At 37.5% G+C, this 109,896-nt stretch overlaps 7 protein-coding genes and 1 long non-coding RNA gene across 10 annotated transcripts; 6 read left to right on the forward strand and 2 right to left on the reverse strand.

The window, feature by feature from the left end:
• Positions 1 to 359: 359 nt before the first annotated feature.
• On the reverse strand, positions 360 to 1,638 carry LOC136268183 (heparan sulfate glucosamine 3-O-sulfotransferase 1-like). Its single transcript, XM_066063443.1, has one exon. It carries the CDS (start codon positions 1,565 to 1,567, stop codon positions 464 to 466), a length of 1,104 nt encoding a protein of 367 aa, XP_065919515.1. The 5' UTR covers positions 1,568 to 1,638; the 3' UTR covers positions 360 to 463.
• Positions 1,639 to 1,732: 94 nt separating this feature from the next.
• Positions 1,733 to 8,472, reverse strand: LOC136268182 (tectonin beta-propeller repeat-containing protein 2-like). Of its 2 annotated transcripts, XM_066063441.1 has the most exons (8): positions 8,336 to 8,472; positions 8,089 to 8,282; positions 7,786 to 8,025; positions 7,677 to 7,724; positions 7,370 to 7,504; positions 7,041 to 7,160; positions 6,182 to 6,986; positions 1,733 to 4,433 (listed from the first exon to the last, which is right to left on the reverse strand). In XM_066063441.1, the coding sequence occupies exons 1-8, from the start codon at positions 8,352 to 8,354 to the stop codon at positions 1,813 to 1,815; spliced, it is 4,182 nt and encodes a 1,393-aa protein (XP_065919513.1). In that variant the 5' UTR covers positions 8,355 to 8,472; the 3' UTR covers positions 1,733 to 1,812. The 2 variants fall into 2 exon arrangements, with proteins under 2 accessions (XP_065919513.1, XP_065919514.1); XM_066063442.1 differs by lacking the exon at positions 7,677 to 7,724.
• A 20,685-nt stretch (positions 8,473 to 29,157) lies between these two features.
• LOC136268594 (leucine-rich repeat serine/threonine-protein kinase 1-like) lies at positions 29,158 to 30,530 on the forward strand. Its single transcript, XM_066063971.1, has one exon. It carries the CDS (start codon positions 29,283 to 29,285, stop codon positions 30,519 to 30,521), a length of 1,239 nt encoding a protein of 412 aa, XP_065920043.1. The 5' UTR covers positions 29,158 to 29,282; the 3' UTR covers positions 30,522 to 30,530.
• Positions 30,531 to 30,614: 84 nt separating this feature from the next.
• On the forward strand, positions 30,615 to 37,256 carry LOC136268593 (leucine-rich repeat serine/threonine-protein kinase 2-like). Its single transcript, XM_066063970.1, has one exon. It carries the CDS (start codon positions 31,926 to 31,928, stop codon positions 37,239 to 37,241), a length of 5,316 nt encoding a protein of 1,771 aa, XP_065920042.1. The 5' UTR covers positions 30,615 to 31,925; the 3' UTR covers positions 37,242 to 37,256.
• Positions 37,257 to 40,542: 3,286 nt separating this feature from the next.
• On the forward strand, positions 40,543 to 57,600 carry LOC136236746 (leucine-rich repeat serine/threonine-protein kinase 1-like). Its single transcript, XM_066026989.1, has 2 exons — positions 40,543 to 40,933; positions 50,349 to 57,600. The coding sequence occupies exons 1-2, from the start codon at positions 40,543 to 40,545 to the stop codon at positions 57,269 to 57,271; spliced, it is 7,314 nt and encodes a 2,437-aa protein (XP_065883061.1). The 3' UTR covers positions 57,272 to 57,600.
• An 8,587-nt stretch (positions 57,601 to 66,187) lies between these two features.
• LOC136268294 (uncharacterized) lies at positions 66,188 to 68,463 on the forward strand. The gene is made up of 5 exons (XM_066063587.1): positions 66,188 to 67,170; positions 67,220 to 67,596; positions 67,649 to 67,696; positions 67,748 to 68,316; positions 68,364 to 68,463. Exons 1-4 carry the CDS (start codon positions 66,188 to 66,190, stop codon positions 67,801 to 67,803), a joined length of 1,464 nt encoding a protein of 487 aa, XP_065919659.1. The 3' UTR covers positions 67,804 to 68,316; positions 68,364 to 68,463.
• An 8,295-nt stretch (positions 68,464 to 76,758) lies between these two features.
• LOC136268293 (uncharacterized) lies at positions 76,759 to 82,115 on the forward strand. Of its 2 annotated transcripts, none has more exons than XM_066063586.1 (8): positions 76,759 to 77,208; positions 77,660 to 78,168; positions 78,781 to 79,946; positions 80,000 to 80,367; positions 80,683 to 80,751; positions 80,802 to 81,077; positions 81,284 to 81,337; positions 81,391 to 82,115. In XM_066063586.1, the coding sequence occupies exons 1-8, from the start codon at positions 76,809 to 76,811 to the stop codon at positions 81,681 to 81,683; spliced, it is 3,135 nt and encodes a 1,044-aa protein (XP_065919658.1). In that variant the 5' UTR covers positions 76,759 to 76,808; the 3' UTR covers positions 81,684 to 82,115. The 2 variants fall into 2 exon arrangements, with proteins under 2 accessions (XP_065919658.1, XP_065919657.1); XM_066063585.1 differs by having other exon boundaries at positions 77,654 to 78,168; positions 81,391 to 82,114.
• A 4,982-nt stretch (positions 82,116 to 87,097) lies between these two features.
• LOC136237072 (uncharacterized) lies at positions 87,098 to 87,374 on the forward strand. Its single transcript, XR_010692301.1, has 3 exons — positions 87,098 to 87,114; positions 87,174 to 87,278; positions 87,333 to 87,374. It is a non-coding gene; the product is annotated as an uncharacterized lncRNA (long non-coding RNA).
• The last annotated feature ends 22,522 nt before the right edge of the window (positions 87,375 to 109,896 follow it).

Genomic DNA, 109,896 nt, shown 5'->3' on the forward strand with positions numbered 1-109,896 from the left:
CTATTCCTCTCTATTCAACTCACCCTTGAATTTTGTACTCTTTTACAGGCATGTTATTTTATTTTTTGCATGTAAACTTTGTTGTCAGTTGCTTTACCAGTTAGGCAGCCAGTGGAGGCAAAGCCTATATGCTTACCACAAGCCAAGGAACCTAAGCAAATATCTTTAAAGTGAAACTTACAAGGGGTTTGAAGAAATCCAAGACTTTGATCCGCAGGCCACCCTTCAGTAGTATAGCTTGATGGCTGTTTTTGTACCTATATCTGCATACTTATGTGTCCACGTACATTAATACATGTCTTCTATGTGAAATATTCAGGTAATCTACAAACAACCTGCTGCATGTGTCCTTTGAAATGTTGTATTGGAACCACAATAATCAAAAAAAAAAAATTATACATCACCATGATTTTATAAACTATGTAATGTGTTAACACAAATTAAAGTTGGGTCATATTAAAATTTAGTTCCACATAGAGTGTGGCCACTCCAATAAATCAAACAGTTCAGAGTTAAATTCTCGATAAAATACTTTCAATTGTTCACGTTCTGACTCAGATAGCTTGTGATGCTCAGGCTCTGCCTGCAAGTCAGGGTTGGCATTATATATCTTTGATACAATTAACTTTATTACTTCATTGTCCATGGGAGATAATCCTACAAATGTCATTACTTCTTTCAAGACACCTGCTGTGTTTTGAAAAAATTCCTCACTATTTAGGATAAGAAAATTTTCAGAAGGGAAATTGCACAACCAGTTATATAGATGCACTAGGTAAAGGCCTTCAAATAAAACATTACCTGAAGGAAGGAACAAGCAAAGTAACTTTTCTGGATGTTCTATTGCCTTGTCTACTCCTCTTGCTGCCTTTTTTCTGTTAAATCTTTTCAGTGCCCTGATCGTAAAATTTGATATGTGTGACTTTTGACTGTATATGCCATCAAATCCAACCTTCACACGAAATCTGAAATTAGATTGAAATCTTTCAACAGGATCGCGAAGTAAAGCAATAAACTTTATTTTTTCAGCATTGCTACAAGTTTGGTACAACTTCTTTGGTACATCACAAGCAACAAAGTTACCAACAGTACTGTCACATAAAATCGTATCATTTCTTGAAAACTGGTTTTTGTACCACTCCCAGGGATTATCGTAGTACCTGGTGAAGTAGCCTGTTTCCCCTGCATGAAAATCCATGTTTAAATTTGCACCAGTGAAGTTTGGGTGTTGAGATAAATATTGCACTAGTGAAGTGGTTCCTCCCTTCCTGGCTCCAATGATAAATACCTGGGGACAATCATCGTGTAATGGCTGCCCTAAAGCGTCTTTGTTGATTAAATAAGGACGACAAGTTGCACGATCAAGCTTTAGCTGATTCCCCACTCTACTCAAATCATGATGTCGGTGTGTCACGTTTTGATCGTTATCAGGTATTTTGAAGCCTTTTTGGAATCGTATGTGCTGTTTTGTTGAAGTGAGACTAATCGGCACTTTCACTCGTACAGCGTATGTAGCAAACACGATCACAGCAACTATCACTGTCCATATTGAGATAGTCTTCTTCATTTGTTTACATCCAGATGCAGATGTCCCCGCCCTTCTACAGGTGTGGCTCTTGTACGTTCAGGGAATAGGCGCCCATAGAAACTAATCGAAGGGGCGGCCGCAACACAAACAAGCGCCTACCAGAACACGTAGATCAATATCTGTCCCTCCATATATATTATGAACTCTTGAGCAAGCATGTACACAACAAAAACATGTCAGCAAAAAAAAAAGGCAATGAATGTATATAACACACACACACACATTTATACTACATCCCAGTCATCTTCATTGTCCCCTTCTGGTATCTGATGTGACTTACAAACATTTAGAACATGAATTTGACGCTTTGACATTCGTCCAGACTCATTAATGCCCCATAACTGGCCACATACGGTGGCAGAAATTTGACAGAATTTTCCAGCAATGCATTTCCAGTAGTCACCCACTGCATTGCCCTGCTTCACTCCATACCGACAGAGAATTTCTCCACCAGGAGACAATGCCCACACAAAATTGTTGCTGCAGCAAAGATTAATGGCCCTACAGTCAGGGACTTGCTCCCATTTGTCTCCAAGTGGGAAGGTGTCAGTGACACCGTGACGAATATACACATTATGGTGTGTGTCACAAGCCCACACTAACCAATCCTCTGGTCCTACAACTACCTGTGACAAAGGTGCTGGAGCATCCACTTCTACCCAAGCAGGTGCCAATGATGAGCTCTCAGCTCTGCTTACAATTCCTATTCTCATCAGCGGAACTCCTTCTGAATTCACCATCCACACAACTTGTTTTCCACAAGACAACCATGAAATATTGTAGTAGTCGTGCAGTAGTCCCATGTCCACTAAACTCCAGTCAAGTCCAGTTGGGTTTTTCTCACTAATTCCATTCCTGGAATATATTCCTTTTTTGGTGACAATCCACACAGCGGTACTGGATGTTGTAATGTGTGTGATGGTAGACGGACATTCCACTTGCATGACTGAGCCTTCTTTATCAAAACAAAACAATTCTTTGGTGGATCGTAATGCCCACACCAATCCCCCTTTGTCAAGACATGTTGTAGAGGCTGAAACTCGGGTCCAAAGAGATAGAGTCATTAATGCTTCAGAGCTCACACTAACATAGCGATTACCTGTGACCAAGCCGCAGTTATGTCGTATAGTCCCTTTGCCATCCAACAACCACACCCCTTGTGAACTAGTTGTCACCTTCCTAATAGCATCATTTTGCTCACTAAATGAGCCGATAGTGTTCTTTATCACGCTGACTGGAAGGGAGTGACTTATACGGGTTGATAAGGAATCAATCCGAGTTGTGATTAATTCAGGAATAACTGATGAGACCTTGTTAGCAATGGCACCAGCAAATGAATGCTCTGCATTGACTGGTTGTGCAGTACTGACGTTCCACCATGCTCCTATACCACAAGGACTGGTTGGGGCAACTCCACAGTGAAACAATACTTCTCCTGACTGATCTATACCCCACACAACACCATCTCCTGCCAGTGATACACTCTCCAGTAAAATACTATTAACTGTTTCCCATTTTACATGGGATAAACCAATGGATGTACCTACGGCATGTACTGTACCGGCACCATCACAGACCCACAGAACATCGTCACAAAATGATATCCTCTTGGCAAAACCAGCATTCAAGTTGGTGTAATTCCATCGGAATCCTTCAGGGCTAAGAGCACTTACACCATCTCGACTAATTAGTTTCCCATCCTGGTTTACTGCCCACACACACGATTGTCCCACTGTGATCAGTTTCAATGGCTCTTTGTCTACCTTGGACCAGGAGACTCCACAAGGTGACTTGTCTGTTATCCCTCTACGAACATAAGACTGTCCCTTAAGGAGGCCCCAGATGATCGACCCAGATGGGGAAGATGAGATGTACTCCATATTATGCTTGTCTGAGTGCCATTGAGCAGCAACAGAATCATACCAATATGCACCACCTTTACTGTCTATCACCCATAAAACATTGCCTGTAGCAGCAATCCGAGCTACCCCTTGCTTCGAGGGGCAAGCAGAAAGTACACTCCAAATGTCTGCCTTTGAATTGGCAAGCAATTCATCTGTATTCGGTGATAACGTTTTACTTGGTTGCTGGGCTGTTTCTTTAGGCTGCGGTGAAGTAACACGAAACAATTCTCTCTGTTTCTCCCTCTTTGTTGCCATATCATCGATAGCCTTCTTAAACAATGATGTGAAACTAGCACCTTTGTTGGGTGTGAGTTGGTCTGGCAGAAAAGGAGCAATCGTGCTTTCTTCATCTTCTAATGGAACAACGGAGTCTGTAGTACTCTTCTTAGTATTATCATCACCATCATCAGTGTGCTGTAATATGACCTCAACTTTGTTAGCAGTAGCATCAACACCAGTAACATTCTCAGGTTTTGTTTGATCTTCAACTGCAGCGACGTCTTTTTCTGCAGTATCTAATGGAATTGAGGCTGTGTGGTCGCTTTCCAGCTTGTCATGGCCTTCATCTTCATGTATTCTCTCAATAGAGTAACCTACTACTTCTACAGATGCAGCATCATCTTGGCTAATGGGTGAACTGCTGCTTGCAACAATATTTGGTCCACTGTCACTATTGTCCTGACTTTGCTCTTTATGTTTATCATCAACTATATTAAGTTTATCATCAACTATATTCTGATCATCAAGAGTTGGTGCATCTACTTGGGTGTGGCTGCTGTCTGTTAAAGCATCAACTTCTTCGTGGGTGTGGCTCATGTTTGTATCATCCTCTGTTATAGGGGTGTGGCTAATATCCATAAACACGTCACTGCGAGGGGTTTCCCCATCATCATAAGCACTTGTGTCAGTGTCAAGATGATGACGATCGGGAATTGGTGAATCTGTAATAACAAGTGTATGAACAATATCCATTATTCAGTATACTACATCATTAAAATTTTGTTGCAACATTCCCTAAAATAAACAATTCCCAAGGGTGAAAAGTTATGGGAACACATAACACAGAGAAATTGGTCACACATGCATGTACAATACATGTCTGACCATAATTCAATTTGACAGCATATAGAGGCCATCAAAGCGCTAATGATATATAGTACGTTCACATTGAGCTGAATCCTGAAAAACAGCTAAAAATTAAAAAGTGGATTTTTTCTAACCAGAGTTAACATTTCAGCCAACCAGATGATTGTTGGTAACAGCAAAGGTGTCAACAACAGACACGTACGGTTTGGCTCCATTACAAGTTCGGGAAAGGGCTGTAATGGACAATGTACTTATATGGCTTCTCCACAGGAAATGTATTGTGCAAATTTTGATTGGCCATAATTATTGTCAAACATTTGAACAAAAAGATTTTGAAATATTCTTAGCGGGTCAAGCAGTACTACAAATGAGCCAAATTTCAAGATCGTGTGCATGAGTTATTCAATGTTTTTGAGGATTCAGCTCCATGTGAACATACTATAGTTAAGGGCATGACTCATTTTGGTACAGGGGATTTATTACTTCTTGCAACATTGGAGAGTGAAGCATAGAGCGTGGTATGGCTTCACAAACATGTGTAGTATGGTGGTTGTTTACTGTTATTCCTAATATGGACTATAGAACAACATTCTTTGGTCAATTAAAGAAGGAGTGTAATGGACTACTGGAATGGTGGAATACTGGAATGGAATTTTTTAAAGTTTAATATTATTTTTTACATCTAAATAAGTGCAACTCCTCCCTTTAAGTAAGCAAATAAATAGTATTCTCCTTGAAGTCAGCTCTTTTAGCATATTTTTCCTCACCACAACACTTGTATGACTTAAAACTCAATACTTGTCTGCAACTAACTGTCTTAATGAAGGTTCAGTTCAGTGTGCAATGTACAACAATCTTTGGCTTAAATTTTGTTTTCTGACATAGCTAATTGTGGAAAAGGCTCATTGTAAACGCTTACAAGATAGTCCCATTTCACTTTACCCAAAGATTTTCACTTAGGCTTCTAGGATAGTGGTAAACACCTTGTACACCTCTGTGTTCGCCCTCCAGTGCCTAACTGGTAAAGTTGATAGTAAATAAATGAATACTTCATTATACAGTGAATGTACTTTTACAATGCATACATGTAATCAGCTACCTAGCTAACTTTTTATCATTTGGGAACAAGGGTTAAGTCATGATCAGTATTCCCAATAAACTGCTTATGCAACTGACTTTACAATACATTTTACATTGGTAAACTTTGTCTATGGTGAGGTGAATTATGTTAAAAGAGCTGACTTCAAGGGGAATCCTATTTATTTGCTTACTTAAGGTGAGGGGTTGTACTTATTTGAATATAAAAGCTGTTGAACTTTAAAAAATCCCATTCCATCATTCCAGTAGTCCACCATTCCAGTAGTCCATTCCACTGTTTATACACTCCCAATTAAAGAAACCATATGATGCTTTATGCTGCTTTTTGAAATTTGCCTTCTGTGTTGCAAAAAGTAATAAATCCCCTGTAACTAGAAAATACTGCAAACCAAGGCCATACATATATTTTTGTGGTTGTGCATATGACATGCCAACTTTACTTTCCACATGTGTAGTCCATCTAAACAACTCTAACACAGTACCCTCATCAATATTATAAACCAACCTTGCACAGAATGAGATTTCTTTTTTTTCTTCTTTTTCTTTTTCAGCACAGACTGCACAGCAATGGAAGAAGAAGGAGTCTCCACAGATGAAGGAAATGAGTGTATCTGATGCACACGATCTTCAATACTCATTTCAGCTAGAGCCAATGGAGCCAAAGGTTTCTTCACTGGAACAACACCATCAGGAATATCTTGAGGTAACTCAGTTGATGCAACTGTAGGAATATTAATAGCTGCAGTACTTGGTTGAGGTGGAACATTTACTGCAGTACTAGTGTGCTCTTCAACGTGTTCAGTTTTAATTTGGTCAATGCAATCAGTTTTAAGTTGTTCGACATGTTCAGTTTTAGCTTGGTTGATGTGTTGTTCAGATTTTAACTGATCAATGTGCTCACCAGATTTAACATGACTACTACCAACATCAGAAACGTCACTACTGGATTGTGTTGACTCTTTGGGGGTAACAAGTGGGGGCACAGGGGATGCTTTATAATCTGCATGTATAGAGAGCTTCACCACTGGTGGCTTTTGTGGTCTCAAAAGGTATACAGAATCTCCGGAGCTAGTTATATCAATTATGGGGGACTGATCAGCAAGTGACGCCACTACTCCACTGCAACTGGGGTCCAGCACCCATAGTGCATGTTGATTATGAGTGATGACATATTTGTTATCCCACAAGTATAGCATGGTAAACTGTGTACGATCAGTAATAATAGGATGAGAGGGGACCACCCCTAATAGAGGAATTATTGGTATGGTGTCCTGTGCTAAAGCTTCACGATATTTTGATGTTGATAAAACCTAAAACAGACCAACATACAAGTAGAAAACAAACATTGGAAGTGTTGTTATTACCGTTCCATCTAGGGATTTTGCTTTCCACAACCGCAACCCAGGTCGTGCCACAAATATTTCACTACTATCTGCAGCAAAACATGCACCATAAGGACCAGCCTTTCTATCTTGATGTCCAATCTGTTGGGAAAGAGAAGTTACCATTCATAGGTACGTGTACTCACTCATCCCCTCCCCACAAATGCCTTGGCTTTGCTTGTACATGCACACACATGTGCACATGGACAAACACTGCACACACGGACATACTAGTGCTAGATGCAAGTACACACGTACCACACACATGCATTACACAACACAAAAAACAGACAGATACACATGTTTCACACCTGACTCAGCTTTCCTGTGAGGTACTGCATGGTGAAAGTAGCAGCAAGGGTACACACAAGCAGGTAACGACCACGAGAGCACAATTGCACAACATGTGATCCAGTTTGCAGCAGCAATGAAGTACTGCAAGTAGACTATTAACAAAACACAGCATGCACATCACACACAATTAAGTGTCACAAGATGGCACAATGTATCTACAACAATAATGAATACAATTGTGCATGTGGTGGTGGCTTTCAATGTGAATGTGCATGCCAATTGGATGCATTGCTATACACATTTGTGACAAGACAATATTATAACCTGGTCGGAAAGGTTGAGTTTATTTACAAATGGAAAGTGCGAGGTGCCCTAGCAAAAAACACAAGATCCTGTACTTTAACGAGATGAACTAGTGACACACCGTGCTTACCTCATTCAGTTTCACTGTAGTTACCAATACTTTGCCAGAGGAGAAGCCAGAAAATAGACGATGCTTGTTCCACACTAATGCAGTCACTGCACACTGGTGTGCCTCTCGCACGAAAGCTTCACTAGGCTCAGTGGCCATCTGGTTGAAGAATATCATCCTCACCACTCCATCTTGAGAGCCATATGCAACACAGTTTAATTCAAGACTTAGTTTTACCACAGTGACTGTGTGTTTTATCTCCTGTAACAATGAATAATAATTTTCCAAATGGGCATTATTTAGAATCAAGTAAATTATTCTCACATGTAGTTGAAAGAGGCGATTTCGTTGACTGTGATACACGCACACTAGTCCAATGTTTGAGCCTAACGCTATCCACGGCTCCTTCACGTCAAAACAAGTGTAATGTACAGCCAGCCTTCGCAGCCCTGCAACCTCCGGTAGCTTCTCCAGTAAATCATCCAGTCGTTCCTTTTCTAGTAAAACTGGATTAGACCCTTATGTAAAGCCTATAATTAATACTAATGAGCTACAGTAGTTGTGTACTAACCAGTCCCTTGCGTCGTCATTTCTGCTACTCTGTCATGCTCGGTCCTAAAATTTACGGTGATTTACGCTTTCTTCGTAAATAGTTAATCCTGGGGAACTACCTGAACTACCGACTTTCAGCCTCGCTTTCAGCAGCAGTACAGCATGTAATCGCTTTTACGGTTTACCCCTACTCCTCTACCCGGACGATTGTACAAGTGAGTGATACACTGTATATTAACTCCAGATATTTATAAAAAAGAACTATACTGTTTATTCTGTAAAAGTAGCTATATATAGTCGATCGGCGGACAAATGGCTAACCCTAGCAATACATGTATTCATTTGTTATACCTACAGCTGCGTGACCGTTTCAAACAATTATTCTGCGTGCGTTTTTACACACAAATACGAGCACAAATAATGTTCTGTAGTGTAGCACTTAAACCTGAGATGGTCATTTACTTTACAAAAATAGCCCGGCTCAGGCCTCCAAATTTCTTATGGGATTTTTAGCACATAAGAGAGAGAAACCATCATGAAAACAGCATGGAGTACAATTACGTAAGTGAGTGAGGTGAATCCTTGGACACACACAGATGGGCAGTCGATTGCCCCCAAGTGGGTGTAAAATACAAAAAATAGTTTGTCCATATAAGGGGAGGCACGTAAAGAGTCCTTTGGAGCCCTAAATGATCCAGACCAGTCAAAGCCTGCGAACCAAATTGTTCCAGTTCTCAGCCTGATAGTAAACAAAATGACTGAAATGCTAATTTCAACCGCAAAGTTTTGCATTCATTATGAAGAAGTTTTTACATGAAACGGACATAATTTGGCTTAATCACAGAACACTGTAATTTTCGCAAACTAACCTGCAGAACTAATTCACAGTGCTTTTGTTTCATTGTAACACTAATGTAGTGAAGGTTAATGGCTGTCAAGACATCAAAATACCTCATAGCATTCCCTTCCAAATATCCTCCATTCAATTCGCCGTAGAAAAAGTAAGCAATTTTCAACCTTAATATGATGCACTTAAATTTCCTCTGATTTCCTTCTGCTATAGCTCATCTTAATCACTATTCACAGCTCTTTCCAAATCTGGTTCGGAATCCGAGGTATCCATCATGTGTCACGGGTTATTACGCCTTTTATTGCATGCCCCCGAAACTCCCAATACAAAATGTATGGGGAAATTTGCTACACCCGATCGGTTTAGGCCATTTTGACGCACCTAAATTTCTGCGAATTAGACTTCTTTTGGTATCATTGTACTTGCAAAGGGTTTCTCTACATGTATCAAATTCATAAAGTTGCTAAACAGACTCGAGGTAGGTGGTAAACAATAATTAATTTAATTTTTAATGGTTTTTCAGGCATGGCCCACGAAAAACATTACCCGAAAGCCAGCCTGACTTTTCCCAGACGACGATGAGGCAGTATTGGTTAGGTAAAACTAAGCTCAAACAAGCCTTCAGACCAACCTGAAATGCTTTCAACAGGTTGGTATGGAGTTTAAAAATATATATTTAACTGAGTTTTCTAGTAACTGACTGACTGACTGACTGACTGACTGACTGACTGACTGACTGACTGACTGACTGACTGACTGACTGACTGACTGACTGACTGACTGACTGACTGACTGACTGACTGACTGACTGACTGACTGACTGACTGACTGACTGACTGACTGACTGACTGACTGACTGACTGACTGACTGACTGACTGACTGACTGACTGACTGACTGACTGACTGACTGACTGATGCCTTTAGACAAACGTAACTTGACAACGGCTAAGGCTACAGGCTTGATTTTTTCACTGTTCAATGTTGCTTCAGCCCAAGAGGTGCCTTTTGCCATACCGCAGTACGTACAATGCATTCTTCATGGACTTACCAGTGTCCTCCTTTGTGTCCCATTCATCTTTGCTGATAGCAAAAAGTGTTGATTTGGTGGTAGCACGTGATGGCTTCCTTTCGTAATGGAAATCATCCGTATTTTTCATAGTGGCTACTTTGATTGCATAGGTGCTTTCGAACAGTTCTTGATTCATACTGCTGTGTAACAGGTTGAACATAGCTGACAACAAAGCATAATGGATACTTCACTTTTCAGACGATAATTGATATAACTGGGGTGAATGGCGCCGTTTCTTTCTTTTGATGCGGTATGCGTGAGTTCACCGGTCATAATAATAATTTACAAAGTTTAAGTACGCAAAAAAAAAATGGAATTTTCATCTAGAGTAGGGACCATAGCACATTGATAAAAAGTACTGAAAAAAGTTGGAGTAGTGCATGATATTAAATCACAGTAAAACAATAAAAAGTGTTATATCCCTACTGCACCATTATGGTATCTTGAGCACAGTAGGGATACCATAAACTCTGGTTGTTAGGCACATACGGTTATTAAGCGCATATTGCTTGTTAAGCACATATGGAATACTTACGCTAAACACTTCCTGTTAAGCGCATATAGTTTAAATCGCTCCTACAAGCTAGTACTATGTAGAATGGTAGTAAAATACCAATAGAACAAACCAGAAGCATCACAGTACACTCAATACTTCGCCAGGCACGTGTCTAGCAGATACCACCAACTGTATTAACGATAACTGCACCTGACTTTTCAGGACTGTTGTTTCCTCAACTGAAGTAAGCTATTTGACTGAACACTGGTAACTAAATCGCTAGAAAAATGTGGTGGGAATGAGTAATACTCTCCTAGAACAAACCAGTTATAATCACTTATTAAACGCATGCACTTAACAAGCGTAGCATATTTCTCAAATAATTCCTCTGAAAATTATAAGCGCATGCGCTTAATAACTGGAGTCTACTGTATAACACTTCTTAATGTTTTTATATCATGCACTACTCCAGCTTACAACTTACAGTGAATTAATTAGTGATTATATTACTTTCCGTTTAAATCACTAGTACATACTTCTAACTACTCCCAGGATTAATGACCGCTTCATGCACTGGGGGAACTGCATAATCCACACATGTACCAAGTGTGAATTTTATCACTAATCATATACAGTAACATTTTGTTGGGTAATGGAAAAGGTCTATAACTTATAGTCCTTATGTGCGGAGAAAAACAAGGGATTACCTTTAGACTTTTAACTATCATAATTTATGTACCTTTCCTAAAAAAATGTAATTTTAAAGCTCCCTCTACACTCTATAAAGGAATTGAAATGTCCTAGTGATTCTCCTTAGTCTTGTCTAGCTATATAATAGTGCATAAAAACATTCTAGAATTTAAGAATTATTATAATTTAATTTATAGTGAATTCTATAAGCACTTGTTAAACTACTAGCTAGTATACCATAAAGTGAGTGTAAAGAATAGCAAAAGAAAGTATACAACTTTTTAGATTAGTAAACAACTTTACACTTGGCACATGTTGAATCCTGTACATGCACATGATTGTATAGAATTTAGGAGCCTATTATCAGGATGTTTACATTCTACAATGGAATTTAATGCTCTCTAATGAATGAACCTTTAAATTTCAATTCATTAATTATGTTTTTCCACTGGTTGTGCCTCAGTATATTGCTCAAGCGTAAAAGTTTTCATTACCAGCCAACAGTTTAATTGGTATAGGTGGTAGCTATTAAAGTTTATGAATGTGTATAGAGCTTATATGTGATCAAAGTCGCCGAATTTGACAAAACCAGGATTCCACACACATCCAGTCTTATGACTTTCAGAACTCTACTAGTATTGGGCATAACTGTACTAATAGAGTATCTCAGTCTCGCATTGGCCTTCCCATTATGGTGTTTAATTTATTTGAAAGGCTCCTCTACTATCTCCATGCTAATATTCAGCTCATTCACCTAAAGGGTTTGTCTGCTAGGCGTGAATATAATAACATAGCTTTTTATTCACGGAGCTAAATTGCCTGCATTTTACACATGTTCTCCGTGGTCGTTATCCTAGTTTCTCTCAAACCATGAAGTTATGCACTGTATGATGATTACATATAGAATGACTTTCAAAGCATTTCTGCAAGGGGTTAACTCTGTAGTATGTCAACTATGGATTTTTCAAAATTGCACATGACTTCCATGTTCTTTATCTGATCTGTATGAAAATTGGACTGTAAGCAATATGTTCTTACTACCCTTTACAAATATGTGAAAAGGAAAAGATACTAATAACCTTGAAGCTGTGTGTATCTTAGTGATAGCCAAGTGAATTTGGCTCAAGTTTGTACCCCATGCATCACACAACAATAATGGTAGTTTCCATTCAGATACCACCTATGTATTATTTTCTTGGTTCTTGTATAATTGATTTGATAGATTGGTTTTTGTTTAAACTCGTTAAATTAGACTTAGCCATTATCCCATGCCTAAGTACATGCAAAACACGCATATACATAGAATGAAAATACAAACACAAAAAGCGCGTACATTATAATACTCACTTGTCTATATATACACTTGTCTGTCATAATTATGCCCACACATGCTGTACTTGGCTGCATAACACACTATCATGGGTCTTTCAACAATAGCTTGAAGGGTATAATATGCACAGTAATGATGGCTGTTATTTGCACATGTACACGAAATAATTTGGAATTTTCAACTAGAGTAGGGACCATAGCACATCGATAAAAAGTACTACACTTCTTATTGTTTTACTGTGATTTAATATCATGGACTACTCCAACTTGTTTCAGTACTTTTTGGTCGATGTGCTATGGTCCCTACTCTAGTTGAAAATTCCAAATTTTTTCGTGTACTTGTTTGTTAACTTTTTTTTTGTAAATAATCAAGTTTTATTATGACTGGTGAACCCACGCATACCACATCTGAAATGGTGCCCCGCACCCCAGCTATATCAATTATCGTCTGAAAAGTGAAGTATCCATTTACGCTTCGTTGTCAGCTATTTTTCAACCTGTTACACAGCATTTTGAATCAAGAACTGTTCGAAAAGCACCTTTGCAATCCACGGATACCGAAAGAAATGGTGCCACGCACCCCAATAATATTAATTATCATCTGAAAAGTGAAGTATCCATTGTGCTTCGCTGTAGGCTATGTTGAACCCGTTACATAGCAGTACGAATCAAGAACTGTTCGAAAAGCACCTCTGCAATCAAAATAGCCACTATGAAAAATACAGACGATTTCTATTACGAAGGGAAGCCATTACGTGCTACCGCCAAATTGACACCTTTTGCTGCCAGCAAAGATGAATGGGACACAAAGGAGGACACCGATAAGTCCATGAAGAATGCATTGTATGTACTGCGGTATGCCAAAAGGCACCTGTCGGGCTGAAGCGACGTCAAATAGTGAAAAATTCAAGCCCATAGCCTTAGCCGTTATCGAGTTACGCTTGTCTGAAGGCATCAGTCAGTTACTTAGTCAGTCAGTCAGTAGAAAATTCCGTTGAATAAAAAGAATTTAAAATTCCATAGAAACTTGTTGAAAGCATTTCCGGTTGATCTGAAAGCTTGTTTGGGCTTAGTTTTACCGAACTAATACTGCCTCATTGTCGTCTGGGAAAATTGAAGCTGGTTTTTGGGTGATGCTATTTTGTGGGCCACGCCTACTCCTTTGTGGTCCCTACTATACAGTTACTATTGTACTGTATGATTATGAAGTTCCATGTTTATAGCAATCACAAGTTGTGATTTTGTACCTAGTTTCTGTTCAGTGATGATATACTACAGGGGAGTAATTATGATGAAAAGGGATCTGGGGTGCAACCCTCAAAAGGTCTAGGCGATCACGAAAGGCTTAAGGTTGATGCTGAAAATGATAAAGCCCTGAATGTTAAATTATACCATTACCAGGACACCCCCCCCCCCCCCCCCCCCCCCTCCTTTACCCAAAGGTACAGAAACAAATTTATAAGTGAGGGGGCTAAGAAGGATAGTAATTTGTTGATACAATTTTCACAGTGTGCAAGGCATACTAAGCATGTGAAGTATATATGTCCACAAATGGAGTTTTTTAAAATGTAACTGAATTTGGTAACAATTAACGTAAGTCACCAATTATCGGCACCATTTCATCACGATTTCATCACGCAATTGTAATTCCTTAATTCAATGGCGTATGAACTTCTGGTTTGAACCATTTAATAGAGCAGTCCTTTGTCTCTTAACACACCAAATTTTAATTATCTCACATGAGTGAACATCCTGTTATAAGGAAAATTGCGATGCCTATCAGTGCCAATTATTGGCATGGGGTAACTATTATCGGCAACTGTACTTTTGTGATTGACCAATTATCGGCACAATGTGTGATTTTGTGTGTAACTAAATGATGCCTTGTTGGTTCTTTGTGAAATTTTTATGGGAGGTGCAGTCCTTGGAAAACTCCGTTTTACAGAAGTTTTACGGAGATGAGGCCAGCCGTTCAAGAGATATTCAGGTTAGACATAAAAGCATACTGGTTTCCAATATAAAATTAATTCCATGCTTAACCAGCATAGCTTGTATAGCACTTTAACAATTTGCCAAAATCTTGCTAATATCTGAAATCTCATAGGCGATTTTTGGTGCTAATTGGTTGCAATTGGTTGCTGACCCCTCGTCACCGAATGAAAACGATTCGAAGAAATGTTTTAGAGGATATAACAGCTGATTGTGGAACTTGGTAGCCTCCATATACCCTGTAGCCTCTATAGTTTACAAGTGCCAATAATTGGTACCTGCCGATAATTGGTACCTGCTGATAATTGGCAACTTACGCTATGACAGAATTTTGAAAAAAATCAGTTTGAATGTCATGCACGAAACAATCAGAACTTACAATTCACCATTCTATTATTACAGAATTTGCTGTAATTCAAGGTACTGGCTAATAACTGTGATCACTGTAATGCTGAATGATAACCTGAAATGCCTTATTGCATCATAAATATTTGAGTTGCAAATAATTAATGACTGATTTACAATCATTACAATTATGACTAGATAATGCATCTGAATAATTTATTTGAGTACATGCATGACTGCTTTATTTGACTAGTTAACTGCTCTATTAGAGTATCTCAATATTTAAAAAAAATTAAGTAGAGAGCTTTTTAGCTCCCTCTCCCTGTTGCTATGCCTAGGGGTGTTGGGGGGGTTGGGGTATAGCTAGGGGATGACATGTCTTAGTGTGCAAAGCATGTCAATCTAGGGGGTCTTGGGGCATGCCCCCAGGAAATTTAAAAAAAAATTAGGCCCTCTGAGGCTGATTCTGGGAGAGATTGATTCTGGGGCAACTGTTAATATTAGTTTGACTGTTGTATTAGGGTGACTGCTCTATTAGGGTATATCGATCTTGATTCATATAGAATCCAGTTAATTCACTGGAATTGCAGGTAGCTAAGCACATTTGTATAGTTAGCTATACAACACAATTGTTCAATGACAGCTATCTTTTCCGCCGCCCCTGGCTGTGCCTATGGTTCTATTAACAATTGTTTTCTATAATAACTCATGATAAACAAAATTCTATACTGTGGTGCTAAAATTATGAACTATGTGTATTTGTAAAATTCTAATCACTTCTTACAGTGAAATTGATAAGACCTTGATAGTATTGTATTCTCTTATTATAGCTGCTAATCTGAAGTTTTATCTAACCCATGCAGTACAAAACACACTTTAGCCAGTGTTAAAAAACCTAACATGCCATGCATGTTTTTAGTATTCAACTGGCTAATTAGTTTAGGGCCAGGAGGGAGTAAATGTGATAACAGCAGCATTGAAAGCTAGGATAAACTGTTAATTCAATTAATTTACGGCAATTTAAAGGATATTATATTGGCTGTAATATCATTACAGGAGAAATGGCACATGGTGGAGAGAATGATTATCTCCATACATGCTGTAGGGAAGGGAATCATGAACAGATCAGTCACTGTATTAAGACTTGTGGTGAAGACCTTTCTTCACAGCTGGCTCGTCATCAAGGAGTGTTTGGATATACACCACTACATGAAGCAGCTAATAGTGGTCACTTGAAAGTGATAGAGTTACTACTTCATCATGGTGCTGATGTCAACTGTCTTACTGTCAGTAACTCTACTCCACTACATCTGACAGTGTCTGGAGGTCATAATGATTGTGTGCTACTGTTGTTAGCATATGGTGCAGATGATTCCATTGTTAATAATCAGGGGAAAACTGCTTTTCTGACAACAAAGTTAAGGGGCAATGCATTTAAAAAACTGATGATGAGTAAAGGTAAGATGTTAAGATGCTTTCTTTAAGGTGGTGAGTACATAATTGAACTGCTTTCATTGAACTTGGCAGTCAATCATTAACTCATTTTCTGACTAATAATTATTTCAACACTGGTACATCATGTTAAAGCTACGTATTTGATATATACTAGAGTCTGGAGTCTGGCTTTAAGGCCTGTGGGATATAGTGCTTACAGAAAAGCAATGTGTTGGCTGGCAAGCTATACAAATGTTTTTTTAAGTTTATACGTTGAATGTAGAGAGGGTTCCAGGTCTCAGCTGTTCAGGATATTTTTATTATCAGATTCATAACAAACTTAATAACTCACCTTTATACATTCTTCATTTTTGCTGAAGTTTGCAGCAATTGAGTCATGCGTTTGCATTTTATGATGATTTTTGCAAAGTATACAAAAAGAATTCAAAGCCCCCGTAGATTTCCTGTAGCTTAAGAAAAATAAGCAAAGAAAAAAAATTGAAAATTTGAAAGTCCACATCTTACAAGTGGCTGGTGCAAATTTAATCAAATTTTCTGTGTGGTTTACCTTACTTGGCGGACAGCTATAATGCAAAAATGGTATGCTTTGGAGAAGGAGTCATGGCGTGAAAATGCTGTTTCCTTTCTTCCTGTCAATATACCCACGTTGTGGTGCGCTGGCTTCCACAACACTATCATGTGCCTTAATACATAGGATATAGGGACCCACCGATTATGCTGACAAGATAATGAGCATAACAGGTGCCTGAAAGCATTGAGCATAATGCTAGCATAATAGGCAGAAAACTTGTGCAATACTATAAATTCTTGCTTATCAAAATACATATCACCTAAAAAGATCGATATACTCTAATAGAACAGTCAGTAACTCTAATAAAATTATCACGTAGCTGACTGTTGTATTAGAGTATATCGATCTATTCTATAGTATGCATTTTTGACAAGCAAGGATTTATAGTCTGTGCTTCAACTACTTACTGTTTTCCCATAAATTATTAGAAAAACATGGGAACTGAGGTGTAAATATTTGAGCATAATAGGTAGATGTTGAACATTAATTTAAGCATAATAGGTAAATTTTTGAGCAGTGCAGCATAGCATAATAGGTAAAATAATGAGGGTCCCTAATAGGTTAACCATCATAACCTTTTTGTGTTTGATAGCTACAAAGCTACAAGGAAAAAACCAAACTAGTTTAAAGTTGAAATGCTCTAATGGACAAGTCATACTGAGAAATGAAAAAGTACACAAACACTCAAACCGTTAACCACTAAACCACTGCTACCAGTAGTACATTGTGTCATTTTTGTGTGTTTGCTATATTAGAAGTACTCAAAATGTACACTCTGTTGGAGTATTACAAAAACAATAACATGGTCAAACAAACCAATATAAACCAATACAATTGTAATTTCTGTCTTATATATCATTTTGTGTGTACATAAGAAGAAACATTGATAAAAGTAAGCCTTGATTAAGCCTGTCTATCATTACCAAGCCCAAGAATGTCTTCAGAGTAGCCCCAAACCCTTCAAGTTTCTATGAAATTTTTTAACTGAAGTTTCTACTAATTGACAGCCTGCCTACCCAACAGACTATGATCACACTCATCATTATTAGCATTACATCACTCACCTTTGATTTTACACTTTTCACCCTGGGGATGCACCCTTTTTTCACATCTTGGCTGTTTGGTTTATTGTTTACAATATTAACTATACTAACAAAACATTTTAACCTCTAACAACCATTACTTAAAATTATTCATACATCCAGAGTATCAAAGCACACACACACACACACACACACACACACACACACACACACACACACACACACACACACACACACACACACACACACACACACACACACACACACACACATATGTATATATATTTTTATAGTTACAAGTACATGAAAAAATTTGGAATTTTCAACTAGAGTAGGGACCATAGCACATCGATATAAAGTACTGAAACAAGTTGGAGTAGTCCATGATATTAAATCACTGTAAAACAGTAAGAGGTGTTATATCCCTACTGTGCATTTCTGTTGTGGTATCTTGAGCACAGTAGGAATATAGTACTTCTTATTGTTTTAAAATGATTTAATATCATGGACTGCTCCAACTTGTTTCAGTACTTTTTATCGATGTGCTATGTATGATCCTTACTCTAGTTGGAAATTCCAAAATTTTTTGTGTACTTGTTTTTTTGTAAATAATTTTATTATGACTGGTGAACCAACGCATACTGCATCTGAAAAGGCACCGCGCCCCCCAGCTATATCAATTATCATCTGAAAAGTTAAGTATCCATTACACTTCGTTGTCAGCTATGTTCAACCCGTTACACAGCATTTTGAATCAAGAGCTATTTGAAAAGCACCTCTACAATCCACGCATACCAAAAGAAAGAAATCGTGCCGTATGACAAATCATATTCTGAAAAGTGAAGTATCCATTGTGCTTCGTTGTAGGCTATGTTCAACCCGTTACACGGCAGTACGAATCAAGAACTATTTGAAAAGCACCTCTGCAATCAAAATAGCCACGATGAAAAATACGGACGATTTCCGTTTTGAAGGGAAGTCATCGTGTGCTTGCGCCAAATCGACACCTTTCCCTGTCAGCAAAGATGAATGGGACACAAAGGAGGACACTGGTAAATCCATGAAGAATGCATTGTACGTACTGCAGTATGCCAAAAGGCACCTGTCAGGCCAAAGCGACGTCGAACAGTGAAAAAATCAAACTTGTAGCCTTAACCATTATCGAGTTACACTTGTCTGAAGGCATCAGTCAGTCAGTTACTCAGTCAGTAGAAAATTCCGTTGAATAATTTTTTTTTAAATTCCGTAGCAACTTGTTGAAAGTGTTTCGGGTTGATCTAAACGCTTGTTTGGGCTTAGTTTTACCTCACCAATACTGCCTCATCATCGTCAGGGAAAATTGAGGCTGGTTTTTGGGTGATATTATTTCGTGGGCCACACCTACTTGTTTGTGGTCCCTACTATACGGTCACTATCGTACTGTATGATAACATGCTTACGAGGGATATGACAAAAATATATGCACGAGCGCCTGCAGGGCGCGACTGTGTATATTTTGTCATATCCAAAGTAATCATGTTATAACTGTTATATTCTACACCCCAGTAGATGAAACGATTATAGATAGCAAGTTATAGTAAAACAGCACCTGTTGAAGATCAAAATAAGTAGACATCCTTGATGGATCAGACGTTTTAGATTCTTTAGCAGTGCCATGCCCATCTACTTGCGATTAGTGAAGGGGACAAGAGTTAGTGAAGGAAACAAGAGTTCATCGAAAATCCTCCTTACTCAGATGAATGATTTTAGGTGCTTGTCAGTATTAGAGACTTGAAATCCTTGATGGATCAGACGTTTTAGACTCTTTAGTGGTGCCACGCCCATCTACTCGCAATTATTGAATGAGACAGGAGTTAGTGAAGGAAACAAGAGTTAGTGAAGAGACAAGAGTTCATCAAAAATTGCTCAGGTTAATAATTTTTGGTTGATTTAGGTGCTTGTTATTAGAGACTTGTTTACCGTTTAGATAAGGATTTTGCAGAATGTGTGAAGTTATACCATATATGGTAAGCGTAGCCACAAAGCCTGGTATATCACTTATATACTGCAGTTTGCCGTGGTATATCAGTTATATACCACAGCGCGGCACTTTTGATCTCAACCACAAGTGTGGTATATACGTATTATATAGTTATACAACGGCCACGAGTGCTCTGCCTGATATAAACGCACGAGCCTGAGGGCCGTTAGGCCCGAGGGCAAGTGCGTTTATACAGGCAGAGCACGAGTGCACGTTGTATAACTGTTATGTACCACTCACCTAATAGGTGGGGAGAGTCTCACAGGACAGCTGTAACACTTATAAAGGCCAGGTTTCTAACATCGATTGTGGGTAACCAAGCCAGACGTTGCGAAGACGTTCCCCCTGCAGTACTGCAGCCGCCTGAGATATTGAAAGCTAGTACGCTATGGGTTATATCACTAACCTGCATTTGCTGTTCGACTCTCATCATGTAGTGCTCAGCATGCCAGCGTGCCATATAGACTAAGCACCAGACTAATCACCATAGTGATTCTCTCGAGCGAAAAAAGCAGCTAAATATACGGTTTAAGTAAACAAAACCTAACTACTAAACGATACTAGTCTAATTCTTACTATTTACACTGGCTAAACTCGAATCTGGTGGCATGACAAAACTGGTTCCCACAATCGAACATAAAGGTTAGTATTATTTAGAATATATTTGTTTTATTGAGTCATTGTCGAAGTGGACTACAGTTTAATCTGGGCTAAGATGGCACCAGACTAGTAAGGTGTATAAGTATGTTTATATATGTAGACTAGAGTTGTGGCCACCCGTGTTGGCTTTTTCGATCGCCATTGGCTGCTTGTAAACATTATACGTATTGGTGACGTTATGGCCCACAATCGACCTTTACATGTCAGGCTATAAAAGAATTCGAGTGATCTGTGAAGTGTCTTTCCACCTATTAGGTGAGGTGTCGTAGTGGTCTTCGCCACCGGCACTTGTGCTATGCTGCACATGCAAAACCGCAGCCAGTGCAATATCTGTATATTGCACTGCGGTCGGTGCATTATAACTTATAATGCACTCGTTGTGGTCTACAAAACCGCAACCAGTGCGTTATAAGTTATAATGCACTCGCTGCGGTCTGCAGCAGTGCAATATACAAATTATGGCACTGGCGGTGCCTTTGAACTGCCCACGCAGAGTGGTACATATATATATATAAAGAGCTTTGTGTGGGAGGATCAAAGCAAAAAAGTGTTCCATATTTCCCATACAAGCACAGGTGTTCTATATTGGGTAGTTTAATAGACCACAGTTCTATATCAGGTAGTTATAGAACTGCCAGGTCTATTTTGCAGGTTGATAGTCTACTTTGAGTGAGTATTCACTCATTCTGGCTAGTGCAACCAATCAACCAAGCCAGTGTAGGCTGACAGTCTGATTGCACTGGTTGACCAGTCAACCCAACCAGTAAGAGCACAACCACTGGATTTAATTTATAGACACACTTGAAGATTTCGATGATATTTGCTTGTGGTCAGCAGCAGTGAACATTCTTACTACATTTTGTTCGCATAAATGAATGAGTCCTAGGAATATCACGGATATATGCTTATTAAAGTACCACAATCGAAAACTTTTAGTTGTTGAGAAGATGGACTAGACCCACAAAATGACTAATGAAGGGGAAGCACAGTGCAACACAGGCGAAACACAGGTGCAATGCCTATTGTACCAATGATAACACTACTCTGTGAGTTTCTAATTGTTTCGTGTGTCTTGTGTGTACTTCAAGTTGACAGTTCTCTATGCCAGATAAAGCACTGCCTTTGCTCATACTATACGGGAAATATAGCACTCAAAGAGTGGTCTCGAGACAGAATATAGCACTGGGCTTTGCCTTGTGCTATATTTGTCTCTCGCTCACTCTTTTCGTGCTATATTTCCCGTATAGCACTCACAGAAGTGCTTTATCTAATACATACATATATATATATACATGTAATAGTTATACCATGGGCAAGAGTGCTTTGCCTGATATATACGCACAAGCCCGAGGGCCGCAGGCCCGAGAGCGAGTGCATTTATACAGGCAAAGCACGAGTGCCCATGGTATAACTAATATGTTCTACTTTAGCATATAGACTCACCTAATTGGCAAAATCTTTAGTCACTATACCCTTAGGGAACCAAGTAAGTTGTGATTGTGGGATTGAATTTTGCCAAACAAACTGTGATTGTGGGTTCAATTTTAATACATCAAACAGTAGTTTGATTTTATTATTGCTAATATAGCAATTTTAAGAGACTAGTGTTAATTATATTACTCTTATTGCTACATTTACAAAAGTAAAAAACAAACTACTGCTAATGTATTAAAATTGAATCCCACAATCACAGGTTGTTTGGCAGAATTCAATCCCACAATCACAGCTTGCTTGATTTCCTATATAAGAGAAGAGGATAACAGTAAAACATCAAAGAAATCTGATGATTTCTGGATATAGTGTGCACACCTATTAGGTATGCAATGTCTCAAATTAACGAGATATACGCAGTGCATATATTTTGTTAAGGCAGTGTGTAACGAGATATACGCACTGCTTTAACGAGATATATGCACTGCTTTAACGAGATATATGCACTACTTTAACGAGTTATATGCACTGTGTATATCTCGTTAACATTTTGAGTCAGTGCAATATGTGATATATATGCACTGGCTTTCCTTTGATCTGAGGTGTGAAAGTGGTACATATATATATGTAATAGTTATACCATGGGCAAGAGTGCTTTGCCTGATCTTTACGCACAAGCCCGAGGGCCGCAGGCCTGATGGCGAGTGCGTATATACAGGCAAAGTACGAGTGCCCATGGTATAACTAATATGTTCTACTTTAGCATGTAGACTCACCAAATTGACAAAATCTTTAGTTGCTATACCCTTCTCTTATATAGGGAACCAAGTAAGCTGTGATTGTGGGATTAAATTTTGCCAAACAAACTGTGATTGTGGGATTCAAGTTTAATACATCAAACAGTAGTTTGATTTTATTATTGCTAATATAGCAATTTTAAGAGACTAGTGTTAATTATGTTACTTTAATTGCTATATTTACAAAAGTAAAAAACAAACTACTGCTAATGTATTAAAATTGAATCCCACAATCACAGGTTGTTTGGCAGAATTCAATCCCACAATCACAGCTTGCTTGATTCCCTATATAAGAGAAGAGGATAACAGTAAAACATCAAAGAAATCTGATGATTTCTGGATATAGTGTGCACACCTATTAGGTATGCAATGTCTCGTGCGTATATCGCACTGCGTATATCTCGTTAACGTAGCAGTACGTATATCTCGTTAACATTTTGAGTCAGTGCGATATGTGATATATATGCACTGGCTTTCCTTTGATCTGAGGTGTGAAAGTGGTACATATATATATATACATACATACATACATATATATATATATATATATATATATATATATATATATATATATATAATTATAACAGTGTCCTGTATTCTTCTAAAGACATCTATACATGTACAGGTGTATGATTAGCTAGTTAGTTTAGCATCATTGCTTCCACCTTTGATTTCACATTGCTTTTTCACCCTAGATTTTGGAGCCACACAATTTTTTCACAGCTTAGTTGTTGTGGTTTATATATCGCTTCTAAACTATACAACCTCTGGCCAACTTTAAAGCTTCCTTTTACTTGTCTTTTTCATTACTACAGTAAGAAGACAAAGATGTGAATTTGACTATGTGTGTATTTCTAAACAGTTTTTTATGTTGAAATTGTTTTGCCACTTTGTAGAATGTAGCTGAACTCTTTACTTTACTTGGTGTCTTGTTTGTGACTGAACTCTCCACATGGTGACTTGATTGTGGCTGATATATCTACAGGGGGACTTGTTATAGTGTCTCACTACATGGTGATTTGATTGTAGCTTATTTCTCTACAAGGTTACTTGTAGCATAGCTGAACTCTTCATTTTTGTATCTGAACTCTTTACTGGGTGACTTTTTAAGCTGAACTCTCTGGTGTGCTTTGATTTGTAGTTGTTCTGTACCTCAGGCATATATCGTACTGTACGCATACGGTACATACTATAATATATACCTGCATGGTATATACGTATGCGTATGGTACATACTGTACGCGTACGGTATGGAAATCCATACTGTATAGGTATAATATAAAATTGGCAGTGGATACTGACCCAAAAGTTGGTTCAATAAGCTGGGCTCACTATTAAACTGACAATAAAACTTAGGCAAAAAATGATCACCAAACGAAAAAAAACACAAAACACACAAAACATGGTATGATCTGAGATCATATCTGGATCGGATCGGGTCATGTGTCGGTGACACGAAACAATTAGTTTGACAATCTGGAAATCTATTAATGCGTATATAATGCTACATTGCTGCTACAGCCACACGCCTACTTCTTAGTCTGGCTCCATCGACCCTTTTTAGGCACCTGAAAAGGGGTCTGGTTTGTCTAGCATTAAGGACTAGTGCATGATTACACTGCGGCTGGGATTAAAAACAGTAATGAAATCAAAGCTGCAGCAGCTCTTAATTGGTTAATAGATTAGTAGTTATACTTTTGTTCAATTCCATTAGCCAATATTAACTACAGTATACGTAGGACTTGGTGGCTTACTACTGCTATGCATATGTGTTACGAAACATTAAATGTGTTACATAGTCTATTTATTTATTTTAATGTTTTTCAACACACAGAAATTACAACAGTATGTAACATGTACGTGATTATTACGTGGGTTGCACTATTTATAGTGTGTTGAAGGTACACCAGTAGTCTAGCTTGAGGTCTAGTCTCTTTGTGAGCCACACCCACTTATAGAGACTATGTGCTACTATCCGTAAGTTTAGCCACACCCATCCATCATCTATAGGTGTATTGCAGTCTGTATAGACATGCATGAATCCATGTCCTCTGCTGTCTGCAGAGCTATGCCTTCCAATTAATTAATGTTTGATTTAGTTACAAATCATAAACGCAGCGTGACTCGCATAGTGAATGCATGAACCAAATATTATTAATTTTAGTCCCGCAGAAAACCAACTTCTGTAAGTCACGTCTACTTATCAGGAATTCTGATATTATGGTTATTGTCTACTACACATGGGCACTCTCAAAGACCTTGCCTAGCTTGTCAGTTTGGTGCTGCCAAGCATTTTTGCCCATTAATAATGATAATAGTTTTGGTCTCGGCTGAACACTCATAAGTATGCATGAAGCCACACCCATTTATAGTAAACAAATTTGTTGTGTACATGAGTATGAACCAAGTGCAAATCCACTGACTGATCGTTAGTTATGCCATCATTATTATATTGCTTGATTCCCATCAACCAATGAAATAAAAACTAATGTGTGGGAGGGAGGTGATTATTGATTGTGGGCAAACTGATGCCAGGATGATTTTGCACTGGATATTGGGCTCTGCAAGGTTTGGGTGATGACTTTCCATTTTCCCCATAGCTGTAGTTGCATGTACTTGCCTTTATTATTTATTTATATTTGCTCCCTCAGAATTGTCGATTTTGCAACACAGTAGCATTCAGTTTACTGTGTGCATTCAGTTTCTGGTTGCTTCATCATTCTCTTTTATTATGATAGACTTGAAACTGCATGTAATGATTAACTACATGAGTAAATGTAGCTAATTACAATAACAACCACAACAACAATAACAGTTAATAATGATGAAATCAATTGCTATACAGCAGCAGCTGGCTGCAGCAAGGTGCACAGCGTAGTCTTCACAATTTATGCACGATCTGACTAGTCTGTAAGGCCTACTGAAGGCAAACCTTTAAAAGTCTACATGCACAGTCAATACATATGTGGATTGTGGAACACATGTAGTTATTATACGCATACGGTTCAACCATACGCGTATGGTATATACCATATGATATGCGTATGGCACCGATATTTCACTGTATGCGTATGGCATATACTGTACGCGTATAGTATGTACCGTACGCGTACAGTACAATATATGCATGTGGTACAGAACATAGTTACACTCTTTATAGGGTGACTTGTTTGTAGCTGAGCTCTTTACAGGGTGACTTGTTACTTACTGAATGTTCTAATAGGTGACTGTACTGTTAGAGTATCTCAATCAAGCATTTGTTACATGCAGTTGGTTTTTGCAGTATAACTCAGTGGTATTTGTACTGAAATGTTATTCTATGAAGATCAATCCCCTATACACCAAATTCCTATAAGTAGCTTGCCTAGTAGGCATGGCAACTAATTAACAAAACTTAATTACATGATTGCTACACACTGTTGGTTTTGTGGTGGTCTTAATTTTAATTTATTCAAACCACCAAAAGGCATTCCTATGGTGGTTAATCTAACTACAGACCAATTTTCAACTGATTTCTCAAAGCGGTTTATCCTGTAGACATCACAGAAATCTGATCTTATTTTAGGTCATAACTCTGTGAATCTTCATTGGATTTCCACCAATTTGATGCAGATATTCACTTTAATGCTTTTTTACATGCACAAACCATAAGATGTAGACTGACACACCCATCCTTTTGCATAAAAAGAAGATGAACTTTGCCACACTAATTACCAGATAATATATAGAAGGAAATTCATAGTTAAATAATATTATTTCACAGATTGTGAACCTAAATGAGGTGCAGACTGTACAAGACTGAAAGCAAATTGTGAATAGGAAAAAGACAAAAGAAGTTAAGTTAGGGCAAATTTAAGCGGTTATGTATATCTAAGAATTCCTGGAATGATAGCACTCAAATTTGGTAAGCATTATGACCATGAATTATGCATTTTCCCCTGTTAACAACACACTAGTGTGGCATGCTGGATATCCAGACCACACATTGTCCCACTGTATGTCTTGATAGCCTTAGAATTATTTTTGATAATAATGTTATTTCAAATGATGATGCCAGTGCCATTTAAGATTAAATTTATGCTTTTATGTGCAGTGTAGCAATGGATGCCGTTTTTACATTACAGATGTGATCAAAAAAGTGCGAGCTAATGGCCTTAATATTGATGAGCTACTGAAGACACCGCTCAACCAGTTGGAAAATAATTGCATGAACCATGCTCTGATAGCTGCTGTGGAGACTGGTAATCATAGTAGTGTTGGAAAATTGATTCTTTGTGGAGCATCAAATATTGATGAAGCGCTTGAGGAGAGTCACAGGTTGAAGAAACATGTGGTAACTGCAACTCTTCTCATTGTCAAGGCAGCCATGGAGAATGACAGGATCCTTGTCTTAAAACTTTATGGTGAAAATATTCAAGGATTAGATACTAAGATTCCACTAACAGAAGAAGATGACCTTGTTGAATTTCAGCGTGTTGTATGTAATCACACTATTAAAACAGTAGAACTCATTGAAATATCACAACGATGCAGTGCACCTGCAGTGAGAGAAGAGCTTCTGCTAAGAACAGATGTTGACAAGGAGACTGGCACTGTGTTGTGGTGGGATCTACAACTGACACAGTTGGAGGTTGTATGGTTACAAAAAATCCACTGGGTGAAGAAGCTAAGGTTAGCTCGTAATGAATTTACTTCTCTCCCATCAGAGATGGGCAGTTACCTGAAACAATGCACCAAGCTTGATTTGCAGTGGAACAACATATGTGAAATTCCTCACTGCTTGTTAGAGCTACCTAGCATCGGTGAGTTAAATTTGTCACACAATGACATTATTGAGATTCCTGATGTCCCAGAATGGTCTGCCTCTTTGGCTGTACTTGACTTGTCTTATAACCATTTGAGTAGCTTGCCTAACTCTGCAGTGGCTCCCACTTTGATGAATCTGAACATCAGTAACAATCAGTTTCACACTGTTCCTCATTGTGTGTGTTCATTTATTGGTCTTACTAAACTCAACATTGCATACAACTCAAAAATACGTACACTCTCAAATCAACTAGGTCGACTAAAGAATCTGCTAAATATCAATTTGGATGGTCTTAACAATCTGAAGTATCCTCCAAGAAGTGCTCGTGTCACTACAGCTGATTGTGTTCGTTATCTAAACAATCGATTGCGGAATGGTCGTGAGTTTTTTCACATGAGGTTGATGGTACTCGGTAAGCATGGTTCAGGAAAGTCAACAATTGTAGCTCGACTGTTGGGCAAACAGCATGACAATGTAGTACCAGTAGTTCTTAATATTAGTGAATGGAAATATTCTCCATCATACAATAGGAAGACTTTTCATTTTGATATTTGGGATTTTGCAGGCCAAGAAATATACTATGCTACTTACCATTGTTTCTTGTCTAAACGATCTCTGTACCTGCTGGTATGGAATGTCACTAAAGGAGATGCTGGAATTGCTGAACTAGAACCATGGCTTAACAACATTTCTGTGCGGGCTCCTGATTCTTGTGTGATTGTTGTAGGTACTTTCCTTGACAAGGTTTCTGAAGACGACCGCCAGTCAAGAAAAATCGATGATCTTTTGTTGAAAGTTCTGGAGCTCACTGTACAGTACCGACGTCTTGTTGTCACCAACATCACTGTAGTTGGATTACAAGGTAAAATGGAGAATGTGCAAAAGTTAAAGGATTACATTTACAATGCTGCTTCAGAGTACAAGATAAAGAATCAGTATGTGATGGGTGCTAAAATTCCATCCAGTTATCATGCGCTGGTTGAAAAGCTGGTAAATATCAACCGCAAGGTGAAAGATGGAGAGCATGAACCAATCATGAACGCTGTAGAGTTTAAGAAGATGGTAAGGGATCTTAATCTTGTAGACATCCAGGACAATGAGGAGCTGCGCACTGCCACTCATTTTTTACATGAAGTTGGTGTTCTACTACACTATGATTACCGTAAGAATAACCTTGATGATTTGTACTTTGTTGATCCTAGATGGCTGTGCGATCTAATGTGTACCGTTGTAACATTCAATCAAAGGAACCTGCATGTCAGGCAAGGAATTTTGAGGAGTAAAATCATACTTCTGTTATGAAAAGATAAGCACTTTCCTACCAGATATTTTCAACAGTATCTTACCCTGCTTAGCAAGTATGATATTGCCTTGCCTTTAGACAAAGATAGCAGAAAGCTTCTGATCCCTTCAATGTTGCCTGAGGCTCGTCCTGCCATTGTAAGCCAGCAAATTTTAGATGACAAAGATTGTTATAAGCGTTTCATTTTGTTTAACCCTACAGTTTCTGGAAGCCAATCATATCATCGTCCAACTCCTCCAGGTCTGTGGAGTCGTTTACTGTCTCGTATAATGAACAATATCAAAGAAGTCAGTGATATACTAAGTGAACAAGTGCCTTTTGAAGATGTAAGTTTGTCAAGCATTCCAATAAAAGATAGAAACTCATTAGTAGAAGTTCCCAAGCAACAGTTTTTCATCAAGGGTAATGGAATTTTGGTATATTGGCTTACAGGAATCTTCTACAATTATAATGGATTATTCTTCATAGTTGAATCATTTGTAGGTAGTGGTGAACATAAGAACAAGAATGGTATTATCATTATGTGTTCACCAACAACTGAAGGTCGCAAAGTGTTTGGTCAATTAATTGATCTTGTGGAACAACTGATTTCTGAATGGTACCCTGGACTGGAACTCGATCACAAGATTCCTTGTCATAAGTGTATTAGAGAAGGTTGGAGTCCAGCATATGAATTTGAAGTAGATCAGTTATTACCTCCGAGTTCTGATCACACAGAGTGTGGTTTTTATCATAAAGTACAACTAATTGATCTTGCACCTGATCTGTTTTTGGCTGACTTTGACCCAGTATTTTTGCTTGATTGTAATAAACTTATTTACAGGAAGGAAAAAGAAACTTTATTAGGAACTGGAAGATTTGAAGAGGTTTATTGTGGCAAGTACAAAGATCAGTCAGTGGCTGTAAAACTGTATATTGAAAACCAGTTGAAGGAAGCATTTAAAGAATTACGATCAGAAAGTATAATATTGCAACAATTACACCACCCATGTGTGGTTCATATGGTTGGAGTAACTGTATACCCTACAATGTCACTAGTACTTGTGGAGGCTTCTCAAGGGACACTACAGGCTTCATTGCTAAAAGAACAAAGAACATTTTCAAGAATTGTTATGTATCGTATTGCTATTCAAGTAGCATCTGCACTACATTACCTTCACAGCATCAACATCATTTTCCGTGACCTAAAGGCAGATAATGTATTGTTGTGGTCATTATCACCAGACCACTTGTTAAATTGTAAAATAATTAACTTCAAATATCTGCTTATATTGACCCTGGTGGATCACGAGGTTTTCTTGGTAGCAAAGGTTTCATTACTCCTGAAGTTGCTTATGTCAATCGTTTAAGGGAGCGTTCAGTTTATGATCATAGAATAGACATATTTTCATTTGGGTGCTTTCTTTACCAGTTGATAGCTCGCCGACATCCTTTCCACAATTTACAACCATTTATAATTGAAGCAGCTATAGAAGAGGGACAGAGACCACAATTAGAAGACATACCAGTAGCTGAGACTGGTCTGTTCTATATGACACGTATCATGAAACTGTGTTGGGCAGGTAGTGCTGATGATCGACCAAAAACCCTGGAAATTGTTGAGTGGCTTAGTGCCCCTGCATTGCAGCTAATCATGAGTGTAATACCTGTTAGTAGTAAGTATTCTGTTTGCAATGGCTGCATTATAAATCCAATTCTTAGTGATGAAATTGGATCAATTCCTCCTTCTAGTGAACTTTGGATTTGTTGTAATGGAGGTGAAGGAACTGAACTGAATGTTTTTAGCTCCAACACAGTGGAGAAAGTTGGTAAACAGTTTTTAGGAGAAGTGCAGGTACTATGTATGAAGGAATGTGGCAACCACATTTGGGTGGCCTCACAAGCTGGTTTGGGATATGGAGTGTTGGATATCTTCAACAAGTACACAAAGGATTTATTAGTCCACAATATCGAGAATGTTGTAAGTTGTATTACCAATTCTGACCGACTAGTCTACATGGGTACAATGGAGGGTTACTGCTTTGCTTTTCCCATGGATGTACAATCCATTAGGAGTGATATTAAGCCAGCATACAGGTATGTTTCAGAGTACTGTGTTGATGGTTTAGTCATTACTCAAACTCACCTCTGGGTATCCAGCTGTAATCAAATTTATTTCTTGAACCCCAACACTCTTGAAGTAGAGGGTGTGGAAAAGAGGACAAAGAACAAACATGCTTGTGTAGGGAAGATGATGCTTTGTGATAATGAGGATCAGGTGTGGAGTGCTCACATTGGAGGTGTGATAATGTCATCATGGAGTGTTCACCAATGTGTACACTTGTGTGATGTTGATGTGGGTGTTATAGCTGAGGAGAAGTGTCATGTTGGTGATTCTAGAGATCAAATAATCACTGCCGTGTGTACTGGTCTTGATACCATATGGATTGGTCTAGCCAGTGGACACATCATTGTGTTTGGTATGAACCCTCCAGGTGAAGTACTGACATATTTCAGACCTTACCACAGTTATGTACGTTTTCTGTCTGCTGCCAACCACCCTGGTCCTTGTGGGAAGGAAGAGTGTATGATGTTGAGTGGTGGGAAAATGTACCAGCCTAATGATAGCTTCAAGGAATTACCGGATTATCCACGTAAGGACAAAAGTGGTCAACCTGTAGATACTGCTGGGGTTGCTATTTTATGGGAAGTATTACCAGCCAAGTATGTACGTCAAGTACACTACCTGAGGGATGGTGAAGCATGGTTGAACTATGATAGATACTGGCTTTACAGAGTCAATGAAACACTGTTCTGTTAAGAATGAGGAAGTAATAAATACGGGCTATGCTCTGATAGCTGCTATGGAGTGTGGTAATGTTAGTGATGTTGGAAAGTTTATCCTTCGTGAAGCAGCAAATATTGATATAGCTCTGGAGGAGAGTCGCAGGCTGAAGAATGATGTAGTAACTGCAACTCTTCTCCTTATCAAGGCAGCCATGGAAAATGATAGGATCTTGGTCCTGAAACTGTATGGTGAGGATGTACAAGGATTAAATTCTAAAATACTTTTAACAGAAGAAGATAATATTACTAAACTTCAACATGTTGTATGTAACCACACTGTTACAACAGTGTGGCCCATTAAAATATCACGATTATGTGGTGCATCAGCAGTGACAGAGGAACTTCTGCTAAGAACAAATGTTGACAAAAAAAGTGGAAATGTGGTGTGGTCAGACCTGCTTTTGACACAGTTGGAAATGATATGGTTGCAGTACATCCACTGGGTCACGATGCTAAGTTTAGCTCACAATGAGTTGATCACACTGCCACTAGAGATGGGTACTTGTTTAAGGCAATGCACAATGCTTGATTTGCAGTCAAACAAGCTATGCAATATTCCCCACTGTATATTACAACTACCTATTTTAAATGAGTTAAACTTGTCACACAATCATATTGTAGAGGTTCCTGATGTTCCAGAATGGTCTGCTTCTTTGCGTGTACTTGACTTGTCTTACAACTACTTAAGGAACTTGCCTGATTTTGTGGTAGCTCCTAACTTGGTTAATCTGAATATCAGTAACAATCAGTTTTGTACAGTTCCTTATTGTGTTTGTTCTTTTATTGGTCTTACCACACTTAACATTGCATACAACTCTCAGATACTTACTCTCCCAACTGAGCTAGGTCAACTGAAGAATCTTCTCAATCTCAACTTGCATGGTCTTTACCTCTATGATCCTCCTAGAAGTGACTGTTTTACAACAGCTGATTGTATTCATTATTTGAACAGTCGATTAAGTAATGATAATGGCTATTATCACATGAAACTGATGCTCCTTGGTAATCAAGGAGTAGGAAAGTCCACAATAATAGCACGGCTGCTGGGCCAAGAAATAGACAGTAAATTCACAGGTAGTGTAGACATCATTGAATGGAAATATGCTCCAGCATACAGCAGTAAGATGTTTCACTTTACCATTTGGGATTTTGCAGATCAAAATGAATGCTATGCTACTTACCAGTACTTTCTGACCAAGTGTTCTCTGTATTTGCTGGTGTGGAACATCACTAAAGGAGATGATGGAATTGCTGGCCTAAAGCCATGGCTCAATATCATCTCAGCAAGAGTTCCACATTCTTGTGTCATTATTGTTGGCACTTTTTTTGACAAGATTTCTGAAGAAGATAGTCAGTCAGGAAAGGTTGATGATCTCCCGAACAAAGTAGGAGAGCTAACTTCACAATACAAGCATCTTGTAGTTACCTACATCACTGTGGTTGGTTTACAAGGTCAGATGGAGAATATAGCTATGCTAAAAGATTTTATCTACAATGCTGCTTTGAAGTACACAATAAAGACTAGCACCAAGCGTCCATCCAGTTACTATACGCTGGCTGCCAAACTGATTGCTCTCCGTAGTAAAGTAAGAAATGGGGAACATGAACCGATCATGCATGTTGATGAGTTTAAGAAAATGGTGAAGGATCTTAATCTTGTTGGCCTTCAGGATGATGAGAAAATACACACAGCTACTGACTTTTTACATGATTGTGGTGTTCTACTACATTATGGTGATCGTGATTGTGGGCTTGGTGATTTATACTTTGTTGATCCGGCTTGGCTGTGCAATCTTATATTTAATGTTGTAGCTATCAAGCAGCAGAATCCATATTTTAAAAAACAAGGAATGATTTGTGCTATTGATATCCCCAATTTGCTCAATTTTCCTACCCAATACCTACATGCGATTTTAACTATACTGAAGAATTTTGGCATTGCATTTCCTATAGACAAAGATAACCGTAACATTCTGATACCATCAATCTTACCTGAGGATTGTCCTGCCATTGTAAGGAAGCAACTATCAGACAACACAGATGGCTATAAGAGGTTTATTAAGTTTGTTTCCAGAGACCAAACCAATCATCACTTAACTTCTCAAGGTTTGTGGAGTCATCTTTTGTCTCGTATCATGGTCAGTATCAAGGAAATAAGGGACAACCTGAATGTTCCCATATCGGTTATGGGAAATAATCTTGCTATTTCAGCAAATGTTCATTTGGAAAGCAAGACAACCATTTTCACTGAAGAAGAACCTAAGGCAACAGTGAAGTGCATCCATTCTGATGTGGCGCCAGTGTCAGGTACTTCAAATCAGTCTTTCAATCAGTCATCCAAAAAATTTCTAGAATATGATGGGTCAGTAGCAATATCTGATCCAGCAGCAACTATTAGACCACAACTAGAATACAAAGATCTCCTTTCTGTAAACAGCTGTGAAGACTTGGTTTATTGGTGTACAGGTATTTTCTACAATGTCAATAATTTATTTATCATTATTGCATCTTTGGAGCAGATTGTTAAGGACCAGGACAGGAATGGTATCTTCATCATGTGTTCACCAACAGATGTAGGTTGCAGAGTATTTGGTCAGATAATTGATCTTGTAGAACAACTGATTTCTGAATGGTATCCTGAACTGGCAGGAGAACTTGACCACACAGTTCCTTGTTATGAATGTGTCAAAGCTGATACCCCTATTCCATATGAATTTAAAGTATATCAATTATTGCTCCTGATTGCTGATCACAAGCTATCCACAAAGTGTGGTGCATGCCATAAGGTGCAGAAAATTAAAAATCTTGCACCTGATTTGTTACTTACTGAACCTAATGAGCCATTATTCCTTTATGCTAGTGAGACTATTTACAAGGAGAATCAACATGGTGTGCTGGAAACAGGAGCATTTGGAGAGATTTGCCATGGTAAGTACAAGGGTCAGTCAGTGGCTGTAAGACTCTATAGTGAAAAAGAGAGAAGCAAGGTAGAGAAATACTTAAAGGAGTTACGATCAGAGGGTAAAGTATTCCATCAATCGTATCACCCATGTCTTGTTCATGTAGTTGCAATTATTATACAACCAACAATATCACTAGTACTAGAGGATGCTCCTCAAGGGACGCTGCAGGTGCCACTGTTGAGTGAACAATTTGCATTTTCAAGGATTATGATATATCGCATTGCTATTCAAGTAGCGTCTGCACTACAATATCTTCACAGCTCAAATATCAGTTTTCATGACTTAAGGGCAAGTAATGTATTATTGTGGTCACTGTCACTGGATCATTTGGTAAATTGTAAGGTAACTGTTGTAACCATAAGTACCTATGCTGACCCTAGAGGTCTTTATAACGCTCAAGGTTTCATTGCTCCTGAAGTTGCTCATACCAATCATTCCAAGGTGCATTCAGCAGTTTATGATCACAGAGCAGACATATTTTCTTTTGGCATGTTTCTTTACCAGTTGATAGCTCGTCGACATCCTTTCCACAATGTACCACCATTTAAAATTAAAGCAGCCATAGAAGATGGATGGAGACCACAATTAGAAGACATTCCAGTAGCTGAGACTGGTCTGTTCTATATGACACGTATCATGAAACTGTGTTGGACAGGTAGTGCTGATACTCGACCAAAAATTCAGAAAATTGTTGAGTGGCTTAGTACCCCTGTCTTACAATTGATCATAAGTGTTATTCCAGTAAACAGCCAAAAATCCATTTCTAATGGTTGCATTGTTACTACACTTCATAGAAATCAGGATAAACCAGTTAGTGAGGTGTGGATTTACTGTGATGGAGATGAAGGAACTGAGATCAGCATCTTTAACCCCAATTCACTGTTAAAAGTTGAAAAAAAGTTGGTGTACAAAAATCGGGTGTGCTGCATCAAACAGTGTGGCGACCAAATTTGGGAGACCACACGAGGTGGTGTTCTGAATATCTTACACAAGAACTCTAAGGACCGAGTTGACAGCATGAAGATAAGAGATCATACTGTAACTTGTATTACCAGTTTTGACCAACGAGTATGCATGGGGACAATGGAGGGTTACTGCTTTACTTCTCCTATATGTATGAATGGACAAAGTGTTGAATCTAAGGCACAATACAAGCATGTTGCAGAACGCTGTATTGATGGAGTTGTACTGACTCAGGCTCACCTGTGGGTATCCAGTTATAATCAAATTTATTTTTGGAACCCCAACACTCTTGAAGTAGAGGGTGTAGAAAAGAGGACAAAGAACAAACATGCTTGTGTAGGGAAGATGATGTTGTGTGATAATGGAGATGAGGTGTGGAGTGCTCACCTTGGAGGTGTGATAATGTCATCATGGAGTGTTCACCAACGTGTACACTTGTGTGATGTTGATGTGGGTGTTATAGCCAAGGAGAAGTGTCATGTTGGGGATCCTAGAGATCAAATAATCACTGCCATGTGTACTGGTCTTGATACTGTATGGATTGGTCTAACCAGTGGACACATCATTGTGTTTGGTATGAACCCTCCAGGTGAAGTACTGACATATTTCAGACCTTACCACAGTTATGTACGTTTTCTGTCTGCCGCCAACTGCCCTGGTCCTTGTGGGAAGGAAGAGTGTTTGATGTTGAGTGGTGGGAAAATGTACCAACCTGCTGACAGCTTCAAAGAATTATTTGAATATCCACATAAGAACAAAAGTAGTCAACCTGTAGACAATGCTGGTGTTGCTATATTATGGGAAGTATTACCAGCAAAGTATGTACGTCAAGTACACTACCTGAGGGATGGTAAAGCATGGTTGAACTATGATAGACTGCGAATGGCAATGGAAGATACTGGGTTTACAGATTCACTGAAATACTGCAAGTCATCAGCTGGTACAGTCCCAACACAAAACGATGCATTAGACAATGGTACAATTGATCATCAACAAGATGTCAAAGAACATAATGTCGATACCCTACATGATGATGCTACTGTGAGCACAGCACTTATACACAATGATGTTTCTTCACTATCAGAGCAACTATCAGTTAACCTTCCCACTGGTGAACAGCTGACACTAGTATGTAAACAACCAATCACTATTAACAGTTTAATCAACAAACTAACAATGGTGACAGAGATGATGGGGAACATGCTGATCACCTATCAGGTGGACGGTGAAGATGTTGTTACTGTTAAGAATAATGAACAATTAGAACAATATTTGAGACTATCAGATAGACCAAATTTACATGCTGAAATCATTTAATATGTAGGACTTGAATTTTATTGACCAGTTATACATGCATGCATGTATTCCTTTGCATGCCGTGGATATTTTTATGCTTGTCTTTTATTTGCATTGACACAATAGAATATTAAATGCATTTTGTGACAAATTTGTTGGTGTGTGCATATGGGAGACATGTGAACTTGTGAAGTATAGATTTCATTTGAATTATTCCAACCAACTGTTAGCAAAATTCCATATGTGTGGAAATTATCATTTATGGTATAACCATATTAAGTATTTTCTGCAACACAAACATGATTGGGTATATTGCATGATGAAGTGATAATATATGTATCCAAATGGGATCTAGAAGGCCTCCCATGCACTTTCCACTGTGAAAAAGGTGGGATATAAGATGGTATTTCCAGTGGCTTATTGAATACAAATAAGCCTTAATATAAACCCTGTATTATACTCATGTTATAGTTTAGTATAATGCATACTATACTATTACATATATGGTTTCAGTTTATTTGCCACATTACCTGAAATAGCTTATATCGAATATAATACCCACACTATACCATCACATATATGGTTTCAGTATGTTTAACACATTAACTAAAGCCTTACATGAGATTGTTAGTATAATACAGATTATATCAAGCTTTTTTGTATTCAATAAGCCACTGGAAATACCATCTTATATCCCTCTTTTTTCACAGTGTTCTGCATGCTGCAAGGAGACATATTTTTCCAAAAATGCTTGTGTGTATACAGCTACTTGTGTGACTTTCTAAAATTTATTTAGCATAAACAATTCTACATGTATGTAAATGGAATATTTGTACACATAATTCAAACCCTTTTTATATAATAAGGAGTACTCTGACTTAGAACCTCATTACAGTGATCTTGATATGATGTAGTGACCATGGACACTAACAATATACGTAATCTACAAAGCAGGACACACTGCATGCTGATGATTGTTTCATTATAGAATGTATTAATAAAAATACATGGTAAATATCTCAGCCAAATGGATAAACATTTATAAATGGTAGTACATAGTTTTTATCCATCTGTACAGAAAAGTTTATAAAGGCTGATATTGAGCAAATAATTGTTCATATAGGGTAAACTTTTAGCATGTAGCATAGCAGAAAGCACGTATATATGCAGTAGCAGTTACTCCAAATTAGATACCTACTGTATCATAAACTAAACTGCTTGCATCTTACATGACATTTTGCTATTAAATTTTAGATGGAGTATGCATGCTGACAATGACTACATCATGCTAATATGCAAGCTAGACAGTTAGCTATAGTGTGTATTTATAGTATATGCATATGATGTTATGTATGTGAAAATCCAAGTCGTACCTCCTCGCAGTGCCTGATGGGCAGTAACAGTCTAACATGACTGATACTCTGGTGCAACCTGTCATTTGGTTTCTGTTCTGTTTTTTTAATCAGTGGCCTGATAAGTGGATCAGATTAATGGTGTTGCAAGCTCTTAGTATGTCTATATATATCAACTTTGCACTAGAAGTCTGATTATGATGAGGCAAGTGAAGCACCCTGGTAGTTCTCAGGTGGGGTGCTGGAATGTTAAAACCCTAGCTTGTGGAGGCTGATGGTGACATTTGTGCTGGCATGTCATTTGGCTGATGGTGACATTTGTGCTGGCATGGTGACATTTGTGCTCTCACCTGATGGAAAGTGATTGGTGACTGATCATAAAGCGGAGTTCTTGGAACGTGAGCTGAAGAGATTATGGTGGGGATCAGTGAGACTAAGTGGTTTGACCAAGTATTTGGCAGATGGTTGTACTGTGGTGCACTCTGGGAGACCTGTGCCTGCAGCTGGCGATGTAGTTCAACATGGTGAGGATGTTGGTTTTGTTCATGACCCAGTGATGTCTGGAGCATGGAGGAATGCTGTACTGTTACTTTGAGGCTATTGTTGACTGAGAAAAAGGTTCTAGAATCAGGTATCAGGCCTTACTTTGCTACGTGTGTATGCTCCCACTCACTGATCATGTACTGACCAAATTTTACAACAATCTGCAAGTGCCATTGGACTCTGTGCCCAGGATGATTTGCTGATTCTGATGTGTGATTTTAATGCTATAGGGTTGGAAGTACGTACATGACATACTACCAGAGGAGAGGACTTTTGTGGCATGCCTCCAAGGTAAATACTCCACGCCTGATCCTCATTGTCTGTTAACTGCATCAGTCCAATTTAACCATACTGGCTTCTAATTCGAGGGTGTCAAGTTATCAGGAAATGCATTTGGTTATAGCTATGAGTGGATACCTACTACTCTATACAATGTGGGTATACATGCTCAGTTGCATTTTGACTAATGTTTGGACATGTAAAGCTGTAACCTAATTAACTTTCCATTGTACCCTTGTACACATATGTATAGCTGTTCAGAATTGGTGATACAAGACATCATAGTGTACAAGATATGTCATGTATCTTGACTTTGGACACTATAGATACACTTGTCCTCACAAAGTGTTTGTCAACTTTAATCATTGAAAGATACTCAACACAATTTCTCTGGCTCCATCACAGCAAATCTATAGTTCGCTGAGAATAGAAATTAGTCCAATCTCATTGCTATATATGAATTGGGGGTAACACGAATGCAGCTATTATAAACAGAATAACTATTTGCTGCTATAATAACTAATAAGTAAAATACTTATGATGGATGTAAATCCAATTTTAATTTATTTTTTTACTAATAGCCTCAATATTCTTGATCATGAAGTAGATAGACAGTGAAAATATGCTTATGTATGTATATAGATGGTCAGATTTGTGTGATAATGCATGCACGGGGAAGAATTAATGGCATACTCACCTTAGAGGTGCGATAATTTCATCACGGACTGATGCTCACAAGTATGTAGCTACCGTACACCAACTTGTGTGATGCAATTGATGTAGCAATATAGCTGAGAATTGTCATGTTGGTGGTTCTATGAGATCATGTGCAGGTCTTGGTTGGATCTGTCATTTATAGCAACTGATAGCTATAGACTAGCTGCTCACAAAGAGTTCAGATCATGAGAGCAATTTGATTGGTTGGCTATAAAGATCCATGCGTGGAGTGGAGGGTGCGGAACGCATTAAATTTGTGAGGCAGAGTTAAGTTAATATACCACGCTATACTAAAAGAGACCACACACACAAAATGCAGCCACATTATGCTGATGATAAGCTTAAGCGCCCCGCGCCTTGATTTCCGGAAAACCGGTGAAAGGGAGTGGTTGCAATTGTGTAGGAACCAACACTGTGGTAGATTCACGAACATGGCGCACGGCGATGATAACTATCGGTGCGAAGAAGAGCAGCAAAGAAATGTCGTTCCCATATGTAAGGATCTCTCGTTACGGTTGGAAAATTGTCACGGAGAGTTTCGGTATACCTCGGAGTATTGCACATCGCTGCATGAAGCAGCGAGCAACGGTCGATCGAAAGTTTTAGAGTTATTACTACAACAGGGTGGTGACGTCAACTGTCGTGGAAACAGTGACTACACTCCACTGCATCTAGCAGTCTGTAGTGGTCATGTAGATTGTGTACGAGTACTTTTAAACTACAATGCAGACATTTCCATTACTGATGAATTTGGCAAGACACCCATCCAGACAGCAGAGCTGAGTTCTAAACATGCTGTAGTGAAAGTGCTAAAAAGTGCTGGTGAGTGCAGGGGCATATCCGGAATGTAGCAAGGAGGGGTGTACCAGGGTAGTAGACCAGGGGCTGATACTCTCTTACAGTCTCGTATAAGCCTGCTTTGCAATCTCTGTAAATATTATGCACCTATCAGTGATATGTAGGCAGAAGTGGGGATTTGCAAGAGCTGTTCAACAAATTCCCTGAGGATAGCTTCATGTTGCAAATTTTCATATATTTACTTAGTTAACAATATGCTTATAGTTGTTGTGAATGTCCCTACTCTAGGGGTAACAACCTCCCAGGGGCGGATCTAGGGGGTGGGCTTTGGGGGCTGAAGCCCCCTTCACTTTTAGGCTTTGCTAGATCAATATGTTGAGGATTATAATGAAATTTTGTCTTAGCATAATTATAAGATCACTGATAATACAAATACGCAGAAACCCACCTTATAAACATCTTTCCAAGGCATTATCAGTGGATTTATGCTAAAGGTTATGCAACAAGGACTCAGATCAGCACTAAAGGTGTACAAGATCAAAATACTCTAATAGAACAGTCACCTAACTACTCTAATAGAACATTCAGTGTAAGCATAAAGATTGGTTCTGTTATGGAATTCTGCCTACGCCTATACATACAATGAAGTACATTGGTCTATTCAAAAGGCTTGTTCATCTACTTGTGTAGTTATTACCGGTACTGGTATACTTAATTCAGGTACACAATTTCCATTGAAAATGCTCTTAGATTCAATCTCATATCATTCAAATGTCAAAATTTTCCAGTTTCAACATTATTGTTCTATCATGCACGCAATTGTGAGAGGGTTTATCATGTGCTTGATATGAACCTACCCAAACCTTTCCATTAGCAAATGGTGCAGAGAGCCCTTATTATATCTAAAGGGAGTTTATAAAATACATACAGGCAGAAATATGTATTTTATTTTAACATCTATATTCAAAATTTTCCTGGGAGGCATGCCCCCAGACCCCCTAATTCCAGCATGCTTTGCAGTGTACTTTACACACCTCCACCCAAGATATTAGTACACACCTCCACCCAAGAGATTGGTACCTTGAGTTAGCCCCCCCCCCCCCCCCTTTATAAATCCTAGATCCGCCTCCGCCCCCTACAAATTCCACTTGTTACCCAAGGTGAGGAATAACATTGATTGGTGCATTTAGACCAGAAATTTCCATAAATCCCATAAATTTACATAAGCTTAATAGATAGTGTTGCATGTGCCACCTACATTTAAGGGTAAGTTGTACCAGTCTACATATGCAGTAACATGGAAAGCCAAATTCTTGGTAGCTACTGTGGAGGCATTATCTAATGTCTAATGTCAATCAATTTATTGTCCTTTGCTCATTGTACTTGCAGATATACTATTTGCTATGCAGCTACTGGTACTCAAAACAATGCAACTGATGCATATTGCTGTATAGGTGGAGTAGCTAGCATAAATGCCATGGTTGGACGCCTTAAATTAATTTTGAAATACATTGAATTACAATTACTTTAATATTTCACTTGCAATCTTTGCTAAATTTTAAAGTTAGTACAGAGTATTTTGAAGTTTTAGATCCTAGGTCCTTTTTCAATCATCTTTTTGTTGCATAGTGATTCTACATTTAAAGGCTTGAGAAACACACAACACACAGTTTCCCACTTTTGTCTCCAAGTGTAGTGTTTATACAACCATTGTGCATGATATCACTGATATGTTACCTATGTACTCTGTCAAGCTTCGTCAACATTTTTATTATTTCTTCATATTCCAAGAGCCAAAATAACTATTTTAACCCAACACTGAGTAAATTTCATACTGAGTATTTATGTGATACATTTCTTATCCCTTTTGTAAAATGCCAAAAATCTTATGCATAATCCAATTACAGTGGTACCCCCATTATTCAAATACCTGTGTGCCAGTTCAGTCTAAAATGTGTTCAGATATGTAAGTGAATCCCAATCATTTACAGAACTCTGTTCAACTTCTCTAACAGAACATACGGTAATTGTCAAAATACCCTAATAGATCATTCATTCATTCTGTTCAGATAATCCAAGGGCCTACTATACTTACAATCATAGAAAAGGAATTAGCACGTTGAAACATTCTGTGTTCCCGGAAGCATGGAGGTCAATTTTGCAGGTAGTTGTCACTGGTCAAGCATGGCCCACTTTATGTGCTGGCGAAGGAATGGAATGGTTTCTTAGGTGTGCAATTTTGTCAAGCTGACTCATGTACTTGTGGTAAGCTACACAAGCTAGTACTACTGTCAGTGAAAATGTGAATATTTACCACTAACTGTACGTTCTATTAGAGTAGTGTATGTTATATTATAGTAGTCAACAGAACTGTGGTATTTAAATGAAGGCTACATCTTGATGAATGTTTTGGAAAAATCAGTAAAGTTATGCACTATAGTTTATTGTCCATATACATACTTTTACCGATGGTAGTTTTTACCAGACACACTTTGCAATTTAATTTTCATAAAGGACGGAGAGAAAGTTATTTTTTCTAAACCACAGTAAAGTCTTGATTGACATTTTCATTAAGTACACACCACTGACACTCCTCTATGTACAATGGAACCTCGGACCCCACTTATCCAGATTCTCAGTTAACCGAACTATAATGGAAATGACTGCTCTATTAGAGTAGTGACTGTTCTATTAGGGTAGTTGAAATACAAAAATATTTACCAATATGCTTTAAGCTTATCATTACATAGTTTCAGAGATATGGACTTTTCAGATTTATGGACCACCCCTGGTCCCAAGGGGTTCAGATAACTGAGGTTCCATTGTACTTGCTGACACAAGAAAATGAAGAAATTAAATTAATTAATTATTCTAATATTTCAACACTAACAAACATTATCCATTAAATACAATAAATGTACATGTGTTCATCAAGAAACACATATAACACATACTTGTGTGCATGGTATCAAGACACATGGTAGTGTGTTGTGCGGCTCAAGAAGCTGGCGCGCCACACTATGAGTATATTGACAGAAGAAGGAAAACATGGTTCTCACACATGTAGTTTCATGATCTCTTATTTGATTGGAACCAATTTTATTGCAGAAGTGCCTGATAGGTAGAGGAGCCTACATACCAAATTTGAAGAAAATCGCCTCAGCCGTTTCCGAGTATGAATGGCCAAAGTTTTGTTTTAATTTCTTTATTTTTTCTTCACAAAATCTGCATTAAAACAAAAACGCATACTCCAATTAGGAGGCTGAAATTTGGCACACTTAAAGGACCCATTAAAGTGAATCTCAGTACCAAGTTTAGTGGGAATCCGGTGAATATTCACAGTGGTTATCTATTTATTTGTTTTTATTTGATACTGGGCACTGATGTTGCCCTTGTCCCAGACAATTACAAAGAAAATTAGAAAATCTAACTATAAATATTTACTAAGGTATAAGTACAAATTAATTATAATAATTGTCTATTTGATCATGAAATGAATTGATTGATGTTGATATACAGTGTTGGGGCAATCACTTTTTAAATGTAATTCATTACATATTATCAAGAGTTCATAATATATATACTAAGGAGAGTATCCTACTCTCATATACCCCTGTAGAAAGGCGTATCGTGAAGTTATGACGTAACACTTCTGAGTTCGCCCGTTTTTCTTTGTATAATTAATGATGTCATTAGTTGAACATGGTATCGATTGAACGCGTGCCTACCAACGTCGCTAGCAACCAAATTAACTCCAGCTCTAAGTGTTTCTCACCCAACTACAATCGTTCCTTCATGGGTTAAGACCGCTTCGTAGGCGTTTCTTACTAGGCCATTCGCGAATACGGCTGTCCTGAGCGTCGCAAGTGTGAAACGGTGCTAACGATTCTTGCACTTTTACGGCTTCCTGTATGTCACAAACCACAACATCTTGTCGTTACATCATAACTTCACGATACGCCTTTCTACAGGGGTATATGAGAGTAGGATACTCTCCTTAGTATATATATTATGAACTCTTGATCAAGACACACGGTAGTTTGTCGTGCGGCCCAAGAAGCCGGCGCGCAACCCCGTGAGTATATTGACAGGAAGAAAGAAAACGCAATTTTCGCACCTCCGTAGCTCTGTGCTGCCTTGATGAAACAAGACAAATTTTGCTGTGTACATTCCCTCCAACTTCAGTACTCCACATTCCAAATTTGAGCGAAATCGCTTCAGACATTCCTGAGATATGCGACTTCAAAAATTGGCTTAGTTTCTTCGTTTTTTCTTCTTATTTTTCTTCCTCTTTTCGCACACTTACAAAAACTGCTATAAAACGCGAACGCGTTATCCGATTGCCTTGAAATTTGGCACACAGAAGGGGGGTATAAAGGCGCATCTCTGTACCAACTTTGGCTGGAATACCATAAACAGGCAAAGAGTTATGAGCGATTATGCACGAAAAATAACACCAATATGTTGTCACGCCTACAGGGTAAACCGCGTATGGGAAGAAGCTGAAAATCGGTGGGTGAATAGGTTAACTATTGAACCTCAAACCTTTTGTGGTTTGAAAGAAATCGAGCTAAAAACCAGGAAGATACAGCGAAAAAATCAACAGTGTGTAACAATTACGCAATCAAGATTAGCTAATTTTTATTATTATTATTATTATTATTATTACGCTTTCCACGCCTACCAGATAAACCACTTGGGGTAATGCTTTGAAAATCGCTGTACAGATGGAGTTATCATCTTAGAAAGGCTCTTCAATGGTGTAGAAAAATCAGACTTAAAGCCACGGAGTTATAACACGACTTGGTGTAGCGAGATCGAGATACTCTAATAGAGCAGTCATCCTAATAGAGCAGTCACCCTGAACAGAATTCAAGAGATCAGTTAGAAATAAGTAACCTGTATAGAGATCAGCTACAAACAAATCACCCTGTAGAGAGTTCAGCTACAAACAATTCACCCTGTTCAGACATCAGTTAGAAGAAGTTTTCTTGTAGAGAGTTCAGTTACAAACAAATCACCCTGTTGAAAGATCAGCTAGAAGATGTCACCTTATAGATAGTTCAGTTACAAAGAAACCACCATGTAGAGAATTCAGCTACAAACTAGTGACCCTGTAGATACATCAGCTAGAAGAAGTTACCTTGTAGAGAGTTCAGCTACAAAGAAACCATTCTGTAAGGAGCTCAGCTGCAAACAAATCACCTATACAGAATTCAGCTACAAACAAATCACCCTGTAGAGAGATCAGCTAGAAGAAGTTACCTTGTAGATAGTTCAGCTACAAACAAATCATCCTGTAGAGAGATCAGCTAGAAGAAGTTACCTTGTAGATAGTTCAGCTACAAACAATTCACCCTGTACAGAGCTCAGTTAAAAGAGGTTTCCTTGTAGAGAGTTCAGCTACAGACAAATCACCCTGTAGAGAGATCAGTTAGAAGAAGTTACCTTGTAGATCGTTCAGCTACAAACAATTCACCCTGTAAAGAGATCAGCTAGAAGAAGTTACCTTGTAGAGAGTTCAGCTACAAAGAAACCATCATGTAGAGAATTCAGCCGCAAACAAATCATGTATAGAGAGTTCAGCTACAAACAAATCTCCCTGTAGAGAGATCAGCTAGAAGAAGTTTCCTTGTAGAGAGTTCTGCTACAAACAAATCACCCTGTAGAAAGATCAGCTAGAAGAAATCACCTTGTAGAGAGTTCAGCTTCAAAGAAGCAATCATGTGAGAGTTCAGGTACAAACAAATTGTCCTGTAGAGAGATCAGCTAGAAGAAGTTACCTTGTAGAGAGTTCAGCTACAAAGAAACCATCATGTAGATAGTTCAGGTACAAACAAATCACCCTGTAGAAAGATCAGCTAGAAGAAATCACCTTGTAGAGAGTTCAGCTTCAAAGAAGCAATCATGTGAGAGTTCAGCTACAAACAAATCGGCCTGTAGAGAGATCAGCTAGAAGAAATTACCTTGTAGAGAGTTCAGCTACAAAGAAACCATCATGTAGAGAGTTCAGCTGCAAACAAATCACCTGTAGAGAGTTAAGCTACAAACAAATCTCCCTGTAGAGAGATCAGCTAGAAGAAGTCACCTTGTAGAGAGTTCAGCTACAAACAAATCTCCCTGTAGAGAGATCAGCTAGAAGAAATTACCTTGTAGAGAGTTCAGCTACAAAGAAACCACCATGTAGAGAGTTCAGCTGCAAAGAAATCACCCTGTAGAAAATTCTGCCAGAAACAAATTGCCCTGTAGAAAGATCAGTTAGAAGAAGTTACCTTTTAGAGAGTTCAGCTACAAAGAAATCATTCTGTAAAGAGCTCAGCTGCAAACAAATCACCTATACAGAATTCAGCTACAAACACATCACCCTGTAGAGAGATCAGCTAGAAGAAGTTACCTTGTAGATCGTTCAGCTACAAACAATTCACCCTGTAGAGAGAGCAATTAGAAGAAGTCACCTTGTAGAGTGTTCAGTTACAAAGAAACCACCATGGAGATTTCTGTAATCAATATAATATTATGTGACCGGATTTGCGAAAAGGGGTCTTCCACACACATCCAATTCCGTAACTGTTGGAGACCATAACTCAGTGTTCAAGTATCATATTAACCTGAAAATTTCACCACGTATTCAGCTATAGTGGTGCTCACCAATGTCCAAAATTCAAGGCAATAGCTCTTTCCAATCTGAAGTTATCAATTGTCAAAGTTGGCAAATTGGATGTGTGTGGAAGACCCGTTTTCGCAAATCCGGTCACATATGTATTATACAGTATATATAATTTGTACATTTACTGATAAATATTTAAAGTACATCTACTTCATCTTTTCTTCTTCCTGTAGTAAAGAAAAAAACATAGGTTAAAAAAGTCCCAAAGCTGGCCATAGGCCGGCTTTGGGGTATACAAATACAAAAAGAAATGAAATCTAATCCAAAACAGCCAAGCTGTAAAAAAAGTGTGCGGCCCTCAGAAAGGCCATGGTGAAAAAAGATGTGAAATCCAAGGTGGCGGCCAAGAAATGGCTGTGATGGTAGGTTAATGGTAAAAATTTTAATAATGACAATTTAGGTAAATTTTGTGAAGCGGCACAAAAATTCACCTGAATTGTTGTTATTAAAATTTTTACCATTAACCTACCATCACAGCCATTTCTTGGCCGCCACCTTGGATTTCACATCTTTTTTCACCATGGCCTTTCTGAGGGCCGCACACTTTTTTTACAGCTTGGCTGTTTTGGATTAGATATTATTTACAACCGAACTATTTAGTTACAGTTACATGTATTACCCATATAATAAAGTAACTATAATAATATTACATATTATATTACTTTGTGTCCACAGCCTTAAGCTGTCACGTGTGAAACTACCACTTTATCACATGAAATGATTGCGTTGTTGGACAATGTGCACATCTTGGTTATAAGCAAGAAGCTGGTGAATAAACTTCATTCTGTAGGCTTCATTACTTCGTTGTGGCTAGGTGTTACTCAGTGGATCACTAACGAGATTAGTAACTTTGTTACTTAAGGCCAATGAAACTTGATTAGCAGTTTCGCGTCATCGCCCGCATGCTTTTGATACACCCGCATGGAATTTCATTATTGGTATTTCACATCGAAATACTCTAATAGAACAGTCACTTTTATTCTAATAGAGCAATCAGCCATACTCTAATGGAAAAATCACTTGTTTAGGAGTTACAGAAATAGCTGAATATTCTAGTAACGTACTTCAGCTATTTAATGCAAGAGTAGATCTCACTGTCTTTTGGCAGAAATCTTCATGTTTAGGATGTGTGTTGTGCTTTTGGAAAATAATGAATAATGAATAATAACTGCCCACCCGCATCAAATTTTCAAAAATCTGAGCGAGAAACTGGTAATCAAGTTTCATTGGCCTAAAGTAATAATAGTACATAATATTAGACTCGTTACAATAACTTCATTACTTAGGTAACGTGTTATATTAAGTAAAGTAACTTGAGTTATATTATCTGTTTTTACAGCATATTTCGTTATACTACTTCGTTACCACAAAAGTAATAATTATTATGTAACGCGTTACTCCCAACACATGTGGGAGTAGGACATTCCATTCCCTGATGGTTCGCGGGAAAAAAACTGTTCATGTAAGCATCTGTTGTAATATGGTACAAACTCAAAACAGCCTATCAGATGTATTTTACCACAAGCAATCATCTTGGCAACTTTAAACAATCAAAAGATGCTTGTGTCATTAGTTTCACACTGATTAGTAAAACAGGAAAAACAATATGACTTGTTAAAACTTACCATAAGACACAAATTTGTTACAGTAACACCAAGAGTACATAATAAAAATAGGGATTATGTACTCTTGGTAACACCTCTGAGGTCACAGTACACTATCACTATTAAATAGCATACAATGCAGTGAAGCATGAATTTGTGGCATAAAGCCCTTTACAATTTTTGCTAGAAAGAGAAAGGAAACAAAAATGGTGCACTTTTCAAAACGCAATTTTTTAATACAAAAAGTAGGCAAGTATGTACAACAGGTTATAAATATGACTAACTATATTGTCGATTTCAATATTCTATGGTGACTTCTTAGTGTCCAAAGTAATATTTATTTTCCTAGCGCAGATATATAACAGGGAGTGCTTTAAGAATGCCTACATCACAACCACTGTGTACATTGGGTCTGTGGAACTTGCATAGTGTACTATAGCTACAACTCCAATGAATTTTGAGCAGTTATAAATTTCATTTAAAATATGCTGATATAGTGCTGAAAGGAATACTGATTCAGACTGTTCATGACAATATATTTTATTTCACTTTTCAAAGAAGCTGTTCTATGCAGATGAATAAATCCTTTCATGAAGCTTAAGATAATAAGCAAAATGATAATGTGTAGCTCTATATCAGAAAATATGGCAATAGTTATCAGGCATCAACTTACTGTTATGTGACAACTTTTTAGTGAGTATTCGAAACATCAAGAAGTGGTTGTCTTGTGCACAACTAGCTATTCAATAGGTAAATAAAGTGCTATATTATTCTGTACTAGACATGCAGCTCAATTATATTCAAGGATAGTTATTCTCAAGAATGACGCATGTCAACATGCTATTTTCTAACTGACATAAAATGAAGATACTTTGATATAGCAGTCTCCTATCTTATATAATGTGTAGGGGCAATTGCTGTATTAGAGCATCTTGATTTTGTAAAGAGACTTTTGTGCTACAAGTGAAAATCTTATTTATTCTTCAATCAATATCCGATTATCCCAGAAGTTTTTCCTTATGTATGAAAATATTCTGGCACAGTCAGTGCATCCCTATTCTGTATCAATTTTATAATTGGATGCAGTCGTGTGCTAGGTGTATATAGTAATAATGCATGTTGATGCACATGTGTACTTCATTGATTGTTGCCTCTGGTAATTCTGTAGAAATCATCAAAGAAGTAAAAGTTAATGGACCTAATCTCAATGAGCTACTGAAGACACCTCTTAACCAGCTGGAAGAAAACTGCGTGGACCATGCTCTGATAGCTGCTGTGGAGAGTGGTAATCATAGTAGTGTTGGAAAATTGATTCTTCATGGAGCATCAAATATTGATCAAGCTTTGGAAGAGAGTTGCAGGTTGAGGAAACATGTGGTAACTGCAGCTTTTCTCATTGTCAAGGCAGCCATGGAGAATGACAGGACCCTTGTTTTAAAGCTGTATGGTGAGAATGTACAAGGACTAGATACTAAGATTCCACTAGCAGAAGAAGATGACCTAACTGAGATTCAGAATGTTGTATGTAACCACACTATCAAGACAGTGGTGCCCATTGAAATAGCACGACGAAGTGGTGCTTCTGAAGTGAGAGCAGAGCTTCTGCTAAGAACAGATGTTGACAAAGAGAGTGGTACTGTGTTGTGGTATGGCTTGCGTCTGACCCAGTTGGAGATTTCATGGTTGCAAAAAATTCACTGGGTGAAAAAGCTAAAGTTAGCTCGTAATTTGTTTACTTTTCTCCCACCAGAAATGGGTAACTATTTGAAACAGTGCACGAAGCTTGATTTGCAGCGGAACGAAGTACGTGAAATTCCTTGCTGCTTGTTAGAGTTACCTAGCATTAATGAATTAAACTTATCGCACAATAAAATTGTAGAGATTCCTGATGTACCAAAATGGTCTGCTTCTTTGTCCGTACTTGACTTGTCTTATAATCACCTGAGTAGTCTACCTAACTCTGCAGTGGCTCCCACCTTAAAGAATTTGAATCTCAGTAACAATAAATTCCACACAATTCCTCATTGTGTTTGCTCATTCATTGATCTTACTACACTCAACATCGCATTTAACTCAGAGATACTAGCCCTACCATTTGAGCTAGGCCAACTAAAGAATCTTCTAAATCTTAATCTGGATGGCCTTAACAATCTTAGGAATCCACCCAAAAGTGTTTGTGTTTCCACAGTTGATTGTATTCGTTACTTAAACAATTGTTTGTGTAGCTGTCATTATCACATGAAACTGGTGATTGTTGGCAAGCAAGGTGTGGGAAAATCTACGATTGCTGCTAGATTGCTAGGTGAAAATATTGGTGATGAATCTACAGTTGGCGTGAGTATAAGGGAGTGGAAATACAATCCAACTAGTGATAGAGAGACCATTCACTTCAGTATTTGGGATTTTGTAGGTCAAGAGGAAAACTATGCTACTCACCAGTGTTTTTTGTCCAAACGATCCCTGTACTTGCTAGTATGGAATATCACAAAAGGGGATACTGGAATTGCAGATCTCAAGTCATGGCTTAATGACATTTCTGCTAGAGTTCCTGACTCTTGTGTCATTGTTGTGGGTACATTTCTGGACATGGTGTCTGAAGAGGACCGCCAAGTGGGAAAACTCAACGATCTTGTGAAGAAAGTGCAGAAACTCACTGCACAGTACAAACATCTGAGTGTCACCAACATCACTCTGGTTGGGTTACAAGGTCATTTGGAGAATGTAACTAAGCTAAAGGAATATATCTATAATGCTGCTTTGAAATACCTAAAAAATTTTATGGGTGGCAAACTTCCATCTAGCTATCATGTATTGGCTGCCAAACTTTCTACTATCCATCAAAAGGTGAAATCCGGGGACCATGAACCAATCATGCATGCCACAGAGTTGAAGAGGATGGTGAGGGATCTTAACATTGTTGACTTGCAAGATGACAGAGAACTACATACAGCTGTCAAGTATTTGCATGAAATTGGTGTTCTTCTTCATTATGATGATCGCAGATGCAATCTTGATGATTTGTACTTTATAGATCCTGCTTGGCTGTGTGATTTTGTCTCCACTCTTGTGACTACCCTACAAAGGAACTGTCATCTAAATCTAAAGGAGGGGATAGTAAGTAGCAAGAACTTTTGTCATTTCTTTGACGATATGTCCTTTTTTCCTATCAAATATTTTCAGCAATGTCTTACTCTACTTTGCAGACTTGAAATTGCCTTTCCTTTAGATAGTGATAACAAAAGAATTGCAATTCCTTCAATGTTTCCTAAGGTGCATCCTGCCATTGTAAATGAGCTATTACTAGGTAGAAAAGATCACTACAAACGTTTTATAATTTTTTGCTCTTCAGTTTCTGAAGGTGAATCTTTGCATTGTCTAACTCCTTCAGGTCTTTGGAGTCGTTTGCTTTTTCGTATCATGAACAATATTAAGGAACTAAGGGAGGCACTAAGTGAGACTGATATTTGTTCAGAAAATGAGGCCCAGCAGAAATCAAATAAGTCATCACCAGACAGCATGAAACATTCTTTTAATTTAGAGAAAGGATCTTTATCAGGTGTTGAGTTAGTAGCAGCACCAGTACCACCATCTAATAAAAAAGTAACTAGTCTACTTAATAACCAAGAATCAAGTGATAGGTTTCCTACAATAGAGGGATGTGGTAGCTTGGTGTATTGGGACAAAGGACTTTTCTACAATGAGAATAGATTGACTTTCATTATTGAATCATTAGTAGAGACTGACAAACACCAGGAAAGGGATGGCATTTTAATAATGTGTTCACCTACACCAGAAGGTCGCAAAGTGTTGGGTCAACTAGTTGATCTTGTAGAGCAACTGATATCTGAATGGTATCCTGGACTTGATAGAGAACTGAATCACAAAGTTCTCTGTCATGAGTGTATCAAAGCTGATTTTCGTAATCCATATGAATTTGAAGTAGATCGTTTATTGCCTATGATTGCTGAGCACAACTTGCTCACAGAATGTGGTGCTGGGCATCAAGTGCAAATAATAGATATTGTACCTGATTTATTATTAGCTGATCTTGATTCATCATTCTTCCTAGATGCTAATGAACTTACTTACAAAAAGAAGGAAGGCAATTTGCTGAGAACTGGAGCATTTGGAGAAGTTTATCATGGAGCTTACAAGGGTCAGTCAGTAATTGTGAAATCCTATACTGCAAAGGAAGAGAGTAAATTAAAAGAATATTTTAAGGAATTACGATCAGAGAGCACAGTGTTGCAACTACTGCATCACCCATGTCTAGTTTGTATGGTTGGAGTAACTGTACACCCTACAATGTTACTAGTAGTAGAGGAGGCTCCTCAAGGAACACTACACGTTCCATTGATAATAGAGCAAAGAGCATTTTCAAGAATTGTCATGTATCGTATTGCTATTCAAGTGGCATCTGCACTACGTTTTCTTCATAGCATCAACATATATTTTTATGACCTTAGATCAGACAATATTTTGTTGTGGTCACTGTCACCAGATAATTTGATAAATTGTAAAGTGTCTGATTTCAAAGGAGCTGCTCATGCTGATCATGGAGGATCACATTGTCTTCATTATACCAAAGGTTTCCTTGCTCCTGAAGTTGCTAACATCAGCAATGCTAGAGAGCATTCAGTTTATGATCACAGAGCAGATATATTTTCTTTTGGAATGTTTCTCTACCAATTAATTGCACGTAGGGATCCTTTTCATGATCTTCAAGCAGTTGAAATTGAAGCAGCCATAGAAAAGGGAGACAGACCAGAATTAAATGACATTCCAATAGCTGAAGTTGGTCTTTACTACATGACACGTGTCATGAAAAAGTGTTGGGTAGATAGGGCTGTTGATCGACCAGAAACCCAAGTGATAGTTGAATGGTTTAGTTGCCCTGCATTACAACTGATCATGACTGTTCTACCTATTGCTAATGAATATTCCATTTGTAATGGTTGCATCAGTGCTCCAAGTCATAATGAGTTCAACATAGCTGCTAAATCCTCTGAGCTGTGGATTTGCTCTCATGGAAATGCAGGAATTGAATTGAATATTTTTAATACGAACACAATGGTGAATGTTGACAAACATTTTGTAAGATATAATCAGGTGTGGTGTATGAAGCAATGTGGTGACCACATTTGGGTGGCCTCACAATCTGGCTTGGAGGATGGAGTGGTAGACATCTTTAACAAAAATACTAAACTCTTAGTCCACAGAATTAGAAAGAATGACATTGACAAAAATGCTGTATCCTGTATTACCAGTTCTAAAGATTTAGTGTACATGGGCACAATTAATGGTTGCATTTTTTCTTTCCCCATGGATATACAGGCAATTCAAAACAACTTACACCCACAGTGCAGATATGTGTCTGAATCTCATCGCATTGATGGAATTGTAATCACCTCAACCTGTATTTGGGTATCCACTTCCAACCACATTCATTTTTTGAAACCTGAGAACCTTGCTGTGGAGGACGTAATAAAGAGAACAATGAATACACAGGCTTTAGTTGGGCAGATGATGCTTTCTCTTAAAGGTAATCAGGTTTGGAGTGCCCATGATGTGATAATGTCATTATGGGATGCTCACCAACGTGTACACCTGGGTGATGTTGATGTGGGTGTTATAGTTGAGGAGAAGTGTCATGTTGGTGATTCTGAAGGTCAAAAAATTACTGCCATGTGTACTGGTCTTGATACTATATGGATTGGTCTAGCCAGTGGACACATCATTGTGTTTGGTATGAACTCTCTAGGTGAAGTACTGACATATTTCAGACCTTATCACAGTTATGTACGTTTTCTGTCTGCTGCCAACTACCCTGGTCCTTGTAAGGAGGAGAGGTGTATGATGTTGAGTGGTGGTAAAATGTACCAACCTGATGACGGTTTTAAGCATTTGCCAGACTTTACTTGTAAGAACAGAGTTGGCCAACCTGTAGACAAGTCAGGAGTTGCCATTTTGTGGGAGGTACTTCCAGCAAGGTACATGCGACAGGTTCACTACCTTGGTGAAGGAACGTCTTACTTGAATTATTCTCGGCTTAAAGAAACCATGATGGATACTGGTTTCACTGAATATAGAGATCGCAGGTCTACTGAAGAATGTGAGCTTACGATGTTGTTAACAAAATTATATCCTGAATTTCTTGTTAATTCTGATGAAGTGAATTATAAGGACAATAGAAAGTACTTGTCAGGAATGGGATACTTCTGTCAAGGAGAGTATAAGGGTCAATCTGTATCCATCAAATTTTGCACTGCTGATGAGAGAAGTGCTATGGAAGAGTTTTTGAGAGAGCTGTGCTCAGTTGGAAAGATGGTGCAACAACTACATCATCCATGTGTGACTCACTTGTTGGGTGTCACTGTCTACCATACAGTATCACTGGTGCTAGAAGAACCTTCTTGTGGTATTTTACGAGATTTACTCTTGAAAGAAGAGAGCATTATACCAAGAATTGTTGTTTATCGTATTGTTATTCAAGCCGCATCTGCACTATCCTATCTTCGTGATAGAAATATCTTTTGCTTTCCACTGACTACAGACAATGTATTGTTGTGGTCATTATCACCAGATTGCTTAATTAATTGTAAACTCATTGCATTTAACATTGCTGCTGTAAATCCTGTAGTATCAGAAAATGATCCAGATTTGACTGCTTCAAAAGTTGATTGTGATAGTGTTGCTAGCAACTGTTATTTAGCAAACATTTGTTCTTTTGGTGAATTTCTTTACCAACTGATGATCCACAGGTGCCATATACAACACTACCACCCTGACTTGCCAGAGCTACAAAATACTCCACTACCAAAAACTAGTTTGTTCTATATGCAGAAATTGTGTTTGTCTTACAATTCTAACCAAAGTTATTTGTCTAGTGAGCAAATTATTGAATGGTTAAGTGTTCCTATGCATCAGCTGGTCATGAGTATTATTACTGTCAGTGGAAATCACAACATCTCCTGTGGTTGTATTACACCTACAGTTATCACCAAAACTGCATCAATACTTAACCCCATTGAACTGTGGATATGCTGTAATGGAGTAAGGCAAAGTGAACTAACTATCTTTGAAGCAGAAAGAGTTAAAAATGTGCCCTTAAAAAATGTCCAGGTTAGTTACATGAATCAGTGTGGCGATAGTATTTGGATGGCTTCTCAAGATGATTTAAAGCATGGTATAATTTATATCTTTGACCAACATTTACAAACACTGATATGTGAGATTAAAGGAATGAACTGCATTGTATCGTGTATAACTAATTCTGATTGTTTAGTATACATCAGTACAGAGGAGGGTTACTGTTTTGCTATTCCCATGGAAATACAGGCCACTCATAGTAACATATGGTCACATTATCACAAGCGTATATCAGAATATTGTATTGATGGAGTTGTACTGACTCAGACTCACCTGTGGGTATCCAGTTGTAATCAAATTTATTTCTTGAATTCCAACACTCTTGAAGTAGAGGGTGTGGAAAAGAGGACAAAGAAAAAACATGCTTGTATAGGGAAGATGATGTTGTGTGATAATGGGGATGAGGTGTGGAGTGCTCATCTTGGAGGGGTGATAATGTCATCATGGAATGCTCACCAATGTGTACACCTGTGTGATATTGATGTGGGTGTTATAGCTAAGGAGAAGTGTCATGTTGGTGATCCTAGAGATCAAATAATCACTGCCATGTGTACTGGTCTTGATACTGTATGGATTGGTCTAGCCAGTGGACACATCATTGTGTTTGGTATGAACCCTCCAGTTGAAGTACTGACATATATCAGACCTTATCACAGTTATGTACGTTTTCTCTCTGCTACCAATTATCCTGGTCCTTGTGAGAAAGTAGAGTGTGTAATGTTGAGTGGTGGAAAAGTGTACCAACCTGATGACAGGTTTAGGGAAATTTCAGACTGGCCACATAAGAACAAAAGCTATCACCCTGTTAACAATGCTGGGGTTGTTCTGTTATGGGAAGTATTGCCAGCCAAGTATGTACATCAAGTACACTTCCTGAGGGATGGTAAAGCATGGTTGAGTTATGATAGGCTAGAAAAGGCAATCTGTTTGCAGAATCATTGAATAACTGCCGTTTTGTAGTTAAATCAACATCAACTGTTTCAGTTTCAGCACACACAAACTTAGTCCAGCTCAAGATATCAAAGAACATAATGTTGATACAATACTTCCATGAATACACTATTGCTTCACAAACTATTACGGTTAGCAAAGAGCAGCTGACACTAACATGTAAACTACCAATTAATGCACTATAAATATTTTAATAAAAATGATAAGAAGTATGCATTCTAATCACTACCGGGTAGATAAGCATATTGACACTTTTATCTCCATATTTTTAGATAAACTATGTTAAATTGAATGATCTAAAATGATGATATTTATGTACTCTATACACCTCATTGTACATACTTACGTTGTCATATACGTATATGATTTCCATGACAAGTTGCAAACTGCTAAGTGCAACTTATGATTATGTAGCACTAGTTATTGAATCCTTGTTATGTAAAATAATAACAGTAAAAAGTCAATTATAAAAGTACCCAGTATACAATTTCATGGATTGATTTGATTTATTGTTTTGACTCCAGCAATCGTTTATAGCCATTCTTCCTTACAAGAGTTTTAAAAAAATAGCTACACAACAATGCATTTCACACTACACTTAAACTCACAAACACAAGAACACAACAAAACAAGCACACACAACAAAGATGTAAATTACATAACAAACACACATGATAAGCATTACAAAACTGTTTGTATTGGGCAGTAACAATGTAGTCATTTAAGTGGGAAGGGAGGAGGTTCCACCATTGTGATTCCTAATATCAGAAGAAACCTTGTGAAAATGTATGGTTAAACATCATTGGATTGGCAAAGTGCTGCTTGACTCGTATAAAGTACTTCTGGTGGTTAACAAGTAAATTAATGGCTCCAAGGGAATACCTTTAGACTGATGATACTGGCAATGCATTTTATACACCAAATTAAACTGAATAAGTGGCAACCATTGCAAACACTGAAAGTGCATAGACAAATGGTCACAACTGTAAGGTGGTAGATTTTTTTACAAGGAGTACTGCTCTGTTCTACATTCTATTCAAGTGCTGTGTTGACTGTTGCATTAGGGAGGGTCCCACAAAGGAAGGGAATATATAGTTTAGATGTGATAAAACAAGTAAGTCAATCAACAGGTTCATCGACTCAGTACTCATAGACTTTTTGAGAGCATTGATGTAAATAATATGCCCTTTTTTGCAAATGCAGGTAACCTGGTCTATCCATGGAAAGTTTGCTATCAAATACTACCCCTAAATCTTTCTGCTTGTCCACAACTTTCAAGGGAACATCATCCAGTAAAATATCTGGTACCTTCACCCTTCTCCTAGAGTTTCCAGAAAATAGGGGTGAAACAAATATTAAATTTTAGGCATTCGAATATTTTTCAGATTAATGAACGAATTAACGAATTATTCTTTAAGAATTTTCTGTATAATCACATAGTGATTTAATTTGCCATACATTAGTCCCAATAGTAGGAGCGCAATTAATCCCAAATCGCATGGCCTTGTTTCTGTAATTTGCACTGTAAAGTAGCCAATGAAATAGCAGAATAACAGAAGCCTTTTAAGTGCAACAAGAAAGTGATATAATGAATGCCAATCAAATAAGCTGGCAATAGAAGCCTTTTTAACATTTTGAGTAGCCAATTAGAATTACTGACATGTGAAGCCTTCTAAGTGTAACAACAAATGATGTAATACAAAGAAGGATATGATGCAATCACCTGGTAGAAGTTAATGGCCACATAGAACTGCGGGATAGATGTGTACTACAAACCATGAAGGGTGGTCACTATGTAATTAGTAGTCAATCACACACACTTTCGTGCAATTATGGAATAATTGTACTTGTAACAGCCAAAATTGCACTCAAATTTGTGTGATTACCTAGTACTTGAAAGGGACAAAATCACTTTGATTACTACTAAAATTTAAATGTTAAAACAGAAAAGTCCTTTGCATGTATTATTAAGATGAAAAACTATATTTTAAAATGACAGCTTTCAGTTATCAAAATGTTTTCAAGGTTAAATGTGTACATTATCCAATTAACAAATATTTAATGAATAACGAATATTTCTTAACGAATATGAATATTTCTTAATGAACGAATAACAAATATTCATACTATTTGTTTCAGCCTTACCAGAAAACCAAATAATACTAGATTCAGTAAAAATTAAGTTTCATTTTACTTCCTAAAATCCATTCATTAACCAGACGTAATTGGACATTCATTAGAACAGCAGCAGAAGGAGTGGATCCACTACAAATCAATGTAGTATCATCAGCGTATTGAACTAGTAAACCCTCTGTAATTTGTGAAGGTAAATATTCATATAAATGAGGAACAGCAGTGGACCAAGAGCACTACCCTGGGGAATACCACCCAACATATGTTTCCATTCTGAGAACTGATTCAAACCCTTTACCCTATGAATTCTCTCAAGTAACTTTTGAAGCACTGGTAATGACAGCAAGCTATGTCTCCAATTCTCTGCAGCAAAGTACAGTGTCATTTGCCTTCCACAGATCCAAAATGCAGCACACACAAACTTGCAACTATCTAGAGTTCACACATTGTTATCAACAGCTAACAGTGGTATATCCTCAGTGGACTTCCCTTGGCAAAATGCACCTTGATGATAGTCAAGCAGCTTATTTTCCTCTAAATAACAACTGAGTTGTGTAGCAACAATCTTTTCCAGTAAGCACTGGGACTACAGCTATCGGTCTGTCACTACTAGGATCATCCACAGAGCCTTCCTTATGTATGAGAGTAACGTGTGGCTGTTTCCTAACAGCTGGAACAATGCTATCCTGAAGAGACTGATTATACAATGCTGTTGATGGAGCAAAAATCACTTCAGCAACCTCTTTGATTAAACCATCTGCTCCAGTAGCCTTGCTGACATCTAGGGTGGTTAAATGAGCCATAACAGTTTCTACAGAGACTTCACTGTAGAGTGAAATCTTCAGCACTTTTGTGATGAGAAGAAACTACAACAGTTTGGAAGAAATCATTGATAGAATCAAGTGACACAGAATCACTGACAGAAGTTTGTTTATTGCAGGGAACATTATTGATACAGGACTATATACGTATATGAAGCCTTTTGAGGGCATTGCTTAGCCTGCTTCATAGCCACTTGTAAGAAATCTATTTTCTTACATTTCCTATGTACTGCCCAATCAGCTTCATTTCCTGATCTCTTTGCAATACGTTTACAGTGGAACCTGTATAATATGGACACATTGGGACCAGCTATAGGTGTCCTGATTATAGAGGTGTCCGTATTTTCAAGGGTCCGGATTAACAGGTTTCACTGTAGCAAGATTCATACTTTTGATCTTCTCTGAGATTAGAAAACCATGATGTTGGATGCTTAGATTTCCTTGAATGGACTTCTTTAAGAGGAGCACAATAAGTTTAGAGAATCCATTAGTATACCACAAAAGAAATGCCATTTGTCATCAATATCATCAAACATTGACATGATATGCCAAGGAGCAGGCATCAATGATTTCTTTACACTATCCCAATTGATTTTCTTCAGAGAGCGAGTCTATATTACTCTGGGAGATCTGTGCCACACATTAACTGTATAATCTGAGTATTGTGGTCACAATGTCAGTAGCCTGGATTGACTGACTAACTTGAAGACTTTGACTGCTATTGACATGATTTATCAGGGTAGCTGAATTGTTACATACACAAGATTGAGATGGCTTGTCAATATGTTGGATCAAATTAAAATCAGCCAACACATTTAAGTAATCAGTTTGAACTTTTGAGCCACTGAGCAGATTGATATTGAAATCACCTGCAAGTACTGCATAACCGTAGACACCACACATTGAACTTTAATTAATAGCAGCTTTAGGACAGGTAGACAGGTAGATGGGGAGCATTGCTGCAATATATTGAAATGATGACAATATGTTGGTATTTACAGATAAACTAACATTTAGATGAGAACAGGAATCTTCAACAACCTTGCAGATATATGGATATTCCGCCTGCAAATGAACAGAAGACATAAAAAGTTATACCCATTGCAGGTATACCGTTATCATGTCACACCCATTAAGTTAAACTTCACTACAACACATCTGAAACAGTTCAGGTACCATTACATTCCTGAACAGTATGATGAATCACATGGAGATCATTGGTAACTGTATACCAATAGCAATGGCAATGGTAAAACTGGGAGTATGGTAACGTATCTGAAGACAGTTCAACAGGTGAATCACACCTCTCCAGATTTGGCAAGGTGCAGAATAGGCAAAGAATACAGTTCCAATTAAATTTTGGCAGTGCACTGAGGTCACAGTAATCCTCATCATTAATTCGAGCATAGTTAGAGTGAAACCAGCAATCACAACTATCACTAAACAGTCACACTTAACAGCTTTATTACACACCCCACAAGGGAACCAAGATTTCCGAGATGGGCCAGGATTAGTTGTATATCACCACAAAGACTTAACAAAATTAAGCAAATTATTATAGGATCAAGCACTATGGCTGGTTTATAATGAATTATTGCAACAGATCAAGCACTATATGTGTCAAATGCAATGTAACTCTTTTTAAAGTTCTACATTAAGGACAATATCCATGCTAGGGGAAATCTTGGTCCAAAAGTGTGTAGTAACTATACAAAGAACACTTTTAATAAGTTTAAAACGTGTCTTGGATATATACAGTTTTAGATCTTCTTGTCTGATAGTATTTTTATTGACACCAGGTACAGTATGAATATTATTATTATTGATACTTTTATTGTATGCTCAATGTAAATGATTTTCATTACAACTATAGGCATAATAGTTTCTATTCTCTCCAATATGTATAGGCTATACCGGCTTTTGTTACACCAGCGTTGAAGTTAACAGCTTCATTGTCATTTCATGTAATTTCTTCTTTGATGGAGGCACCAACTCTTATGTTTGCCACCTTGATCCAATCACAACATGTTTTGACATTATTCTATTTTTATGGTTATTCATATAATTGAATAGAGTACAGTGTATACACATCCAATGGACTTGCTGTTTTTAAAATTTCTATTTCAGAATTGTTCTCCATGACCATTGTACATCTGTTGTGCATTTGTATGATAGCATTTTATTATTTCCAAATCCATGACTTTAACAATCAACATGACTAAAGAAGAGAGAGCTATATGACCAGCTGCAGCACCAGCTAAATTATGTTTACAACAGAAAACCCATGGTTATATGGTTAATATAGCAACTGACAAAATAATTAATTGTATTTTAATATAGGAATTGTAATGTGAGACTATATACATTTTAAAGATAGTATATATCATGATATATTTTGTGAGTATCATTGCACACTTGTGTAGGTAAAATATATGGTGATAGCTGATTATTTCGTTGTTTCTGTATCGCATAATAAAGTAGCTACATTGCACTATACATATGCATGATACATATGCATTAAAATTACAGCATCCTGACCCTTAGACTATGGTGATCCTATTTGCTCAGTAACTTAAGAGGCCAAGAGGAGCATCACAAAAACCACTGAGCAGTTAAGGATTTATTAGTTTTACCTCACTCAGTGCATTCACACAATACTATATAAACTTAATATATATATATTGTTAGTAGAATTGCACTCTTACTATGGATGGACCCCTATATATATAACATTTATATAAATACAGGGAGTAAGAAACCAGACACTAAGTAAGCTGTACTGAGATGGGGTACTCTTTGGGGTACTCTTTGGGGGCATGTATATAGATAACAGTAAGAGTACAGTGAGCACAAAAAGGCACACATGAACTATAGTGTACAACTATATATAGCTATATGTGATAACATGTAGAGGGGTGGTGGAGCAAGCCTCTCTGTGTGTTGGGGGGGGGACTTTGATAATGAAAATTACACAGTGAAAAATCAGCATGAATATAACAGATGTTATTTATTGAGGGTTTTCTCCCCTTTCCCCCAAAAAATTCATAACTTTGAAATTCTGAGAGCGACAATTTAGTTACATTTTGCAAAGTAAATTATGCAGATAGTTAGTTAGTTTTAAAACAATAATATGAAAGTAATTACTCCATTAAAATGGTCGACTGCTCTATCATAGTATCTCAAGTGTTTTCTTGTCCAATGAAAGTGAGAACAACCAAATTATATCATCCATTACACTTTTTATCATACTGCATTGATCCACTAGGTCATATCAGAACAGCTAGAACTATTCAAGAATGGAACAGCTTGCATTATCTCTTGTGCAATCATTTTATTATACTTAGATAGTTATTGTAATTCTCTTTTTTTTCCTGAACGCACCAGCAGGGCTGACTATTCAGTATAAAAAATACAAAGTGGGGGGAGGGGAGAGGAGGGCATGGTCTCCCATTTCAATTGACTATGTGATATCAAGATAATCATGCAATGTTACTTGAAGATATTAAAAACTCTGCCTAGCAACCATTTTGTACATTATATGGGCCAGCTATAGAATAATAAGAATATAATTTATACAAATGAAGTCAATTGCTGGCATAAAATCATAAAGACTTGTGGAGGTGTTTATCTCTCTTCAAAGTGAAACTGTTATGAATGCTGTCCACAAAAGCAGAGAATAAGAGCCTATACATGCATAATAGTAAGGATCATTCTTCTATTTAAATATATATAAAATGCTTGGTGCATATATAAAAGGATTCACTTGATGTACATTTCTTCAGTGCTAAGCTGTGAGAATCATGATCACATGGCCATCAGGAATTTGTATATGGAAACGGGGTAATTTGCTATATGTATATCTGTCCTGCTTTTGATTTTTGTAGCAATTCTAACCACACAAAGTACTTAAATTGTCAAACATACGTATTATGTATATATAAGCTACTGATTTATTTTATAATAACATGAAATTCTTGACAGGTATATAATTAAAACATATGGCACATTAGTTGGACGACAGCTTTCACAAGTTGTGCAGACTTGGAAATTTACAAAATGTGAAGGAGTTTATGGACACTTGCAACAATCTCCCATTATGGTTGTCACACACTGTAGGAGTGTATGGGTTCACACCCATGCATGAAGCAGCAAGCATTAACCATTCAAGAGTGCTAGAATTGTTACTACAATATGGTGGTGATGTCAACTATCGTGCTAACATGTACAGTCGGTGTACTCCACTACATTTAGCAGCATCCAATGGTCATGTGGACTGTGTACAAGTGTTGATGGAGCATAATGCAGATGTCACCATTGCCGATGAATATGGCAGAACATCTATGCAATTAGCTGAGTATGGGAAGAAATAAAATTACTGAAGAGCGCTGGTTAGTATAACTTACTTCGTGTATGCATATCATACAGTATGATAGCACTGTATAGTAGGGACCACAAAGGAGTAGGCATGGCCCATGAAATAATATCACCCAAAAATCTGCCTCAATTTCCCTTGACAACAATGAGGCAGTATTGGTTAAGCCCAAACAAGCTTTCAGATCGACCTGAAACGCTTTCAACAAGTTGCTACAGAATTTAAAAAAATAGTTATTTAATGGAATTTTCTAGCGACTGACTGCCTGATGCCTTCAGACAAACGTAACTCAATAATGGCTAAGGCTATACAGGCTTGATTTTTCACTGTTCAACATTGCTTCAGCCCGACAGGCACCTTTTGGCATATCGTAGTATGTACAATGCGACTTACCAGTGTTCTCCTTTGTCTACCATTCATCTTTGCTGACAGCAAAAAGTGTTGATTTGGTGATAGCACGTAATGGCTTCCCTTTGGAATGGGAATCATCCGTATTTGTCATAGTGGCTATTTTGATAGCAGAGGTGCTTTTCAAACAGTTCTTGATTGTAACGGGTTGAACATAGGCAACAACGATGTGCAATGGATACTTAACTTTTCAGACGATAATTGATATAACTGGGGCATGTGGCACCATTTCTTTCAGTATGCATGGATTGCAGAGGTGCTTTTCGAGCAGCTCTTGATTCAAAATGCTACATAACAGGTTGAACATAGCTGACAACGAAGTGTAATGGTCTCAGACGATATTTGGGGCAGCGGCACCATTTCAGATGCGGTATGCATGGTCATAATAATTATTTACAAAAAAAGTTAACAAACAAGTACACAGAAAAAATTGAAATTTTCAACTATAGTAGGGACCACAGCACATTGATAAAAATTACTGAAACAAGCTGGAGTAGTGCACGATATTAAATCACAGTAAAACAATAAGAAGTGTTATAACTTGTATGTAATACAGTGCAACATACAAAGATGGGGCAAGAAGCAGTCAACAAAAAAGTTGTTTATGCATACATGCAAGCTGCACAGAAAGGCACTAGAGCTGCTAAGCAGTTGAAGCTGGTAATGATGGGAGAGGGTGCAGGGAAAACCAGCACAGTTAGCTCTCTACTTGATAAAAAGTTTCAGAAAAACCAGGAGTCCACAGTCGGTGCAGCTGTTAATCGTTGTACCATTGATCGTATCTTGGTATCCAAGTGGAAACAAACTGAAGTGGAAAACCAGTTGCAAGAACTTCCTCAGCTGTATAACACTGAAATGAAGAAATGCATGTCAGAAATTTCAAAGAACATCGATGACAAACAAAGTCCAGTTAATATTCAACAGGAGAAAGTTCCAGAAGAAGTTGTTGAACGAGTTAAAGAGGTGGTTTGTGCAAAGGATGTGTCCAATGGAGATGTACGAATCATCATACTTGATTTGGGAGGGAAGGAAATTTATTATGAGGTGCATTTTATGTTTTTAGCCCCAGAAGATGTAGTACTGATGACATTTGATGCATCAAAAGGCTTTGATCCGTCAGTGGTGTGTTGACAACGTTTGAATAGGCATAAAAAGAAGGTAGCTACAAGGGGAATGCAGACCAACCGTAAAGTGCTTGAAACCCTTTTTCTTTCCGTCTACAGTCATTGTGAAGCCTCAGTAAATGGATACATGTCTGACAGAATTCCAACAATATTGATGATAGCCACTCATGCCAAAAGACTTAGTGAACAACGGAAGAAAGATATTGTTTCAGAATTTTACGAGGTATTTGAAGGCAGACCATTCATGGAGCACTTGCCAAAGATTCGATCTGATGTTTTTCACTTCATTGATAATGATGCCAGGGAGCCTGAAGTGTTTGCTGTTGTAAAGAAAACTATACTAAGGGCATCCAAAGCAACCATTGAAAAGCAGTGCCTTATTTCCTACCTGCAGTTTGAAAATAGCTTATTGCAAATATCAGAATCTAAATCAATCATCACTTGGCAGGAAGCTGAAGACATTGCAAAAAGAAGTGGTGTTGAGGAAGACAAAGTGACAGAACTTCTTTGCCACTACTCACACAAAGGTGTTCTGCTTTGCTATCCCGATATTCCATCTTTACAAGATGTTGTCTTCGTAGATCCACAGGAGGTATCTGATCTAGTTTCCTGTGTCATTTCCACACATGAATGTCAGCCATCCTCAGCTAATCTTCAGCTCGCTTGTGTCCACTATGACATATATGGATTACTTGAGAAAGCATTACTTGATGATATTTTAGTGAGGTGTGGTCGTCTCCAGCAGAAAGAGGTCATCTTAGGTTTGCTAAAGAATTTTGATCTTGCAGTAGAAGTGTCAGTGGACACAAAGTACATTGATGAAGATGATTGCTATTCTACTCCCACTAGTGGCAAAGTGTTTGTAGTCCCCTCCATGTTAGTATACAATGAAGAAAAAGTGTACCATAGGAAAGCTGATGATGTGGTTGTGTTGTACCACTACCCCGATAAGTTCATTTTTGAAATCGTCTTTAATCATGTTGTTGTAAAAACCATTGATTGGTGCAATAAAGAAGGACATCATGTAAGACGGTATGTTATAAATTTATTTGATAAAATAAAGATGTATATTTTTGCATAGGATCTATCGAGGCACTGGCTACTTTGACTTTAAGATGAGAAGACAGAGCTTCACTTTACAACAATGTCACGATACCTATTCCCTGAAGCTTTTTATTACCATTCATGCAGAAGATCAGAAGATAATGTTGGAACAACGTTGTAAGCTCCTAGCACATCTGATGGAGTCACTCAATGAAGTACACCATGCATATATACCAGCAGCAAAATATCCTGTTGGATATATTGAGTGTCCTTTGCAGCATGACAAGGGTTGTTTACCCCACATTCGACTTGATGACATTCACAAATCAAATGAAATTTCTTGTCCTAAAAGAGTAGGTCAGATTGTTCCTAAGAAGGCTTACATGCCACTGCAGACTACATGGAATAATACTGGTAAGCATACATTTCTCTGTGCTGTAGTTACATAGATATTGTGTACATGTAGTTGATGAGAATCTAACCAGTGGAATTGTAAGTACAATACTGACACAAAGTGAGTATTATAATATATCGAATTATGAGATTAGTGATTGTGTTACCACAGAGCCCACCATACTGGAATTAGCAAATATCCCAGTTCCAAGAATTGTAGCAAACTGAAAGACAGTTGCTGTTGGTTTAGAATTTGAACAACTGACCATTCAGATAATTCAAAAGAGATGTGGGGATGATCCCAAAAGCTGTTGTCTGCAAATGCTAAGTGAATGGGTAATCACAGAAATGGGAAAAGGTCCCAAGTGCTGGAGTACTCTCCTGTCTACATTGAAACCAATTAAAGAACTGACCAATGCTTACACTGATATTGAGAGGGACCTAGCCAATGTTCCAGTTAAAATGATACATCTAGACTTGATAGTGATACCAAGAGTTGCTTCCCAGTGGAAAGTGGTAGCTATCTATCTATCTAGACTACCACCCATCCATGATTCAAGTGATAGACCAACGATATAGGGATCCCATCCAGTGTTGCCAGGACCTATTTAGGGACTGGTTAGGTAACATCTTTGGAGTGAGCCCCAGGGACTGGACCACTTTACTGTCTAAATTGAAAGAGATAAGACAACTAAGAGCTGTCACTGAAGAGATTGAAAAGGAGTTATTAGAGCTCAAACTGTATGTTACCAGTGTCATGTACATGTTATCACTGTTTTATTTCATAGGTTATAGAGAAGAAGGCAGATATATTTTGACTACCAGCAACTTTGTATTAGCATTGTATGCTATAAACTGATGTAAATATTTCTATATTTAGTAAACCTGTGGAGCTTTGAAAAGTAATTGTTATAGTAGCTTGAAACGCTTATTTGTTGTCAAAGGTAAAATGCTAATTATGTAGCAATAATGCATATATAATCTATCCCATTTCAAATCTGAGTCCTCCGTGTTTACGTTGTCCTTGGTAAAAGTAATAATTGTATCCATTTTTCTGGTATATATATATATATATATATACATACATATGACCACAAATTAATGACTTAGAGTATATGGTTAGCCCTGGTACTTGTTGAGGAAGATGGATGGAGACTAAATGTTAGATAGTAAAATTAAACATGAAATCAAGTTTATAGCTGAAACCAGAGAATCTAAAATGAAATAATTTGAAATGGTTACCCAAAAATGATTGTGATTTATAAATCAATTCAACTTTTGTATGGAAAATGTTTGGCACTACAAAGTCAAGAAGAGGTTTGATTCTAGCTCACACATGTAATGATTATTTTTAGCAGAATGTTGTTGTTCTGTTAAAGAAGTAAACTATTCTAACCTATTGGAGTGTTATAATTTTTTATTTCTCTTTAAGCCTTATACTCCATGATGTACAATTTGACTACCTCTCATTGATTCTATTGCTTCTAAGTATGCCCTTTCAGAATTTTGGTGCAGTTTATGACTGTGTATAATATGTCAAATCTGTCTATAGCAAATTGCTACCCATATTTAAGCATAGCACAAGTGGAACATTGAAAACTAGGTGCTCCTCAACATTTAGAAATCGAGATACTCTAATAGAACAGTCATATACCTTAATAAATCAGTCAAGAGGAGCAAATTTAGTAAACACTGTTTATCACTAAAATACCTGTTCTAAATTGAGTTACTCTGTCCACATCCTAGTTAATAGCTAGCCACATGTGTCTGAAATTATTTAGAGATGAAAAATCATGTATCTGCACACTGCATGTAAAATTTAAATATTTTGCTTTAATATTCTATTTTCTAGCTCAGAAGTTATTGAACTTCCAATAAAAATTTCCACCTTAATTTCAGCCAAAATTGCTGCCAAATTCAATCTCAAAAGGTTATATTTTAAAAAAATTTCCTTTGGAAGGCTCTTGCAGCCTAGACTGTATACTATTAATGAAGATTCTTGTATTGAAGTTGTATATGGTGAGGATGTACAAGGATTAGAGACATACTAAGATACCATGAACTGAAAAGACAATCTTAATGAGTTTCAATGGGTTGTGTGCAATCACACTATCAAGACAGTGCAGCATGGTGCCTATTGGAATATCACAACATAGCAAAGCATCTTCAGTGAGAGAACTTTTATTAAGTATAGATGTTGACAAAGGGAGTGGTACTGTGTTGTGGTTTGGCTTGCATTTACAGTTAGAGATCTCATGGTTACAAAAAATCACTGGGTGAAAAAGCTAAGATTATAGCTAGTATGACTTTACTTACCTCCCATTAAAAATAGGTACCTATTTAAAACAGCATATTATATAGCTAGAAAGCTTGATTTGCAGTGGAACAAGTTACATGAAATTGTTAGGTGTAATTACACAGTATCAACGAATTAAATTTGTCACAAATGATATGTTAAGAATCCTGATGTGCCACAATGGTCTGCTTCTCTGTCTGTGCTTGACTTGTCATACAACCGTCTGAGTAGCTTGCCTAACTCTGTTGTGGCTCTCAATTTGAAGAATCTGAGTATCTGTTACAATCAGTTTGCCACAGTTCAGTTAATTATTGTCTATGATTGTTGATTGGTCTTACCATCGCACATAACTAAGAATACTAGCCCCTCCATCTGAGCTAGGTAGACTAAAAAATCTTCTCAATCTCAACTTGGATGATCTTAATGATCTCAATTACCCTTCCAAAAGTGTCCAAGTTACCACAGCTGACTGCATCTGCTACCTACACTAGTATAGTCATGGCTAATGAATTTAAAACTGATTGATAAGCAGGCAGTAGGAAAGTCTACAATTGTATTTGTGCATTTATTTATTTATTAGTGGTTCTAAAAAGCAAAGCTTACAATACCACACATTACAATATAGTAAATCTATGATTTGTCCATCCAGTTAGTGGCCATGCATAACTATGTCAATTCCAATCATTTATCACTCTTACTGCAATACAAAACTATATTTCTTCACATTTGCTTTAACACTGATGGGTTTTCAGGAACTTCAGTCCATTTGATCTTGTACAGGAGGTGTTGCATTGAAAAAACTCTTCTAATGGTATATCCACAAGGCCATGCAGTATTTTGTGTGTTGCAATCATTTCCATCCTGTAATACAATGAGAACAAGTTCAAGGACTTCAGTCTATCAGAATAAATCAGGTGTACAAGATTAGGTACCAATCTAGTAACTCTTCTTTGAACAACTTCCAGTACTCTGATATCTTTAAGAAGATAAGGTTTCCAAACAACATATGTGTAGTTTAAATGTAGCTTGATTGCATGCAATGTAGAAAAATTAGTAATAAATCAATTGTAGGTGAATTTTCACCAGCATATAACAGAAAGATCATTCACTTCATCAACATTTGGGATTTTGCAGGCCAAGAGGAATATTACTTATTATGCTGTTTTTTTGTCCAAGCGATCCCTGTGTCTGCTCTGCTGGTATGAAATGTCACTGGAGAAGTTCTGGTCTGCATCCATGGCTGAACAGTATTTCTGTATGAGCTCCTGATTCTTCTGTGATTGCTGTAGGCACTTATCTTGACAAGGTGTCCGAAGAAGACGTCACCGATCAGGAAAGATTAGTTCGAAGGAAAGTTAATGAGCTCACTGCACAGTATTGAAGTCTTGCAAGATCACTGTGGTTGGATTGCAAAGTCAAATGGAGAATGTCCACAAGCTAAAGGATTACATTTGCAATGCTACAAAATGAAAAAAAATTGCATGTGATGAATGCCTAAATTCCATCCAGCTATCACACACAATTTGCCAAGATCACTAGTATCCACCAATAAAGTGAGAGGTGGAAAGCATGAAGTAATCATACATGTTCCAGCGTTCTAGGAAGATGATGAATCTTGTAGACATCCAAGATGATGAGAAGCTATGTGTAGCCACTCACATTTTACAGGAAGTTTGTACTCTGCTGCATTACGGTCATTACTGTAGGAGCAACCTTGATGATTTACACTTTGTTGACCATAAATGGATATGTGATCTCTTGTGCATTTTTGCCATGGTTAAAGTCACCCAAAGGGTGATAAAGTCAACAAAGCAAACAAGAGACTTTTGACTAGAAGTGAGTGCATTTCTCTATTTTTTGCAGATAAGAATTTTGCAACAAAATAATTATTTCAAGCAATTTCTTGTTCTCCTCTGCAGGTTTAAAATTGTTTTGCCTTTAGACAAAGACAGCCACATCATTCTCATCCCACCAATGTTACCTAAGGCTTATCTTGCAGTAGCAAGTAGCATTTTACCACGTGACAAAAAGGTTCATTGTTTATAGCTCCTCAGTTTCTGGAGATCAATCTTCTAGTCCGACTCCTCCAGATCTCTGAAGTCATTTGTTGTCTTATATCATGAATGACATTAAGGAAGTAATGAGACATTCTAAATGAGCATGTTCCAATTGAAAAAGATCATCTTGTTATATTCACTTAAATTCTAAAAAAAAGAAAAGAAAAAACGTTTTTGATGAAGCTTCAATAGTGGAAAAAATCAATTTTGATATTGTCTCAGGTATGTATTTCAAAACTATTCACCAACCAATCCACTTATCATTTAGAAGATGAAGCTTTAGAATTCGATCACCTGCTTTTGCTGAGCTGGATACTAATGGACCTTCTCAACTATAAAACAAAAAAAAACTTGATGGTGATGGCCATGGTGAATTTTTTCCTATAAATGTTTATTATACTGGCACCATTAAAGATTCTGCCAAATACCAGGATAAGGATGGTATCTAAATTGAACATGTCAAGATTTTGAAGTTATAAGAAATTCATAAACATGTAGAAAGCAAAATAGACCATGTTTAATTATCTGTGTGTATTCCTAGCAATTTTTCATTGCACTTACTTCCATAGCAAGTTGCAAACCCTTGAATGCAACATAGTAATAAATAAATTCTGTAATAATGTATGATAATAACCATTGCCTTGGATTTTACATCATTTGTAGATGTGAATACCTAAACTAAGGCCAGGCCAAGTTGATCCACAGTTTATCATCAGGGATATTTGAAAAAGTCATGAGGGTGTGAGGTCATCTTTCATACTGATTTCATAAAAAGGTTTATACATGGTACAACACTAGTACTTTGAAAACAGTTGCAGCCTGACTGGAGCTTTCACCTACCTCATGCACCAATAGTCCAATACCATAACTTTTATGTGCCAACCAAATAAAATACACACAATGTGTACTATTAACAATTGAATTAGTAGTAGACTTGTCTTGTCCATATGTAGACTGAAGTTAATACCAAAGATGAAAGCTCCAGCGAAGTCAGAAATGCTCTGATTTAATTCGAGTAAACAATTCCTCAAAATTCATCAAGTAAACAATTCCTCAAAATTCATTGAAGGTGCTACAGATACAACAGTCATCATTCTGTTTGTCACACACACACACACACACACACACACACACACACACACACACACACACACACACACACACACACACACACACACACACACACACACACACACACACAAAAAACAAAAGCAAAGCCTTCAGCTGCTGCTATGCAGTCACGCTGCCCTGTGGCCAGCACTGGAGCACCCGTGCACTACTTAGGTGCTATGAGTCAGTGCATGCATGCTCTCCAGGGGCAGGACTAGTAACCTGCAGGAGGCTGTACCATGTCTCACAGGTGAAGGTGTGGGCACCTGAAGCCCCACCTGGACCTTCAACTGCTACATGAGACTTGGACACACATGCACGCACACACACACACACACGCACGCACACACACGCACACACACACACACACACACACACACACAAAGACTAGGGTGAAAGAGGCACTTTTCTTCAGGGTAGCTAGGGGATTACATGCCTTAGGGTGCTCTGTACAGTTCGCTTATATGGCTTCCCACAAAATTTAGTTTGTTCTATAACTTACAAATGGTTTTAGCAAATGTTCTGTACTTTTTTTGATTGTTCTGTTAGAGTATATCAATCTTGACTAGACATTGGGTGACCTGCAGTTCGAATCCTGGGGTTGGAGGGATTTTTCCTTACTTTGGCCCCTTTTCTGTTACACCTTATCAGTCATTAAGTCAGTCACTATGTGAAGTCAATAAATCTAAGTCCTTGAAATTGGGTTAGGTAATCCTAAGGCTGCAGCACATGTTGCTGTCAGACCTTCAGTGCTGGTCACTGTAAAGTGTTAATAATAATAATAATAAATAATAATCTTGATGTATGTTGAATGACAGCTGGAGATAATTTAAGAGAGGATAAGCCACTCCATAATCTCTTTGACAGGGGCTACAGCCCCCTTCTATGTGCCCCTGACATAGACATTGCAATAGTTCGCCATGCCTATGAAAAAGTGTTTGGGAATGGGAGCAGTGATCATCATGTGACCAATAATGAATTATGAATTTTTGCTTAACCCATGTGGGCGGTGACGATGAACTCTTAATCAACTTAAAGGATAGGATATATATTTAAGTCATGGATATGACATTTTCCAGTCATTGGTATTAAGTTCATAGTTTCCTATACTGGCTATACACTGTGAGGGGGAAACAGTTTCCTCTTCTGGCCAATCACCCAGATAATTTTGGGGAAACCACAAATTTAAAAAAATGTTAAATCTCAAATATTATGTATTATTTACAAGTGTGATTGTGAAAGTAACCACTCCAAGTTTATATCTAGGTCATGAAATATTTTAAATTCATACATTATGTATGTGATTGCTCAGTAGGGGCAACTATATTTTCCCCCTTACATAGGGAAAACTGAAAAATGTAATATCTCATCCTTAAGGAGATGTTAATTGGACATTTGCTTGTAAAATCGGAAAAATCCAGGTTGCCAGGGGTAATGATTAATTATAAAAATAACCTATCAACAGTGATGTGGTTCTTTTGATTACCTACATGTAGTATGCAAGTCAGGAAGTCATAATTAAAGTGACCCAGCTATATATGACATCATGGACAATCTAAAAGATCAGTCTCTTTATCTTGTTTTGATATTCTCCTATGTGTTTATTGAACACAAATGGTGAAAATTGTAGATATTCGTTCATGTATGCTCAAAAACTTGCATAACTATAATAGCCATATTCTCTCCAATGCATGTAGGCTGTAGTTGTGCTGCTTTTGTTGCACCAATGTTATGTTGAAGATATAAGATTTATTGTTGTATCTTTGATAAAGGCACTATATCTCTTACATAATGTATAACTAACCTGTATGGCAAAATTAATACAAAACATGTTATGAAGCTCTATTCTGTTTTTCATTATTTTGTATAACTGAATTGGTGTTATGTATGCCACATCCCATTAAACTCAATTTCTATTCATAACTGTTCCCAAGTTGCTATACTGTATTGTGTATGCATACAATATAGTACAAGTATTTCACTGCTTTCAGTTTCATCAGCTTTAATGATCAATTGTCTAAAGAAGAGAAAACAACATGTTACAGTTACACAAAGATTTTTCAACTATCTGTGCTGTGTTTTGTACACATACAGATGCCATGTATAATAATTTACCTAAAACTTAGAGACTATATGATTGCATATGAATGGTGATATAAAATATTACTGGTTGTTTAAACTCATAATATTAAATTGTTCTCTACTGGAGTATGCACATGTAGCCAACTGCATAGAGAATATACACATAAGACAGCTATATAAATATATATAGATTAAAATTAAAGTATCAAGGAAACCAAGTCAGCTGTGTAGTAAGCGCCTATGTACAGGCCATTAAGAATATCCCGCTTCCTATAATGGCAGATCTTTAGTGCTATAGATTCCAATGGTAAAATTTGATTGCAGTCAGTAGACTTAATAAGACACCACCTTAAGATAGAGTTCAACAAACATTGTAAAAATACATAAACTTGGACATAGAAGGTTGGCTTTGCATTAATATTGAGAAAATGTAAAGGATATATGTAATATTGAAAATATATGCAAATACAAGAATTTTATCTATAATGGCAGTTGGCAGATTGAGAGGTGATGATCAGTCAAGTAGTCAATGTGACCAATTCCTAAAACCTTGGCAAAATGAGAAGGCAAACTTAAACTTAATCTCTATACTGTGAGTGCATGTATCATCCCCAGAGTAGCTAGCTAGCTATCTGCAAATATACCACTTTGACACCTCAGATCAAGGGAGACCACAAGGCACTATTTCATGCCACAGGTTAAGGTGATATCATTTATTATTTATTTATCTGTAATGTACAGACTCAGTAAGAGTATAACGTACCTATTTATGTTCTTGATTAGCCGGGTAGCGATTGTAAAATGACATTCCGATCTATCTTTGAAAGACTCAAGGTCGGGTGCCAAAGCGGTGTTTGTTGGTAAAGCATTCTAGAGTACAATACTTGAAGGGAAATATGATAGTTTATATACATTCTAGCTAGTGGTACATCGAAGTGATGGGTATGATGGCTTCGTATTGGATATGGTGCATGGCATGATTTGTGTTACGATGTTATGAGTAGGAATATGAAGGATGTTGTTACCAATTTTGTACAGTGTAACTAGCTTAGTTTGAACACAACGTTGTTCTAATGTGGCAGCCCAATGAAGATTTTCAAGTATGCGAGTGACACTGGAGGTGTATGAATAGTCATTAAAAATAAATCTGGCCATATGGCGTTGAACTGACTTCAAGTTTCTGACTTCAAGTTTCTGACTCTCTTGTAATGTGTGTGGGAGCCAATACAGTGGAGCAGTGTTCAAGAATGGGCCGTACATAAGATTCATAACATTTTGTCTTACATGATATAGCCCTGACCACAACTGCCTTTTATGCTGATGCAGTTACAAAGCATCACTTCCCTTTGATTCTTTACATAAGCTTGGTAGAGGCTGGATTGAAGAGGGAGGGGAGGAGGCAAATGCACCATGCTGGATCTGCCATTGCTGACATCTTAAAATTGTATTAAACTTCTGTTAGTCTGTCAATAAAGTGAAACAGCTTTGTATAGAATAAGCTGTATAGAACTAATGTAACAATTGTACTGACATGTCAAAAACAATTGTTCTAATCTATACACTTGCACAATGCAGCTATACTTAGTGTTGATATAAAAACACTACAATTCACCCTATCTTGATGCACGGCAGTCTCTTCAGTATAGTGCTAAATCATCCATCAAGCATCTGTATCAAGGAAATCTACCATGGCACATCAGTTGGATGATAGGCTTCATAAGTTGTGCAAACAAGGAAATTTACAAGGAGCAAAGGAGTTTATGGACACTTGCAACAATCTCCCATTATGGTTAGCTCACACTGTAGGGATGTATGGATATACACCCATGCATGAAGCAGCAAGCAAAAATCGTTCAAAAGTGCTAGAATTGTTACTACAATATGGCGGTGATGTCAACTGTCGTGCTAACATGTACAGTAAGTGTACTCCACTACATCTAGCAGCATCTGGTGGTCATGTGGATTGTGTACGAGTATTAATAGCAAATAGTGCGGATGTTAACATCCCTGATATATATGGCCGGACACCTATAGAATCAGCCAAGTACAGCAGACAACATGCTGTAACAAAAGTACTGAAAAGTGCTGGTTAGTGCATTGTATGTCTGTCACTGTCTATTTTGTACATGTGGTCAGTTGCAATGGTTATCTGGTAGTGGCATATCCTAAGACTACTTTATATCGAAATGACACAAAATTACAAGGAATTTATAATTTTACTATGCATGTTGAAACATGACAGGGTATGCATAAGCAAGTAGTTATAGACCAACCTTAATGTTGCACATACAAGGCCATAATGCATGCAATATCAAACCAATGCACCAGTTGTAAAAAGGAATGTGATAAAAAGATGTCATATCAAAGGTACATATAGTATGAATGGAATATGAGCGCAGTAGAGAAACTGATTTATTTGTTTTGTGTGATGAACATTATATGCTTTCACTACCTTGTGACCTCCTGTATATAGTGTCACTTTAGTATCATGTATATACATTTCTTGGCAATGCATTGATATTACATATGATAGTTTCAGGGTCATGTTGGACACATGAAGAATTCAACCAAGGCTACATGGATGGAATGTTGCCATCATCAGATGCCCGTGTGGTACTACTAGGACACGAGGGATCAGGAAAAACATGCTTGTCTGACACACTGGTGGGGAAGCATTTCAAGGAGGATACAACTCCAACACAAGGAGCAGATCAATTTGAAATCAGTGTCACAACAGCTGCCAACTGGGAGCTCATGAATGATTCTGAAAAACTAAATATTGTAGGGAAACAAGTTTTCCTTGAGATTGAGTTTTACTTGGCTTCATCACCTCCATCCATGAATGGCAATCATCCAGTTGCTAGAGCAAACAGTGGTGTATTTTCGTACTTTCTAAATCTGCTTAGTTCACCACGCACTAAAACATTTCAACTTCACAAAGGGTTTGCTCCTATTTCAACAGAAGAGTTTCAACAACTGCAAGCCCTGCAAGAGCGATATGATCCAGAGAAGAAGTACATTCATCTGTGGGATTTTGCTGGCCAGCAGGTACATAAGTATCTAATACTACACTGGCTTTGCACACAATGTGTGTAGCAGAAGTAACTGCTACGTTTGTGTGAATGAGAATTATATGCTGTATTAAATATATGCAGGCTGTCTAACTATGTACATTGCACATTAATTGGTATATTCAACAGGCTTAGGAGAAACACAACACACTACTGAATACAAGTCGTCGTTTTTGTTACACATATTATTTGGTTTTATGCTGTAATTATCATCTCGCAATCATGAAGCATACACATTGCATTTTTTCCAAATAAAACCATGCAAACTGCGATGATCTAGTTTATTCCCAGAAAAATCTACATACTTTTCTGCCCCAGGCTGTCTATTTAGCACCTGGTGTAGTCACACCAGTACAACTGGCGTATATAGTCACAAAATGAATGCAGCTGTTTTATCCGTCTAACATACCTAGAGTCATTTGTACTACTCCCTGATGTATTATGTATTTCCAACAAATCCATTTTGACAAAGTGTCTGACCATAAGATTAGTAAACCCACTTTTCATTTAAAATAAAATGTGCATGCACATTTGTATGTGCACGTATAGGCTTTAAATGCATGATAATGATATTTACTTTTTCATCCAGGTATTTCAACACACGCATGGGCTATTCTTATCTGATGAAGTTGTTTGTCTTTTCATATTTAATGCTGGAAAATCCTTATATGACATTCCAGATCATCGATATCCTGATGATATCACCCCTTCAAAGTCTGGAGTTGAATCAATATGCCATTGGATGGAAGTTGTTAGTGCTCGTGTTAGCCATGAAAGCACCAGCAAAGATGATTTATCTAAGCTTCTCCCTACGTATGTGCTTGTTGCCACTCACATTGATGAACTCCATGAAGACATAACTGTAGCTAAAAAGATTGCTTTTGACATGATAGTACCTGTATTGTTAAAAGAATTAGAAGGTAAACCATTCTTAAATCACATTGCAGGGTCAAAGAATAGTAAGTTATTTACAGAAGAGTCACCATCAATATTTTTCATGAGCAATAAAAAACGAGACCCAGCTGTTATCAACCAGCTCAAGAAAGTAATAACAAAAATAGCATTTGCCAATAAACAACCACGACCAATTCGATACTTAAAAATGGAGAGAAAAATCCTGCATTTGGCTTACAAAGACAGAGTCAGTGTTATTACCCTTTCTCAAGGCAAAGAGATAGCAGAAAGCTGTGGATTATCTGATAGTGAAAAGCTTGAGACTTTGCAGTATTTACATCAAAAAGGCACTCTTCTTTACTTCGCTGAAGTACCTGACATTATTATTTTGTCCCCAAATTGGCTTGCAAAGCTACTAACATATGCTCTGACCACTTTAAAATGTTACCCAAGAAAATTTCCACTTAACATACATGCTGAAATGCTTAGGAAAGAAGGTTTACTTGAAGAACAACTTTTACAGTGGAGCATAGAACAATTCCTAGAAGCTGAAGCTGATCAAAAAATACCTCTTATAACACCTCAGCAAACTGCACAGCTGTTCATCAATTTCAAGCTAATGGCAGATGTCACCTCTTCTTCACTAGCAAATAAACAGTCACAAATAGAACAAAGAAAAGAAAATGAAAGATTGTATTTGGTCCCTCACCTTTTACCTAAGGAAACTGACATTACTTTGACAAAGCCATGTTACAGATTTTTGTACCATTTTCCAGGAGGGTTTATATCTGAAGTTGTCTTCAATCAAGTTGTTGTGATGTGTGCAGAATGGAATGGCAACCACCACTATGATTTAATAAAGTGAGCATACAAATATGTGCATTGTAACCAGTTGTGTTTACATAATATTGTAGAGTATCCTACCAACATGTTCACCTTGAATTAGGAGATACTCAAACATATGTAGTTAGACCACTACATGAAGCTAAAGTAATTGAATTGTCAATATTTCGTTACACTGCTAATGCTGATGATGGAGAAGCCAATGCAGATACAGTTGAGCTTGTTTATATATTGCAACAATTTATTAATGATGCATTAGAACAGCACATGAAAGCATTTCACAAATTTCCCATATGCAGTTATATTCCTTGTTCAAAATGTGATCATTTACACATCAAGTTTGAAAAGGCTAAAACATGTAGTGTTGTGCCATGTAACACTACTGTTCACACTAAATGTGATATTACAAAGTACCACAAGTTGTTTCTAAATACTACAGGTTGCCATTGTAAAGTACACAGTAAAAAATAAAAGGTAGATTTAACCCACATTTGAGTTGAAACTCAGGTAACCCAAATTTTATAGGTAGAAATAAGTATAATATATTAAATAAACAATGCCAATGTAGTTTAAAATAGTTACATGGTAAAAATTATAGTAAAATATATATCTAACCAAGTAGATCTAACAAGCATTAAATATCTAGGTAGTTATATACTACATTTGAAGTTGTTTCTACCTTTCTTTTTTTACAGTGTAAATAGAAAGATGATGCCTCTATAGCTATGCAGCTATTATATGTATGTATATGCAGGTGCACCTGCAGGTAATCCATTGCTGCCTGCAGAGGTTTCTGAAAGTACACCGATGGATCTTGACAAAGGTAGATTTGTGCATTATAATGTTGCAGAGGTGCTTACCTTATATTATCAGAACCGGTGATGAAGGATTTACGCAAAATAGCAATCCCCAGTATTGCTTCAGAGTGGAAGATTGTTGCAGATTTTCTAGATTATGATATTCCAATAATTAATCTTTTTGCAGCAACTGGCAAGGAAGATCCTATGAAGTGTTGCATAGAGTTGTTTACTGATTGGTTGAGTACTGATAATGGACGAAAGCCAAAAACATGGTCTACTTTGATAGAAACTCTCAAAACCATTCCTCAACTATCAGGAGTTGCTGAACACATAGAAAAATTGCTGAAATGTGAGCATCATCTTTGTATACTAGCTATAGCACACTACATGTAGCTATAGCTAGTATATTTGAATTCAGCTAGTCATAATTTTGCAGCTACAATACCTGTATTGCATATTTAGCCAATAACCAATCATACAAGCAGACTATTGTATATACATAGATTAATACACACAAATGCATCATTATTATGACAAAATGTATTCTTCATTTAGGTGAAACCACAGTGTCTATTGCCCTTCCTAACTTACGTGGGATCTTAGCTCTACGTATGTTAAATAGACATTAATGTGAACATTGATATTGTTTGTTATTCCTTTAGCACCGAAGATGAAAGAATTACATCAATTTGTTATACCACATATAGCAGCATACTGGAGAGAAGTTGCTGACTATCTTAAGTATACAATTGGTGTGATCAAAACCATAAAAGAAAAATACAACTATGATCCTGCTAAATGTTGTGATGAACTTTTTAGAAACTGGTTGTGCACCAGCAATGGAGTGGAACCAAAGACCTGGTCTACACTGATTAACACACTTAAAGACATTAAGGATTTGGAGGAGGTTGCAAAGAAAATTGAACAGCAGATCACAAAGATATATAAGAGATAAAGTATTGCACTATCATAACATAGATACAGAACTGTCATGAATATACCAAACTGATGAAACTGTACTTTTTAAACAGTGGCACAACCTTTATGAATAACAGTATATGTACACTTAATATTGTAACTTTAAATGTACAACAGACACTAGAATTACTTTCCATGATAGCTGAAAATAGTACCATGCCTGCAGTTTGAATCCCAGGGTTGGAGTTTTTTTTCCTTTTTTGGCCCATTTCTATTTCACCTTATTAGTTGGCTTAAAATTGTCTTAAAGTCTCTGATATCTGTTTATTATGTTAGGTAATTCAAAGACTACAGCAATGCTGCTGTAGCTAGACCTTCAATGCTGGTCACTCTAAAATTAATTGTATATGGGTGCCATATTGAGTATGACATTATAACATATTATTTTACTAAAGCACAAACACAACACATTGATGTAATTTAATAATATTTAAGGTGGTTTATTAAATAATTAAACAGTTCACTAAATAAATGTATATAGTTTGAATGTGTGGTTTACTAGTTAAATCAATTGATGTTGGTTTTACTAAAAAATCAAACAGACAGTAAATATATAGAACTCTTTACCAGTATCTCTTAAGTTGACACCATCTATTTTATGGAATGCCGTTGTGGACAAAAATCCATTTTTAAGTATGTACTATATAAATAAATGCATGTATCATTTTGTGTATGCTTGCATGCCTTTCGCATATTTATACATATAGGCATTTCAACTTTCAACACTCAAATAGTCATTTCACCACTTCAACTATTGCTTCATAACTCTCAAACAATAATTTCACCACTTCAACCTTTGCTTCATATTCTCTCAAACAGTCATTTCACCACTTCAACTATTGCTTCATATTCACACTTCAAAACTCAAACAGTCATTTCAGCACTTCAACTATTGCTTCATATTCACACTTCAACTCTCAAACAGTCATTTCAGCACTTCAACTATTGCTTCATATTCACACTTCAACTCTCAAACAGTCATTTCAGCACTTCAACTCTTGCTTCATATTCACACTTCAACTCTCAAACAGTCATTTCAGCACTTCAACTATTGCTTCATATTCACACTTCAACACTCAAACAGTCATTTCAGCACTTCAACTCTTGCTTCATATTCACACTTCAACACTCAAACAGTCATTTCAGCACTTCAACTCTTGCTTCATATTCACACTTCAACTCTCAAACAGTCATTTCACCACTTCAACTATTGCTTCATATTCACACTTCAACACTCAAACAGTCATTTCACCACTTCAACTCTTGCTTCATATTCACACTTCAACACTCAAACAGTCATTTCACCACTTCAACTCTTGCTTCATATTCACACTTCAACACTCAAACAGTCATTTCACCACTTCAACTCTTGCTTCATATTCACACTTCAACACTCAAACAGTCATTTCACCACTTCAACTATTGCTTCATATTCACACTTCAACACTCAAACAGTCATTTCACCACTTCAACTATTGCTTCATATTCACACTTCAACTCTCAAACAGTCATTTCACCACTTCAACTATTGCTTCATATTCACACTTCAACACTCAAATAGTCATTTCACCACTTCAACTCTTGCTTCATATTCATACTTCAACACTCAAATAGTCATTTCACCACTTCAACTCTTGCTTCATATTCACACTTCAACACTCAAACAGTCATTTCACCACTTCAACTATTGCTTCATATTCACACTTCAACTCTCAAACAGTCATTTCACCACTTCAACTATTGCTTCATATTCACACTTCAACACTCAAATAGTCATTTCACCACTTCAACTCTTGCTTCATATTCATACTTCAACACTCAAATAGTCATTTCACCACTTCAACTCTTGCTTCATATTCACACTTCAACACTCAAATAGTCATTTCACCACTTCAACTCTTGCTTCATATTCATACTTCAACACTCAAACAGTCATTTCGTTGCTTCAACTCTTGCTTCATTTTCACACTTCAACTCTCAATTGTTCTCATCAATTCTCCTCAGTGGCAATTCTGTAACCTCGTGTACCCTCGTGTACAAGGGACATATCACAAACGTTGTTGTATGGCTGCAGTATAAAGGTGGAGTCTGGAGATTCAGAGCAGGAATCTTGCAATTTGATTTGAAACAGGCTTAATTACAATCAACTTTCAAGTAATGCGCCGATCAATGTCATGCTGAGGGTGAAGGAATACAGGAGATGAGTGTCTGCCATGAAAAACAATTGGCTGTCAAATCCCCATTATGTCCTCACCTTTTGTAGGAGGGTAACTAGCTAGATGCATATATTCAATTCATGTGACATGAATAGCCATTTATGGTATGTGAGCATAGAGCCGGATGGCTGTCAATTGCCCCAGGAATGTAGACAAGAATCGACAATCACATATGGAGATGCCCCGGGAGGGGGTGGGGATGGGACATGACACTGATAGGTGCATGACACCTTCCCATAGATTTTTACCAATACTAGACATTGCATGTGAGGATCAAAGTGCCAAAGTATGCCTGTTGTACTTTCCATACAGTACCAATTAGCTGCATTACTGTACTCTATGAGTCATTCGTACAGAAGAGTTATGCGGATAGCCAGGTATTAGTATAGTCTCTAACAGCAGTGTCTCAGTTGTTCTTTGTTTTTTTCTAAATCAATGTACATGATATTGTATAGTCACTATAGCTATGGCTAATGAGATAATGCGTTCTAGCCAGGGATGCACATAGGTCTATAGTATGGTCGATTAGTATGCAGAGTCTTCCTGTACACTGGTGTCCTTGTGAAGGAAGCCTGATGTAATGAAGCTTTATGTATGAGTGTGAGATCAGGAGCTATGCCGACAGTAGTGTCCTTTAAAAAATTTTGATGCTGTTCCATCTGGACCAGCTGATTTGTTTGGATCTAATTCTTGCAGTAGTTGAAGTACAGGTACACACACCTTCTGTTGTAATATTCATTGGTGAGATATTGGGAAACACAGTACCTTCAAGAGTGGCAATTGCAGCTGTGGAGTGAGTATAAAGACAGACTTAAACCGATCATTTTAAATAGTAGCTTTTAATGAGATCTGGTTCTTTGCATTGCACTTTCCTTGCTATTGGATTGCCCCACAACAAGGCACTTGTCAGTGAAATGTATGGGCCTGCCTGTCATTTAGGGGTGGTTTGGAAGCTCATTAAATAGCACTTGGTCATGGAATCCCACCAGGTTTTGCATATAGAGAGTCTTGCAACCTGAGTGCTGCAGCTACAGTGCAGCCAGTACATAAAGTGTCACTATAGTAGAAGCTTGTATTATCTCTTGAATGTCTTACACTTGTTAGCTGGTGGTTCAACAAGTACAGCTCACCTATAAGGCCTGGTTTAACCTCATAGTACTGATGGGCTAGGCGGCATTTGGAAGAACACCCATCTCTGGTTCAGAGAGAAGCAGCTGCCATGCTACGCAAAACCATTAATTTATCGTGCAGACAAGTTCATAATCGGAAGGATATTAAATATCCTTTTAGGTTTGAACAGTTGTCAAGGGCAGATTTAGAGTAGTGCTTGAGCACCCCTTCGGAATTTTAAAATATTTCCTAGCTAGGAAGCTAGTAGAAACAACAGGTGCAGTTACATGTTAAGTGTAAATAAGAATAGAAAGGAGCACAGGGAAGTGATAATATTTTCTGTATGTGTGAATGTAATGAGTGATGAGAGTAATCCAAGTATTGAAGAGAGGTGTTCAAGCTTTTTTTGTACAGACTGAAATACTCAAATAGAGCAGTCAAGTACTAACAGCACTTGTTTTTGGAAAATCAGCCCATCCTCATTAACAATTGTGCTGTTTTTTGTTTTGTTCCCCCCCCCCCCCCCCCCTCCCCCTATGGAAGTTATCACCAGTCGCTGGCATGCCTTCAGCATTGATTATACATACAGATATACTAGTGGACATTTAATCCTTATTCTTCAGTTCATAACCTTGGCTGAATTAGGGATTATATGCCCGCCGGTAAGTATATCTGCACCTCCCTTGTTTCGCCACTTTTTAGCTGCCTTTGTTTCAATGCTTTTTTCTTTGATTCCTAATCCACCGTAAAATTCTCAATTTCCTTCTACTTGTTTGTTCACCTTGCTGTAACATGATTATGACTGTTGAACTCGTGCATACACAGCATAATATTATACACAAATACTGACTGTATTTATTCCATCTATGTTTTGGTATTGGAACTAATAATAGTGCAGAAATTTTACCTAAGCTCAAACAAAAACAGACCACGAGCTCCAATAGTGAACAACATTGGAGCCATTTGTAGATTTGAGGTTCGTTTTGTCTCATTATGGGGACCTTTTTAAAATGGTTGTTTCAATACTGACCAAAGACAGGATTAGTATAGGTAGTATTGGAGCGCTATTTTTGCTGTGTTACTGCATTAGAGAAAGGCATCAGGCATGCCATAAAATTAATAAATCTAGCATACGAACGCATCCCAGCAATTGATTACGTACTGAACACTTAAGTGGCTAATACCTTCAGCTATATGCATTATTTACAAGGAACTGTATGAGAAGCGTCTCAGTCCGTGATTAATCCAGTCACTACAAAAGATATAAGCGTGATTGCTAACCAGCTATAGAGGGAAGCAGTATTGCGCTATTGCAATTGCACCATAATTGGTGAAAAGGTACATCTTGGGGTGAAGTGGTACAAAGAAATCAAGCCCGTAGCCTTATCAATTGTCGAGTTATGCTTGGCTGAGGCATCAGTTAGTTTGTTAGCATAAATTTTGTAACATAGAGATTTTTGAAAACTCCACAGAACCTTCCTTGTTGGGAAGTTTTGGGGTCAATCTGAAGACATTTTGGGCTTGTTGGTTATGCCTAATCAATGCTGCCACATTTTCATGAAGGAAAAATGAGGTTGGTTTTAGGGTAATATTTTAGGCTAGAAAAATCCTAAACTTTATGATCCCTAAAATAAGAACTATGACTTAAAGCCCCCTTGCGAATGCTGTAAAATATTTGACTCCAATCACTCGATACAACCAAAGGTCAACTAATGTAATTTTCCTGAATCATAGTTTAGAAGCATATCATGTCGATTCTATTGTAAATGTAAAATTGCATTTATTTTGTTAGATCAGAGCAGCTACATCCAACAATGAAGTGCAAGCCGTATTTGATGGTGAGCAATACCTCAACCAGAGTGCTCTAATGGAAACCGGCTACATGAAGCCGTTTGAGGCCCTAACAACTGATGATAAAGACGAAATAATTTCAATATTAATAGACTACCATTGTCTCGAAGGCTGCAATGGACCAGTTTGCGGAGGGACTGCAGTGCACTGGTGTGCTACATTACATGAAACATCATGATGGCTGTGTATTAAGAGATCTGTTTAGGTTTTGACCATCAGTTCTGACTGCAGGTATAAACAGATCGATCAATGATTCCTGCACATATACATACGCACATCTGTATTTATAGAATCGCTAAAGGAATTGTTCTCTGTGACATATTCAGGAGATGACCAGAGGAGTGTAGAGGAACAGGCTTATGTTTTCTTTGGAGATTTTCTGGATGACTGTGAAGGTACAGTACTTAAAGTTGCCAGTATACATTGAATATACAACTGTCTCACTGTAGCTGGTGACATAGAGTGCACATTAGAACATGTGCTAGTATTTTTCACTGGGGCTGACTCAGTCCCAGTGGGAGGATTTGGTAAGAAAATCGAACTGATCTTCTTGGGTGATGATAAGATTCTTCCAACATCCTCCACGTGTTTTCTGACTTTGAGAATGCCTACATGCCACCGTACCAACAAAGACTTTAATGATAACATGATTCTAGGATTTAGATGCAGTAATTTCTTTGGCTATGTTTAGTTGACTATGCTGTGATTTAAACAATTAAGCTAAGTACATACCATTTGGTCAAGTTGATCTAAATTAAAAACAATGAATGATTGTAGATTATGTTATCACTTAATTTATAATAAATGCACAAGCCTTAATTTTTAAGATTTATCAGTACAATTGGATTATAAGTATGATAACACCTTATTGTAAGTAGCACTGTGCTGAAGACATCCAGCATTGAGTGCTAGAGTCACCCTCCGGGATGTTTTGTCAACCTACGTATACTGGAACCCATTGATAACTAAGAGTGTAGCAGCAACATTGCATGGGACTCTAACATAAGTATTATACTGCATACAGTTTCTTTCCGTCCAGAGTAGAGTGTAGAATGCCATCAGCCTAGTTTGTTTGGAGGTGTTGATTACCACACACAAAGTGCTACATCAGTCTGAGGTGTTGGTACTGATAACACCTTAAATGATATGCTGCCGTGATCTATTAATTTGGTGGTGCTGATCACAACAGGTGTTCCTGCAGTAGCCAATCCTTAAAGTGCAGTCACAACACCTTGACACACAGTGCTATAGGTGGTGTTACAACACATCATCAAAGAGTTATAGAAAAGACACAATCATAGCTCCCTGACATGCGTATGGTGCCACAGAACTGTTGCAACACATCATTTTGGGATGCTATAGAATAGGTCGTAACATAATGTACGTAGCACTGGTACAGGTGTACCAGCCCCGTACATGTTGCCTGGCTATGGTGTATCTATGAGTCTGAATATTAGCTCAGGTGATTTTTTCTCCTTTCTGCAACTTTTCAAACACACCTATATCATTAACATCTTCAAAACAGGTTGTAGGACCAGGTGTCCTACAGACCTTCAGCACTTGTGCTGTAAAGCACTGATACGCGTAGTGACAAAAGTAAGTTAAACAACACAACCGTATAGCTAAGCTAAGCCAAAGACAGCTGTGTGTTTACCACATAGATGCAAACCCTGCAGTGCTGAGTAAATAGCTTTTCTACACTTTTATTGTACATTATAGCTACTAAACAGCGAGGACAAAGGCTTGTAACATCACAGAATTAGAACACTTCCATAGTGGGAGTGAACCATGCATGTTTGTGGCTACTTAGCATACCACAATCTACACATTCTGCTCTTCATGCTGAAGTTTCTATATGACATTAGAACTTAATGACAATGAATTTAAACATAATGTATAGTGCTGAAACGCAGAGATGTATCAAGGATTTTTTCAAGGCGTTTTCCAGATTTGATAGTGAGCTATAGGTGCAGCAGCTGCTGACAGATTTTGAACATTAGTCAAAATTGACTATAGTTCTGTAAATAAACTATAAATTATTTTGAAATGTTAAACTTACGTAGTTCTATGATTTGTGGCTGGTCCGGTATTGTAGTGATGTAGCTACATCCCCAATTGAAATAAAAACCTCAAGACTTAATTAGATACTAAATCATTCTTTAAATTTCAAGGTAGTAATAGATTTATATTATTCTTAGCACCCACTTTAAAATTGCAATGTGTTCTATTAGAGTAGTTTTGACTGCCCTATCAGAGATCTGAGTACCTCGATCTTTTATAAAGCTTTTTCAATACATAGCTCTCCCCTAATCCACTTTTGAGGAATCATTGTAAGTTTTCTATTATACTGTAGCTATCTGCTTGCACTGCTCCCATTTATTCGGTATATTCATGCTGTCAAACTAAGATAGTCTGGTGGTCCTGCTGCAAATATACAAGTTAAAACTTTGTAGGGGGTTATGAAACCCCAGGAAATCTCCCTAAGTAAGCCTCTGGAAACCTGCCAGGACTGATGTGCCCTATTATTGTGCACGCTATGCACTTAACCCCAAGTATGTATCCATTTTATTTTTTTTACAACAGTGAAGCCCAAAGTACGTATTTAAACATCTGTTATATTTACATGTCCCATACTGTAGTACCCAGCTTTTATAAATAGTTTATGAGCAGGGTCATTGTGTAAAGTGCAAGGTCACACTACTAATAAGTGAAACCAGGAGTTCATAATATTATATAGGAGAACTCTTGGTGAAATATATGCTTAAAACTAGGTTCAGGTATTCTGTACATGCAGCAAAGTAGTTTAAACATGAAGCACATGTATGAAACAATTCATATACTCTAATACAACACATGGTACAAGCACACAGACAAAACATCAGTTTGTGCAATATTTTCCCTTTCTGTAATTAGCTATAGTTTACACAAATCAATAAATGTGACCGGATTTTGGAAAATCAGCCTTAATGTCACATTGTACAACTGGAATATTTATGATAAAATAAGGCATTACAAACTTTCATTCAGTAGATCAGTAGTTAGTACTGTGAATTACCTGAAATTCTGTGAAATATTTTACTAGGCGCATAAGTATGTGCTTTAGTGGTGACACATAAGTGTAGATTCCATGTATTTCAAATGTGACATTAAGACTGATTTTCCAAAAACAAGTGCTGTTAGTACTTGACTGCTCTATTTGAGTATTTCAGTCTGTACAAAAAAAGCTTGAACACCTCTCTTCAATACTTGGATTACTCTCATCACTCATTACATTCACACATACAGAAAATATTATCACTTCCCTGTGCTCCTTTCTATTCTTATTTACACTTAACATGTAACTGCACCTGTTGTTTCTACTAGCTTCCTAGCTAGGAAATATTTTAAAATTCCGAAGGGGTGCTCAAGCACTACTCTAAATCTGCCCTTGACAACTGTTCAAACCTAAAAGGATATTTAATATCCTTCCGATTATGAACTTGTCTGCACGATAAATTAATGGTTTTGCGTAGCATGGCAGCTGCTTCTCTCTGAACCAGAGATGGGTGTTCTTCCAAATGCCGCCTAGCCCATCAGTACTATGAGGTTAAACCAGGCCTTATAGGTGAGCTGTACTTGTTGAACCACCAGCTAACAAGTGTAAGACATTCAAGAGATAATACAAGCTTCTACTATAGTGACACTTTATGTACTGGCTGCACTGTAGCTGCAGCACTCAGGTTGCAAGACTCTCTATATGCAAAACCTGGTGGGATTCCATGACCAAGTGCTATTTAATGAGCTTCCAAACCACCCCTAAATGACAGGCAGGCCCATACATTTCACTGACAAGTGCCTTGTTGTGGGGCAATCCAATAGCAAGGAAAGTGCAATGCAAAGAACCAGATCTCATTAAAAGCTACTATTTAAAATGATCGGTTTAAGTCTGTCTTTATACTCACTCCACAGCTGCAATTGCCACTCTTGAAGGTACTGTGTTTCCCAATATCTCACCAATGAATATTACAACAGAAGGTGTGTGTACCTGTACTTCAACTACTGCAAGAATTAGATCCAAACAAATCAGCTGGTCCAGATGGAACAGCATCAAAATTTTTTAAAGGACACTACTGTCGGCATAGCTCCTGATCTCACACTCATACATAAAGCTTCATTACATCAGGCTTCCTTCACAAGGACACCAGTGTACAGGAAGACTCTGCATACTAATCGACCATACTATAGACCTATGTGCATCCCTGGCTAGAACGCATTATCTCATTAGCCATAGCTATAGTGACTATACAATATCATGTACATTGATTTAGAAAAAAACAAAAAACAACTGAGACACTGCTGTTAGAGACTATACTAATACCTGGCTATCCGCATAACTCTTCTGTACGAATGACTCATAGAGTACAGTAATGCAGCTAATTGGTACTGTATGGAAAGTACGACAGGCATACTTTGGCACTTTGATCCTCACATGCAATGTCTAGTATTGGTAAAAATCTATGGGAAGGTGTCATGCACCTATCAGTGTCATGTCCCATCCCCACCCCCTCCCGGGGCATCTCCATATGTGATTGTCGATTCTTGTCTACATTCCTGGGGCAATTGACAGCCATCCGGCTCTATGCTCACATACCATAAATGGCTATTCATGTCACATGAATTGAATATATGCATCTAGCTAGTTACCCTCCTACAAAAGGTGAGGACATAATGGGGATTTGACAGCCAATTGTTTTTCATGGCAGACACTCATCTCCTGTATTCCTTCACCCTCAGCATGACATTGATCGGCGCATTACTTGAAAGTTGATTGTAATTAAGCCTGTTTCAAATCAAATTGCAAGATTCCTGCTCTGAATCTCCAGACTCCACCTTTATACTGCAGCCATACAACAACGTTTGTGATATGTCCCTTGTACACGAGGGTACACGAGGTTACAGAATTGCCACTGAGGAGAATTGATGAGAACAATTGAGAGTTGAAGTGTGAAAATGAAGCAAGAGTTGAAGCAACGAAATGACTGTTTGAGTGTTGAAGTATGAATATGAAGCAAGAGTTGAAGTGGTGAAATGACTATTTGAGTGTTGAAGTGTGAATATGAAGCAATAGTTGAAGTGGTGAAATGACTGTTTGAGAGTTGAAGTGTGAATATGAAGCAATAGTTGAAGTGGTGAAATGACTGTTTGAGTGTTGAAGTGTGAATATGAAGCAATAGTTGAAGTGGTGAAATGACTGTTTGAGTGTTGAAGTGTGAATATGAAGCAAGAGTTGAAGTGGTGAAATGACTGTTTGAGTGTTGAAGTGTGAATATGAAGCAAGAGTTGAAGTGGTGAAATGACTGTTTGAGTGTTGAAGTGTGAATATGAAGCAAGAGTTGAAGTGGTGAAATGACTGTTTGAGTGTTGAAGTGTGAATATGAAGCAATAGTTGAAGTGGTGAAATGACTGTTTGAGAGTTGAAGTGTGAATATGAAGCAAGAGTTGAAGTGTGAATATGAAGCAAGAGTTGAAGTGCTGAAATGACTGTTTGAGTGTTGAAGTGTGAATATGAAGCAAGAGTTGAAGTGCTGAAATGACTGTTTGAGTGTTGAAGTGTGAATATGAAGCAATAGTTGAAGTGCTGAAATGACTGTTTGAGAGTTGAAGTGTGAATATGAAGCAATAGTTGAAGTGCTGAAATGACTGTTTGAGTTTTGAAGTGTGAATATGAAGCAATAGTTGAAGTGGTGAAATGACTGTTTGAGAGAATATGAAGCAAAGGTTGAAGTGGTGAAATTATTGTTTGAGAGTTATGAAGCAATAGTTGAAGTGGTGAAATGACTATTTGAGTGTTGAAAGTTGAAATGCCTATATGTATAAATATGCGAAAGGCATGCAAGCATACACAAAATGATACATGCATTTATTTATATAGTACATACTTAAAAGTGGATTTTTGTCCACAACGGCATTCCATACTATTTTGATACATGCATAGCCCTTGACTCTATATCTCATGAGCCCTCTTGAAAGGTTACTCTAATAGAGTAGCCAGGTATACTCCAATAGAGAATTATTCGTGTATAAACTGAGGTGGAAGGAACTCTACTGCTGGAAATGATGTGGAATGCTGAATTTAAAAGTTCCACTGGGAAAGAATGTTAGACCAGGTATTGTATCTAATGTTAGGCGATGCAAACTCGAGTGTGAACTTTTATGCTATTAGTCTACAGTATAATAATTTGAGTCACAGCTATAGGTATAGAACCTCCTGTATTAAATTACACCTAGATAAAAATTAAACTATCTATAGACATTTTGATTGCCCACATTAAAGCAATTTGTCAGTGGATCCATGTACGCATGTATCTATAGGGGTAGGCAAATATGTATTGTTTGCCATATTGATGTAGCTACTATTATATTTACGCGTGAAAAAATAGCAATCTGTTAACTGAGTTTTAAACCATCAAATATTCAGCAGCTGTAGATCCCCACATCTGTAACTCAGTACTGTTGTTAGAGAACCCATTTGAGAAATTATATCTGTGCATGCCTCTGTAAACCATGCAAAATATAATTAAATGATATTTTATGCCCACTGGTGTTTCGTTCTTTGTGTTTATTTAAAGGATCACAGTTCTAGTGTTTCAATATTGTGCCATTAAGTATACATGAACTATATGGCCATATATTACTATAGGTCCAAACATGCATAATTATATATAGTTCTTGTACTTTGCCTGCAGAAGATGTGTTTTACTATAGAAGCATTTGGCTTTATAACATTCTTTTTGGCTCAACATTGTGTGGACTGTAAACTAGAACAGTAAACCTCACATGTTCTTCTTCACATTGTAAAGATACACATTCTCACTATACTTGTGTAAACTTAGAAGAAGAGATTTAATTCTGTAACCATTCTATCATGCTAAAGTGTAAAGTGTTTACTCTTGTACTTGGCCAGTTTTTCAGTATAATATATACAACCTTCTTTGTAGCCCTTAATGCCTATTGTAGTGATGCACGCATAGTCACATTATTCTTTCAATATGAACCTATAGAAAGATTTGTGGTCTTGTATTCAAGAGGTGTTTATCTTTACTGTAACAAAACAGAAGTGAAAGTGAAAATTATGAAAGTAATAGCTGACAATCAGTTGTATACCTAGCAACAATCACCATAAACAATTGTTCTATTCAGCTGTAGTTGTATATACACACAATACCTTGGTATGCATAAACAGTGTGTTCAGATTAAGCCATGGTCATGTTTAGTGTTGTTTTAGTCTATAACTAAAACTAAAAGCACTTTTAGTAAGGCAAATATGTATTAGCTAACTAAAACTTTAACTAAAAGCAAATCCATATTATAACTAAACTATAAATCTGTAACTAAAAAAAAAACAGCGGAAAAATTTACTAAAACTAAATCTATAAAACTAAAAAGAATTAACTAAAACCAAATGATTTTCTTATGCACAACTAAAACTATATAACTAAAACTAAAAAGTTTTCATGTTTTTAACTAAAACTATAACTAAAACTAAAACAACAAAGACAATATAACCATAACTAAATCTATAACTAAAATGAATTAAGAAGGATTACTATAACTAAAATTAAAACTATTGAAGAAACTAGCTATGACTATATAACTAAAACTAAAACTCTTTACTAAAACAACACTAAGTTGCTCAGACCACTGCACGTTGTCGTACATAATAAGTTCACATAATTTATGTTCTACAGGTGGAAAAAAGCACAGAATGAAACTGTACTGCTGTATGTAGCATCCAAACATCAATATATGCTATAGTTTTTGACCTGATGGTGGTTTAGTTAGCTATAACTAAAACTAAAAGTATTTTTAGTAAGAGAAATATGCATTAGTTAACTAAAACTAAAACTATAACTAAAAGCAAATAGTCCATGTTATAAATCTATAACTAAAATACAACAGAATATTTTACTAAAACTAAATCTAAAACTAAGAAAAGATTACTAAAACTATAACTAAAACTAAAAGATTTTCTTATGTACTACTAAAACTATAACTAAAACTAAAAGGTTTTTGGAAATGTTACTAAAACTATAACTAACACTAAAATAACACAGAGAATATAACCATAATTAAATCAATAACTAAAAAGAATTAAGAAAAATTACTATAACTAAAACTAAAACTAAAGTTATTGACGAAACTGACTATGACTATATAGTGCTGATGGAACAAACCATATACTTACAATGATTAGTAATCAGATTCCTGAATTGTTATCCTTACGGCTCAGTATTTAGATGTAACATGAGTCTAGTGTTGTTTTAGTAAGGTTTAGTTTTAGTTATAGTGGTGGTGTTGCTTAGTGAGATCTAACCAACTAGTTATAATTATATTATATGCTGATTATACTGGTAAACTATATAACAGGCATAGCAGACACTTATCATATTCTATTGTATCATGTGCTTCTTGACAGCTAGCAAAACCACCTCCATAGCACATTGATGGATGGTCACCTTCATAAGTTGTGCAAACAAGGAAAATACACAAGGATTAAAGATTTTGTTAACACTTGTGAGGATCTTCCACTCATAGTTGGGGAGTACTAGGGTATACTATGCACCCACACATGAAGCAGCAAACAACGATCATCCAAAAGTATTAGAGTTGTTAATATGATTAGGTCAATTGCTGTGCCAATAGTGACTGTACTCCACCACATCTAGTCGATAAATATGGCAGACTTGAACAACTTTACTAGTAAACTCGATAGTATTAGAGCGTAGATATTTTAAATGTACTTACATGCACACCCTCACTGTGAGGCTCATGCATGATAAAATAATAAACAGTGTTGGGGGTAACTCGTAACATAAGTAACGCGTAACATAAGTAACGCGGTACGTAATAATTATTACTTTGAAGTAATATAACGAAATATGCTGTAAAAACTATAACTCAAGTTACTTTACTTGCAAATGTAACTAGTTACCAAAGTAATGAAGTTACTGTAACGAGTCTAGTATTACATAATATTAATACTTCAAGTAACAAAGTTACTAATCTTGTTAGTAATCCACTGAGTAACGCCTAACCACTCAGTACGAAGTAATGAAGCCTATATACTGAATCATGTCATGTGATAAAGTGGTAGTTTCATACGTGACAGCTTAAGGCTGTGGACACAAGGTAATATAATATGTAATATATCTATAGTTACTTTATTATATGGGTAATATGTAACTGTAACTAAATAGTTCAGTTGTAAATAATATGTAATATGTAACGAGTTACATTTAAAAAGTAACTGTCCCAACACTAATAATAAATAAATGGCAGGACACCTATACAATTAGCAATATACAGCTCCATGCAAACGTGATGTAGTAAAAGTAATGAAGAATGCTGGTCAGTGTCTGTGCATCTAGTGCATATAGTAATACAGTGTGTGTATACATAACTTGTATAGAAAGACAAATGCTTCCTGCCTATATAAGCACACAATTGTATAACTATATTATGATATTTATATATATGAAACCTTAATGTACATGTACTTAGTGTGGATGCTGTAAATTTGGCTTAGAGTTTATGCTAACATGAATGCAAATCTCTGATGGTTATAAAACAAGATGTATACAAAATTTCTTCTTCCACAACTTCCAAGGCACATGTGCATGTGTACTGGTTTGTGTAATGGATACAAGTAATTATGTAGAAACTATAGCTATGTGATTGTGCACAAAAGGCTACAGTTTTCCTTCTAGAGCTGGCATACAGGAAAGTACATCATATAAATGCTGTAGTGAAAGTATAGTATAAAATTTTAGGGTTAAAGATAGAACTTCCAGAATCTATAAAAATTTTACAAGTATGTAAAGAGGGCTTTAGAAACAAGAATAAGCTTACACTTATAATGTCAATCTATACTGCAGTAGTGGATCCAGCATGAGGGTAATTGAATCAAACTCTCCTCCTCCAATTCCACGTGTAAGGCACAACTCTTAAGATCTATGTATACATGATACTGTATATAACATGCACTATATATTATGCTTATGCTAGTTTTAGTAGGGCAGATGTAGAGGGATACATGCAGGGACACCTTCTCCAGCTTAAACACATAACTACAAAAATATTTAATAAACAATGTAGGTACTCTTAATAGAGCAGTCAATAATATCACTAATGTGCAATCATTACAATACCATGTGTTTCAGGGGTGGTGGAGCAGGCCAAAGAGTGGGGGGCCAGGCCAGCTGTGAGTTGAAGACCAAAAAAAAAAAAAAAAAGTCACAGCCTGCTAACAATAGCTGCAGCTGCTCTTCACCAATTATACCTCCTTATTTATAACTACACATACGTTGCTAAGTGATTTGCTACACTGCTTCTCTGAATAATGTGACTGCTCTATTAGAGTATTCAGATCCTGACTGTTCTATTAGAGTATCTCGATCTTTTCTTGCAAACAGTGTACAAAAAAAAGTGGGGGATGCCCCCCCCCCCCCGCCTATGATGTGTTTGAATTTTGAGTCGGTTATTGCATATAATTTGTTTCAATCAACATTGTATGCAACACTTGAATATCTCATAAAATTGAAATTATAATCATTAGCTCCTCCCCTATTAGGTTTACCCAAGTATTTCTCTATCTGTACAGTAATAGTTAAATGCTACAATTATAATGAAATAAAAAGATAGATTTTGCTGCCAGGAGCAGAGATTTGAACACTGACAAATTTGTTGGTTTGGGTTTGTCCATATAGTTGCTGTAATAGCCGACAAGATAAATTGTACAGTTTCTGTCGATACAAGAGCAGTAACTGTTGTTTTTGCATACTATACAACTAACTTAGTTTCTTTATCACACCTACAGTGTAGTGCTGAGTGTACTAGTATTATTGCCAATTCATGTGGTCCAGTAAGTTTGGGATGGACTACCCAAAATAGTAAGCCCAGAAGGGGAATTGGAAACAGTGGAAATGGAAACCGGAAACGGAAAGTGGAAAACATACCATTAGGGAGAGGAAGTTTCCATAACACGGAGTTAGGATATTACTGTGTACTACTGTACCCTAAATGATGCACATTTTCAGTAGCATTACACAGTTAGGTGTTAACTCATTGGAGTGATCTGAGTGATTGCAGTGATCTGAGTGATCTAAGTGATCTGAGTGATTGGAGTGATTGGAGTGATCCGAGTGATTGGAGTGATCTGAGTGATTGGAGTGATCTGAGTGATCTGAGTGATTGGAGTGATCTGAGTGATTGGAGTGATCTGAGTGATTGGAGTGATTGGTGTGATTGGAGTGATCTGAGTGATTGGAGTGATCTGAGTGATTGGAGTGATCTGAGTGATTGGAGTGATCTGAATGATCTGAGTGATCTGAGTGATTGGAGTGATCTGAGTGATTGGAGTGATTGGGTGATTGGAGTGATAGGAGTGATCTGAGTGTTTGGAGTGATCTGAGTGATCTGAGTGATTGGGTGATTGGAGTGATCTGAGTGATTGGAGTGATCTGAGTGATTGGAGTGATCTGAATGATCTGAGTGATCTGAGTGATTGGAGTGATCTGAGTGATTGGAGTGATCTGAATGATCTGAGTGATCTGAGTGATTGGAGTGATCTGAGTGATTGGAGTGATTGGGTGATTGGAGTGGTAGGAGTGATCTGAGTGTTTGGAGTGATCTGAGTGATTGGGTGATTGGAGTGATAGGAGTGAACTGGGTGATTGGAGTAATCTGAGTGATTGGAGTGATCTGAGTGATCTGAGTGATTGGAGTGATCTGAGTGATTGGAGTGATCTGAGTGATTGGAGTGATCTGAGCGATCTGAGTGATTGGAGTGATCTGAGTGATTGGAGTGATCTGAGCGATCTGAGTGATCTGAGCGATCTGAGTGATTGGAGTGATCTGAGTGATTGGAGTGATTGGAGTGATCTGAGTGATTGGAGTGATCTGAGTGATCTGAGTGATTGGAGTGATTGGTGTGATTGGAGTGATTGGAGTGATCTGAGTGATTGGAGTGATCTGAGTGATTGGAGTGATCTGAGCGATCTGAGTGATTGGAGTGATCTGAGTGATTGGAGTGATCTGAGTGATTGGAGTGATCTGAGCGATCTGAGTGATCTGAGCGATCTGAGTGATTGGAGTGATCTGAGTGAATGGAGTGATCTGAGTGATTGGAGTGATTGGAGTGATCTGAGTGATTGGAGTGATCTGAGTGATTGGAGTGATTGGTGTGATTGGAGTGATTGGAGTGATCTGAGTGATTGGCATGATCTGAGTGATCTAAGTGATTGGAGTGATCTGAGTGATTGGAGTGATCTGAGTGATGGGAGTGATCTGAATGATCTGAGTGATCTGAGTGATTGGTGTGATTGGAGTGATCTGGAGTGATTGGAGTGATCTGGAGTGATTGGAGTGATCTGAGTGATTGGAGTGATCTGAGTGATTGGAATGATCTGAGTGATTGGAGTGTCAGATCACTCCAATCACTCAGATCACTCCAATCACTCAGATCACTCCAATCACTCAGATCACTCCAATCACTCCAATCACTCAGATCACTCCAATCACTCTAATCACTCCAATCACTCAGATCATTGCAATCACTCGGATCACTCCAATCACTCAGATCACTCCAATCACTCAGATCACTCCAATCACTCAGATCACTCCAATCACTCCAATCACTCAGATCACTCCAATCACTCAGATCACTCCAATCACTCCAATCACTCAGATCACTCCAATCACTCTAATCACTCCAATCACTCAGATCATTGCAATCACTCGGATCACTCCAATCACTCAGATCACTCCAATCACTCAGATCACTCCAATCACTCAGATCACTCCAATCACCCAATCACTCAGATCACTCCAATCACTTAGATCACTCCAATCACTCAGATCACTCCTATCACTACGATCACTCCAATCACCCAATCATTCCAATCACTCAGATCACTCCAATCACTCAGATTACTCCAATCACTCAGATCACTCCTATCACTCCGATCACTCCAATCACCCAATCACTCCAATCACTCAGATCACTCCAATCACTCAGATCACTCCAATCACTCTAATCACTCCAATCACTCAGATCACTCCAATCACTCAGATCACTCCAATCACTCCTATCACACCAATCACTCCAATCACTCAGATCACTCCAATCACTCAGATCACTCCAATCACTCAGATCACTCCAATCACTCAGATCACTCCAATCACTCAGATCACTCCAATCACTCAGATCACTCCAATCACTCAGATCACTACAATCACTCAGATCACTCCAATGAGTTAACACCTAACTGTGTAATGCTACTGAAAATGTACATCATTTAGGGTACAGTAGTACACAGTAATATCCTAACTCCGTCTTATGGAAACTTCCTCTCCCTAATGGTATGTAGTGGAAATGGAAAACGGAAATGGTCAAATCGTCATATAAATGTACCCTAGAGTAAAACCCTTGTATAGTGGCCACCACCTCTTAAATACCACCTCCTTATAAAGACCACCTCCATACAAAGACCACTTTGTAATTAGATCTCAATGACCTTATAAGACCACTTCATATCACCTTTATAAAGACCACTCTCTTTACAAAGACCACCTCTCCACATTGTAATGATCGTTCCAAACGTCTTATCAAAACAGCTAGGTCAGCTAAAAAATACTACACTCTTAAGGTCATCATCTCTTTATGAGACCTCTTTTTTTGTTGTTGATACAGTAGGTTGTAGTGTAGCTAGCCACATTTCACTTGCATGGACTAAGGACTTGGCACATTCTGGTACAAACTAAGCGATAATGGTAGATGACTTGAGTGAAGTGTGGACCAAAACATGGGAGATGGCATTGACCTCTTTCTATGAGTCATGAAATACATGTTTGAAACTTATCAAATATTACCCATGTAAAGAGCCTAGCTGTTTTGATGAAGTCATAGAATACATGCTTGGAATCTTAGCTATTATTACAATGTGAGAGGTGGTCTTTTTAAAGAGGGTGGTCTTCAACAGACCATGAAACGGTCTTATAAGGTCAGCTATCTTTGAGATCTTATTACTTTGTATGGAGGTGGTCTTTATAAGAAAGTGGTCTTTAAGAGGTGGCCACTAAACAAGGATTTTACTCTAAGGTACATTTATATGACGATTTGACCATTTCCGTTTTCCATTTCCACTTTCCGTTTCTGGTTTCTATTTCCACTGTTTTTAATTGCCCAGCACAGAATGTACAGTTATTTGTGGTTTTCAGTGTATATTCCACAGAAATTATAAAGACAGTGAAAACTGATAGCCCTGACCTCAATAAGCTACTGGAAAGTTGATCCTTCATGGATCATCAAATATTATTGATAAAGCTTTGGAGGAGAGTCATAGGCAAAGTAATTGTAGCTCTTCTTTTGATCAAGGCAGCCATGGAGAATGATAGGATTCTTAAAAAAGTATGCTGAGAATGTACAAGGATTATAGATACTAAGATGCCACCAATTGAAGACAATCTTAACCAGCTTCAATGTGCTGTATGCAATCATATTAAGATAGCTGTGCTCATTAAAATAGCATGACAAAGCAGTGCATCAGCAGTGAGAGAAGAGCTTTTGGTAAGAATCCAAAGGTTCCCTGTTATGAGTGTGCCAGGTCTGGTGTTTCTGATCCATGCGAATTCAATGCAGATGAATTGTTGTCTCTGATTGCTGATTACAAGTTGTCCACAGAGTGTGGTATTCGCAATAAGGTAGTGCAACTAAACAATCTTGTCCCAGATTTGCTTATGGCTGATCTTGATGCAGCATTTCTCCTTGATGCTAGTGAGCTCAATTGCAAGAAATAAAAGAAAACTTTTATTAGGAACAGGAGCATTTGGAGAGGTCTATCATAATAAATGTAAGGGCCAGTCAGTAGCTGTAAAACTGTACACTGCAAAGGAGGGAAATAATATAGATAAACAGTTCAAGGAGCTGCGATTAGAAGCAAGGTGTAGGAACAACTACATCATCCATGTCTAGAGTGTATGGTTGTATCCAACAATGTTACTAGTGCTAGAAGAGGCTCCTCAAGGGACATTACAGGCTCCTTTGCTAAGAGAACAAAAAGCATTTTCAAAAACTGTTATGTACCGTATTGCTATTCAAGTAGCATCTGCACTATATATCATCTCCACAGTATGGATATCATTCATTACACTGTAAAAATAGATGATGTACTCTTGTGGTCATTATCACTACATTATTTGATAAATTTCAGACTTCAATTTAGCTGCTCATACTGACCCTAGTGGATCATGAGGTCTTCAACGTGGTACCAAAGGTTTCAATGCTCCTGAAGTTGCTAACATCAACCATTTAAATGTGCATTAGTAGGGACCACAAAGGAGTAGGTGTGGTCCACCAAATAACATCACCCAAAACCAGCCTCAATTTTCCCTGGTGCTGATGAGGCAGCATTGGTTAGGCAAAACTAAGCCCAAACAAGCCTTCAGATTGACCCAAAATACTTTCAACAAGTTGCTATGGAATTTTTTTTAAAAATTAATGGAATTTTCATTTCACTGCATGGGAAATTCAGTTATAATTCACAGATTTCGTTTTGGCCAGCAAGCAATTCCAATCAGTCTTTAATAATTCTGGTGAATTATGATTTGAGAGATTTAGGGGTGATAGCTATAGCCACTGGAATTTTCAATCCTGATCGTAACATTCCGGCTAATGTCATGCCATGGAACATAATATTATGCTGGTCTTTAATAAGGTCATTCACATTCCCAGGGGTAAGAGTGGGCTGCATGTAGCTCTCTAGCCTCCACCTCTTTCCTCCTGCCTCCAGACACAGAACGCTGATCAGCTGTGTGAAATTTACAAAAATATTTGGAGCATCCGGCAATACATTTGCCTAGTAAAGAGACCCTTAGAGAGACAGCATAGAGACCCTTAGATTGGAAATTATAAGCGCCTGCTCCGGGAGCATGCACTTATAATTTCCAATCGATTGGTTCTGTGCGGAAAAATAGGGTCTGGCTACGCGAGACTAGGAAACAGCACAGATAATAGAACCCTCACATAAAGGACCAGTCATTCAGTACTCTTTCACTTAATATTTTGCTGTTAACGTTGTAGTGATCAGTGGGTGTGGCTGCAACAACAAAAGTTAATGTTACTATGGCTGCAATGAAGGATGACCTCCGAGTCAACCTTCCCACATGGTGCAAAGACGGAAAATGCAAGGAAGTTGAAAAATTCATTGCAAACTGCACTGATTTGCCCTTGCTGATATCAAATCGTTGTGGAGTATTTGGTATACGATGCTGTTAATAGTGGCCACTCGAAAATGTTAGAGATATTGTTGCATCATGGTGGTGACGTTAATTGTCGTACTAGTAGTGATGGCTTCACTCCATTACATATAGCAGCATCTCGTGGTAGTGTAGACTGTGCCTCAAGTGTTGTTGGCATATAATGCAGCTACCATCACTGATGATTATGGGAGAACAGCACTACAAACAGCTCAGATGAGCTGTAAACATGCTGTAGTGAGATTACTAAAGAATGCCGGTCAGTTCATAGTGATGACATTTTACTAGCTATATGGCCTATACTATACTTAAATAGCTGCATGGGTCCTGATGCAGACACACCTGTATAATAGCTAGCTGTACAGCAAAATTTTTCTGGTCCACCTTTGGTATCAAAAATAGATATTTTGGAAATGTAGAGTAAAGTATCAATTATCGGACAATATGATGTTCGGACAGCTGCCATTCACTTCCTGGGAATCCTGCAGCTTTGATTATTGTACCAAAAGGTAGCCTACAATAAGCAGTAATTATCCTCCAATAATCAACTTTGCATGATTAAAAGTTTAAGAGTTACAGCCAATAGTATGCTTAGTCCGATAAAATCTATGCTCGGATAAAGCTATCAGTTGTCGGACTTTGATTTTTACTACCAGTAAACAATGTCCAATTTATTTCAAATTTGTATGCAATATACCTGTACTCATTAGCTATTAATGGCCAAAAAATGGTTTCGTTATCTTTAGTATTGAGGGAGTACGAGCCTCCCAATTTTTAGTGGTATTGTCGGACGCCCTCCGCTTTAATTTAGCCATGCCCACCAACAGAGTTCATGCTTTTTGCAACAAATGCACCAGTGCTAAACCACAGAAGAAGGTAAATAAATATCTTTCAAGAGTAGAGGTATGTTTTAAAGTTGATATTCAGGATATTTCTATTGGAACGCAGTATTTTTGGCTCCTAAATGAAGGAGATACACGCTAGGTGGAAAAATGAAATTACGAGGCACAACTTTCTGACCAACCACATTTGTTAGTCTTGGTGCCTCAATCGCGAATACCACCTAGAAATGAAAAGATGTTCCATTTTCTACCTTCTATGGATGCACAAAGCAACATTTTCGTCCTTTTTGTTTCACCCATATAAGGTAGAGAAAGAAAAGTCTTTCAATTTCCGTGACAGTATTTGTGATAGGACACCAAGACTAGCATATGTAGGTGGTCAGAAGGTGGTTTTGCATAACTTCATTTTCCACCTTGCGCGCATCTCCTTCATTTAGGAGTCAAAAATACTGCGTTCCAATGGAAATATTCTGAATATAAACTTTAAAGCACACCTCTACTCTTGAGAGATATTTATTTACCTTCTTCTGTGGTTTAGCACTGGTGCATTTGTTGCAAAAGCATACAAACTCTGTTGGTGGGCATGGCTAAATTAAAGCGGAGGGCGTCCGACAATACCACTAAAAATTAGGAGGCTCGTACTCCCTCTATGCTAAAGATAACGAAACCATTTTTTGGCCATTAATAGCTAATAAGTACAGGTATATTGCATACAAATTTGAAATAAATTGGAAATTGTTTACTGGTAGTAAAAATCAAAGTCCGACAACTGATAGTTTTATCCGAGCATAGATTTTATCGGACTAAGCATACTATTGGCTGTAATACTTAAGCTTTTAATCACACAAAGCTGATTGTTGGAGGATAATTATTGCTTATTGTAGCCTACCTTTTGGTACAATAACCTAAGCTGCAGGATTTCCAGGAAGTGGGTGGCAGCTGTCCGAACATCATATTGTACGATAATTGATACTTTACTCTATGGCTGCATGCTTGTATAGCTATATACAAGGCCAATTAGCAGTGTAAATTTTTGAAATGGTGTTCATGACACTGATTGATCAGAAAGTGCCTGTATTCTGAACCAGCAAAGCAAAAGCCATATCAATGATATCATGTAGAGTAAGCCACCAATGTTCGACCACCATCGGTTCGGACGCGATTTTTCTTTAAACTCGCAAAGAAAATTTCTGCTCTTGCTATGCCTTTGGAGAGGCCTAGGCCATAAATTCTTCCATGCAGGATTTCAGACCTGCAGCTTTCTTTGTCTGGCTGCAGGAGCTGCAAAAGTGACCTGTCCGAATGTTCTCAATTCTCGGACAAAAATATGTATTATCGGTCGAGTGGCACTGCTCGTAATGCTTGCACCTGATCAAGTCTTTCTGTACTTGATATGAAAGAGCATCTCTTATACTCTCCAAATATATGCAGATATTTGGCTTAGTCCTTATTGGCTGTGAATTACGAAGCTCCAAAGTCACCTCTTTCGTGCAATCTTAAACTCGGCCACACCTGAAGCTCGTGCAAATCAAATAGTTACCTATATCGAATTCAAAGCTATTTTTATGAACATTGAGAGCATCATGCAGCTACCGTTCAATAGTAAATAGATATATGCACAATGACCGCACCTTGATTTTTGCTCGAATAGCTATTAGGCTTCTTTGGCAGTATAGCAGCCTAGCTACTGCACCCAGCACACATATATACATGCAATCAAAATCCACTTAAATGGGGTTTTGACTAACCCCTGCCTTAAAAATGTCAAGAGTTTCTCTCCAAAATGTCCAGGGCATTAGCCAGATCGAAATACTCTAATAGAGCAGTCAATTACTCTAATTTATTATCTCATGTAATCAGGTTTTGAGCGCTGCAGTAATCAACGAAATTCACATATTAATGAGCCTTATCCGCAATTACGTCACAACGCAAAAATGGCGAAAAGTGTGGGGGCCTTTTGTACAGAGAGCCATTGGGAAGAAACCAAAAGCAGACCGTAGGACTACTCGAGAAGTACGAAAATGCGTGCCCCTACATAGTAAGATAGTTAATAAGCCTCACCAGAGTTTTCTCATGCTTTCTTCACGTGGAACATGTCGAAACGTTATCCCTTCCATACAAAGTATGCTACTTGGCCCCCACACTTTTCGCCATTTTTGCGTTATTTTCGCGTTATGACGTAATTGCGGATAAGGCTCATAGTCTTAACGAAGTGAATATGCCTGGGTGTGGCCCTCAGATTTTCTGACTGCTCCAATTAGGCCCCTATTTGGTGATTATTAGTTTCTCATCCACCGCCCGCATCCTTCTTAAGCTACCGCATGGTAAGCCATTATTTACTCTGCGCATGCTCAGAAGAACACGTGATACCAAACTGTTATAATTTTTGTTGATGAACGCTACAATGCGCTATATATCACCAGGAGAACTGTAGCAAATTACTGCAGTGCCAGTTGCAATCGTGCTTTATCGACTTCATCAAAGCAAACAGTGTGCAGATCAGTTATGTGTCCCTCTGTCTATCCTTTTTAACAAATCTTTAGAAAGTAGTGTACTACCAGATGATTGGAAAATTGGTTACATAACACCTATATACAAGAAGGGTAACAAGACTAAAGTAGATAATTATCGTCCTGTTTGTCTAACGTCTATTGTCATTAAAATATTTGAATCTATTATAAAGGATACTCTGTCCAATTACCTCTCCGACAATAACTTACTCTCACCTAATCAGCATGGGTTTGTTCCTAGAAGATCATGTTGTACTCAACTACTACATGCTTTAAATGATTGGACCTTATCACTCGATGAACGTCTCTCTACTGATGTAGTTTATTTTGATTTCTCAAAAGCATTTGACAGCGTCCCACATACTAGACTTTTATTGAAACTTCAAGCATATGGAATTAATGGTCAACTTTTGAGCTGGTTCAAAAGTTTTCTTACAGGTCGACGTCAATGTGTTAAAATTAATGGTGTCTTGTCATCTTGGGTACAGGTTTCCAGCGGTGTCCCACAAGGTTCAATACTTGGTCCGTTATTGTTTTCTCTATATGTTAACGAACTGCCGTCACTTGTCTCCAGTCAGTTACTGATGTTTGCAGATGATATAAAGCTCTATCGTACCATCCGTTCTTCTGAAGACTGCCTTGTACTGCAAAATGACATAAATATCTTGCTTGACTGGTCAAAACGTTGGCTATTATCTTTTAATATTTTAAAATGCAAGGTCTTACATATTGGCAATGCTCCATACACCGGCAATTATACTATAGCAGGAATCCAGCTGGAGCTATTGGACAACATTCGAGATCTTGGCATACAAATTGACTCAAAATTAAAATTTCACATTCACACAGATATGGTAGTTAAAAAGGCCTACCGGATTCTAGGTCTCATCTGTAAATCATTTGAGTGTAAGGACTCTGATGTCATGGTAAAACTATATAAAACACTTGTCCGCCCAATTGTTGAATATAACAATGTCATATGGGGACCTTCTTACACACTTGACAATCAAAAACTTGAAAGAATGCAGCGTAAAGCAACCAGAATGATTCCATCTATCAACCATTTATCATACTACGACAGATTAAGACATCTAAACATACCATCTTTACAACACCGTAGACGAAGGGGTGATTTGATATATTTGTACCAAATTCTCAAAGGCAGTTATGATATAGAAAATCATTTATTTACCCCATCCACTTCTACTGTAACAAGAGGTCACACAAGGAAATTATTCAAACATCACACTAATTCATATACAAGATCTAATTTTTATAGTAACAGAGTAATCAATGACTGGAATTCATTACCCCAATCTATTGTTGATTCTCCCTCTGTCAATGATTTTAAAACACTGCTGGACAGACACTATATAGTAATTGCTTATTTGATTTTGTATAGTAATTAGAATAGCTAAGTACATAATAATTATTAATTTTGTTTATGGATGTACAGGCATAAGCCTTTATCCTTAAAATACAAATACAAATACAAATACAAAGCAGGCTTTCAGTTGACTGTCGAAAAACAGTTGGCGATCACGAAAAGTAGAATCAGCTGGTGAAGGAATTGTTTGTAGTAAGAAAGAAAGACAATTTGGACAAGGTCTGTACATCAGTGTGTTAATATTATAAAATAATGGCATAATGGTAATACCCTCCCGCCCGCATCATAATAATTAGAAAGGCTGGATGAGAAACTAATAATCACCGAATAGGGGCCTTATATAGACTCTAATAGGTGACTGTTCTATTAGAGTGTTTCGATCTGGCTAATACCCTGGACATTTTGGAGAGAAACTCTTGACATTTTTAAGGCAGAAACTCTTGGCATTTTTAAGGCAGGGGTTAGTCAAAACCCCATTTAAGTGGATTTTGATTGTGTATATGTGTGCATGCTGGGTGCTAGGCTGCTACTGCCAAAGAAGCCTAAATGCAATGTAGCTATTCGAGCAAAAATCAAGGTGCGGTCATTGTGCATATATCTATTTACTATTGAACGGTAGCTGCATGATGCTCTCAATGTCCATAAAAATAGCTTTGAATTCGATATAGGTAACTATTTGATTTGCACGAGCTTCAGGTGTGGCCGAGTTTAAGATTGCACGAAAGAGGTGACTTTGGAGCTTCGTAATTCACAGCCAATAAGGACTAAGCCAAATATCTGCATATATTTGGAGAGTATAAGAGATGCTCTTTCATATCAAGTACAGAAAGACTTGATCAGGTGCAAGCATTACGAGCAGTGCCACTCGACCGATAATACATATTTTTGTCCGAGAATTGAGAACATTCGGACAGGTCACTTTTGCAGCTCCTGCAGCCAGACAAAGAAAGCTGCAGGTCTGAAATTTTGCATGGAAGAGTTTATGGCCTAGGCCTCTCCAAAGGCATAGCAAGAGCAGAAATTTTCTTTGCGAGCTTAAAGAAAAATCGCGTCCGAACTGATGGTATTACCCCAAATCTATCCGCGATTGGAACAATTTACCAACTGACACAATAGAATCCCAATCTCTACAAGTATTTTTAGATAAATTATAACTGACTCTTATCTATGTGATTTGTAATGTTTTCCTTACCTGAACATATCAGTTTGTAACTGTGTTTTCAGTAATCATAATCATAATCATAATCATGGTGGTCGAACATTGGTGGCTTACTCTACAGTCTGCATTTCTCACACTGAGTAGAGATACACTGGTAAAAAAAATAGATTTGGGAATGTCCTTGCAGGTAAATTATGTAGATCCTTGAGATTGTAGATGTTGAATGGCTAATACTATAGTTAGTAGAGCGGCTTAGCTAGCAAAAATGAGCAAATTGTGCACTTTGTGCAGAAAGTATGAAACTTTGCACATATAGCATCTACCTACCATGAAGTGTATTTTGAGATGTGGAGCCATCGCAGATTTGACCTTTGGTGTCCTCTACAGTTCATTTTATGCTCAAATATAGTGACCTTTGTCTATATATCACCCATACAACACTCAATTTGTTCAAACTAGGTGCCAAATTGAAGATCTTTATCCAAGAAACAAGTTGATACTTGTTGCAAGTGCATAGCATATTCCATTTCAAAGTTATGGTAATTTTTACCAGCAACAAATTCATATATATATCCAACCGCCCACGCAATTACACTCTTCATCTACATTCTTGTTTGCCACTCAATTTTTGTATATATATTTTTAGCTAATCATGAGCAATGCAGGTTACATATACAACCAAAAAGTGGAGAGATATCCAGGGGTGGGGCATGGGAGGATGTACCCTTCTCCCTTGTGGTAGTTAAATAAAGTTCATAATTATATGTATGTTGCTCTATCAATAGTTTTAACTACAATGGCGGTTCTGTAATAGTTCATTTG

Source organism: Dysidea avara, chromosome 10 (assembly GCF_963678975.1).
Source record: "Dysidea avara chromosome 10, odDysAvar1.4, whole genome shotgun sequence".
Classification (NCBI taxonomy): domain Eukaryota; kingdom Metazoa; phylum Porifera; class Demospongiae; order Dictyoceratida; family Dysideidae; genus Dysidea; species Dysidea avara.

What these genes read in the sequence shown, in the direction of transcription:
- LOC136268183 (XM_066063443.1), bottom strand. Translation starts at nt 1,567, where the DNA reads ATGAAGAAGACTATCTCAATATGGACAGTGATAGTTGCTGTGATCGTG.
- LOC136268182 (XM_066063441.1), bottom strand. An exon ending in AACTCAACCTTTCCGACCAG is followed by an intron (nt 7,505 to 7,676) that starts GTTATAATATTG and finishes TTTTGTTAATAG; the next exon opens with TCTACTTGCAGTACTTCATT. An exon ending in TCACAGGAAAGCTGAGTCAG is followed by an intron (nt 7,161 to 7,369) that starts GTGTGAAACATG and finishes CTTTCCCAACAG; the next exon opens with ATTGGACATCAAGATAGAAA.
- LOC136268594 (XM_066063971.1), top strand. Translation starts at nt 29,283, where the DNA reads ATGTTGCCTGAGGCTCGTCCTGCCATTGTAAGCCAGCAAATTTTAGAT.
- LOC136268593 (XM_066063970.1), top strand. Translation starts at nt 31,926, where the DNA reads ATGATAGATACTGGCTTTACAGAGTCAATGAAACACTGTTCTGTTAAG.
- LOC136236746 (XM_066026989.1), top strand. Translation starts at nt 40,543, where the DNA reads ATGGCGCACGGCGATGATAACTATCGGTGCGAAGAAGAGCAGCAAAGA. An exon ending in GAAAGTGCTAAAAAGTGCTG is followed by an intron (nt 40,934 to 50,348) that starts GTGAGTGCAGGG and finishes GTAATTCTGTAG; the next exon opens with AAATCATCAAAGAAGTAAAA.
- LOC136268294 (XM_066063587.1), top strand. Translation starts at nt 66,188, where the DNA reads ATGCAGACCAACCGTAAAGTGCTTGAAACCCTTTTTCTTTCCGTCTAC. An exon ending in GAAGGACATCATGTAAGACG is followed by an intron (nt 67,171 to 67,219) that starts GTATGTTATAAA and finishes ATTTTTGCATAG; the next exon opens with GATCTATCGAGGCACTGGCT. An exon ending in AAGTACAATACTGACACAAA is followed by an intron (nt 67,697 to 67,747) that starts GTGAGTATTATA and finishes GTGTTACCACAG; the next exon opens with AGCCCACCATACTGGAATTA.
- LOC136268293 (XM_066063585.1), top strand. Translation starts at nt 76,809, where the DNA reads ATGGCACATCAGTTGGATGATAGGCTTCATAAGTTGTGCAAACAAGGA. An exon ending in AAAAGTACTGAAAAGTGCTG is followed by an intron (nt 77,209 to 77,653) that starts GTTAGTGCATTG and finishes TACATATGATAG; the next exon opens with TTTCAGGGTCATGTTGGACA. An exon ending in CACCACTATGATTTAATAAA is followed by an intron (nt 79,947 to 79,999) that starts GTGAGCATACAA and finishes ATAATATTGTAG; the next exon opens with AGTATCCTACCAACATGTTC.